This window comes from Mus musculus, chromosome 2 (genome assembly GCF_000001635.26).
Source record: "Mus musculus strain C57BL/6J chromosome 2, GRCm38.p6 C57BL/6J".
NCBI classification, from domain to species: Eukaryota; Metazoa; Chordata; class Mammalia; order Rodentia; family Muridae; genus Mus; species Mus musculus.
Window position 1 is genome coordinate 151,771,850 of NC_000068.7, and position 120,549 is coordinate 151,892,398.

The window sequence follows — 120,549 nt, forward strand, 5'->3', positions numbered from 1 at the left end:
CTTGAATGGAAAAAATTGCTCCACAGGGTCACTGTGGTCCATGAGAGAACATAAGCAGGCCAGCACACGGCCTGCCTCAGCATCCACACCCTGCCCAAGGCCATGGCTGTCTCCCCATGTGCTGTTCTTTCACACTTCCTTGGAGATTGGTGAGGAAGGTATCTGCCACAAGAGAACCTTTGGGTCCTCCAGAACCTTTGGGTCCTTTTGGGTCAGATGGTCTTCTGTCTTGGTCTGTTTTAACACAACTGAGTGGCTTCAAAATAAAGAAGTCTTTCTTACCATTCTGGAGGTGAGGAGTCTGAGATCAAGGTGCTGGCTAAAAAAAAAAAAAAAAAAAAGAAAAAGAAAAAGAAAAAGAAAAAAGAAAAGAAAAGAAAAAAAGGTCTCAAGCATGTGGCCTATGGGAACACTTCAAATATAAACCTCACATGTCAGGATGTGTCCCGGGGATGGGGTGGGCATGAGGCCAGGTTTGTGGGTAGAAGGGAGAGTGTTTATGTGCAGGCAACTCGGCGGCCTAGACTGCAGATTGTACTAGAAGTTTCCATGATGGCCCATGTCCCCACATGGTGCAAAGGGCAAGGGAGAGCTGTTGGGCCCAGTTTATAAGGACACTAATCCCCTTCCCAAGCCACCAAACATCACCCCTCGTGGGGTAGATTTCAACATGCTAATTTGCAGGGGTCACATTCAGTCTATGCCATCTGGAGTAAGTATGGGATTAGCCTTTTTGGTCTGATTGAAAGAAAAAAAATCTCCCTAGAAAGGAAAATGAAGGAACATGGTCAGGGCTCTGGGTCTGTATGGAAAAGGATAGTAGTAGTTAATGCATTAGTCATCTTTCTATCACTGTGACAAAATACGCGGGGAAACCAACTTGGAGGGGAAAGAGTTGTTTTTACCCAATATAGTTCAGACTCTAGTTCTTTGTTTCCATTATTTCTGGGCCTGTGGTGAGGCACCATGGTGGGGCACATGCGCAAGACCAAAGTTGCACTCACTCTGGCAGCCAGGAGAGCAAGAGAGGGGAGACATATGGGAAGAGGGAAGGAGCTGGGAGCACATCTACTCTTCAAGGACAGGCCTCCAGTGACCCACTTTCTCCAGCCAGAACCTTCCACCTTCTACAAATCACACTAGTTCCCCCAAATACCCTTGGTTGGTAATGAAGTCACTTTTAGCCACATGGCCTTTGGGGGACTTTTCAAATCTAAACCATAAGACTCGAAGGTGTGTTCTGGGGTTGTGCTGAAGCTGGGGACTGACCTGAGTGTGTGGTCTCAGTGAATGACTGTATGCAGGCAGTATTAGAGCCCGGTATGGGATAAGAACCACAGGTCCAAGGACGCTCACCCAGGGAAGTTCCTCTGTTTGTGGCCCCACTTCCAAATCTCTGCTCTGGGACAGTTGGCTGCAGCTCTTCAGTGGCCTTGTTGGATCCCTATCCCTTTATGCAGGAATACAGTTGGCAATGTTCTTCCAGTCTGGCCTGCACACCCGACGGGCATGGCCACCCAGCATGTAGAGCCTGCCAAACTGTTGATGTCCTTCCGTGCAGAGATGGCAGCCGGGTTCCTCTTCTCTTGAATTTGGGGAGTTAGGGGTGGCTGCCTCGGCTAGTAGAATACAGTGGAAGTGATTTTGTGAGACTGGAGGCCAGATGGTAAAAGGCCAGGCGACTTCCGCTTAGTTCTCCTGCAGAGCCCACTCCTGGGACACGAAGACTCAGAACCCAGAGCTATGCATGACAGGCTCAGGCCACATGGAAAGCCATGTGTAGGGGCTTCAGTGGACTATCCCAGCCGAGTCACAGCCTGAGTCATTCCAGCCGAGGCACCAGCTATGTGAGTGGAGAGGCCTCCAGATGGTTCGAGCACCAGCGCTTGAGTCTTCCCAGCTGAAGCCCCAGATGCCATGGAGCTGAGTCAAACCATCTCCACTCATCCTGGCCAAACTTCTGTCACAGAGAGTTTGTGGGCATAACCGAACAGTTGTTTCATGTCACTAAGTCCAGGGTGGTTTGATACGTGGAAATCTTAGCTAGAAAACAGTGCTTCTAAAAGTTCTCGTTCTGCTGGCAACATTTAAAACTGGGAGACTTCATGGACACATTTGGATTTTTGGTTTTCAGGGAGAAATCGGAAAACCTGGCCATACTGGGCCTGTATCTCTTTTCGGCAGGATTTGGTCAGTGCTACCTCCTTAAAGACGGATATGGACAAATGACCTGGTCCCCAACTAGCTGTTAAGTCACTTGCCCGGTCACCATGAGTGTGTGGCTATGTGACCATAGGCTGGAGCCGTCTAGTTTCTTCATCAGCCACTGTGTTCTCAGGACCATCTATTCTTGATGACTTTGGCATCCCTGCTTCTATAGGTGCCCCCTTGGCACTGCAGTGGGACATGAACCTATCATACAAGGCTGGGCCCACGTTTCTTTGCCTAAATAATTGTTCATGAGAAAGAAGGAGCAGGCAGGAGCTGGAGGTAGTGATAGCTGTGCCTACATCATGCTTGCCTGGCAAACAATTTCCTGGTGATCACCTTTCTAATTATCCCCCAAAGCTGAGGCTGCTCTGTGAAGTGAGCCTCAAAATAAACTGTAAAAGGAGGGGTGGGGGTGTAGCTCTCTGTGGTAAAGAAGTGCCTGACTAACATGAGCAAGGCCCTGGATTCAATCCCTGTACTGTGGAAACCTAAACAATCCCAAACAAATCTACCTGGACTCCAAGGAGAGATGAGTCAGGTACACATCCTGATAGATATAATTTTCCCTACTTGCCATACACAAAGCAATGTCTGATGAGGAGTTCTATATTTTTTTCTTTATATATATATATGTAGCAGAGACTTAATTCAACAGATGTTTCTTCAGGATTTCTATGTCCCAAGATTTTTGGCTGGGGAGGGAATAAACATATATTCACATACACGTTAGATGAAATCTCTGTCACTCTAGAGCTTGACTTGTAACTGAATGGAGGAGACAGATGAGAGGCAGACAGATGACTTGTGACGGACTGCTGTAAACAGTGGTGCTGTAAACAGTGATGAATATTCTGAAGTAAAACCAAGCAAGGAGTTTGTTTCTGAAAACCTGGTCAAAAGCCCTTGGCTGGGGAGGTCCCAGAAACAAACAGGGACTAGGGAACCTATTACTATTGTTGTACAAATGGACATGTCAAAATGCCTTCACAGATAAGTGTTGTCATCAGCCTTGGTCAGAGACATTTCTGTTTGCAGGGGACAGTCGTTAATGTAGAGTCTTAAAACTGGCCAAAAGCTGAGAATAATGACTACTCAGTGCTCAGCCCTAAGCAGACATCAACATCACTCACCAAGGCTCAGGGAACATTGCAGAAGAGAGGCCTGGGAAAGTGAGACGCTTGTGATGACGACAGAGTAAAAAGCTGTTTTCTGGACAAGACATAGCAGTAATGTACCCACCGCAGCTGCGGCCACCTGCACAAGATCCAGACCATCAGCATCCCAATGTGGAGGGGGAGGGCTCATTTACCCCCCAGTGGTGTAATCCTCTCTGTTTACAGTCTGTGGGTTGCAAGACAAAGACATGAAAATAGGAGGGATAGAGGAGTCTTTGATCAGAGGAATAGGGGCTTCAGCAGAAGTGGGAGGAGAATGTCAGCGTTAGGTAAGGGGGTGAAGATGGCCGAGATACATTGTATACATGTATGAAACTGTCTGAGGGAGAAAGAAAAAGAAAAGAAAAATCAAGGGTTAGCAAAGGTGCTGATGAGGGAGTTCCATCATTTTATAGAAGTTGATACAGGTTGGTAAGAGGAAATGCACCAACAGGGTGGTACTTACACAGACCCCTGCAGTGTAAGAGCATGAGGCTCAGAAAGCCCCAGGGACAAAGGGTTTAGCTGAGAGAAGAAGCAAAGGTACAAAGTCCCTGGAGCTGGAACAAGCCTGGCCTCTTGGAGAAACAGTGGAAGGACCCACATGGAGGGAGGGGAGAGCGGTGGTAGAGGAAGATTGAGGTTGAAATCTCAGTCCATTTTAGAAGCGTCTTCTCTGCCAGGTGGTGTCTAATTCCCCAGGGGCTTACTTAATGCAGGATGGGAGGAAGCATGTGGTCTGTGGAGTCACCCATCCTGCCTGGCCTCCTCATCTTGGGTTTCAGCCAGGATTGCTGGCCTTTGATGAGTGGTGTCGCTGGTGGGCTTTGTCAGATCAAGGTCAGCATCCGCAGCCTAAAGCATGCAAGGATGAGGGTGCTGGGCCAGAGACAACTGAGGCTGAGAGCAGAAAGGAATCTACTGCTTGCCCCGCCCCGCCCCGCCCCGCCCCGCCCCGCCCCGCCCCGCCCCGCCCCGCCCCGCCCCGCCCCGCCCCGCCCCCTCCCATGTCAGGCTGAACCAGCAGGTATCTCGCTCTAGTTCTGAAATCCTGTCTTTTGAGTTCAGAGCTCTGAACATCCCACCAGGAATGGCAGCGTCAGGGGGGCGAGCATGCTGCTAGCCTAAAACATTCCAAAATTTGAAGAATGCCTTTCATGGTTTGAATACAAATCCTATTTAGAAACAAAGGAATGCAATTTAAGAAATAAAGCCTATTAATTTTATATCTCACTACTTTGCTGAAAGTATTTATCAGCTATACAAGTTCTCTGGTGGAGTCTTTAGGGTTTTAGATATATAAAATCATATCACATGCCCAGGGATGGTGGCACACATCTTTAATCCCAGCACTTACGAGGCAGGTAGATCACTATGGGTGTGAGGCCAGACACAGTCTGCATAATGAGTTTCGGTCTAGCCAAGGCTACATAGAAAGAGGTTCACTCAAAAATAAAAACCATATCTGCAGATAAGGATACACTGACTTCTTCCTTTCCTGTCTGTATCTCTCCATCTCCTTCTTACTGCATTAGCTAAGACTCAAGTTCTGTATGGAATAGGGATGGAGAGAATGAGCATCCTTGTTCTGTTTCTGAGTTAAGAAGTGGAAATACTTTAAGTTTCTCTGTATTTAGAATAGGCTTGTAGCAAATAGTCTCTATTATGTTAAGCCATGCCTCTTCTATATCTAGTCTCTACAGGGCTTTAATCATGACAAGATGTTGGAGTTCGTCTAATGAGATGATCCTGTGTTTTCTATCCTTTAGTCTACTTATGTGTTGGATTGCGCTTACTGATTTAAAAAGCTTGTTCAAAGTGCCTGAAAATATTGATTCTCAATACTAAATCATATCTCAATAAAATGATTAGGCTTTAAGAAAAATGTAAAAATTGGACATTGGGGTAAAAAGCATTAAATACCATAAAATAGTATAAAAGGTCAGGTTATTGATGAGCATTTTGAGAGAAATATTTTATGGTGGGAGAAAATGGAGCAACAAGTTTGGGCATGATGGAGCACACCTTTAACCCCAGTACCCGAGAAGCAGAAGCAGGCAGATCTTTTGAGTCTGTGGCCAGCCTAGTCTACATAATGAATTCTAGGACAGACATACATACATAAAGAGACCCTGTCTTAAAAAAAAAAAAAAGAGAGTAACATATTTAAGATAAGATATTTCAGGAAAGAAAATGAACCCAGGAGTTTTAATTAATCAAAACCTACTTTCAGACATAAGAGAGCTGAGGAGATGGCTCTGTCCCCATAGCACAAGCATGAGGACCCAAGTTCAAATCCCCAGCACCCGTGTAATAATCAGGTGTAGTGGCATGCACCTATAATTCTAGTTCTGTGTGCATGGCATGAATCCCTGGAGCTCAATGGTCAGCCAATCTAGTCAATTGGTGAGTGATGAGTTCAGTGAGAGACCCTGTCTCAGAAGAGCAAGATGGGGAGAAAGAAGAGGCCCAACAGCAGCCTCTGGCTTCCACACGCACATGCATACATGTGAACAACATGGCTTCCTCACTTACACAGATAGACTTCGTATTTATACAAAACTAAGTATATAGAAACTGTATATGATATTAAAATAGATGAGAAGCCAGTGATACTTTCTTAAGCAATTTGCTAGAAACTGAAGTACAGACAACAGGAACCAAATGGGCAAAGGTCAATATAAAGATGGAGGAAAGGCTGGAGACTTGACCTAGCTGTTAAGAACACTGGTTGCTCTTGTAGAGGACCTGGGTTTATTTCCCATTACCCACACAGTGGCTCACAACTGTCTATAATTGTAGTCCCAGGGAAATGACGGCATCTTTTAACCTTTGCGAGCACCAGGTGTGCATATGGTACACACACATATGGGCAGGCAAAACACTCAAACACATAAAATAATAAAAAAAATTTTTAAAAAGATTGAAGGTGAGCACTAATATGCAGTTACTTGTAGAGCAAGACTGGCTGAGGGGTTGGTATAGCAACTGGAGGGAAACTCCTTAAGACTCAGGAAATAAACAACCCAGAAGTCTCAGGAAGGCTCTAAAATGAACCAAAAGCACAAGGCCCTTCCCTCCCCAAAGTTATAGAAGCAGTAAGAATAACTGAGAAAACAAAGGCCAGCTGGCTAAAAGACCCTCTGACCTCTGACTGGGTGTCTGCAAGTGGTGACCTTTAGCCTTTCCAGCTTTCATGAGCCACATCAGGTGAGCTTTCAATGATCCGACTTCCACTGAGTGGTTTCTCTGTAGATAACCTTCCACTTGTACTCTTACGAGTTAGCCCTGAAACTCACTGCTTCTCCGAGTTGGACTTTGGTGGTATTATTTCTTTGGTCTGTCATTGCTTCTTTATTTGGGGTGAATAAATATTTGTGTTCTGTTGCTCTAGGAAAAAATGCCACACAACAAGGGAAGAAAGAAATAATACAATATTGACTGGTACAATATTGACTGGGACCAGGAATGGACTTGCACATGCAAACCTGTGTGTGTGTTTAGGTGTGTGTATGTGTATATGTATAAGTATACGAGCGTGTGTGTGTGTGTGCATGCATGCACGCGTGCGTGCATGTATGGGTGTATGTAGGTATTTGTGTGGATATGGATGTATATGGGTGTGCTTGTGGGTGTATGGGTATGTGCGTATGGATGCATGTATAAATATGTGTGTGTGTGTGTGTGTGTGTGTGTGTGTGTTGCCTGGCTTTTTAACAAACATTCTAAAGATTCAAACTCAAATTCTCATGCTTTCACAAAAAGCACTCTTATCCATGGAACCATCACCGGAGCTCCTGTATAAACCTTTAGAATGATTCTTAGTGATTATGGATAAAATTGGGAATATTAGTAATATTTTGAGACTGCTGTGTACCACAAGGATAAAGCAGATGTCTAATTATGGTCTATTCTAGTTCTCTCATCTCTGTGACATCAGAATCCAGAATTGTCAGAATGTAACACACACACACACACACACACACACACACACACACACACACACACACCAGCAATAGAGATGGAAGTGTGTGTTACACATGCTAGGCAAGTGTTCTTGAGCTTGTGAGTTGTTCTATGTGTGTTCAAGAGCCCTGGCCTAGAAATAACAGCTATCCCAGGAGCAAGCAACAATGTTTCTAGGCTCCGGCTTGTTTTCTTGAAACACCTGTTCTTCAAAACAAAACAAAACAAAACAAAACAAAACAAAACAAAACAAAACCAAACCCAGACTTCTTGAAGATGTAGATTATCTTCCGTCTGAGGCAAGATGTGAAGACCAGAAAAATCTGGAATGTTCAGCCTTATCCCTTACAGAAGCTTCAATGACTGATCTGGCAAAAGAACTCTGGTGCCAATGTGAAATGGCTCCTTGTTGGCCAAAGATGAAAGAGTTTGAGTGTCAGAGTAAGAATGTGATGGACTGAAATATATAAACTATTCTTAAGCCCCTGATTCAATAATGACAAAGGCATCTACACAATGGGGTGACCTTTGGAGGATGATGGAAACAAATTAATTGTCTTGGAATCCAGTAAATAAAGAGAAAGGATCAAACAGTAACTTCATCCCTATGTGTACGAATTCTACCACTAGTGACTTTGCTCAGACTCCCATAACAAAATACCCCAGGCTGATGGCTTAAAGGACAGAAATACATTCCTTCTATCTTAAGGTCCTGGAAATACAAGAGCACGGTGTCCAGAATTCAGTGTTTGTGAAGTCTCTCACTGGCTTGAAGATGGCCACCTTTTTTCTCCATGTTCTAACTTAGCTTGTGTGGATATGGACAGAAAGTCAAATTTCCTGGAGCATCTTCACTTTATAAGGCATCCATTGCTATTGGATCAGCCAGCCCCTCTGGCCTCATTTTACCTTAATTGTTGCCTTGTTGCCCAAAACAACCATTCACAGTCTGTAGAGTTAGGACTTCAGCAGAAGGGCTGGAAAGAGGGAGCACTGTTCTGTCTGCAACAGTAGTAACAGCCTTAGAAACTTTCTCAAAGCTGCAACAAAGGTCCTGGCAAAAACAGCCTAGGGAAAGAATTCTTCATTTTAACTTGGGATTTCAGAGAGTTCAATCCACTGCCCTTGGTTCTGTTGGTCTGGGTCCATGATAAGGCGGATTCTGGAGGAGAAGGCAGTCCACCTCGTGGAAGAAAGGAGTCAGAAAGAAAGGTGGAGACAAGGAGATATTCTGCAAAGGCATGTCCCCAATAACCCACTTCCTGCATCTGAGTGCCACCTTCTCAAGTTTCCACCACCTCTCCAGATGATAATGTCACTGGGAATCAAGTGTTCTACACATGAGCCTGTGGGGACAATTAACATTCAAACCATAGCAGCAACCAAAGACAGCGAGGAAGAAAATCTCTTCACAGATTATTCTAGTAAAGAAGGGAAAAAGAAAAGACAAAACATCTTCATTTTCCAGTTTCCGATGAACTCATTCCTGTAATCATTGAGCATTAGTTCTCAAAAGAGAGACGGCCAGGCACGTGTTACACCATGAGAAAGGCCAGGCTTGTGTTAACACCATGAGAGAGGAGTGTTCATGCTGAAGACAGGGGTCAGTACTTGCCATCAAAGTGTGAGGAACCTCAGTTTAATTCTGGGTACAGCGCCTGTGCACACAATGCTGTGTAACTGCAATTCAGCACCGAGGAGGCAGAGACAGGAGCATTCTCTTCCCAGACTGACCTCAGTGCTGTGGCTACTTCTCATCCCCACACTGGAGAGACTCCCGCCGCACCCCACCCCCACCCCTGCCCGCCATGTTAAACCATTTTAGCCACCTCAGGGAAGGTGAGTTGCTGGAGGACTACAGAACTTGCCCAGCCCACAGGCTGCGAAGCTCAGTGTGGCCAGCAGAGGCCCCGGGTTTTGCAAAAGGAAGGAAAGCAACCGTGGTGAAGACAGCCTGTGTGGACACCAGACATTTAGGGAGCAGCAGCATAAGCTACGGAAAGACGAGACCCCACAAATTCAGCTGGCCCTGCCCGCTCTCTATGCATGACTGGCAGTCTCCAATTTTGAGAACCCAGAAAAAAAAGCTGCGTCGTCACATCATCTTTCTTTATTATGTTTATCTTTTGTGAGCCCTGCTCTTCTCTTGCCACACCTTCAGCAGGATTTTTTTAATTAGATATTTTCTTTATTTACATTTCAAATGTTATCCCCTTTCCTCGCTTCCTCTCCAAAAACCCTCCTATCCCATCCCCCAAACCCCTGCTCACCAACCCACCCACTCTTGCTTCCCCATCCTGGCATTCCCCTACACTGGGGCATTGAGCCGTCACAAGACCAAGGGACTCTCCTTCCATTGATGTCCAACAAGGCCATCCCCTGCTATTGTAAGACCCCCGAAGCTGGGCCTCCGCTCAGTCCGGGGATGAGCTGGCCAGCACCCCAATGTCCCGAGAGGAAACCACACCTGATGCAAACTGCAAGAGGTTTTATTATCAGCTAGCTGAGGACAAACTCTTTCCACCGTGCAGGGCAGGGGAGTTCGACCTCGAGCGGTGACAGTAGGGGGCTTTTAACAGTTAGCTGAGGAATTGGGAGGAGTTGGGAAGAGTTGGGAGGAGTTGGGAGGAGTTGGGAGGAGTTGGGAGGAGTGTTGGGAGGAGTGTTCTTCTCTGCCCGGATGTCCTTGGTAAAATTACAATTATCGCATCTCTGGCTGTAAGGCTCAGAAACAAAAAGAGTTTTTGCTGGCTATAGAGGAAAAAAGTGCTTCTTTCTGGCTGTATTTTTAGGGATCAGGAAAAACAAGCTTGGGGAACGTCCAGGGGCTTTACCTTCCAGGGAGAAACACTCTAAGTCGGGGTCTCACACTATATATGCGGCTAGAGCTGTGAGACCCCAGCTTAAAGCATTTCTCCCTGAAAGGTAGAGCCCCTAAAACATTTCCCTAAGCTTGTTTTCCCTGATCTTTAAAAATACAGCTAGAAAGAAGCTCTTTGCTCTCTATAGCCAGCAAAAAGCCTTTTTGTTTCTATACTTTACAACCAGAGATGCCTGCCTTCCTGTGCTGAGGACACGGAGATAAAAATTCAGAAGGAACTCACTCCCCACTCCTGCCTTGTAAATTTCACCAAGGACACCCAGAAGAGAAGAACTCTCCTCCCAACTCCTCCCAACTCTCTTTCCAACTCCTCCCTATTCCTCAGCTAGCTGTTAAAAGCCCCCTACTGTCACCGCTCCGGGTCAAACTCCCCTGCCCTGCGAGGTTCGAGGAGTTCGTCCTCAGCTAGCTGATAATAAAACCTCTTGCAGTTTGCATCAGGTGTGGTTTTCTCTCGGGATATTGGGGTGTTGGCCAGCTCATCCGGGGACTTGAGCGGAGGCCCAGCATCCGGGGTCTTACAGAGCCATGGGTCTCTCCATGTGTACTCTTTGGTTGGTGGTTTAGTCCCAGGAAGCTCTGGGGGTACTGGTTGGTTCATATTAGTGTTCCTCCTATGGGGCTGCAAACCCCTTTAGCTCCTTGGGTCCTTTTTATAGCTCTCCCATTGGAGACCCTGTGTTCAGTACAATGGTTGGCTGAGAGCATCCACTTCTGCATTTGTCAGGCACTGGCAGAGCCTCTCAGGAGACAGCTATATCAGGCTCCTGTCAGCAAGCACTTGTTGGCATCCACAATAGTGTTTGTGTTTGATGACTGTATGTGGGATGGATCCCCAGGTAGGGAAGTCTCTGGATGGCCTTTCCCTCAGTCTCTACTCCACAGTTGTCTCTATATCTCCTCCCATGGGTATTTTGTTCCCCCTTCTAAGAAGGACCGAAGTATCCACACTTTGGTCTTCCTTCTTCTTGAGCTTCATGTGGTCTGTGAATTGTATCTTGGGTATTCCGTGCTTCAGGGATAATACCCAGTTATCAGTGAGTGCATACCATGTGTGTTCTTTTGTGATTTGGTTACTTCACTCAGGATGATATTTTCTAGTTCCATCCATTTGCCTAGGAATTTCATGAAGTCATCATTTTTAATAGCTGCATAGTACTCCACTGGGTAATTGCACCACATTCCATTCCTCTGTTGAGGGATGTCTGGTTTTTTTTCCAGCAGGGTTTTTACTTCATTGTACCAAATGAGACATCTACACCAACTCTCTGCTCTCTGGAGACCCAAGAGGGACATTATTGTGGACGCAAGGGCCTAAGAATGGGGAGGAGTGCTGTAAAATGCTTGCCAGGAAAGCATGAGAACAGAGGTTTAATCCCCACCAGATATCTGAGCATGGTACCCATGAACTCATAGCACTGGTGGCTACCTGCACATGGTCAAGCCAGATACAATTCTTGCATAGGTGGGAGAGATGATATTCTGGCCCTGCCCCTTACTGAGGGGCTTTGGGCAGTTGATAGTCTCATTGTCTTTCATTGAGGATGTGGCGATTACTAGGATTCCTATGCTCTACTGGAGGGCCCCAAACCCATGAACATATGGACAACACTAATCAGACTTAGCAGCAGCAGCAGCAGCAGCAGCAGCAGCAGCAGCAGCACCACCACCACCACCACCACCACCACCACCACCATCATTTTAGTTTTTCTATACAGGTTTCTATGTGTAGACCTGGAACTTATTCTGTAGACCAGGATGGACTTGAACTTTGAGAACCACCTGCCTCCGCCTTCCAAGTACTGGGATTAAAGATGTGCACCACCATCACCTGGCAACAGCTTTTTTTTTTTTTTTTTTCATGAAGTTGGAAGGGGAACTGTGGAAGAGGATGTGGGAGAACTGGAGGGAAGACGTGGGTGATAAATATTAAAATATTTCATTGTATACGTGTATAATTCTCAAGAGTAAAGACAAGATTTTAAAAGAAATTGAGAATACATACCTCAACACAATGAAAGCTGTGGATAAAAACTAAAGATTTGTTATTCTTCTCCTTTCTACATTTACATCACTTATGCATTGCTATCTTTGCTGGACATTATTTATTTTTTCTTTCCTAGTTCCTTTTGTTTTATTTGTTATCCTTTGTGTTTTTGCTTCCCAGCACATATTTAGTAGTACTTTGATTTTATTTTAGTGTTTTTAACATTCTCATATTTTTGGTTTTTATTCCCTTTCTTATATTTATCTAATTTTGTTTTTGAAGTTTTTAATTACTGGGAAATCTTTGGTTTTCCCTCTTTGTCCCTGAATATCTTTCCATTATTGAGCTTTTAAGAGTAGGATGATCAATAATGAAATCCTCATAAAACAATCTGAAGAGATGCCCTGGAAATCACCAGACAGAAATGCAAGAGACAAGAAAAGGCAGAGCCACACAAGTCCTCCAAAGGAGGTTCACTCCCCAGCTGTCAGTGCTATGCTTTGAAACAGATGAAATGCCAGGCGAAGATTTCAAAATGTTTCTGGTAAAAATGATCAAAGACCATGGAAGAGGATATTAACAAATAGATAGATTCAGTCAGGGTCAATCAGTTCTATTCTAGAAAAAAAAATCTCCTTAAAGTTTAATGCAGGGAGAAAAATCAAGAGTAAACTATAAGCTAACCATTCAGAAAAATAACCAATAAAACTATGGTCATTAATAAACATCTTAAGAAATAGTTTTAGCTATAAATGACTTAAACTCACTAATAAAGAGATGCAGACTAGTTGAATGGCTTGAAAAACTAGATAAAACTCTTTGTCATCTCCAAGAAATATATAGACCGTTGGGAGACAGTCTATCAAGTAAAGAGTAACAAAAATAAGCTGATGTAGCTGTTTTGATCTCTGACAAAGTATCAAAGTAGATATAGTAATTGTGTTTTTATTGGCATTCTACTGTTGTGATAAATGTGTGACTAAAAAACAACTTGGGCTGGGGAGGGTTTGTTTGGCTTCAGGTTCCAAGTTGTAGTCTATCCCCGAGGGAAGTCCCATTAGGACTTCCGGTAACTCAGGCAGGACCTGAAGCAGAGGCCATGGTAGAATACTGATTACTAGCTTGCTCCTCCTGGTCCACTCAGGTCCAACGGAGCATTGCCCACAATGGGCTGGACCCTCCCACATTAAACATTTATCAAGTGAAAGCTTCACAGACTTGCTGACAGACTGCTCGGATAGAAGGGTTTGATGTTCCCTCTTCCCAGATGACCCTAGCTTGTGTCAAGCTGACCAAAACCAAAGCAGAACATCAAGAAACTTATGAGCACAAGTAATGAATAGATATACACCAAACCCTGTGACTCCAAATTTCTTTTTCTTTTTTTTTACAGAAAGCTGAGAGACACAAAGGGTTAAATAGTCCTCATGCCATCACTCTCATCCCTAGCTAGGTTATCTGAGCTTGAAATGCCAACAAAACCATCAGTGTTGGGTCTGGAGAGGTGGCTCAGTGCTTGAGAGCATGTACTGCTCTGGAAAAGGGCCTGGATTGGTTCCCAGCACCTGTGTCAGGTAACTCAAAGCCACCTGTAATTCAAGCTCCAGGGATGAGATGCTTCTAGCCTCTGTGACAACTGCACTCAAGTGCACATATACAGAGAATCAAAAATGAAATGAGTCGGAAAAAAGAGAGAAACTTCAGTGGTTGAACACACTGTAGAATGAATATATATATATATATATATATATATATATATATATATATACATACATACATATGTGCGTGTGTGTGTTATAAATGGCTTAAACAGACCCATATCAAGCAACAAGAGTGAGACAGTTATAAAGCCGCTCAGCACAGAGAAGTCCAGGACTAGGTGAATTTACTGATGGATTCCGTCAAACCTTTAAGAAAATGCTACCACCAATGCTCCTCAAACTGCTCAATAGAATAGAAAAGAAGGAATGTTACCAAACTCATTCTATAAAGACAGCATTACCCTGATACCAAAAAAGGATAAGGCCGCCACAATGAAAGAAAACCCTAGACTAATTTCCCTGATGAGCATAAATGTAAAATTTCTCGATAAAAGTCTTACAAACAAATGAAGAAACAAAAGCAAGAAACAAAACCACATGGATAAGATGACACACCATTACCGAGTTGGCTTTATTTTAGGAGTGTACAGTTGGTGTAACACACGAAAATCAATGAGTGTAATAGAACACATAGACTTGATAGAATCACATGGTCATCTTAAACAATGCAGAAAAGGACTTTTGAACAAATTTGACATTCCTCCATGATAAAAATCCTCCAAAAAAATGAGAAATATAGGGTGAGAAAATAAAGGCCACATATGGAAGACCTACATATGGCAGACCTATAGCCAACATTCTCCTAAATGGGGGAAAGCCAAAAGCATTTTGCTAAAATCTAAAATGAGACAGGGCTGCCCACTTTCTTTATTCTTATTCAATATTGTGTGAAAGTCTTTGCCAGACAATAAAACAAAGGAAATTAATTAAAGGGATGTGATTATGAAAGAAAGAGGTCAAATTATTCCTAACTTAACAGACCCCACAGGCTCGGCCAGAACACTCTTGACATGTTAAGCAAGCAGTGCTGGGCAAACTGTATTTCAATGTGTGAAGAACAGAAAGATCCATGTCTCTCACCCTGCACAGTTCTAAATGGATCAGAGACCTTAACGTAAGACCTGAAGCTTTGGAATAGGCAGAGGGAAACATGGGTAAAGCCCTGGAGATGCAGGCACAGGCAAAGGCTTTCTGAAAGGGTTCCAGTGGTGCGGGAAGTCACCCCAAGGATGAACACATGGGATTACACGACGTTCATAAAACACTTCTGCTTGATGTGAGAAACTATCTGCAGAGTTAGCAGTCAGGCTACAGAATGGGAGAAAATCCTTGCCAGCCATACCTCAGACAGGGGCTAAGAGAGAGAATATAGAAAGAACTGCAAAAATTAGATTAAAAAAGGGAGGGGGTAGAAATCTTCCAATCACTAGTCAGGTGAACTGGGCCAACAGTTCTCAAAAGAAAGCATACAAATAATTTCTTGGAAAATTGTTCTATATTCCTAGTCACCAGGGAAATGCAAACAAAGCACCCTAACAAGTCACCTCCAGTCAGAGTAACTGCCCCAGAGGAATGGTAGCAAATGTTTATTTGCTGTTGATGAGAGTGCAAGCATATATAATCACTGTGAATATCAGTGCAGAGGTTTCTTTAAAAATTAAAACTAGAGCTGCCATAAGGCCCATCTATATCACCCCCAGGTGTATACTTTTATCTTCCCGTGGAGATGCTCATAAACTCACGTTCGATGCTGATTACTTGAGAATAGGGCACAGAAGCAACCTGGATGCCTGTCGACTGACCAAGGGATTAAGCTATTGGAACATAAACACAGTGGAATTTTATGTAGCCTTAAAGAAAGCAAAATCACAACATTTCCAGGTAAGTGGATAAAACAGGAAATCGTTGTATTAAGGAAAATGCCCAGCTCCAAAAGATAAACACGCCGTGTCTTCTTTCTTATGAGGAACCTAGAATAAAAGTTATGTGCATGTCATGAAAGTAAAAGGGGATCATGAGAGCAGAGGAAGAGGAGGAATAGAGAGGGTGATGTAATACACAGGGTAAGAAGGCAGTAGGGTGACCAAGGGAAGGGAGGGGACTGGCTGGGGGTGGGGTGGGGGCAGGCACTGGGAAGGAGAACAGATATATGCTAACATAAACATTTTTTAAAAGTTATACATACTGACTTGTTACCGATATGTGTGATTTTCCTCCATGTTTCACTTTATAATAAAAATATTTAAAAACTTACAAATTGAGGATTTTTCTTAAATGACATACAAACAAAGATAATTGAGTGACAGCAGGTTAGGAGAATGGTTTGTAATTCTAAAACCTGACAAAAGACGAGTCATTTCAAAAGAGTCCTTTAATTGGCATTGAAGGTATATATAATCACGGGGCTGAAGAGATGGCTTGGCAGTTGAATGTCTACTGCTCTTTCAAGGACCAGAGTGGTCTCAGCAGCCACGTTGGAGAGCTCACAACCTCCTGTAATTCCAGCTCCAGAGAATCCTGCACCCTCTTCTGGCCTCTGAGGCACCTGCACTCAAGTATGTACACACACACACACACACACACACACACACACACACACACACACAATCGGCAAAGGTTAATAATTTGTGGAGAAAGAAACAAGGTAACGAATGAGAGATGCCACAGTCCATTAACACCTGAGTAAATAAGTCTCCAATGAGTCACTGCTTTCATCTATTAATCTGACAAACATTAGGAGGCTGGTAATGCTGAGTATTGCTGGAGACATGGCAACACTTCGACCCCTGCTAGAAGGAGTGCAGAGAGGAGGAGCCATAATGGAAACAGTTTGGTTTAACCCAGCCAAATGAAGGGAGCATCTGCCATGGCCCAGCAACAACAGAATTTCAAACACTTCTAACAGGTTAGAGAGGAATCTGGGAGACCCCAGGATCCTGGGCAATCGTGGGGAGTAAGGCACCATTCTTGCTGAAAGGAAGGGCATTCACAAACACTCAGGCTTCTCTCTGGAGCCCACTGCATACTCCTCACACCATCTTGGCTGAGGTTTTGGAGCCTGTATCATCGGAATGAATCATTTCCCTTTGCTGGGTGAAGCTAATCAAATGCACGTTCATGGTCATTTTCATTTGTGGTGTGGTGACTGGAAGCAGAGAGCAAGAACAAGGGGGTTTCCCAGGAAAGCCTCGAGTTCCTGGGAGCTTCTAGCTAGAGCTATTAGAGAGTCACCAATATAGACATGTTATTTAGAGTCATGAGTTAGGCCAGCTGTTCTCAACCTGTGGGGTGTGACCCCTTGAGGGGGTGTGGAACAACCCTTTCCCAGGGGCTGCCTAAGACCATTAGAAAACACAGATATGAAAAAATTATGATTCGTAACAGTAGCAAAATTACAGTTATGGAAAAGCAACAGAAATAATTGTATGGTTGTGGGTCATTCCAATGTGAAGGACTGTATTAAAGGGTTACAGTGTTAGGAAGGTTGAGAACCATTGGTCTAGAAAAGCCATTTAGCAGAAGTAGAGAGAAAGAAGGGAAAGGCTTCAAGGCTTAGCTCTGTGGCCACCAACACCTCGGGAAGGAAAAGAAGGAATTACAAAAGAATCATAAACAGTGCTCATGAGCCAGCAGGACAAGAACTGCAAAGTGACCCCGTATGTGTCAACAGAGAGGCCGCTGGTGACCATGATGAGAGTGACTTTGGTGGACCAGAGGAAGAAAAGCTGACTGGTGTTGAAGGAAAGGACATGAAGACAGAGAATTTCAAGATGGAACCTAGTGGTGTATTTACCTCCTGGGGGTGGGGGTGGGGGTGGGGGTGGGGGAATTAACCAGAGAGTGATAACGATGATGCACGGGGTTGATTGTAGGAGCAGCGAGGTTCTTGTTTAAGTGAAAGAAGGCAGGGTCCAGGGCACATGAAGAGGGAAGGGAGAGAGGGAGAGGGAGGCAAAGCAGCAATGGGAGGATGGGGGTGGGACGACTGTTATCCCACTGACTTCTGTCTGCTCAAGGTAACATTGAGAGGAAAGAGATGAGAGGTTTCAGGAAGCTACAGAAGGAGTGAGCTGGTTGCCACGTGACCTTCAGAACAAGGCAATGTCACAGGCCGCCTGGGGTTGGAAGAAAAATACACAGCATGGGAAAACATATCTGGACAGTATTATTCTTTTAAGTTTAGATATATGTTTTACTTTTAAGCAAGTAGGGCTGTCAATCTCAACACAAGTATACACTGTCAGATGGTGATAAATGCTTGGGGCTTTGGATGTGGCTCAGTCCATGGAGAGTTTGCCTACCATTCAGGTAGTTTGGGGTTTGATCTCCAGTATCACATAAACTGGGCACAGTGATGTGTGTCTATGACCCCAGCCTTCAGTGGATGGAAGGGAGAGAATGTCTATGACATTAACAGCTACACAGTGAGCCTGAGGGTGCTGTGGAGACCCTGTCTCAATAAGAACAACAACAAATGCTATGATGAGAAATAAACCAGGATGCTGGCCAGGTGGTCCATATGTAGAGAAAGTAAAGTTTGCATGGCGATTCCACTCTCCACGGAATCAGAGACCATGTAGAAGGAGCAGTGTCTGCGGTGTGCCAAGGCCCTGACACAGAAGCACAGCTATTGACTTTCAGGTGATCCTTGTAAGAGTCAGGCCCCGCTGGCTATCTGGAGCCTCAGCGGCCCATTTGGTTCTAATTTTGATGATTTGTAGCACCTGGTGCTCTGCCTCTGGAGTTGTTAATGTCCTATAAATCTGCCCCTTTAAGTGACACCGTGTGCCTAGCTTCAGCCTAGCAATAATTGCAGTTTGGCTTTTGATTAGAGGAAGCCCCCCTGTGCTGCTAGCTGTGAGCTGGCCAGAGTGACTAGACATCCTCCCGCAAAGCAAAGAGGGGTAAGCTGGGACACTGGGGTCCTGGGGAGGTCAAAGCTCTGATGTGCTGAAGATAGGGCTCCCTGGAGACTCCCTCCAGCCCTTCTTCCAGGATGATGGTAGATGTGTGGAAAGGGAGACCAGAACTTCTCACCCCCTTTATGTAGGAACTGAAGCAAGGTTTTCTTAGATGTCCTTAAGGCAAAAAAGGGATTGTCATTTGAATTTCAGGCCATTTAAATAACTCATGAAACACAGGCTGAACCCTTGCTTGAAGCCAGGAGTTGTGCAAATGCCCAGGCTAAAGAGCCAAAAAGAGCTATGACTGCTAACTCGGGGGACTTAGAGGCAGTTCCCCCTGGAGCATTACTGCCCAAATGTTCTGTCTCTAATCAGCAGTTCAGAGCACCCAGTCTGGACACTTGAAATCAACTTCTAACTTGGATCACTTCTAGGAAAGAATCAAGATCCTGTGTCAAGGATGCCTCTTCATATTGCTGGATTTTTCTCCTCCCCTTCCTCCCTCCCTCCCTCTCTCCTTCCCTCCCTCCCTCCTTTTCTTCTTTCCTTATTTCCCTTCTTCCTCCCTCCCTCCTCTCCTCCCTTATTTGGTCCTTTCCCTCCTGCACATCCTGCTTCTGGTCTTTTCCTTCTCCCTACTCCTTACTTTAGTATTTTAAGAGCATCTACCTTGTCTCGTGAAGTTTTCAGTCTAGAGAGAAAGGCAGAAGATGACAGACCCTGGAGGGAACTAAAAGGGCACAAATACACGTCATGGAGGAACAGGTGGCTCGGTGACGTGTTTGCTGGAAGTGGCAGCTTGCCAAGCAGAGCCTGGAAAACAAGAGCCAGGTGTTTGGGACAGCTGGCAAGGGAAGTGACCAGCGTTGTGTAGGGAGAGGGCAAGGCAGCAGCATATGGAGCACCTGAGCCAGGGAAAGAGGGTGCTAGAGATGGTGGAGAGGGCATCCCAGCTGTGGGTCCCACCTGGGACTTGCATCCTGGATGTGGAGAAGGTGTGTGGGACTGTATACAGGTGTACTAAGGTCTGGTTCTGACTACTGTTTGAAGGATGCCTTAGTAAGAGAGGGGAAGTCAGGGAAGGATCAGGCCACAACTCTTTGAGTGTCAGGTGGGAGCTCATAGAGTTGTGACTCGGGAGTAGCAGTGGCCACGGGAAAAACTGGAGGATACGCTGGAGGCAATATGGGCAGAATGCACCTAAGGATTATCTGGAGCACCTGAGGGGAGAATGAGCCAAGGGGAGAAGGATGCGAGGATGTAGTCCCAGAGACCAGAGGATCGAGCTGCTGTTTTCTGAGATGAGGGAGACAGGGAAGCTCTGTGTTTGGAAATAGTGAGACATGGAGCTGAGGGGTTGGCATGGTCTGTAAAGGCTCGCTGCACAAGAATGAAACCCAAGTTTAATCCCCAACACTTATGTAAAAGCCAGACAGACATCGGTGTCTGTAACCCAGGGACAGGTGGATCTGTAGAGATCATTCAGTGAGCTCTAGGTTTATTGACAGACCCTCTCTCAAAAAGTAAGGTAGAAGGGGCTAGAGAGATGGCTCAGTGGTTAAGATCATTAGCTATTTTTCTAGAGGACGGAGGTTCGATTCCCAGCATAAGCATGGCAGCTCACAACCATCCATAACTCCAGTTCCAAGGAATGCAATGCCCTCTCTGGCCTTTGTGGGCACCAGGCACACATGTGGTGTGCAGACACACATGCAAAATATCCATACACAAAATAATAATTAAAAACAATAAGCTGGGGCTGGAGAGGTGGCTCAGCAGTTAAGAGCACAGACTGCTCTTCCAGAGATCCTGAGTTCAATTCCCAGCAACCACATGGTGGCTCACAACCATCTGTAATGGGATCTGATGCCCACTTCTGGTGTGTCTGAAGGCAGCTACAGTGTACTCATATATATAAAATAACTAAATAAACCTTTTAAAAATGTTTAAAAAAATAAGGTGGGGAGCAAGGGAGGAGGATACCTGGTATTGCCTCTGGCCTCCACATATGTATCATGCACAGGCAAACATGCTTGTACACACCTGCACACACACACACACACACATCTGCACACACAACTACATATATCCATATACATACGTACATGCACCCGCACACAAATGCCCTAACACACACACACACACTCATGCATGCACACACACTCTAGCAATACTGTTTTGTACATACCCACGGGAATACAATGTATACCACACAAAGAGAAAAAAGAAAACAAAATCCAGACTTACACCCTGCATGAATTGTGATCAGTCAGGTGAAGATGCTGGGTGACTAACTGCAGCCTGAGTTGAACTCAGAGGACAACTGTGGGGAAGGGGAGTAAATAACCAGCAGTGTGTACACTGACTCCTAGCTAACTAGTTCTTGGCTGTGATAACACACTACGATCACCAAGGATGTTTTTAATCCTGGGTGCCTGGGATATAACACAGAGCACTCACAGTGGGCTCTGGATGATGGATTGTGAACCCAACATGAACCCAGGCTTTGAACCCTGCTGGAGACAGGCCAGCCGATGTCTCAGTGCTTGGCTCCCACATCTAGAGCATGACCAACACCTGGAGTTTACTAAAAATGCCACAGCACAGGTTTCGCTCCACACTGTGTGGACAAGACCCAGCCAACCTGTTTTCTCAAACTGGTATTAGCTCCCTCCTTCGTTGTATCTTTGAGGATGCATTATTAATGCTTGGAGCTGTGGCAGTCATCTTGTAACCATGAAGTGGCACACTTGCCGATAAAAGGCAAATTGATTGAGAGATGGCAGAATAGGATAGTCTGGGAAGCCCTCAGACCACAGAAAGACCTTGCCATAAGTCAGAGGTGTTGAGGTCCTTGACATGGCTGTCCTCGTGTCAATACACATCTGCTTCATCCATTCTCCCACAGTCCCTCATGAGGCTCAGTAAGCCAGGCCTCAGTTGATCAGGGCTAGACTCCAAGATCAATGCAGGTCTGCTACACACTCTTTCCACTCCTCACTCCTGGGACCTCTAGGCCTGTGTCCTTCCCAAGAGACACAAGAGGACTTGTAGGCTGCAGCTGCAGCATCTCAATGAAAACAATGGCTAAGGGATGGGTACATAGAAGTCAGGCACAGCATGTGCCACTGTTGGTAGGCACAGCAGGGTGAGGGAAGGGTCTCAGTGGCCACTGGGACCAGGATCTGCACTCTCATGACCTCTCACTTCTTTGGCTCAGGATGAATAACCTGCTTTTTCTGTGCTCTGGGGCAATGTCTTGTGGAAATGTAAAAGTCAAAAGTCCAACTTGGGGCATAACCCAAGTGAGCTGCACAGGTCTCCACCCTCAGGTGTTGTGGAGAAGTTTCGGTGTGTTCTGACTGAGGCATCCATTGCAATTCCCTGCCCTGTTCTTGACACCTGAGGTAACTCCAGTCAGAAACCATGTGGAAAGATCTGCTGCCCGTTCTGCAGCCATCACTCTCCACCCCTAACCCCAGTCCCAGAGCCTTATAGTGTCTTTGCAGATGGATGGCTGAGTTCTCCTGGATGCCTGGCTATGTCCTATTCTGAAGCCTCACTGACATCCTGGCCTTATGTCCCAGGGCCCTGCTTCTTCTGTCTATAAATTCAGCCTTGGTCATCACTCCTGAAGGTGTTGTGTAAGAACTCGATGGCTGAGGAGTGGTGAGGGTGCTTGGAATGGTGGCTGTCACATACTCACTGTTAGACATAGGTGTCCTAAGACTGGCTAGATAAGCGTGGTTGTTTCAAAGGAACTTTCAGCTTCAGCCCCAGGCCCAAATGTGCCCATCCCTGACTCCTTCCAGAGCCAATAACTTTACCTTTACCCAAAAACATGATGGGAAGGACAGAGCCATTCAGATTTTCTTTTTTTAAGGAGCTTCTTTCCTTAATACATTGGCTGGAGCCACCATGGTCCAGCGGGTCTTCATAATCCTGTGTGACACTATAAGCTGCCCATCCATCCCCTTGTTTGGTGCTGGGGTGGAACCTAGGACCTGTACTGTGAACACTGACTCACCAGCAAAGCAGACGCCACAACAGGATCCTTCTGCAACACGTTTATTGGGAGAGCATTGACTGCGGAGGCAAGAAGACCCCGAGCCCAGAACTGGTGCTGCTTATATAGGCCTAGGAGAGGCGTGTCTCACATCCGGATTGGTTATGCATTCTACCTCATTTGCATGTTCCTCATCTGATTGGTTATTCTCTCTCAGTACCTCACTGAGCCTCATTATCATACCTCATTTGCATGTCTCTCATCTGATTGGTTATTCTCTCTCAGTACCTTGCAGAGCCTCATTATCATGCCCGGGCCAGGCAGTGACTTGGTGAAAAACTTTTCTGCATATGTACACATTGGTTGTTTACCCAGACTTATGCGTGGTGGCCAGCAGTAGCCAGCGCCACCTTGTAATGGCATATGTGGCTTCCCACACTGTACCACTAAGTCATGCCTTTAGCTCCTAGAGTCCTTTTCAAAGAAGTGACTTGAAATGCTGGAGAGATGACTCAGCTGTTAAGAGCACTGGCTGTGCTTGTAGAGGACCCAGGTTTAGTTCTTAATGCCCACAGGGCAGCTTATAGCAGCTGGAACTCTGGTTCCAGAACATCAGGTGCCTTCTGATGGACACCTAGATGCAGTGGTTCATCTACAGACAAGCACAAACATCCACACATGCACACACACTCTCTTGCGCACACATACAAATAAAAATTAAAACTAACTAACTAAATTTTAAAAGCAAGTGACTGAAATAAAATAATACTCTTAGGTGAGGTGAGGCTGAAGGACCTGAAACTAGGGTTAAGAAGAGTCCGTGGACTCTGTTGGGACACACGTACTCTCTGGGGAGCTCTTACTCTCTGCTTAGGTAGGTTAGTCAAGATACTACTATGTTTTGCCTCACTCCTTCCCTGCTCCTTCTGTTCTCTCATCTTCCCAACCCCTGACCCTTCAGAAACACCTTCTACACAACCTTGTCTGCATCATGTTAGACCCACAATGCTTCTCTGCTTCCTGCAGTTGGCCACTGGTTTGTTTGTTTGTTTGTTTGTTTGTTTTCCTGAATCTTCTTCCCATAGGATCCAGATTTCTTTGAACATGAAGGTTTCCCCCCAGGCCTGTTATGTCATACCAGACTCCATTGCTGCCTGTCCTTGATAAACAGAGACAGCTTTCACAGCATCAACATAGCTAGTGTACCCTCCCTTGATCAAGAAGGCATCAACTATCTCACTGTTCCCATCTGGCATTGTGCCTGGTGGCCCCTGTCATCCTGTTAGGCTTTGCACTGTTTAACAATTGTCCCATTTGCCTGGAGTTTCCTATTCTTTGGGGGGTTAGAAGTGTTTTACTCACCCTTATAGAGGGGGTATTGAAGGGGTGCTGGGGGTGGCCCTGTGTCTCACTTCCCAAGATGGACTGTGAGATCCTTGATAGAGCACTTGCCTCAGGCCCACTGGTCCATGGTGCCTGGGAATGCTGCAGAGGTACTTATTAGTGGGGACTGGTTGGGAGACAGATGCATCATAACATGTCACGAAGAGTGACCAAGGTGATTACAAATGACCCACTGGATGCTCACCTAGAAAGAGATCAACTTGATTTGGCTTTGGAAACATTCAAAAGAGGAAGTTGCTGAGCTGCCCTGCAGAGCGGATGTAGGGCTGGACAGTAGGTGCTTCATGCAGAAGGAGCAAAGTGTGGGTGAAACCTGTCACTTATATCCTCCCTCAGATAGGACCTTCCTGGTGTTACACTGAGGAAAACTCTCTATGTTATAATGGTGTGTGGATAAAGTATTGGTGCCACTGGGTTGATTTCTAGATGGGTTCTTGACCCAACCAGGCCTACTGATGCAAATTTATTTCAGGACATGTGCTAGAACTTAAGAAAGAAATTCTAAAGTATTGCTGTTGCATCTCAAAATTTCCCTATTAGCTTAAAATAAAAGGCTTGAAAATCATGTGCCTTAAGGTTATCAAATGATATAAAAACTAACAGACATGCCAAGTATCTCACTTTTAGTTGTAGATACATCACCTATACTGAGGCTTTTAAGCTTACCTTCTCAACATGCATCAACACATTCAGTGTGATGCGGCATAAGAGCAATATTTAGTACAATGCAAGTGCTTTAACCTAAACACATTAAACCGCTTACACATATCCTACAGTAGCTAGAGATAAATCTGGGAATTGCCTAACAGTTACAGTCCACTCAACTTCACTGTATCATCATCTTAGGTGACTGCTATATTCAAAAATACTGAACCTTGGTCCTTCGAGCAACACTGGTGTTCACTTAAGAGAGTAGACATGAGTTACAAGGCTGGCTTGAAAAACTGTTAAATTTAAGTGAAGGGTTTACTTTCTAAAAAACAAACAAACAAACAAACAAAAACAAAAAACAAAACAAACAAACAAAAAAACAAGAGTCGACAATCCAAATCAATTATGTTCTCTACCCACCACTCACACGGCCATGCTAGACATCCCTTTCATTCCTACTGTAGTAGCTGTGATTCGCTGTTCCTTGACTACTTATGCAATGTTTGAATGAAAATCATTGGAGTCTTCCTGTAAAACTTGGTCATATTTACTGATGTCGCTCTTGACTCCTTAGCAACCTCCATAACCGCCAGTCAGCTGCTGGGCCGGCATAATGGGTCTCCTTTGACAAACCCATGCCTCCTGGCATCCAGCTACTGTAAGCACCGCCACTTACTCCTGCTGTAGATTTCAAGAAGTTCTACATATCTGTGCTGTGTGTTTGCTTTGCCTCTTAACATAGCTGCAACAGCATCTTCAGTTTGCAGACTCGACAGGAGCTTCATCAGTGACCCTGCCATCAGGTTTAATCTCAGGATGTACTATCACAGGGTTGAGTGGTGAAAAAAAAAATGTCCTTCTCAGAAGGTAATGTGTGCATGGCGTCCAGTGTTCTGTTCTGGAAGGTAGAGCCTCCATCCCTGCATCTGTGGTCAGGCTTTCCTGAAAAACAATCATTGATGTCTCTTTCAAATCTATCTGAATCAAATCCATAGCTATCATGGTAGCTATTATAATGTGCATAGCCTCTGTAACCTCCACCACAAACACCACACCTCATCTCTTAAAGCCAGCTTCTCTGCCCTGTCAATTCTGTTTTACACTCTGCCATCCCCAAGTCTCTCATAGGATCTGGCTGTTGTGTGGTCACGTGCTTTCGTGGTGGTAATAGCAAGTTTAAGTTCAGCTCTAGAGCTCTTAAATATTTCAATATACCAGTGCCATATTCTTTCCCTGTGTTTTTAGAGCTCTTTCAGTGAAGCAAGTATCAGGAAGGGTCCTCCTTGTAACATACGTAGGAGTCCCCTAAGCTGTACAAAAGATCACTGGCCACCTCATGACTATCTGGACCTGTATGCTTGAACACCTAATCCATTTCAATGCTGTCTGACATGAATACTTCAATGTTATTTGTGCCCCATAGCTTCTGTCTTTTTCCAAGGCTAGTTTGATTTCGTTGTCTGTTTTGCATTTAACAAAAGCCTCATCAGCCTGCTTTCTCTGGTATGGATAAAAATACCTTGAGCATCATTTTGATTTTTGCAGTCAGAAAAACAAACGAACAAACAAGCATACAACTACTCCCTTTTATCAGCTGAGCAGGGCTGGCTCCAGTCTAGGACCTTCACCACCAAACATATTTGCACATTCAAATCACACGCACAGAAAACACCTGTGCATGTTCTCCAAGAAGCTGGGTGTGTTTGGAGACATATCCCCCACATGTGGTGGGAGTGCTGGGGTTGGGCAGGATAGGAGTAGCTGTGGGCATGAATCGGGTGATGTATGGAGACATATAATGGACAAGTTATTATAGAACAATAAGACTAACCACCTCCCCTCATCTGGCTGCCAGTCAGGGGGAATCTGGAAGAGGATGATGTCATTTAGGGACGGAGGCAGAAGGAATACATAACTGGCAATCAGGGATGAAGAGAAGTTGACTTGTCTTCTATGGAAACAAATGCAATCTGTATTAAAGAGAGGTTTATTCAATTATTTTTACAGTATGGTGTTGTAAGGAGAACTTTGGTTTTTTGTTTGTTTGTTTTAAAAACATATAAATGTTATAGGGATATGTTTTGGTTCTAATCCCAGGTGTGGGGTGTGGAGCTGCTTAAGATTGTCCACAGCAGCTGACTATGGTTTGCCTAGTGTTCTAGTGTGGTCATGATTTCGCCAGCTGCAGATAGTTTTTGCAAGTGTATGACATTTGGAATGCTGGGGACTCTTGAAAGGACATATACATGCTAGAGCCCCAGAGGGGCTACGGCTACCACTGCTCTTGCCGGTTGCTGATGTTGCATTCTGTCAAGGGAAGAAATTGGGTATCCTGACTGCGAAGATCAAGCTTGCCTCAAGGGACTCGAGCCCATAATCAGCAAAAAGCAATGTAGTGATATTAATGCTCCCTTTCCTCTTGAACCTTCTTTCTCTCCTCCCTAGTATTGGTGTGTGTGTGTGTGTTGGGGTGTGTGTGTGTGTGTGTGTGTGTGTGTGTGTTGGGGTGTGTGTGTGTGTTGGTGTGTGTGTGTGTGTGTGTGTGTGTGTGTGTGTGTGTAATAGGGATAGAGAAGGGAGATAGAATAAGGGACCCATAAAATACCCAAAAGTCGAGTTGCTTGGTTTGGGAAGTCCAACAATGCTTATTTCCTCATGGAAAAGGCTGAAAGCCTGGCAGCTACTCAGTCTACAAGGCTGCAAGCTTCAGCAGTCACTGCGATCTGGTGCTAAAGGCCTGAAGGATTCTTGGAGAGTCACTGGTCTTCCGTCATGCTGAGAAGCAGACTGAGCTGGATTCAGACGCTAACAAAGGACAGCAGTGTCATGGGCAGCAGCAGTGTATATGCACTCACCAGCAGGAAACAGAAGCATGCAGGCCAAAGCAACAGCTTCTCCATGGGACCTCTTTATAGATGAGCTAGAGGTGGAAGGCTGTAGCGGAAAATGTAAAATAAAAATAAAAATAAAAATAAAAAAGCAATCCATGCTATCACCTGCACTGACTCCGGCCAGCCTTGTTCTCATCTCATGGAGACTCTCTGACCCAGAGCTCTGGAAGCTCTCCACTCAGCTCCCTAAGTTCCCATGGTGGGTCATTGCCACATCGGCCCTACACTTCCAAATTCCCATGTCTGGCTGATGTGCCCCATCATCGTACCTTTTCTCTGGAACTCAGTTGAGTCAATGAGTGAAAGAAAACACCACACAAACTTAGTTTTGAATCAAAAGGCAACACAATCGCTGGGTGCAACAACTAGCATCCGAATTGTAAACCATTCTGTTAAGTCCTCCCGTAGTGGATCCCAATCGATCCACGACCTGAACTGGGGGTCTCCGCTACCTACATTTTGGCTCCATCATCCTTTCAGTCCAAAAGCCCACTTTCCTCTCCTCTCCCGCTGTCCCTCTGTCTGACCCAAAAGTCCCACTACTCGCCCAGTGATTGGTTTCCTTGAAATCTTTAATCATTAGAAGGGTCACATAAAGTCCTGAGTACCTGCTTCACTCCTCTTCCCAGGCAGCTCCTCTTGGGAAAGCAGAATTAGCATCAAAATACAAACAGTGCTAGGGCTATCCACAACAGAGGGTGATACCCACTCAGGATAGGGTCTTCATCCTTAATTAATCATCCTAGAAAACACCCTTACAGAGTCCCCAGAGGCATGTCTCTTAGTTGATTCCAGACCTAGTCAAGCTGACAACCAAAAAGAAACATCACAGGTAGATGGAATTTGGAAGCCCCCATGAAAGCTATATGGAAGGGCTTAGCTTAGTGCCGAGGCTGGAGTTGGGAATCCTGTGATCTGAGTTGGGCCTTCCGAAAATCACACTGCTGCTGTGAACAGCTGAATCGGGGGTGGGGACAAGGCAGAGGGATTCTCCTAAAGCTGTACTGACAGAAAAATGATGCCTAAGGGCGTGCTCTGAAATGTGTCCTGATTGGGAATGGTCAGTCGGGACTCAGAGTCCCTTAACTCTCTGCAGTGTCTCCAAGTCCAAGCAATGAGTGAACTTATAATTCCACACAGCAGTGGACACTTAAATAAATGATCTAAGCAGGGCACACATCATCTCTACAGCATCCCATAGCACCCCAGGAGGCAGACACAACAATGATCTCCACAGCTGAAGTGTGACCTTCCCAACTTCCCAGCCTTAATACCCTTGGCTGAAGAACCCTCCAGGACAGGCTCCAAGAAGCCTTCCAAACTCCATTTTCCTCTGCCTTTCCTCTACCCTTGTCTGTCAGCCACATGGGCCTGTGCTGTGGTCCCTGAATGGTGTGTCCACTCCCAGTTTCTCCTGATTGAAAGCCAGGTGCTCAGAGGTGGTTAATCACATTTGCCTCTCTGCCCAGGGAGCAGGCTGACATTGAGCCCAACCCCTTTCTATTTATTTCCTGTTTTCCAGTCTAATTTTGGGCATATTTTTTCTATTTAAAGTTATTTGCTGGCACTAGAATACAGTACTCTGAGAGACAAAAATACCCAAAGTCTTGTTAATGAGGAACAGGGAGGGGACTTGGAACTTAGGGAGAAAGCATAGGAAGAAATCTCCCCACCAGAGAGGAGAGGGCTGGGGTGATGTGGACAGGGGCAGTAGGGATGCTGTAGAGTGGAGAAGATGGACTTCTCACAGGAAGCAGGAAGGTCCTGATTATCTCACCGTTTGGCCCCTCCCATTTCTCATTTGTAAAATGGGGATGGAAAGTCAGAAAGTGGACAGGGACAGGAATCAGAATGGAAGGCTACCCCAAACCAAGCTCTCAGGATGTCTACCTTCAGCAGACTACCAAGTCCCAGGCCAGAGATACAGACTTCACACACTGGCCTGGATGTGTGTAATGATTTCAAGTCCTCCAGGAGAGACAGGTGAGCAGACAGGGTTCAGATGACATCAGGATTCTGAGAACAATGAAGGGTGTTCATGTCCTCATCCTCTCGAAAAGTACCATTGGAAGCTGATGGTGTGGCTCAGTGGTAGAGCATTTACTAAGAATGCACAAGGCCCTGCCTGCTTCAACCTCCAGCACTTCAGACAAACACACAAAAATGTCACCAGCCTTCTCTATACCTGACCACTATCTTACCTTTTTTTTTTTCCTTCCCTTTGTCCTTCTTCCTCCCTTCTCATTCTCCTATTCATTATTCCTCTTGTTTTATTTGAGACCACTGTAGCCCAGGCTAGTTATGATCCCAATATATGTAGCTGAAGATGACCATGAACTCTTGCCTCCTGCCTCCATCTCTAAGGTCTCCTGGATGCTGGGATAACATGCATGTATCGTCAAAGCTTTCCAGATGGTGCGACTGGGGATCTGGCTCCTCAGTTCTAAGCACCCTCTCTGCTCATACACACCTTAACTTTCTGCAAGCAAAATATATTTTGAACCACAGTGTAGACAGGCTTGTCTCTCTCCCAGATAAGCTTTGGAAGTTCCATTCCTAGGTCAGAGCTTTGTACAGCCAGGAAATGCTGCACCACAAATTTTACCCACTATCACATTTCAATAGAAACCCATCATCCTGTGTTGAACGAGTCCTTTTCCATCTACCTCCACTGTGTTTAGGCTCTCTTTTGCCACCACTGAGTAATCTGTGAGCACCTGCCATCACTCTCCACTTTGCACTGCGTTGGGGTTGTGGTCTTAGAAGTAAACGAATTCAGTGGATGTAACTTTTGCAGGCTCATCGCTGCTTCCATCCCACAGCAGAATCCCAGAAAGTACTGTGTATTCTGTCTTAACGTGGAGAAGGCAAAGGACTTCCCAGAGTTGTCACGGTGATTGAGTGGCTCAACTGTGACCTGTGCCAAGCAGCAGCCTATTGTGCCGCTCCTAGGATGAAAGACACTCTGGAGGTTAGTGGCTGTTCCTTTGAGGGTCAGCAGCTTCCTGGAGAGTCAAATGAAGGCCCATTCACAGAAAGCCAAAGACGAGGGATCTGGGTTCAAGCCTCACTTCCCGTTCTTACAGATCGTTTAACCTCCTGTGTTAACCTCCTCAACTGTAAGATGGAAATAAACCATATCTCCCTCAAATGCCCATGCAAAGGATAACATGTTACCACTCAAGGTGCAGGGCCCCAAAATAGTACTTCAATATAACCAACGGGGCTTTGGATCAAGAGTGATGAAAATATTAGAGCTCTTTATCACTATAAACGTATTCTAAGATGATATGACTAGTTGGATCAAGCTCTATTTGGGCTAAAGTGTAGGAGATGCATTGGAAGTTTCTTTTAGAAACTGATTTACTCTGTTCTTCCTTTTAGCAGAAAGTCAGTTTGGTTCAGATGAATAAGAAACAAAGTAGCTTTCAAGATTGGTGCTCTGGGAGACAGCTCATCTCCTTCCAACTTGTGACTTTTTATTCAGGATCTGTCTTAGATGTGACTGGTGACAACCCCCCCCCCCATGCCCATTGCTTAAATAGAGGGACTGGAACACTGCAAAGCTGCAAGTCTCTGATACCCACGTTCAAGACCAAGTGAGGATGTGACATGGCCAGGACAAGCAGATGTACTCTAGGCACTAGACTCGGGATATTTGTGTTTGGCTCTGCTCCTACTCTGTCCATTCCTTGTCCTTGGGGGAGACCCCTGACCTCCTGACCCTTTCATTCCCTATCTTTAAAGCAGGTAAGGGCTGCAGGGAGGGACCTGGCTCAGTGCTCCGCACACAGCAAGGCTCACTGGGAGTCAGTTGTTTTCATTGCCACAGTGTTCTTGACTCCAGGTCACAATGCTGCTGTTGCTTTTATCGTTTCTGCCACTTCACAAATAAGAAACTGAGGCTCAAAGAGGTTAAGGGACTCACAGCTGCAGAGCTGGTGTGTGGATCCAAATTCATCTGATCTAGGATGGGTGTCCTTTCCTTTTCTGGATAGCACAGGGAAAAAAAACCTCAGAGGCCTCCCGCTCATGAGTGATAGTACTAAGATTGGATCCAAGCTTAGTAGGGTCCTTCTCTGAGCCCTGTGTCTGCTGAGACATGAGTCAGCCTTCAGCCAGGCAGGCAGGACATCCAGGGGACAAGGCTGTAGAGGCCCCACTACCAAAGGTTTTCAACAACTGGACTTCATTTGAAATAGTTACTTTGGAATGGCAGGGGGTATACAGGAGGTATGGTGTCCCCCAGGCATGTGGGAGCCGGCTGTCAGCTAATATGGAAAATGATGAAGACAGCTGAATTTTTCATGTTGTGTGTACACTAGTAATGAAGCAGGAGGAATTTGGAGGGGAGGGCTCGGGATGCTGAAAAGCATTACAGATGTTGGAATCACGAAGGAAAGCAGGCTCTGGCTCCGTTGGGGTTGGGGGAGCGTCTCCTGGCATCTACAGTAGGACCCTGGCAACTGGGAAATTTCTGTAGCCTAGAGATAAATGTGCGTCTGGCATGGTGGGCACAGAAGCAGGGGTTCTTCTCTGGACTGGTTCTGCCCTCTAAGCTGCAGCAGGATGGACACTCAGTGCGAAGTCAGCCTTGCTTCACAGGAAGAACAGTGAGAAGGACGTGGGGAAGGGGGTTGTAGTTTCTTATGTAGTGATTTTCTGATGCTGCCTAGCCATTCTAGTTGGAATATTCCTCCAAGAAAGGATGCTAAGACCCAGGCAGTCAATGAACTTAAAAAGTCTCAGGAAGTCCATGAACTCACAAGTCTCAGGAAGCTCCTGAAACTTACAAGATTCCCACAAAGCTTCCTTAAGGTTATAAAGGCAACAATAGTTGCTGGGGAGGGGAGAGTCTCTGGCCAGTGAAATGACATGATGGAGTTCCAGGAATGCAGTTGTGTGTGGGGGGGGGGGGCGGGTTTTCAGTGACAGTAGCCTGTAAGTCACCATACTTCTGTAAATTACTCCTTTATCCCCACTCTATAAGTAACCCAATATACTCACTGATCTGCTAAGCTAGGATTGAGGGGAACTAGTTGTTCAGTCCACTGTCAATGCCCTATCAGTGGAGAAGAGCTATGTTTACATCTCCCCAGAAAAAGTCACATAATAAGCAGGAATTTAGACTGGGGTGGCTGAGACACTCAGAAGATCCTGTAAAGTATGGAAGGGTTTCTGGAGCAGGTCACCATGGAGCTTGCAGGACACAGAGGCTGGGTTGGGGAAGGGGAGAAGGGAAGAAGACCTGTACTTAATGAATATTTGCTATGGATAAGGGAGGTTGACCCCATCTGTGTGTTCCTATGGGGTGACTGAATAGCCACCGAAGTGTACATTTTTTCTCGTTTTCTAGGCTCACCCATCCTCCTTGGGTTTTCATTGAGACAAAGAGCTCTGGGGCTCAGCTCCCCTCCCATTGGAATGAAGCAAGCTCTGTCTTCTGACAGTTAGGATGATCTGATCAGTCAAGAGCCCAAGTCTGGTCCAGTCAGCTAGGATTGGGGTGGGGCAAGGTCCTTGCATAAGCTTACACTGCCAGACAAGGACAGTGTGTGTGTGTGTGTGTGTGTGTGTGTGTGTGTGTGTGTGTGTGTGTGTTGGGGGGGGGGGTTGTGGTCCTTTGGGAAAAGAGGCTAGGAGCTAGAAGAACACTCTAGTAGTTTCAGCTAGTGTATACTGGCTTACACACTAGTTTACCTGATGGTTTGTGGGATATGTAGTTCCCCTTGCCCTCTGTAAGCTGCCTACTAGGTCAGCTTCCAATGCTGTTCCAGAATGCATGCCTTCTGTCTGTCTGTCTGTCTGTCTGTCTGTCTCTCGCTCTCACTCTCTTGCTCCCCACTTCAGTGCCGCATGCTCTCAGTCATGCTTCTTTTACACTTGCATCTCTCCAGCTCAGCTCCCCAGCAGACAGGGATCTTTCCAAAGTACAAATCAAATAGCATTCCTCCCTTTCTACCCTGTCTGTGTCCCCTCCCCCTCCTTTTCTCCAAAATCAATACTGTTGACTGTGGCCACTTCTGTCTCACCTTCTCTGCCTCCTATGCCGTTTTGCTTTGTTGCTGTTTGCTCTGTGTTTTGTTGACTGCTCCCATCCTCTCTGTCTCTCCACCACGCTGAGTTCAGCTGTGTCCTGACTCAGTTTGTCACGTGTCTTTCAAGCACCACGATAGAATGTAAATAACAAAAGTCCCTGACATGTTTATGGGCTCAAACAGTCATGGAGTGCATTTCTCATCGTGTAATAGATGAGCTGGGTCAGGAGTGATCCTCCTCCAGTTGATAATGCAGGGACCCAGGCTCCCCTCCGCTGTGGCTATTCCATCCCGGGGCCACATCTCTGCGTTCAGCAGTCAAGGGGGAGGCAAGAGAACATGGAGGAGGATTGTCCAGGTCTGCAAAACCCAGGTCTGCTCCCATCTAGATGGCAAGAACAGGTCATGGGTCAGACATGGATGGAGAAAGGCTATGAGCAAGTTTTAATGAAAGGGAGAGCATTTGTTGAGCAGTTAACTACCCAGACCATGATCACCTTCTCAGAGATGCCTTTTTTGGGCCATCTCTCTCTTAAAAAAAGAAAAAAAGAAAAAGAAAAAGGAGAAGGAAAAAAGAAAAAAAGTCCCTTTGTCACCATGCATCTCTTGCCATTATTTATTTTCTTCACCATCTTTCATCTATGTCTGTGTCTGTATGTAACGCTTCTGGAAAGTAAACCCTGTGAAGGTGGGGACTTTGGCCACTCTATGCCATATTCCTAGCACCCAGATCAGGATTCTGCCAGTGACAGCTGCTTGCTTAATGGGTGTTTCTTTAATTGATGTCATCCAGAAACGAGAATAGGAGAAAATAAATTCCAGTTCATCTTATAGTATGATGCTGACCCCCAACCCAGACTACAGTGGCACACAGGAGACCCAATGGATTCACGATTAGAAAATGCTTTAGAATATGAAACCCACCAGTGTAGATCCCACCCCCCCTTCCTGTAAATCTCAGAAAGATAAGAGTAATGTTTGAGTCACAAAGCCCGGGGACAGGGCTGGCTCTGTCCTGGCTTCCTTGTGGACCCCTCTTCTCTCTTCTGTCAGCCTTTGTTTCCCAGCCTGCAAGGCGAGGGTGGCTCAGAATGGGCCGGGCAACATCCACATTCCCTGAAGAGTGCCAAGGGCATGTGACTTCCCCAGAGCATGGCTGTACCTTCTTTTTCCAACTGCTGACCTTTGGAGAAAGCACCCCTCCTGATCTTCTCTCCCTCTGTGGTCTTAATAAGGCTTAATGAGGGGCCTGGCTGGGCCCAGCCCCTCAGTGGCCACCAGCTCATACTTCTACTCTAGGTCAGGGTAGGGGGAATGTGGCTAATGACAGGGTCTTGGTATGGGGTGAGCTGACAACCTCGGCTGGCCTTTCTGGGCCTCTATTAACAGACCACACAGGGGAATGTCTTCCCAGGGACCATGATTTTCAATTTTTCCACTGGAGAAGGCTGGGAAGAGGTGGCCAAGAGGCCAAAGACAATCATCTGTGTTTCTTTGAGCGCCATTTTACCCACCCTTGAGCTTACCAACAACTTGCTCTCCTGCCTTTCCTTGGCTGTTCACCTACCGACTCCCAAACCTATCTACCACCTATCCACATACCCATCCTTCCTCCTACCCACCTACCAAGTTACCATCTCCCAGCCTGTTAACTATGTAGACAAAATATGTCCAGCGAATATTCTACCTATTCATCTACCTTCCACCTATGCATCCATCCTTGCACCTACCCACCCATCTTTCCACTTCTATATGCACCTTTCCTATATGCATCCATATATGACACTGTCAACCATAAGCACAAACTAACAGCACTAAGCAACCATGGGCTAAAACTGTAAGTCAAAATAAGCATTTCTGCATTTTAAGTTGGATGTCTCTGGCATTTTGTCACAGCATTGGAAAGTTGTCTAACACAGAGTTTACTGAACTCTGAACTGAGTGGAGGCTACATGGTGCCTTGGTCTTTACAACTCAGCCGTGGAGATCAATAGTAGCACCAGCTTCCTGGAGTTGTTGAAAAGACTAAGGTTAAAGCACACAAAAGACAGATTGGCCCCTGCCATTGCACATGATGGCAAAAGTTACTTATCATGGTTTCAGAGTAGCCCTACAAAGGCCAGGGAGGACAGAGATTTTTCTCCTCCAGGCTGCTTGCTTGGAAGACCTCCACACCCACACTGGTTGCTCCCCTCATGCCCCAGCTCCTCTGTCTCCTCAGATAGCCCCAAATGTGTCTGCTCTGAGTGTGGCTTTAATTCAAGCCAATGCCACTGACTGTCAGGCTGTCAGAGAGGGTGTCAGGGAAGGCCCCTTGGCAATGCCATCCTTCTAATTACCCAGTGCCATGCCACAAGTTCAAACAGATGTGGCCTAGCAGGCAGGAAGGCAGAGCACTTGGAGAGTGAACTGTGATGCCAGGCTTGGGCTGGGTGATGCCTTTGCCTCTCTCGTATGCTGAGAGTGGCTTTGTGTTTCTGGGGCTCATGCCTCATCTGTAATGGCTAAGACAAGGGCTGCCAAGCAGATGTGCCTTCATGGGAAATTTGATGGCGCCCTGCCCTCGAATCCAGCCCCACTTCAGAGACTGGATTCTGTTTGTGGTTTCTGTGTCTGCTCGAGGACAGTATAACCCGAGGGCAGTTGCTCAGGGTGTAATACTGCTTGATTGTGGTGGCTGTGTCCTCACCCACCTGGCTTCCTTAGAATGAAGCCTATTCTGAAGGATGCTGAGCAGAGAAATGGAGACAAAGCCCACCCCAACAACACATGGGATCCTCATGGAGCCTGGTGTCCCTGAAGCTACAGCAGGAGCCTTCCCATCCAGTAAGCCCCCTGTATGAAGGCCAGTTCTCTCTGCAAGCAGAAGTCACCTGATATAAGGCTGATGAACGCTGCCCGCAGGGTATTATACTCCCCTCCTGAGGGTCTGAACCATTCCTTCCCCAAGGGTATGTGGGCTTTTGTGTAACACACTGGGGCAGCTTGGTTCCCTGGATCCTCTGCTCCAGTGGGGTCCAAACTCTTACATCAGAGCCTTTGTTCTGATGGCAACTCTAATGAAGGGCTTTCAAGCCCCCTTGCTGAAGAACCGTGCTGTCTTCTTTGTGAGAATTTAGGCAGTGTCCTCAGTGAGGCCACTCTGTTTCCAATTACCCAGGCTTTAAGCCCCAGTTCCAACCAGATGCTGCCTTGAGAGGGCGAGGGAGTGGGCAGTGGGTGGGCTGGGGAGAGCCGCCACCTGTGTCGAGGAGGATGTGGCCCTGTGCTCAGCCTGTCATAGCCAGCTCCAGTACATCCACGGGTAGGATGGGGGTGGGACTTCCCCTGACACACACTCAAGAGTTGTGGTGTGCTGGGCTTGAACACTGACACTGTGGGTGGAAATCACAGGTTCAACCAAGACAGGAGGGAAGAGACCCATCGAGGAAAGGGAAATGGGGCAGTGGTCAGGCAAGCTTGCCAATGACACAGAGTTTAAGCAAGACTCAGAGATGAAAAGGGAAAAGAAGAGTTACTGGGCAAGAGATGTGGTACCATGCATGGTACATCTTAGATTTTGAGATGTTCCAGGGAATCTCTGGGTGTTGAACCCTGTGAGGTATATATTCTTTTTCTCCTCCCCGCCCCTTCCTCCTCTCTCTCTTCCTTCCTCCTCCATCTCCATGGTTCCTGTGTGGTTAGGCCCACCCTTTCTCACCTGGACATTCTGGCCTTCCTCTGGTTTCCCTACCTACTCTCATTTGTAGAAAACCATTCATTCATTCGTTTGTTAGTTCGTTTGTTCGTTTGTTCATTCAGAAAATGCTAAGGGGTGAGAGAAATGGAGCTGGGTCCTTCCATCCTCCCCACCTAGCCCTGCCCAGAAGACCACTTTCCATTCCTAATGTGCCTTGCTCTTTCATACTGTCTTTACATCTGTGTTTCTACCGTTTAGAATCACTCCTGCTCTACCCCTTCTGGAACATTCTCATCATCTGTCATCCACTGAGGCTGAACTCAATGTCTGTGTCTTCCCAGGTGGACTTCCCCCACTTCAAGTCACTTCCCAGAGCCATATTCACAGCACCTTGTCATCTTTCTAGGTGTCTTGACTTCCTCCCTGGTCTACAGGCTACATAAGGGCAGAAGCTGTGGCTTCTGGGACTCTGGGATAAGATGGGCTAAAGGAAGGTGCTCTCAGAAGAGTCCAAAGTAGGAGCCTGAGAGCCCATGCTTAGGTTAGCACCCAGCTATAGAGTTCTTCAGCATACTCCTCAACACACTGAGCCTCAGTTTCCTCTTTGGTGAAGTGGGATGACCTCCTCTTGGGGTTGCTATTGGGATGACAAGAGGGAACCTCGATATCATATGCCGTTAGATGTCCAAGAAGTGGGCAGCCTCCACCAGGAGATGATGTGCCATAATGGGAGAGTTGGAGGGGTGCTGGGACTCTTCAGGATCCCCTCCCTGAAGCCCATACCAGCTATGGAACTATGGTTGTAGGTCTCTCCTGTCTGGGAATTGCCCTAGCATGGCTGAAGGACGCATTACCTCCCAGGGGTGGTCCATGGCTGGTGACTAGGTTACTTATAGGTCTTCTCACTCTATCACTGTTACAAAATACCCAAAGAGGAACAACTTTAAAGAAGGAATGATGTGTTCGGGGCATAGTTTTGAGGTTCCAGTCTATCATCATGTTCTGTACCAGTGGAAAAGCAGAACATCATGACAGAGAAGGCACAACAAGCACAAAACTGCTCCCCTCTGCAACCATGGAGAAATGTTAGCAGAGGCAGGGCCAGGGCCAGGGATAGACTCGACCCTCACACACATGCTGTCGAGGACTGAGCTCTTCTCCCTAGGCTGACCTCCCTAAAGTTTGGGCCTCTTCCCACTAGCACCAGATGGGAACAAACCCTCCATGCACAGCCCATGGAGGTCATGTCACATCCAAGCCAGGATGACTCTGAGGACCACCTTAGCTCCCCAGCTTGCTTGGAGCCTGCTATGATTTTTGTTGCAATGCTCCTGATCCCTCATCTTTACTCCTCACCAGAGTCATCCCAAGACACTCAGCCCAGCAAGCTACCACAAACTGATTTTTACCTCAGATTCCTATTCCTGCAGCGAGTGAAGACAGAATGGACAGAGATGCACACAGAGAAGGTGGGAGAGGAGGTGGTGTGGTAACAGAAGAGGCATGGTAGGCTGCCAGCTGGGGCCAGCACTGGCCACTGTGTTCTAGTTCCAGCCTTTCTCTGTAGCTGTCCTTGTGAACTGTCACAGTACTCTCCATTGCTGACCTTAGCACTCTCTGACCCCCTGTGGGCGTCTGTCAGTCCCTTCCCCCTTTGAGCCTTGATAGTGCCACCTACAGAAAGGAACTGAGGACTGTGAGGGTAAATCTGGCTGTGACACCTGTAACCCTGCAGGTGCCTAAGGCTAAGCTGATCCGGCTGCCTGGACAGGGTTTTCTTCGTTCTTCTCAGCGGTCATGAAAAAGTTGATCTTTTGGGTGTGGAGGGCAGAATGATGGTACTTAGTAGCTGGAGACAGGAGGGGAGGGGGCTTAGAACCTGCAGAGCAGGTTGTGAGCTTAGCCTTTAATGGCTGAGTCAGACACCTATGGAAATTAGGGGGAGGACTGAAGGCTCTCCGGGAGATGGCAACCCCACAGGAAGACCAGCAGTGTCAACTAACCTGGACACAGGCTGGTCTGAGGACCCCAGCACGTATGTAGCAGAGGCTGCCATGTTTGGCCTGAGTGTGAGAGGATTCGCCTAATCATGTAGAAAGTTGATGCACCAGGGAGGAGGGCTATCTATCAGGGGTGGGGAGGGGCTGCCCTCTCAGAGGCTAAGGGGATGGGGGTTGGGGGAAGGAACTCTTCAAGGGGGGACTTTGAAGGGGGGCAGCATTCGGGATATAAATAAATAAATAAATAAATTTAAAACCAGAAAGGTAGAGAAAGAGCCAACAAGATGGGAGAAGTTGCACGCAGAGGGATCAGCATGTGCAAGAGCCCTGAGGTGGAAAAGAGCCAGGCACTTAGAGGAAAGAGGCTACTGTGACAAGAGCATGCCAGCTGGGCAAGGGTATGGTGGACAGATCAGGCCCCACAGGGCATGGGCCATGGAGATGGTTTGGCCTTTACTTGGAGTGTGACAGAAAGCCAATGGAAAAATTTCCACTGAATAACGGGACAATGCTTTAGATGCTGGGGACAGAAGGTCTGGGTACTTGGCCCTTCCCCCAGCCCAGTCTCTAACCTGTCTACATGCCTTGTGATAACCTTGGAATCTAGGCCCTTCCACTGCCTTTGTTAACCTTAGTCATCTTGCCACTTTGATCTGGGGACCCCCTTTATTCCCTTCAGTCATGTAGGACCCCTGGGGACTTCCACGTATCTGCAGTGTAGCCTGGTCCAGGAGTATGGCAATGCTAATGACAATGAGGCATTTATTTAAGTGCATCAGAAATCTCAGCCATGAGCTGGAGAGATGGCTCAGTAATTAAAAGCATGCACTGATCCTGCAGAGAATTTCCAGCACCAATGTTAAGTAGCTTATGACTACCTGTAACCCAAACTCCAAGGGATCCAACACTTCCAACCTTCTTGGACAGTGCACACGTGTATTTGTGTTTATGTATGTGTGTGTGTGTGTGTGTGTGTGTGTGTGTGTGTGTATACATGTGTATGTGTGCATGTGCACATACACATACACAGATACACGTACATACTCATACACATTGTTATACACACAAGAGGGGTGGAGACACAGTTGAAAATAAAAATAAATCTTTAAACATCTTCAGTCATTTAGATAAATATTTCAATACTTAAAATATAATCCACATTGAAACCCAAGACAAAAGGGAAAGTGCATAATGGGGGTGGAATTAATGCAATTAACTGAAATTTGGGTATTTTTATTTGTGAGTGAATTTCTGGCATTAATATTTTTAACTCCTCTCAGTGCAATGGTGCATCACCTGCTGTGTGAAAACCCCAGGAGTGAGCAAGACAGATGATAACCGAGTATTCGTAAGAGTTAGACTTTGTGAACACTCTAGAATGGTCGAGAAAGCACAGTTCTGGACTCCTTTGAGAACCATCAGTTTGTACAGATTGGTATGTTTTCTGCATGCTTCTGCTTTCAGTTTGAGGCTAGCCCTTTATCGAGCCATCTACCATTGGCTGCTGGACTCAGGGATTAAGGAGACACACAGCAGAGATCATGCACAGGCCATGTGATGGGTGGAGATAAAGGACTGAGAATCCCACATCAGTCACCCATCTCCAGGTGGTAACTCCTGAACATATCACTCCACAATTCCAGTCCGTCATCTTCCTTGGCCTAAGGTGAGCAGAGGGGCTACTCTGAGCCCCCATGGAGTATGCACCCCACAGAGAAAATGCACATCTATGAGGAAAGGCTGCTCATACAAGGCCAGCTTTTGGGGCTAACGTCTAAAAATCTGTGGGCAGTGGCGAGGACAGGCTGCGAAGAGGGTACAGGAGGGGGAAGGAAGAGACAACAGCTGATGGAGGTGGGGACCAGTGACCATGGACATGTTCTCTGCCACTGATCACAAGCAGACCCCTGCTGACATGATCTTTCTTTGTCCACTCGAATTTCTCTCTCCGAACACTGACACTCTGTCTTTTTGGGAAACTGCCTTTCACCTCCACAGACCCCAGTTCCAACATCCACCTTGTAGAAGATTGGGCTTGGGACTGTTGCCTATGGGATGAGTCCAAGGATCTAGACATCGTGGGCTTAAAGTCCCTGGTGAGCTGGGGATGTAGCTTAGTTGGCATGATGCCTGCCTAGCAGGAGGGAGCTCTGATGGAAGTATTGCTTCTCAGATTGGCCAGTGGCCATGCCTAAGAGAGATTTATTTTCTTGATTAATGATTGATGTAGGAGGGCTCAGTCCACTGTGGGTGTCACCCTCCCTAGGCAGGTGGGTCAGAGCTATATATAAGAAGGCTAGCTGAGCCAGTAAGCAAGCCAAAAGAATAAGCCAGTAAGCAGCTATCATCCATGGGTCCTCCTTTCAGCTTCCTGCCTTGAGTTCTTGCCTTGCCTTCCCTCAATGATGGACTGTGACATGGAAGTATAAGCCAAATAAACCCTTTCTGCTTCAAGTTGCTTTCAGTCAGTGTTTTATCACAGCAACAAGAAGCAAACTGGAGCACCTAGTATTATGCATTGGCCCTGGGTTTGATCCACGACACAACCTAAAAAGTGGTATGGTATTACCCAGAAGTGGGGAGGCGGAGGCCGACGGATCAGAAGTTCAAAGTCATCACTGGACATGTAGCTAGATAGAAGCCTGCTTGGGCTACATAAGATATTGTCTCAAAGACAATGACACAAAAGTAAAAACCACTCCTTGCCCACTATGAGCCCTACCCCATTGGCTGGTGACCTTGGTAGTTGCATGTAATTCTGGTGCTTCAGTTTCCCATCCATGAGGATTCTAGTGGCTGCTAACTCACAGAGTGTCCCGGTGGGGTGGAAAATATATTAGCTGCTATTTGTATATAGTGCCTGGAGCACAGCAACCACTCAATCAATGCTTTACACCCACCTCTAGTCTAAGATAATGTTCCCACATTCTCCCTTTAAGATGGGTATTTCCAAGGCTCTAGAGTTGCAAGTTTCAAAGAATCTATCATTCAAGGATTCTGAGACATTCCAACTCTGTAAGCTTCTAGTGGAGACACCATGTTCTGAGACCCTTGATCCATAACTTTATGGATTTGCCTCATGCAAGCTGGGAGCCTTGCTGGCTAGCCCGAGCCCAGCACTCTCAGCCACCAGCCAAATAAACACAACAAAAAAATCTAGAGATGCCTTGACCTTCTGGCTAAAGGTTCACTGACCTTCGCTAACTCTTATAATCCATGAAGACAAAGGAAGGACATCCCTCTCCTAGCTCGGAACCCCTTTTACCAAGGACCTGCTGAGGTTCCCTACTTGTTTTTCAAACAAGTCCTACTTCTCAGCCTGGCTTCTGAAGCCCCGTTAGCTCTCATCCACTTTAACGCTGAGAGCTCATGAACTTGGAAGGGAAGTCAGGACGACGCCTAGGGGGCTGCTTCTAGTACTCCACACCTTTGTGCATTCTTACTCACACCCGAACTATTTTATTAACCAACCATCTGTATGTCAAGTTCCTCTCAGGGCTCTGAGGACAGGAAAGTAAATATGGAAGACCAGGTCCCTTGGGTGCTTACAAAGCTCATTTCAGGCCTCTCTCACTGCCCAGTCTTAGTCTTAGGCCTTAAGTTTAGAGCCTCCAGAACATTGGGCTCCATCTCACTTGCAGAGTGGGTCAGTAGCCCCACCTACCACACAGGGCTAGGGTGGAAAGGCAAAGACCTGGAAATGAGGAGCACCTCACACAGCCTGCAGTGCTGCGGGTGTGCAGTACACGTTGGTTCTGACAGGGAGGTAGGGGCTCATCTTTCCTACCACCAGATCGCTTTAGAACCCTCCGTGCAGAATTAAAGAGACAGGCAGGGCTGGGATCCAAGTCTGGTAGGAGGATGGATACATGTGTGCCTGCTTCCCTGGGTGAGTTGCAGGGTATGTTGAGAAGCCTCGGACAGACTGAAAAGGCTGAGGACACATGCCATCTTCTCCAGATCTGCCGCATACAACCAGACTTATTCCCTTTTCCCTTTGTGTTGGGGATTGGAGAGAGCTACTTCATGGAGGGCAGGACAAAATCAGCTCTAAGAGACAGGCTGAGACCGTTGAGCCCAGTCCAAAAGGCAGTGGGGAGTGAAGGCTAGTTCTGGGGAGGAGTCTCCAGGCAAAACTTGCCCATCGTCTCCCAGGAGCGCCTCCGTTCCTTGCATCTCACCCTAGAAGCTGTCTGGGGCTCCCGCCAGGGCCAGCCATGAGTCCCTGGCCTATTCGGGGGGTTAGATTATTTTTTCATTAAGTTTGTAATTATTGAAAAGTGCAAGTCATTTGCGACGTCCCGAGTGAAGCAGGCAGTAGAGGTTAAGGCTTTTTTCCCTGCCCGCGGCCGACTGGGCCCCCACCCTGTTCTAGGGAAAGGGGAACATTGTTGGGGAAAATAAACAAGAGGCTGAGGTCCTTCAGGGACTTTATGAGCCTGTCCCCACCCCACTCCCTAGCCTGCTTGTGCTCCTTGTTAATTAAAGGGGAGACTTAGCTTCCAGGACACTTTCTGTCCAGGCTAGGCCTGTAGGTAGACCATAGGGATATGGTGGGCAGACAGCCAGTGGCCTTGAAGAGGACTCTGTATCGTTCCCATTGCTACAATCCCCTGACCTCCCGGGAGGGAGTTATTACTGTGGACACTGAAACGGTTCCTGAAGAGAAAAAGCCACCACAGAAGGCGTCTGCAGAATATTTTCTCTGTGGGCAGTGAGACCCCATCAGTGCTGCAGCAGCACCCATCTGGGTCTGTCATGGAAAACTGTGGACACATGCAATCACCCATTTACATGTTTGTTCACATTACAGCTTTTCACTGTGTGCCGAGTACCATTCTAGGCAAGAGAGTGAGAAGACAGCTACCCGCACCCCATACGGGAGCTCATAGGATACAGGGGTTGGGTCGGCAGGTGCTCCAACTAGATGTGTCACCAGAGTGTCTGCCATTCCTTGCCAGGCTGACAGACAAGCACAGACAAGGCAGATTATAGTTGATCAGTCATAGGAGGGCAGAGGACCCTCTGAGAAAGTGGCTCTGAGCAGAGGCCTACAGAGAGAGGTGTGTGGGGGTGGCGGCAAGTATTTGGCAGTGTGACTTCCACCTTAAAAATCATAAAAGGTGCAGGCTGAGCTCCCCCCCACACCTGCTTTCCTACTTCTAAATTTCCTGGTCAGGGTCCTGTGCTGCCCCTTCCTGCTGCCTGCCCAGCCTGCAGTGGCTTATCTGTCCTTCCTTCAACACAGTACTTGTCGCTTTTTGAACCGTGCCAGAGCGCATCTGTGAAACCAGAGTGCCAAGCCCCTTAGTGGGAGACACGGACTGTCCAGTGACCATCTCAGAACCCATGTTATTGGCACACTTCTGCCCCTCAAAGCAGTGTTTTTCCATTTTAAAATTCTAATGAACTGGTGTGCTGAGGCTCTGCCCAGTACCAGGGTATTTTTCCACTTGGATCTCTGATGGAAGGGCCTGGGATAGTAGCCGACTAAAGACATTGCTGTTCTTCTTGTTAAAATAAAATAAAATAAAATAAAATAAAATAAAATAAAATAAAATAACCACTCCTGATGCACAACTTCAATCCCAGCACTCAGGAGGCAGAGTGATCTCTGTGAGTTCAAGGCCAGCCTGGTTTACACCATGAGTTCCAGGACAGTCAGGGCTACACAGTGAGACCCTGCCTCAAAATAAAAGCTAAATAAATTTAACTTCCCCCAAATAAGAATAAGCAGAAATACAAACTCAGGAGCTGAGGTGTTTGAAACCCTGAACTACATCAGATACATAAATGGCCTGGAGGAGAAGTACTTAGTAGATGCTCTGGTGCTAAGTACTTCCTTGAAAGGCTCAAGGACTGGAGGTACCAGAGGCCAGAGGAGGTGTTGGTGAGGCTGTGGTGGAGGAAGGCTGGACTTGGTAGCCGGAGATTTCCAGGCCCTTGCCCAGACCACCCAGGGCTCCACTCAGAGCCAACCAGCAAGGGAAGCTCACTGAAAAGAGGGACCAAAGAGGATCCCAAGGGAGGTACACCGGGCCCAGAGAGAGGAGGACCTCAGCCCCTTTGTCTGTCTTGTTCTAGAATATTAGGAATACCTCTGAGCTCCCTCCTCTCCTGTGTGAAGAACTCACTAAGAACCAAAGCAAGTCTCTAGCTTCCATGACCACAATCCCTCCAGACCCAACCTAAGGGAGGAAAGGTGAATTTTAGTCATGGTTGGAGCTCCACTTCCTAATGCAATGGTTGTCTAAATAACTGTGAGATAGTTTATTGCCACACTGTTAGAATACGGATAGGAAGAGAATAAAGGGGATAGGGAATCCGGAGAGAGGGGAGATGGTCTCTTCCAAAAACAGTGACTGAATTTAGCATTTCTAGGGATAGGGATTGTCTCAAACTTTAGTGACCCAAAACAGCCACCGTGAATTGGTTCATACTACAGCTTAGCTTCCGGTGGCTCTGTCTGGCCTTCCTCAAATGTGTCCTTCAAACGCCTGGTGCTCTACAGCCCACTCAGGTGATGTCAGCTGAGGCAGTAGAGATGATCTCATCACAGATCCATTATCCTCCAGGAAGCCCGCCTGGGTTCACTGCCAGCCTTGGGCTCCCCTGAGCTGAAGGAAGCAAAGACCCAAAGGTAGACGTGATTTCCCAGCTTCCGCCTGTGATGTGTTTGCTGCTATCCCGTTGGTCAGACTCTATATGACTGGGGAGAAGACTGGCTTGAGCAGAAGTCAAGAACCTCCTGATCTTTGTTTTGAGACTTTTCTAGGGCAACCTGAAATGCAGGCAACTGTGTGTGCAACACAACAGAAGACGGGGGTTTCCAGACACTCTGCCCAGAGCTCAGGGTGGAAAATAGCAACCTCATTAAACCATCGGACATGTTTGTCTGTGATGAGATCACACTGGGAGCATGTCATAGGACTGTTTTCAGGGTAAACAGAGACTACGTCAAGTGCTCAAAGAAAGCAGCTATGTTTAAATAGCCATTGTAATGGAGGGGAGAAGGGTTGAGCGTTCAAGAGGAGTCATTGCTAGGATGGAGCCAAGCAGATACTGCATGAATCAGTAACTAGACACTGACGACAAAACTAACAAAAATCAACAGCAGGAAAAATGATCTCTGTCCATCACCTGAGAAAAACAGAGAGGAAAGGGGGCTCTAACTAAGCTAAACCTTCATTCTAATTACAGGAGGAAGCCTGCATATGGCGTCTGAAATGAGGATGTCTCCAGACGTACACTGGAGGGAGGGGAGGGACAGAAGCTGCCCTACAGGACTTTATAAAGGAGAAGCATCGGGGTACCAAAGAACTTACACACTCCTACAGAGAGAGAAAGATCAGACATCAGACCCATGGAATGCCATGGAAACCCACATAGCTTCAGCACCTGCTTTTCAACAGAGGACACAGCCCCCTTAACAAATGCTGTGCAGAATTTCTCTCATGTAGAAGGATGAGACTAGATCCATATGTCTCACTCTGTTAAAAAAAAATCCATTCAAACTGTGTCAAGTGACTCAGTGCAGGTCCCAAGTCTCTGGAGTTGCTAGGAGTCTCCTTAAGAGTGTGGCTTGGGTGAAGACTTTTAGAAAAGGACCCGGGAAACAACAGCAAGCATTGATTGGGATTTTCTTGAAATTAAAAAGCTTCCATACAGCAAAGGAAACAGCACAGTGAAGCTATGCATCTATGGGGGATGGGAGGATGACATATATATGTGTGTGTGTGTGTATGTGTATTCTATAATATTACATAATATACATATATTCAGAACACATAAAGAACTAAAAAATCTAAAAGTCAGAAAACGAAATCATCAAATCCATAAATGGGGAGTTAATCAAATGGAAGGTTCTCAAAGGAAGAAATACAAATGGCCAATAGATGTAGAAGATGTCCAATATCCTTAGCCATCAGGAAGATGGGAGAAGTCCAACATCCTTAGCCATTAGGGAGATGGAAACTAAAACTACATTGAGAATCCATGTCACCTCAGTCAGGTGTCTGTCATTAAGAAAACAAATAAAAGCCAGTGGGATGTTTCTGTGGGCAAAGGCTCTTGCTCCGAGCCTGGGGATCTGAATTCAATCCCCAGAACCTGTATAATGGAGGGAGAGAACAGACTCCACTGGTTGCCCTCTGACCTCCACATGCGTGCTGTGGGATGTGCACAGACATGTACACACAATCAATGCATACACTCAACACTTACATACATACATACATACACTCATATGTACACACATATATACTGTTTATGAAAAAAGACAAATAATAACAAAATCTAGTGAGAGTGTCAGGTGGACCCCCTTATTCTTTGACGATAAGATGGTAAGCCAATATAGCCACTAATGAAAATTAATATGGTGGCTCCTCAAAACCTAAACTAAAGGCACTGCGTGACCCAGCTACACCACTCCCATGTACATATCTGAAGAAGCTCAAGTGTACTACAGAGAGGTACCCGTAGTCTGTGTTCACTGTGGCACTATTCACTACAGCCAAGTTAGGTGCCCATTGCATTTGCTTTTCTGTTTCTGTGATAAACACAGGAACCTAGAGGACTTGAGAAGAAAAGGCTATTTGGCTCACTCAGCCCAGTCACCGTCCATCACTGAGGAGAACCAAAGCAGGGACCCAAGCAGGAGCAGAGTAAGAACCAGAGAGGGAAACTGATTACTGCCTTGCTCTCCATGAGTTGCCCAGTTTGCTTTCTTATACATCCCAAGACGACCTGCCCGGGGCTATCACTATGCACAGTAAGCTGAACCCTCCCACGTCAATCATTAGTCAAGAAAATGTTCTAAACGCTTGCTCGCTCACAGGCCAATGGGGTGGAGGCAGTGCCTCAACAGCCCACTTGGTTGCAGTGACTACAAGTCCCCAAAATGCCAGAGAACCACCCGACTTCCTCATCTGTGACATGGGACAGGCATGCTGGGATCGTGAAGTCAGACTGCTCAGTCTCCGGTTTCCCTGTCAGTAAATATGTCTTTTAGTGTGCCTTTATTTATGGATTTACAAAGTAAAAACGTTTACAAGTTTTCATCATACCCAAAGTGGAAATTTTAATGAGATTAAATCAACTATGCAGATCATTTTTCTTATTTCTTTCCCTGCAAGACTCGGGGCAGCTCAGTGCAGCACTCAAGTCCCTGTTTCTTTACCTGCTTTATGAAACTAACAAACCCTTTCCTGGGAGAGCTGAGGCGAGGGGACAGGATGGCCATGCTCTGCTCACTGTAGAAAGTGCTCTGTTCCGATGACTATGCTACGGTTTGGCCATTGCTGTCACCTCCCCATCAGGTTTGAATCAGTTAGCCTGCCATGCCTCCAAGGTGAACTAAGCAATGTTTCACTAGACTCTTCTTGGCTGCAGGAAGGAGTACCTGGTGAGGAGGTTACTATTATGGCTAACTTTATATGTTGTCATAGAGAATGTAAGTACGCAGGATCACTTTGGAAAACTTGTGACTAGTAGCTAGTAAAACTAAATAGAGGGGTTGTTGAGGTGGCTATGTGGGTACAGGCACTCGCCACTTAATGATGCACAACTAATAACCTGAGGTCAATATTTGGAGCCCACACAAAGTTAGAGGAGAAAACCAACTCCACAAAGCTGCCCACTAACCTCTACACGCATGACCCATACAGAGACATGCACACCTCCCTCTGGTCATAACACACACACACAAATCACTAATAAATAAAATAAATTTAAAGTGAAAACTAAATAGAGGAGCCAGGCAGTGGTGGCACACGCCTTTAATCTTAGCACTTGGGAGGCAGAGGCAGGTGGATTTCTGAGTTCAAGGCCAGCCTGGTCTGTAGAGTGAGTTCCAGGACAGCCAGGGTTACACAGAGAAACCCTGTCTTTTGTGTCAGATATCTCATGATAACCAAGGAGGTTCAGATACTTTTTTCATGGGAAAATCTGAGTAGATGTTGTAGAATTTGATTGTAGAACCCCACTCACGGTGTGGTTTCCACAGCTCTTAAAAGCCCACTGTGGCCTTCATGAAGTACGGGGGGAATAAGATGGAAATGCTAATTACCCTGGTTTGGTTTATTCACACTGTGTATGTGAATGGAAATAGCATTCCATAGTTCATTACCAAGTACAATTGTTCTGTATTAACAGCATTGTTATGAGTTTAAGCAAGTAGAAAGGCTAATTACTCCAATCTGATCATTATACCTTGGGTGTTGTCTGATAGGTGAGCAATTAAAATGGCTGTCTGTGGTAGCATTGATGTTGTCTCTGCTTATCTGAAAGTGATCCATTTTCAGGTAGGCCAAGGTAGCTAGTATCTGCTTGGAGCAGCTTTCTCCCTGCTTGAAGTCAAGGGTAGGCCAGAACCTATCATCTGCCTAGATGGAGAGCATTCTGAAAAAGACCCAGGTAAGAGGAGAGCCTGCCTGCTTCCTCCTTCCCCAGGCTGATACCCACCCTGCTGCTGTGGCTGTAGCTCTGCTCCAACCAGCCAGTTCAAGATGTCTTAGAGCCCCCCCACGCACCAGGCTCTGTGAAAAGTGCTGAAGATTCTGGGAGGAGCAGACACAATTCCTGTCTGCAAAGACACTGGGAGCATGATGGAGCTTACTGATGGAAGAAGCCCCATTCTAGACGAAACGTGATTTGTCAGGGTATCTGGGGGAGGCCTTGAGCCCTAGGGCAGGAGGGGGCTGCAGGGAGATCAGAGAAACCATGCCAGTTGTGGACACTGTGCCCTTAGTCTTTTCACACTACTATACATGTTTATGAGAATTTTATTCTTCTCTTAGTGGGATTCCCGTTTCCATTCACGAAACTGGCCTCTACCCCATACAGAACTCCCTGGAACACACTCCTCATGCCTTCTGATGGGTGCTCACATGATAGCATGGTTATCAAGCTCATGAAGAAAGAACTGGGTCCAGAGAGAAGGTACCAGCGGCCAAGGTCCCTGGGCTACCAAGTTTCCCTAAGGTCATCTCCTTTTCTGCCTTAGGGTCCAGGATAGGATGCCCAGGGTCTCCTGAGGTTACTGGAGTGACCTGTAGCTTTGCCAGATGGCACCGACTAAGTAGTCAAGAAAACCAATCATCTTACAAAGATAAAGGGCTTGCTCTGGCCCCCAGATATGGACAGTTCCAGTCAGTGGTCAGTTAGCCCATGGCCTTGGCCTTTGTTGGAGCAGCTTATGAGTGGGCTCATGAGAAGTGACCTTTCTAAAAATTCCCAGCACCTTTCAGTTATAGCATGAGACTGTAGCCAGGTGGCTAAGGTGTTGACAAGGAATAGATAAATAATTGAAGGTATTTCCTTGAAAGTCACTAACTAATTACAAAGGGGAAAGAAGCAATGTGTCAGAGAAGAAAGTGAACACTGTTCAGCCAAGTCTTCAAAGATATCTCAAGGAGGTACAATGGGACCTCACAGCTCCTAGTGTGACCGGGCCTCCTCTCTAAGCTACTCCAGACCCGTATGAATATCTTGAGTATAGTCTTCTTTCTCTTTGTATACATGTGTATGTAGTGCTTATACGTGTGTGTGTGTGTGTGTGTGTGTGTGTGTGTGTGTGTGTGTGTGTGCACGCACGCGCGCCATGCACACATGCAATTGTGCATGCCCATGCATGCCCAGGTGCCACAGGAAGACATCAAGTGTCCTGCTCCATCACTCTCTGATTCCTTTGAGATGCTCTCTCACTGAATCTAGAGCTAGGCTGGCAAGCTCCAACCAACCTTCCGTCTTTGCCCACTCCTCGCACTGGGTTTACAGGTTTGTGTGTAACGTACCAAGTCTTTCCTGAGGATCTCCATGCTTGTGCAGCAGGTGTTCTTGCACACTGAGCCATCTCACTAGCCCTTAAATCTAAACTTGAGGTAATATCACACAAACTCCAAATTGAGGGACACACACACACACTCGATGAACCAAAGAACAGAGTTTCCTACATTTTCCCCAGAACTGTCAGTGCCGTAAGACCACGGACTTTTCTAGATGAGAGGAGACCAAAGAAACACAGCAACTGAAAGTGATATGTGGTCCTGGATGGCACTCTGCAAAAGGAAAAGAAATCCCCCAAAGGACACGACTAGGGAAATGAACAGCACAGGGATGCGGGTACACCGGAATATGGATGCACCAGGATGCGGGTGCACGGGGATGCAGGTGCACGGGAATGCAGGTGCATGGGGATGCAAGTGCAGATGAGAACAGAGCACTGAGAATCCAGGTGTAGGGCAACCCTCTGTCCCACAGGTAGAGGATGAGGCCACTTGGACATATCTGCCTGGTAAAAGCACAACAGATGTTCCCTCTACCCCATGATCCCAGATCTCAAAAGTCAGTTCCACACACTCTCACAGCATCTATGAAAATGGTTTCTGCTTGATGAGAGGTCAAGGCAGGAAGCAACCTAACTGCCCATCAAAGGGGGACCCATTAATCCAATTGACCCAGAGGTGGAGCATCTGAGCCGTGGAATTCATGGAGCTGTGGGAAACAAAGTGTAAATCTCTAAATGTCTGGAGAGTGGTGTCTGAGATCTGTCCCCCAAGTACAGTCCAGCATACGCACTTGGTGTTGCCATCTGGTAAGGAAGAAAGTCGGAGTAGGCCACACACTCCTGCCTTCACAGGTGGCTAAGCCACTGCAGAGAGGAAAGGAGCTGATGGCAGTCACTGCTGCTGATGGCTGGTGTGTGTGTGTGTGTGTGTGTGTGTGTGTGCTTCTTACAAGTCCACTCTTGTACAAGATGTACACGCTACCTGTTTGAAGAAAAGGAAAAAGGCTGGAGAGAAGGAGATAATGGTGGATGAATGAGAGCTGCTCCTCCCCATGAAGTGAACCTTACTTTGTTGGTATCTTGTTTGTTTTTATCGGACGGGGTCTCATTCTGTAGACCACAATGGTTTGGAACCCATGCTAGACTTGAACTCCTGGTAATCCTCTTGCCTCAGGGCTAGAATTACAGGTATGCACTATAATTCTACACCTGATACTACACCTAGCTTCTTTGTTTTTGAACTTTAAAAAGTGTCCCATGATGCCTAGAGTTCTCATCTAGCCATGCTCTCCCATATCATGTCAGCCACACCTCCTAGGGGTAGCTTTCTGCAGCCTCAAGAGTCATGACTTTGGTATGTTCATCTTTGTCTTGACAGCGCATTGTGCATTTCCCATGGAACTCTAAAGCACAGGTTAAGGGTTCAGGATCTAAGGATAAACAGCCCTGAACTTAAAGCCTGTGGTCTCCAGGCAGCTCACAGCATAGGACAAACTGATGATGCCTGTAGCTGAAGCAAGTGGGGCTGGAGAGGTGGATCAGCAGGTAAAAGCCATTGCTGCCAAGCCTGAGGACTGAGTTCACTCCCCAGGATCCACATGGTTCCGGGAGAGAACTTACCCCAAGGAGTGTCCTCTGACCTCCACACATGCCAGTGGAATGGGCACTGCTCACATTAATAAATAAATTAACATAAATAAATAAATTATTTATTTATTTATTTTAATGTGAATCAAGAAAACTTGTTCCCTATACCAGGACAGACCCTAGAAGCTATTGTTAGCATGAAATACGAGCTAATAAGCCACAGACCAAAGAACCCTCATGAAACAGCACCCACTCTGGGGCTCAGGAAAGAGCAGCCTTAGACCTGAGCAGCAACACCTCAGGAAGACCAAGAGTTGTGACCCCACCCAGTGTCACACAGAGCCGGTATTGGCCAATTTTATAGAATAAATTATAATTATCCATACGTGAAATACAAGTGATAAATTCCATTTGAATATTTTTAAATACACAGAAATATATTGCTGTATAAAATTATTAACACAAAGTTGCCCACACCTTTGTAGAAGCCATAGCAAAATGGGGTGCAAAAGAAGGAAGATACACACTGATCGCTGCTCTGCCTGCACGTCAAGTTTAAAGACTGGGGAAATTAGTCTAAGATGCCGGTGAGCATAAGAGGGTAGAGATGACCACCCCCCAGAGCAGTAATTCTCAACTTTCCCAAATGCCGGACCCCTTTAATGCAGTTCCTCATGATGTGGTGGACCCCCCCATCATAATTTTGTCTCCATAACTGTAATTTTACCATTATTATGAATTATAAGGTAATAGCTGATCTGTATGATATATGATATGGAATGCCCATGAAAAGGTCATTTAACTCCCAAAAGGGTTACAACTAAGTGCTCTGTATGGAATGTTGACAGTCCGGAAGGCTTTTCAATTTGCTCGCTCATCTGTGCTTATTTTAAACACATAGTCATAAATCAAATTTGTGTATGTTTGTGTGTATTCGTGTGTGAGTGTGTGTGAGTGTGTGTGAGTGTGTGTGTGTATTTGTGTGTGTGTGTGAGTGTGTGTGTGTGAGTGTGTGTGAGTGTGTGTGTGAGTATGTGTGTGAGTGTGTGTGAGTGTGTGTGTGTGTGTATTCGTGTGTGCGTGTGTATACCAGAGGTTGACCTTGGGTGTCTTTCTCTCCTGCTTCAGCGGTTTCATTCAAATGAGGCATAAATAGGCACCAGCAGCCACCTCCTGACAGTTTGAAGAGGGAGACTTTCCTCAACGGCCCCACATGGGAAGCCCCCTCCCCTGGTAGTCAAGAGAAATGGGAATCAGGGCAGGGCTCCTTAGAAACAAGAAAGGGGCCAAGGTGATAAGCAAACATGCTGAGTGACAGGTTTGTTGTCCCAGGAAGCAGAGGACTCTCAGGAGGACTGGGAAGCTGTGCTTGTCCCAGATGCAGCTCAGCATGGTGGCTTTGACCCTCCTGTCATAGAAATGCCCATCTTCCCCTGCTCACCGCTCAGTGGTTCAGGTGCTCTGCTTTTTCTAACTCTTTCCCAGCCCTCACCTCACCAGATGCTAGCTAGCATTTCTCCCTTGGGGTCCTTCCTCTGAGACCCCAACCCAGGATGCCCCACTCTTTTGGACTCCCCCACTTCATCCAAAGATGCTTTACTGAAGTGCTTGGCTCTACTGGGAGAGTCAGGACCCTGCAAGGGCAGACAGCACATTGAGTTAGACCTGAATGGGCACTGCTGGCAAGGCTGGGACCTTCTGAGAGACGAGCACTCATGGCAGAGAAAGTGGAAACACTCCTGCTCACTCCCAAAGAGACCAGTTGAGGGGGAAAGGTACTATTAATTAAACACCTGCTGCGGAGGCCAGCTTGACCCTAGCTGTCTTCCTCACTCGCTCTCTATATTAGTTTTTGAGGCAGGATCTCTCACAGCAGCTAGAGCTTACAGATTTGGCTGGCCTGGCTGGTCAGCATGCTCTAGGAATCTTGCCTTTCCTAAATTAGGTTTGCAGATGTGTGCTGCAGACCTGGCTTTTGATGTGGGTGCTAGGAAACCAAACTCGGGTCCTCAAGTTTACACAGTAAGTACTGTTCTAACTGAGACATCTTCCCAGCCCCAGTGGTAGACTTTATATCCTTGATCCATTAGCACTTCCCTGGATTTTACCAAGTAAATTCTAACTTACAGACAAGAAAATGGTTCAGAGAGGGCAAGCAGCTCACCCAGGACCACACAGCCAGCAACTCAAACAGCCGGGATTTGAATTGTCCGACTGTCTTGTGATCTTTCTACCCATTTCTTAATAAACACCCTCATCATTAAGTGCTGACTCACACTGCAGCAATGGCTCCTAATTAAGTTTGGAAATCGGAAAAGCATTTGGGCAGTGCTCGGAGGAGGCCGGCGTGGCAGAATTACTTCCATACCAAGCTTTCTTCCCCAGCCAGGGAGCGGCTGGGTTTCTCTTTTTTTGCATTCCTTGCTGTTCCCAATGAGCAGATGACCAGCTTCCGCCTTCCCTTCCTCCCCAGACTGCCTCAGAGCCTCTGTACAATGGGGGCAGAGAAACCACTAGAACTGTCAACTGAGAACTCCATCAGTTAAATCAATCCCTGCTTCCCCAAACCATGACTAGTGGGGGCAGTTACTCACCCATAGTGGACACACGGAAGCCTTAGGCTCCAGGCTCCAAACACAGTGACAACTCCAAGAAAAGTGCTTAGTTTTTCAGTCAAGGGTCGGAGAACACATCTGTTCCCAAGCTTCAGGTTAAACCATCAAGCAGAAGTAACCATAGCTGGTTTCCCTCTCCTTCCAAGAAGAGCTGGTCTGAAGGAAGTCAGTTGAGAAACCCGGCTTTATATTCTCTAACTGTGGTCTGGAGGCCACAGCTGCTGATCAGCCATGGGGTGGTGGCTGGGATGGATGCTTGGCACCACCTCCCAAGCAATCTGTGAAGGAATCACAGATTCCCGGGGCCTCTCCTCCATGGTTTGCCAGCTCATAGGCACTCTGGCAAATAAGGAAAGACCAGATAGAGGGGACTGTGTTAGCTTTCCATCACTGTAACAATACACCTAGGGTAATCAACTTAGAGAGAAAGAAGGTTGGCTGTGCTTCTGGCTTTTCTGTTTCTACTCCATTACTGGCTGGCCCACTTCCTTTGGGCCTGCAGAAGGGCACACAATGGTAATAGCCAGGAGCACAAGGCACAGAAAACTGCTCATCTGGTCTTGAGAAAAGGAAGAGACTGGAGTCTCACAACCCAAGAAAACAACTCCAAAGACCTAAGGGCCTGCCATGAAGGTCCTCTCGTCTGCCAATAGTGCCACTTCTATGACCTGGCTTTTCAAACAAGGGCATTTGAGGCATATTCAATATCTAAACTTGAGCAAGTATGTAAGCACAGGTGAGTTTGGCAGGGCCTCCACAACCTCCCTGCAGCTCAGCTTAGTCTTCCATAAATGGAGCTGATGGAGAAGGGGTGGCAAAGCCAGAGGCTGTGATCCTCCCATGTGGTAAGACAGCTCTTGCAGAGGCTGATACACAGACTTCTACCTTTGAGGCCTCCATCCCAGGTGTCACTGAAGAAGGAGATCTGGGAAGCAGCCATGTCAGGATGGCTATGGCCCTTTTTCTGGCAGATGAGAACTCATTCCAGCACTGTGAAGACCCTGTGGGCCCTGTGGACTGAACCCAGTGCTTATCAGCTCTTACCCCCCCCCCTCCATCTCTTATCCCTTTTTTTCACACTGTTTTGTCCATATCAGTCTCTCTAGCTCACTTCCACCTCGGGGTCTTTGCACAGCCATTCCCTCTGCCTTTCTCCCAAGTTATCATGGGACTCCCTCCCTCCCTCCTTAGACATTTGCTCAAAAGACACCTTCAGAAAGGGCTCCCTAAGTCACCAACCTGTCTCAATTACTCCTGACTCCACTCTCCAGATTCATTTCTCTTTGCTGTAGTCTTAAACCTTCAGCACAGTGTGTAGCCATTTGACAGTTGTCTGTCGCCTACAACCAGAGTGTGTGCCCTGTGGGACAGCGCTTTGTCTCTCTAAAGTCAGACCTGAGTACCTACAATAGCAACTGGTGGACTTTCAGCCTTGAGCAGTTGTTTAATAGTCAGGAAGGTGGGTGATCCCAAATCAGATGAGTGTCTGTAGACAGGGGGGGGATAGTGCACGTTTCAAGAACCCCTTCCCTGAGGAGACATAAAAATGCTCAGCACCTCCTATAAGGTCCCAATGACGAATCAAAATATGATTCCTCCAGAGTTTGTATTGGAGAGCTGATAAGTTTATTGGGCTTACAGAACATGGATAAGGGATTAGCTACTGGAGCAAGGGTGACCCCAAAACAGCTCAACTGGAAAGTCTTCAACCTACATAAATAATAGCTTCCAACAGGCACACAGACAACGCTCCCTTTAATGAACTTTCCTCAGCCCCTATATACTCTAGAACCTCCCACAAGGTCATGTGAAAGTAGGGCAGAATGGCATATAAATGACTAGCAGGAGTGGCTAGACTCTCTGGTGATGGTCCCCACCCAGTCTCTCCTTCTCTGTGGGCACATCAATAGTCAACAAACCCAATCCTGATGGTCCCTTGAGTCAGGCACTGCTGATCACATGAAGATGGTGGCTGTTTTGCTTGGAGGAACAGGCTCTATAATAATGTCCACAGACCAGCTGGTGAGTGATTGCGGTTGGGTGTGGGTGATCAGGGCTAAGGGTAGTCGATCACAGGTAGGGGACAAATGATTGAGCAGAAGGGAAAGCACTGGGTTTGAAGTCCCATGGTCCCCTGGCTTTTGTTCCAGTCTTCCCACTCATGACCTTGGCTGAGCTGCTCCTCTTCTCTGACTCACTCTCAGCACATCTGCTTAACACACAACAAATTCCACCTCACAGGGTTTCTCAGGCACACAAGAGATAGCATGGGTCTTTTTTTTTTTTTTTTGCTTGCTTATTTGTTGTTCCCTGGGTCATTAGAAGAGCTTTCCTCATGCTGGTTCCAGAATTCTGTCATTCTTACCATCTTTGTTCCCATTAGAGCAGGTATTGGGATCTAATAACTTGTTTGGAACAACTGTAACATCAAGAAGTCAATGATGCGATGTTCTTGAGCCTCCTCCAGATTTCTTGAGATGAGGAAGCTGAGGCCAAAGGAGAGGCTGCAACCCAGCTGTCGACAAGTCAGCAGCTTGAGTAGTATCTCAAAGTGGTGGCCTCTGTGGACACTGGGGACCAATAGAGTCTATCACTATTGTTGATGCTACCGGGATGGCAGCAGTGTGCCTTTCCCAGGAAGTGTACTTAAAATCCTTCCAGTGGCTGCTCAGTCCTCCAGAGTCAGGTTTTATATTTCCATCAATCTCAGAAGGGCAAAGGAAAGCCAGAGAATATGGGGCATGCAACCAAGGAACATCACAAAAAGCATACATCAGACTCTTCCTACAAAGGGAACCAGATGGCTGGAGAGAGACTGAGGTAGAGGGACTGGAAGAGTCTGGAGAGATTACATGGTTGGAGGGAAGGAGGTTGGTAGTCCTATGATTCATATAACAATGGTCTGTGGAAAAATGGAAGCCACAGGAGGAGCAGATGAGTAGAGAAAGGGACAACTTTCCAGCCAGAGGAGGACCCCGATGAGCCCAGTCCTGCAAAACAGAGCAGAGAGCAGGGCTTCAGGAATAGGGGGACCTGAGGTGTTGTTCTAACTCTGTTCCTGATATAGATAAGTGGCTTTTTCTGCTGAAAAAAAAAAGCACAAGTAATAATGTATGTGTCGCTTAAGGATGTTGTAACAAGTAAACTGCCCCTATTTGAAGTGCTTAGCATGCATGCCTATCCTGGAACATCAGATGCTATGCAAATGAGCACAGGAAGAGGCCTGTGTAGAGAGCCACCCGAGGTCCACCACACAATGTTCTCAGTTCTCAAGGCCATGCCCAGAAGGAGTGCTAACCTAGCCAACTACTAGAGGAAACGGTAAGGAAAACCCAATGTTATTTGTGCCACAATCCAGGCGCAGGCTCAGGCCCTAGGGACACTTCGTGGATGAACGTAGTCTGGAGAATTTTCTGGAGATGTACTTGACCTAAGTCTGGAAGAATAGGTGCAACTCAGACAAGCAATAATGAAAAGAAAGTTTTCTTTAGGCCAGAGACAACAACATGGACCAAACACAGAGGGTAGACCCAGTACAGGGTCTTTGGGTACATGGCAAGAAGCTTGGACATCATCCTGGTGACCAAGGCTTCTCAGGCTGACTTAAAGCAACCTCGTGGATGGGTGTTAGGGATACAGGCTGTGGCTTTTATAACATTCCATGGCTCAGAGATGACAAACGGACACAAAGAGCTCTTCCAACACAGAATCAAGCAAATTTGAAGTGGGTGACAGAGCCCAGCCCCAAAGGGTGCAACAAAGGACATACTCCTGAGGAAGTTTAGCCCAGGCAGGGGACTGGGGTTACCATCCATCCGCCACCCCGTACCTCACTAGCTGAGGGCTTCTTGTACTCTAATTCCTCAGTCTAAAGCTAAAGCCCGGGAAGCTTTCAGAAGAGTCCTGGGGGTTTAAGGGAGGCTTCTTAGACATGGGAAGGGAAGTATCAAGGAGATCAAGATGTGACAGTTACAGTGTGTAACATGGGAGACAGACTAGAGCCAGGGGCATGGGAGAAGGCAAAAGCCCTGGTCCACATTCCTAGTGAACAAATAAGTAGACAGGATGCTCTGAGAATCAGAGCCAGGGGGAAACCAAGTCCCATTTCAGACATCCTGGACCAAGACATCCTAGGACCTCTGGAGCTGTCCAGCTAAGTGCATGAACTGTAGAGACACGTCTGCAGAGGTGTCACTGAATTCTCAACTATAGGTGGACCAGTACTCAGAAAGTATTATTCAATGAATGGATGGATGGATGGATGGATGGATGGATGGATGGATGGATGGATGGATGGGTGGATGGATGAATGAATGAATGAAATACTATAAGCCCTGGCCAACTCACTCCAGGCACTACATCTACAGGCTTCTCCTGGTACCTCCCTTAGATGCCCGTGACCCTCCTACAGCCCTTGATTCCAAAACTCAAGTGACTTTACAAAAATCCCTTCTTTTCTTGTCTACCTATCCACCAGCCAAGAAGTTCCTGGACACCATCCTTGACCTCAGCCAGTCTCTGCGACAGTGAGTGCTGGGTAGTGAGCGAATGAGCTCATCAACCAACTGCTCACACCAGTGAACGTGGGACACGAGACCTTGGACCCAATGTCCATGCTACAACTCACAAGACCTACCTGTTTTGTGATTGCAGCCTGAACATTGCATGTACACATGAAGTAGCTTGTTTACTCTTAACAAGCTAACCCATTGTATACCTGCTGTGATCATTAACCTTGACTGTCAACTTGCTGGACTTAGGATCATCATGGGAACAACCCTTGGGCATATCTGTGAAAGAATTTCTAGGTGAATTGGGGGTGGGAGAGCCTACCCTAAACATGAATGGCATCATTCCGTGGGTTGGGTTCTTCACTGAATAAAAAGAATAGAAAACAAACTGAATACCATGGTTCACTGTCCTAACTGCCAATGACATGTGACCAGCTGCCTCAAGCTCCCTGGCTTCTCTATCGAGGACTGTACCTTCAAACTGTGAGTTGCTTTTGCCAGGCATTATTGACAACAACAGGAAAAACAGCCAACACACCTGTCACTTGTATTAGCAAATTCAATCTTCACAACCCAATTTCCACCTCCATTTTTAAAGATGAGGAAACTGAAGTTCTAAGTGGCTCTGCAGTTTGCCTAAAGTCACATAAGTGAAGGGCCCAGCCCCTGGCTTGACTCTGACTTTTGTGGCTCATCAAAGTGTCCTGCCACTTCACTGACAGTGGTCATAAATAGCGACAAAGGAAGAAGTTGTTCTTTCTTGCATCTGCTCAGCATCTCACAACCACCTTGTCGTCCTTGGGCAGGTAGGTATCGGTGACTCTGGATTGCCAGACACACAGTAGCTCATGGGCTTGCTCTCAGCAGCTCCTTCTAGAGTCAGGACACAGGTTTTTCTCCTCATCTCCATGGGCTCAGCTCTTTAACCCCAACTTCTTCCATCCTCACTCTTCAGTACAAAGACTGGCAGCCACACGCAGGCTCCACATTCCTGTCCCCCACCCACCACAGACCTACTGTCCCCTCCCGATGGAAAACTTCTCAATCCTTCTCTTCTCTCTTCAGTCAATTACCAAGGGATCAACTTGACTGTGAACATATTTTGGAAATATTTTCACTGTTGTTTTTCCATTTCGCCCTTTGTTTGAAAGAATGTCACAACTTCTAACAGCAGAGAAAAGAAAAACGCTACCCCAGGCTGACCAAGGCTGGACACAAAACCAGAAATGACTTATTTAATAATCAAAACTGAAAACCACCCAGACAATAGCTCGCGTCATCACGCTGGCATCAGAAGACTTGGATCTTTGGAGCTCTTCTCCTTGGGGTACGCTGGGAAGTGCAAGCCCAAGAGGTGAAAATTCATGTGATGGCTGCTGCGACTTTCCCTGACACTTGGACCTTTTCCAAGGCATGCTCATTCTTCTGGTTCACTGTTTCCTGGACAGATGAGCTAATCCTGGGGGAAGATGGGTGGCAGGAGAGATGGACATCTAAGTCAGCTCCCAGTGTGGTTAGACAGTGGTCAGAGCTAGCACTCAGCATGGAGCCACAATCCTGAATCAACCTAGGGTCAATATTAGATTCAATCTGTCTCAAGGATTAGGCATCAGTGTACCATAAATATTAAAGCCCAATCTGGGATTGGAGTCAAGGGTTGGAAAAAAAATAACAATATTCAAGGTTCTGGGTTCTACCTAAGATTAGGATTTTTACCATGGCTTCAGCCTATAATTAATAATGTGTCCAGAACTCTTCCTTAGAGCATGTTAACTGAACCAGTGTGATGGCTAATTTTGCTTGTCAGCTTGACATACCTGGAAAGACAGACCCTCAGTTGGGGAATTGCTTCCATGAAATTGTGTATGTGGGCATGTCTGTGTTTCTCCTTCTTGACTGCTAATTGATGTAAGAGGACCCAGCTCACCATGGTCTGGTGATACCATCCCTGGCCAGGCAGCTTGGGCTGTATAAGAAACACAGTTGAAGGTGAACACAGAGCAAAACCAGGAATCACTGTTCCTTCTTGGTGTCTGCTGGAAGCTCCTGCCTTGAGTTCCTGCCTTGGCTTCCCTAAATGATTGGTTATAATCTGTGAGTTTAAATAAACCATTTCCTCTGCCAAGTTGCTTTGGACATAATGTTTATCACAGCAACAGAAAGCAAACTGGAACATTCTCTCTAGGATCGGGTTCAAGCTTCAGTTTGTGGGAAGGATCAGGATCCATCCTGGGTCCCCAACAAAAATGGAGCCTGAGTCTTGCCCTTCTGAGACCATGAGCCACTGTGCCTGCCAGATGCTAGTTTATTGTAACCCTGAAGAAGAGTTGGCATGTTGGTTTACCTAGTTCCCTGAAGCTTCTGCCTATGAAACTAACAACAGCTAAAGCTCTACAGCATGGCCTTGTGCTGCCCTCTATGAACTTCATGTGTATTTAGCCAATGTGATTTTCTCCTTCCATCTTTTGGAGGATTCATGGAGCTCTAAGTCAGGCCATCAGGCTCCAACAGCAAAGGCTTTGCCTGCTGAACCATTTATCTACCCACTATTGCAGTCTTATTGGCCAATTCTATCCCTGTTTTCTGTGGAGAAACTGAGGCAGAGATCAATTAAGTCACTTGTTTGAAGTCACACTTCAATTGGGGACTCTCTGCTTCAGTCAGGGAGCATGGCTTCCGAGTCTATGCTGATTGTGGGAACTGAGAAAGGAGGTGGGAAGGGTGTCTAGGAGATTCTTCATAAAATAGAGGGTAGACATATGTCAGCAGGAGCCGTAGAGGTGACCATGGCTCCCAGCAGTCTGTCTCTGTCCAAGAGGCCATGCCTCAGCAGACTCCACAACCCCATAGGACACTAAAAGTTAAGTGAGTCTGGGGTGGCACTGAGGCATCTCATCAAACTTGTTTGTTTATGGAAAGAAATTTCAAGTAAGATGCTCAAAACCTGTATTTTGTGGGTAATTTTTCAATTTATTTCACACTGGTATTAAAATAACAACAAGCAAATTCTTGGTGGGTGGAGGCTGGGCTTCCTTAGGGGTTAACAAAGGAGGGGCAGGGTGGCTTGAAGCCACCATAAGGAAGGCCTGGGCTGTTTCTCCCCTCCTGAAAAGCTAGGCACACAGGGAATGAAGATGGAGGTTGAGGGTGTTGGTTGAATAGGGACTGACATGAAGTCCTGAGGAGGAGGTGGGAGGTTCAATGTCTCTGTTTACAGATTTTTCAACAGGTACAGACAGCACCATATGCAATGAGGTCCTTCCCTGGATGGGGAGTTATTCCCAGCTCACCTGCACTACCTATCACTTATCCTGAGAACTACTCTCATTATGCCTTGGTCTAGATCTAGAATTGTCTCAGAAGATCCTGACTTCAAGAGTTGGGGTCAAGTTCATGGGAAACCAATCCCCTAAAACATGGTGCAGGATAGGTGCAGGATAGGAAGTGGACCTGAAACAGAAAGGAAGTTGGCCTTGGAAGGTCAACTGCTCAGTCAGGACCACTGCAGCCTAGCTTGCAAGTTTTGGTTCCTACTGGCTTTGGGGAAGGGGGAGACAGTGCCTGCGCAATGCCTTGGGCCACCCTGTCCCTTGGGGGAAGGATCTGGGGTTTGTCCATCATTGCTCATTTCTGCTCTATTACTGGGTCTATTAGCAAGTTGTTTTTTCCAATTATTATTTTTCCAGCTTTGTAATTTCCATTTGGTTCCTTTTTTTTTTTGACATGGTTTTCTATGGTTTTATTTGTTTCAAGAGAATTTGTAATTTCCTACAAGAACATTGTTATGATGGCTGCTTGAAAATCCTCGTCAGACGATTTCAACATCTTAATTATCCTGATAGTAGCATCAGTTGAGTGTACTTTCTCGTTAAAATTGTGGTTATTCTGATTCTCGTTATGACAAATAATTCTCTATTATATCCTAGATATTTGGGCTTTCATGTCAGGAAGCTTCAAGTCTTATTACATCTTTTCTTTTTATGTATTCATGAATTTGTTTGTTTGCTCCTGTGTGCTGGGGATCAAAACCCAGGATGTTAGGACACACTGAGTAAGTGCTCCATTACCAAGTCACAACTTCAGCCTTTATACCTATTGACTTAACAGTCGTCACTGCTGTGGTGGAGCACAGGGTTCCTGTCCACCTTCAAGTACTGAGGTATGATAACAGAGGAAAGCCAGAGTGGTTGTGCACACCTTTAATCCCAGCAATTGGGGAACAGAGGCAGGTGACTCTCTGTGAGTTCAAAGGCAGCCTGGTCTACATAGTGAGTTCCAGGATACATGGGGCTACATGGGAGACTCAGTTTTTAATAACTTAATTAATTAATCAATAAATCAATTAAATCACAGTGACAGGGTAGTCACCAGAGCCGATGCAATTTCATTCTGTCTGCTTTGCTCTCCTGGGGTTTCCAAGGCTGTGTTAAGCAATGAATCAGATCAAGAGAGAACACAAAGGAAAGCCACAGGCACTAGCCTTCATAAAGAAACTCAGCAATTCTGAAAACCATTCAGAAAAAGAGCTAAGAAAACCATGCTCGAGTAGGGCTTGTGCCACTATAGACGGTAATGTATGATATTCATAATATGATTTGTATTAAAGACAAACAAACAAACTTGAATGATTCTACCAGTGTACATAAAAAATAACAAATTAAAAGCCCATTCATAATTTTAACAACCAGAAAACAGCAACCAGAAGAATTTCCACAACTTGATGAAAAACATCCACAAAAGCCTGACTGGTAATATCATACTCACTGGTGAGGACTGGGTGCTTTCCCACTCAGACTGGGAACAAGACAGGGATGTCTGTTCTCATATGTCCTCTTCAGCATAGTGCTGGACGTTCTTACCAGTTCACTAAGGCAGAAACAAAGAAATAGAAAGCACTGAGTTCAGAAAGAAAGGGAAATGCTCCCTATTTAGAGGCAATACAACTGTCTGTGAATATATATACAGAATACTTACCTAAGTGTGTATATGTTAACTCTGTGAGTATATGCACATTCACTAAGCTGATAAGCACGTTTAACAAGTGACAAGATATAAGATAAATACACACAATTTTCTATATTTCTATACTTAGTAATGAAGATGGAGACAGTAAAATAAAAATCCAACAGGCAGGGCTGGAAAGATGGCTCAGCAGTTAAGAGCACCAACTGCTCTTCCAGAGGTCCCCAGTTCAATTCCCAGCAACCATATGGTGGCTCATGACCATCTGTAATGGGATCTGATGCCCTCTTCTGGTGTCTCTGAAAAGAATGAAGATGTATTTGCATACACAAAATAAATAGCTAAATCTTTTTTAAAAAAAAAAATCCAACAGCATTTAAATTTGTCAGTAGAAAAAAAGCCATGAAATAGATTTGAACCTGACCAAACATGGATGTGAACACTATGCTAAAATAATGGAACTCTGACTTAAGAAACCAAAGGATGGACCAGGAATGATGGCACAAGCTTTCAATCCCAGAACTCAGGAAGCAGAGGTAAATAGATCTCTGTGAGTTCAAGGCCAGCCTGGTCTACAAAGTGAGTCCAGAAGCCATGAGTCTGTTACACAAAGAAACCTTATCTCGAAAAACAAAACAAAGCAAAAAAAAAAAAAAAAAAAAGAAAAGAAAAGAAAAAGAAAAGAAAAGAGAAAGAAACCAAAGGATGCAATGTAGACAGAGACACATGTGATGTCTGTGGATGAGACAACTCAGTAGACTGAAGATATTTCTTCCAAATTATTAGGCAAAAGTAATATGATTCGCAGTAAGACTTTCTCTGGATACAAGTAAACTCATTCCAAGAGTTTGTTTCCATGCAATACAGGAAGACAAAAGAAATAGAATAGCTAAAAATAATTCTGAAAAAGAATGAAGTAAGAGAAGTGGACCTAACTAAATTCAAGACTTGTATATATAGCCACAGTTACCAAGACAATGTAGTAGTAGTAGCAGCAGTAGTACTGGTGTGTCTATGCTTTGCCTGTAGAGGCCAGGAGTGAATAGTTTGGGCCTTTTGTTTCTTTCGACCTTAAACCTCAAGCCTACTGATTGGGACAGATCCCCAGGGAACTGCCTGACTCCGCCTCTCCAGTAGTTACAGGTGGGCTGAGTTCAGCTTTCTGTGTGGATGCTAAGGGTCTCAACTCAGGTCCACATGCTCACATGGCAAACACTAACTAATTTAGCCCCTCCCAAGCCCCAACAATGCAGTATTGATGGGCAAAAAGATATCCTGTCTGCAGAATAGAAAATCCCAAAATAGACCCATATAAATGTCCAATTTGTTTCTGATAAAAGACTTAAAGCAGTTCAATGGAGGCAGAATGCTAAATAATAATTACCATATGGGAGCAGCTGGATATTCCCAAACAAAAGATTAACCTTGACCTAAACCCCACACTTTTCACAGAAATGATTCAAAATGAATCATGAACTTAAACATAGACATATTGTTTTCGTTTTTATTTTTGTTTTTCCAGTCAGAGTTTCTTTGTGTAGGCTTGGCTCTTTACCTGGTGCTAGCTCTGTAGATCAGGCTGGCCTGAAGTCAGAAAGATTCTCCTGCCTCGGCCTACTGCATGCTGGGATTAAAGGCACACACCACCACCAGGTATCATATTATTTTGAGGAAATCATAGGAGAAAGCCCTTGATACTTGGCCTCAGAATGTTCTTAGATTTGTGCGTTAAAATATGATAGCTAATCTTGACACACCTAGGAAGAGAAAAATTCAATGAAGGAATTGCCTCCATGAGACTGGCCTGCTGACACATCTGTGGGACATTTTCCTTATCTTTGATTGATGTAAGAGGGTCTAACCTGCTATGAGCAATACCATTCCTACATTGTATATTTAAAAAAGCTATAACTGCAAGAAGTTGTTCCTCCATGATTTTTCTTCAAGCTCCTGCTTTGAGCTCTTGCCCTGACTCCCCTCAGCGATGGACTGTAATCTATAAGCTGAAGTAAATAAACCCTTTCCTCCCCAGGTTGCTTTTGAAAGGTCATGGGCTTTGTCACAGCAACGGGAAAGCAAACTAGAACACAAAGCAGAATTTATGGTGGCGTGGAGGGTGGTGGTTAAAAGTTGATAGAGTAGGACCCATTGAAGTTAAAAAACCTTTGCTCTGTGGGAGGGTCTGGTAAGGAAATGAAAAGACAAATCACAGAGCAGGAGAAAACATTTGAAAATCACAATATCCAATGCAGCATTTTTTAAAAATCTGGTACACTTAAAAAAAAAAAAAGACTGTGGCTTTATTCTAAATAAGCAAGTTTTGAAAAAAATGACACAAATGTTTCCAACAGAGTGAACGGCTAGATGGCTACACCCAGTGTCCATCACCGTGGAAGACCACTCAGCAGTAAAGAGCAGCTGATTGGAGTGCATGAGCAAAAATGGGGTGACTCTCCAGGAAATTATGCTGAGTGCGGAAAGCATCTCTAAAACTGTACACACTTCACAATCCCATTACATAATATTTGTGTAACAGCATAATTGAAGAGATGGGGAACAGATGGGTGGTCGCTAGGGAGTAGTGCTGAGGAGGGAGAGGAAGGGCAGAGCCTTCAGGATACCATGTGGGAGTCCTGTGGTGGGGGGCTCTGTTAAGAATCTTGATTGTGGTGGTGTGGAAACCAAGCTCCGTGCAGTGAGATAACACAGCGTTCTGGAAACAATCGTCACTGGCAAACCTGGGCTGGTGGCCATCGGAGCTCTGGAGAGCCTGGACTTGGCCTGATGGAAAGCCCAGGTGTTCTGGCTGCAGATGTCCTCCCACTCTTCCTGTTCCTACTGTGTGGACTCCAGATACTGGACTAGACTACATTTCCCAGCCACCCCTGCACAGAAGCAGAGTTCCGGTCAACAGAACATAAATGCATAGTTCTGCTCTCTCCATAACCCCTTTCCCGTCTCAGGAAACCTGAAACCATGTAGTATGGTCCCCGCTTTCCCATGATGCGTATCCCTAAAATGCCTGTTGCACATCTGAAACACACTATACCACACCTGTATATCCTGGATTTTCTATACAACCAGCATAAGATAAAGTTACATGTTTAGGATAGGCACAGTACAAAATTAATAATACCAGATAATAAAAAGACAAAAATGTAAAAAGAAAATAATAAAAGTCACACGAATGTAATATGCCCCATCTCAAAAATCCTATATGGCATTTACCTTTGTACTTAAAAGGAAGCACTTCCTGGCTTCTCTCTGGCATATGTGACTCACTAGTGTCATTACTTGGGACCATTAATAAATGACATAAGGCTGACAGGAACACAAGCACTGCCGAGTCACCTGAACAGTAACCAGGAAGATGGTGCACACCGAATGGATATACTAGAACATGGTATTATTCAAATATACTAGAACGTGGTATTATTCAAATCCAGGACCAGATTAAGCTGGAGATGTGCATTACTTAAAACAGGCTACAATTTAAAACTCATAAATATTTCTATAATTTTCCATTTCATATTTGCAGGCTTTATCAACTGACATAACCTGAAACTAGGGAAAAGAAAACCATGCTTGAAAAGGGACTACTGTGTGGAAGAGGGGGGGAAGCCTGAGCCTATGGGACCATGTGTTGTAAGTCACTATTCTTACGGTGACCAGCATCCCCTATTATCCTTGAGCCCACAGTTCCTAGACAGATCATTAGCATCCCCAGTGTCAATGTCTTCCCTGGGTAGCTGTGCTGAGGCAATGGGTCCAAACGGCAGGTGAAGTATCCAGACAACCCCGAGAGAAACAGCAGCCCCTCTGGGCATCTAAGGGAGGGAAAAGATCCTGAGTTTGGGATCTTAAATCCTCAAAATCAGATTCTGCAGGGTCCAGAAAGTCCATTGGGCTCATAAGATTAGGAAATTCTTGAGGTTTTACTTTTCTACAGCTGTGATCAAACACCATGGCGGAGACAACTTACAGAGGGAAGGGTTTTTTGGTCTGAGGGTTCCAGAATTTAGGGTCCGTAACAGTGGGAACAAGATGGAAGAAATGGTGGCCGGAGCTGAAAGCTGAGCACTGAGGGCTCACACCACAAGGGGAAAACTGAGGCAGAGTGTGAGCAAGAGCAAGAGTTGGGAATGGTGCACTGCTTTTAAAGCCCAAGGCCCGCCCCCACAACAATGCCCGCCCCCAGTGACGTAACCCTCAACAAGGCCACACCTCCTAAATCTACTCAAGCAGCACCACCAGCTGGGGACCAAGTACTGAAACATCCAAGCCCATGGAGGCCACCACAGGTCCCACAATAAATCTGGGGATTAGTGAATGCTTGACCATTCGCTCATTCATCTCACTCATTCATACATTTACTCATTTCAAAAATATCGAGTGATCATTTTACACGCTGGGCACATGAAGAATACACAGATGGTTGCTACCCCCATATAACTCACAAGCAAGCAAGCTGTAGCCAAAACCAAGCCAGTGGTGGATGGCTGCTCTGTAAAGAGAAGAGGAGAGTGAGGTGGCAAGCAGAATGAGTGTCCAGTACTTCTGCAGTGACGGGAGAAGGTCTGGGGGGGGGGGAGGCCATGCTGTAGCCAAGTTCTAGGGGGACAAATGGAAGAATTTTCTAGACAGAGTCATAGCAAAAGCCATGTAAAGGACCTGTACCCGAAGAATGGGAACCAAGGGGGGGGGGCATGGATAACTAGGGCAAAGGGAGAAACAGAAATATCTATGTTTACCAATGTGTTAAGAGGAAATATGGATACCCAGAAGAGGTATGGACTGAGAAAAAGAGAGAAAACCCTGGAAGAGGGTCAGATTATGACTGGGTTCTGAAAGAGTCAGTGGAGGAATGGAATTAGGCCACCAATCCATGGAGAGGCCAAGACAAAAGATGCTCAGGATGTAAGAGGGAGCTAGAAGTGGTATTACAGACCTGTTCAGTAGCACCTGGGAGATGGAGGGAAGACGATCAGGAGTTCAAGGTCATCCTTATCTACATAATGAGTTCCTGGGATACACAAGAACAGTGTCTCACAAAACCAAACACAAACAAACAAACAACAAAGAAACACCACATATAAGAGGCTTGAAAAGCTTGCAAACTACTGTGAGAAGGTGGAGACTTGGGCTGAAAGGGAGAAGACAGACAGCAAGGACATCGGAACCTGGCTGGTCAGAGGTAGGTGTGTGCTGGTGGGCTGGTGGTGTAGGAATAAGTGGGCAGGACCGCAGCTTCAGGACCTCTCTCTATCTACAAGTCACACTTGTAGCAAACAGGAAGCGAGACGGTCCTTTGGGTCTCCAAGGCTCTCTTCCACCCTTCGGTGATGAGACTGTGTGCTGAGCTGAGACGCGTCTGAAAGGCTATAGAGCTGCTGTGCAGTTTTGGGCAAACTACTTGGTCTCTCTGCGAATCCCTTCCCCCTTCGAATGAACAATTAGTCAAAAGAGAAAGTTCGTTATTCTAAAGCTTTTATGCATGTATTTAGCAGAAAGTCAAGTTCGTGGCTCTCAAACATTCTCTGTGGCAGCTTCACTGCGAATGGGCTTGGTTCACAGGGTAACAGGAGGCAGGAGAATATTGTTTTATTGGAAGAGCAATTTGGCACTGAAAAGGTTAAAAAACAACCCAATCCTGGAGATAAGGCTGGAAGAAATATACCCTGGGTCCTAGGTCCTTTGGTAAGCAAAGTATGCGGTGTTGGACACTGGGTCAAAGAGTAGGGTCTCCCCAAGGCTGCAGCAGGAAAGGCTCAGAGGCTACAACCAGAAAGTGTTTGGGATAACTAGAAAGAAAAAGCAACAGAGTGGAGCAGCAGCCTGCTCACACTCCCCCCTCCCCCACTCCGCCTACCCTCGTCCCCCAACCCCAGAGGAGATATGGAAAGGGCAAGACACCACAGAACCCAAGCTAGCCAGGTCGGAACAGTGAGCCAGAGAGGCCCATGCGCTTGGCAAGAGTCCTGTGTTGGAGGTGAGGCAGTCAGGGAATAAACAGAAAAACAAGCCAGGACGGTCCTGGGGACAGGAGGAAGAGGAAGACCAGAGTGGCAGAGGGAGGGTCTGTCCGGGTGAGTGTGCAGTGCGGCGTGTGCGCTTGTGTACCTAGAGCCGGCCTGTGCACGTGCGAGGGGCGTGGGGCTGCGCCCGCAAGGGCCCCCCGAGGGTTAAGCGCCGCCCAGCCGCCGACTCCTCCCCGCCCCGGCCGCGCGGCCGCGCTGACGCCCTCACTCGACCCACCGCGCCCTGGGCGCACCGGCGGGTCCCTGGTGGCCGTAGCGACCAGCGACCCGCGGATGCTCAACGCGCGCCACAGGCTGTCCCCCGCACAGAGGCTGCCGGGCCGTCGGGGAGCCAGGAGCACCAGGCTGCCCAGATGCGGGCTCCACTCTGCCTGCTGCTGCTCCTCGCCCACGCAGTGGACATGCTCGCCCTGTACCGAAGGAAGAAGCAAGGTACAGATGTGGCCGGGCTGGTGGTGGGGTAGGCACTACAAGACAGACTCGTGGTAGCCCAGCGGATATGGGTATTTGTCTGGTGCCTGATGCCTGGACTGTTGACTCAGGGTCGGAACGGGGAGTTGTCGACAACCTGGACCTAGGAAGCACTACTGGGAGGGAACTAGAGGTCGGGCTCACTGGCCCCAGCCTCCCAGCAGTGTCCCAAGGGTAACTCCACAGACACCAAAAACCCAAGGAACCACCCTTGGAAACAATGAACTAGAAGACAGGGCTAGTGACTTAGAAGCCAGCCCAGGCATCCACGCTGGGCCAGGATGAAGATCAGTGACTCCAGGGCTCATGTGGGGTTCGGGGGTTCTATCACTGCTCCTGACCCCTGCTGTCACAACCCCCACACTCCCAGAATTAATCTGGGTAAGCCTCTCTAGTGGTATCAGCATGACTGAGACCTGTGTTCAAGTTGAAGTCTTCTGGGGATGACCTGGAAGAAGTTTGTCCTCTCTCAGAATCTTAGGATATTTTTCCTTGGGACCTCCTGGAGCCACTAAGGAAACTTGAACCTGAGACTCTAATCGCGCCTGGGCCCTGTGAACATTGGGGTCTGTGCCACAGTTCCTCAGTGCCACAGTCAGATGTATTTTGGAGGTGAGGTGAGACTGCCCTTGCAGAGCTGGAGTTGACAGAACCTGAGCTGGTGTTGGGAGGGCAAGAGGACCAGCAAGCCCTGTGTCTGAACAGGGAAGGCCCCAGGACTCTGGATGCCTGTCTGTGCATCAACTACCAAAGGCTGGCTGCCATGCCAAGAGTGAGACACACACTGTTTCCTAGGTCCCCTATGATGCCCTAATGACAGTGGCTATCTCACTCTATAGAGCAGGAACCAGACATTCATGCAGGTTGCTTTGTTGAGCAGTCCAACGGGCAGGTGGGAGCTCTGATTTGCTCTCTGACTGAGAGCCTGAGTCTGGGAATACTGAATGGTAGGGTGTGTGAGAGTGGCCTTACCCATAGGGACTTCTAGTCCATCTGCGTGGAAAGCCTTTCGCAGATGTTGCAGCTCCTATAAGGAAGCAGGGAACACAGGGGCAGTGGGGAAGTAGGTATGGGGTGGAATATCAGGCCGTGGCCTAGGGAAACTGTTAAGGGAGTTGGACAAAGAGCAGAGAGGATAGAGGTGTAGGTGGACCTCGGGTAGGCTGCAGGGACTTGGGGGTCCTGAAGGTGAAAGCTTGTGAATGGCCTTCACCCCGCTGTCCAGAGCCCAGGTACTGGAGCCAGCCTAGCTGGATCTGTGGCCCTCCTTGAAGGTTTTATCTGAGTGACCTCAGGGAAGACCCTCAGACTTCAGTTTTACCTGTATGAGATCCTTTCCATTAGTCCTCCAGATACTCCACTCTGAAAGGATGTTTTCAATCTTTTCACCAACTTGTCTTTAAGATGGAAGCAATAAACTTCAGTCTCCCACTCATCAGGGGAACCATAGCTAAGATGTAGAGCATTAGCTGCCTATGCGGGTGCTCCGTGAGGCCTGATACTATTAATCATCCCAGTTTCTTGGTTGTTATGTCGTTCACTACTTAGAAAAGGCCAGTGAGTGCAAAGAGAGGTGCTTACATTTTAGAGAGGAAACATGTTCAGAGAGGGCAGTTGTCTAAGGCTGCACAGCAGACAAGCAATACAGCGGACTCAGATCCATGTGATAAATATTGTGAGACCCTATGAGCTGAGTTAGGCTTCCTTTCTTGGAACCTCAGTTTACCTACCTGGAGGGGAGCAGAGTTAGATTTCTAAGATGCTTCTCACTAATGAAGGGAGAGGACAAGGGGGAGGGGACATGAAAACCATTTGTCCTTCCCCTTAGCCCAGCTCGCCAGCACCTCCTAAGGAATGTGGGAGCAGAGCGTTGCTCCTTGCATTGGTCCAGTTAGATGGAGAGGCTGCTTTTGAGCCTCGGGTATGCACGCCTGCCCAGCGTCTTCAGCGAGGTTGTGACTGTTCATGTGATACAAAGGAGACGGCCTTGGACTTCAGTCCCTCTCCTTAACCATTCATGACGTGTGACCTTGGACAAAAGGGTTTCTCCTCTGCTTCTGCCCACAGCCTCAGTTTCCCCATTGGCTCTGATGTGGAGGCTACACCTTCCTAGAGCCTGTCCTGCAAGGCAGTCAGAGCTCTCATGGGCAAGTGGTTTCAGGCAGGGTTAGGCTTAGCTGAGTTCTTGGCTTATCAAGGGCCAAGGAAGAAGCAGTGAGGAGAGGCTGGCCTTTCTCAAACCCAGACATACACATGAGTACTATGTGTCAGACATGAACTGGAAAGCTGTGCATGTGGTCCCCAGGGTCTTCTGATCTGACTTTGGCTAGATCTTGTATACCAGCAGGGCCTTATTCGCTGGCTCATTTGCTTGCCTGCTCGCTCACTGGCTTACTCGTTCGTTCATCTATTTATGTAGTGTCACAGGGCAACCTCCTTTCCTGCCACGTTGTGTGGAAGCCTGAGGGATGCTAAGCTGAGACATCCAAGCCAGCAAGGAGGCTCACCTTTCCCTGCCTTCCTGAGCTTCCTCCTCCACACCCTGCCCTCGACCTTAGCCTTTGGCCCAATTTCCCGCCTGCCCCAGACATGCCTGGTCTGCGCTGCCTCCCTTGGGGTCTGCTTCTCGTGGACCTGGTCTCCTCTGGCTCCAGCGTCATCGCTGGTTTCTGATGAAACCTAATTTTTCTGTTTCTACAAAATAGAATGAAAGGGAAGGGCTTGAAAGGGGTTCTTGGACCTCAAGGGTCTCTTACAAAACACTTTGATGAATTAAGTATAAATGAATGAGAACCAGATGGGGACATGACTCTTGAAATGAGCTGGTGGACCTGGCAGTGGGGCAGTGGAGCAAAATGAGGGGACTCTAAGCTGTGTCTCCAGTTCACAGATCTGGAGCTTCCTGAAGGCGAGGCTGAGGTCCCCTTCCCTGGGCATGAGACCTTGGCCAGGACACACGAGTTCCCTGATATGTGATTCCCTCGTCTGTGAAGTGGGAAACCACAGAACCTGGTTCCTTGGGCAGCAGGAGAAGTGTACCACCGGCTCAATAGAGGATACCTCCTGAACATTGGTTTCCTTAAGAACTTTTGCTTGTTCCCCTGAGCCCATTTGATTGCCATGAAATGACAGGGGGTGCCATCCACTCCAGGCGCCTGTCAGGTGAGCGCAAGGAATACCCTATGCAAAGTGTGAATGGCAGCTCTGACCTTGCATGCAGATCCAAAGGAGAGGCCTGCACTTGGACAGACGAGGGATTCGAACAGGCTATCTGCGCCTCCTGTCTGCAGGTTGGAACACTGGCTGGGTGCAGAGCAAAGGTGTGTCCCCCCTACCTCCTGAGAGCTGGTATGCAGATGGAGCCAGGCTCAGCTGGACATTGGGGTGGCTCTAAAGGGGAAGCCAGTTCCCTTGAGGCAGAGCAGGGTGGTCCCTTAATAGGTGCTGAGAAATGGTTGGCGGAGTCCTGCCCTGAGTCCTGGGTCTCTTGGTAAAACAGCAGCCGGTTGAATCTAGAAAGCAGAAGCCAGCACAGAAGACAGACAGGCAGCTGATTCTCAGCTCTGCACCTGGCCTGTCCCTTCTCAGCTACTGTAAAACCAGCCTGGGTACAAAGAGAGGTGTCTTCCACTTACCCTGCCATAGCACTGGGAAGCCATCTAATCACTCTTCCCAATCCCAGGGATGCAGAGACCACACAGAGAGGGTTGGCCATATACCAGAGCACTGCAGAGGGGATGGACATCTGCTGCTGTGCCTTGTGGAATTCCCATTTCTCAGGCAAGGAAGTTGAGGGCCAGTGACCTGTGGAGAACTCCCAGAACCTGAGTTGGGGCACAGATACATAGCTTTGGAGTCTCCCTGGCCTGTGCCTACAGCTAGCAAGGGACTCTGTTGGGACTGACTGTCATGTCCAGGCGGAGCCTCTTTAGGTCATTAAGCAGGACATTAGTGTGGCAAGAGAAAGGGGAGCCCAGCTACTCCCAGCTACATGACAGGGAGAAGATGGAAATTGCACTGTGGACAGAGCCAGTGTTGGTCATGGAAGGGTTTTGGATACCACATTTGCTGAGTTCTCCTGGCCAGGCTCTGATGGGTCCCGAGGACTGAATGTCACTGATGTCACAATACCCAGCATGTCCCTGAAGTCCATCGGGGAGAATTCCACAACAGGACACAGTGCTCTTCAGCCTAGCCTTTGATAGGCAGGCTGAATGTTATTCCAATCTCAGCTGAGGACTCCGTGGAAAGAACATTGCTGAGCTGGGGTGTCACATATAAGGGGTTTGCTGTTCCCTATGAGGGAATTCATCCTGAGATCTGAAGCTCTTGGCAGTCAGCAGTCAACTTAGGAAGTCACAGTCAGAGTTTTTAATGAAATGACGTGGAACAGAACAGGATGGAAGAAAGAAGAGTGGAGTTTCGAGTGTTTCTGTAAAGACCCAGAGTAAATACTCTAGTTTTGTGGACCACACGGGGTCATGCCAGAGGCCGTGGCATACCATGCCCTGCAGAAAATAACAGAGTGCTTTTTAAGTATTAGAAGTATACTACTGCTTGCCTGTGTGTAGGGCTGTATGCACAGGTATGTGAGCATGCATGCAAGTAATGGCACATGCGTGTGAGTATATGTGGTGTGTGTGCTTCTGAGTTTGGGTGTGTGTACAGTGTATGTGCTAACAAAATATATTTCGTGTGTGTGTGTGTGTATGTGTGTGTGTGTGTGTATGGAATACATGCCTGTGTGGTCTGCCTAGGCTTTCCATGGGTTCTAGAGATCTGACCCCAGGTCACTAGGCGTGCACACCAACTGCTTCATTTGTCTTACTCGCCTCTGTGCATGTGTTCTTCCTGTTATTGGAACATGGATGCCATTCTCCCAGCTATGCCTGTCTGAAACACTCAGTGAGCTGGCCTAATACAGGACAGATGTCTGATACAGGACCTTATGAAGGTAGCAGGTCTCTATTTTTCCCAAGAGGAGATAAAGGCCCAGTGGGCCACATGTTGCTATCCAGGAGCTGGTCAGTAAGCCCATGAAGTCTGAGTTACAGCTCCACTCCCTTCAGGACACACACACACACACACACACACACACACACACACACACACACACAGAGCTCCTGAGAGCTTCTAGTCTCCCTGAGCCTGGTGCTGTACCCTTCCCAGCATATTTGGATGGTAGCCCCTGGAAGGCTGGAGTCATCTGTCTGGGCCTTGGGGGTCTTTCTGCATTAGATATCCCAGTGTCTGTTGACAGACACCATCATGTTCTCTTCACACTGGCCTTCAGCCCAGCCCTGTCTGGTGGATACGGTTCCTCCTTCCCACTGTACAAAGGAAGAAAACTGATTCAGAGGGGATTGAGTCACATAGCAAATGTGTGTGTGTGTGCGTGAGACCTGCATCTTTCTCCTTCCAAACCTCACAGGAGCAGACCCTGCTTACTGTGGAGTGCCAAGCGCTGTCATTAACCAGCCTCTTGCACAGAACTTTACAGTTGGCAGAGCAGTCCATGCTTGCTTTCTCTCTGGAGATCCTGAGTGTGATTGTAGAATTTTGGAGGAACCTGAGATCAACACCTGTGAATTTGGAGGTGGCAGCAGGGAAAGTCCAGCTTCAGGTCGTCAGCTATCGGTGGCCATGGAGATGCAGGAGGACAAGTGGCCAAGCACATCATAGACAACCTGCTCCAGAGCCTGGAGAGTCTAAGATGGCTCCTTAGAGCCTCTGTTGCCACTGTGTACCTGAGGGCTGCTGGCCTGCTTTGCCCTTCCCCAGCAGCATCCGTGTCAGAAGGAATCGGGAGACCATATGGAGGGAGACCTCCATAGATGGAGGGAGGCAGCCAATAACCAGGGTCAGATGCCTTCACAGGGTTCTCCAGTGGCCTGGAGATGTGCAGCTACCACGCAGGGGCTGGGGACTTGGTTAGGGTCTGTGTTAAAGCTGACAGAATTCCAGCAGTAGTCATTCATCCAGAGCCATGCCTGTGGAAGCTGTTGAGATGTGAAGCGGTCTGGTGTGGTAAGTCCTAGAACATGCACCTTGCCCAGCTCTCTCCGCACAATCTGCTCATTGCCAAATCACGTGTCCCTTGGTCTCCTTGGGGGACTGCCTGATTTTTTTTTTTTTTACCTACAGGAATGGCCATTTCTAATCCTTCCACCAAAGATCCTCTCCACTGCCTTCTGCCTCTGCAAATGAGCTAAGAGTATTTCTTCCTCTAGGCCTGTACAAGGACTCAGCAAGGCTGGGAGGAGGTTCACTGACCCACGTTGAGAGGATCAGACAGCTGCTGAGGGACCTTGACACCAGGGTGCTCACAGGATTAATAAGCCCGTGAATTGGGCATCATTATAGAGATAAGAAAATATGTGGCCCAGAGAGGTTAAGTAACTTATCCAAGGCCACACAGCTAAGGTTCAGCTCCTTTGTGGCCCTGGCACCTAAGCTCTGACCACTGAGCACAGCAGCCTCACAACCACCACTCATGGAGATTGAGTTACCCATGTCCCACAAAGCAGCAAACAGAATTAGAGCAGAAGCACTAATTGCAGCTTAGGCAGTTGCCATTTTTGTAGGTTGAAAACATCCAAATATCAGCACTTCCATGTTCCAAAACAATAGCTTAACAAAGTAAGGTTTGCCAAACCAGGACTTAAATCCAGATGATTGATTGCTGAGCTCAGGTCCAGTGCCAGCCTGCCAGTCCTCTCCTGGCCTGTCCACAATATGGCTTACGTGATGACTTGGTCCTGCAGACCCCTTTGCTTGAGAAGCAGGGGCCAGGCATCAGGTAGCCAAGGCCCCACACAGATGGGGAGAGATGGGATATCCCCAGGCAATCTCTGAGGGTCTGAGTTGCATGCCCTGCCTCAGATCCCTTAGTGCATGTCTGGCCTCTGCTGGGGAGACCTGCTCCCTTAGGTGCTGCTGCCCAGGGTGGACCACCTCCATGCCCTTTATTGATTCCTTCTATGGCCCAGACTTCACTCCATGACTCATGGGAAGGCTTTGATGCCTGTTTCAAAAGGGGCTGTACCCTGGCGATGCAAAAGGGAGCCAAGCTAAGTCTGGGACCCCAGATGACATTGGGGAATCACCCCTGTCTCCTGAGCCTCCACATTCCCTAGAGCTGATGGCAGGAACAGAGAGACACGTTGGAAAGGGTTCTGGCATTGATGAGTGGTGCAGCTGTCTAATGAGTTCAGGCGAGCTCTAGGGCCAATGGCAAGGGGGACATGGGCGCTGCTACTCTTGATGCCTTGCCCAGGTCATGGCTCCTTCTGTGCCTCTGTGGGCTGATTCACAAAGCAGTCTTGAAATGAGGATAGCACACTAGCACAGACAGGTGTTCAACAGAATGGCCAGTGTCAGACCCAGGCAAGGACCTGTGACTAGGGCTGAGACAGGCCCGGGCTCACACCCCAGCTCTGCTGCAGCCATGCTTGGGTGCAGATACTTCGCTCCTGAATGTCCCTGCTGTCTGTCAGGATAACAGGGCCAATGATAGAACATGAATGTGTCCTGAGTGTCACTGCCTGTGGCCCATCTAGAAGACACAAAGAACTCAGCTAGTGTTGATGACAGCAATGTACCCAGGAGGCTGGTTTCTCTAGTGTGTGGAATGCTTAAAACTGGGTAACTTTGAGGAACCCAAGTTCTGAAGATAAGATTGTGGCCTCATAAGCCGCCCTGAGCATTGCACACCGTGTAGTGATCTGGAGGATGATAGTGACTTTAGTGATATACACTAGGTGCAGGGCTCATCCCAGACCTACAAGATGTGAACTGCATACCTCATTTGCGCAGATGAGAGGGCCTCAGAATGGTAATGGGCTGGTCAAAGCATCTACATCAAACAGCCAGGTGGGATGCAGATCGGAGTAGAAACTCCAGCCTCTCCCTGCCCATTTCTGTCTGGTTGTCCCCTAAAAGCTGAGAACTGCTACTAAAAGCACCCCTGACTGGGAGGAATGAGAGTGGCTGGGGCATGGTGGTTTCGAGACAGATGGCCATGAGTGTCTTAGTTAGGGTTCCTATTGCTGTGATGAAACACCATGACCAAAGAGCATATAATTCTATATCAGTCCATTATTGAAGGAAGCAGGGAAGGAACCCAACAGGGCAGGAACCTAAAGGCAGGAGCTGATACAGAAGCCGTGGAGGGGTGCTGCTTACTGGCTTGCTCTTCGTGGCTTGCTCAGCCTGCTTCCTTATAGAACCCCCGACCACCGGCCCAGGGATGGCACCACCCACAATGGGCTGCCCCATTAATCACCAATTAAGAAAATGCCCTGCAGGCTTGCCCTACAGCCTCTAATGGGGGCATTTTCTCAATTGAGGCTCCTTCCTCTCAGGTGCCTTTAAGCTTGTGTCAAGTTAACATAAAACTAGCTAGCACAATGAATTTCTATGACAAAGTCCCTTTGAAGCTGAGGACAAGAGATAAAGGACCTGACATCTGCTGGGCCTGGCACTGTGGGCAGAGCGATTTACTCTTTAATTGTTCTGACACACAGACAAACTTGATGGTCCCTCTTTGCTGAGTCTGCTATTCCTCCCAGCTACATGGACGACTGCCATGTCTCTGCCAGGACTCTCAGCCTCCCTCCTCCAACCTCCTCCCTCCCCACACTGCCTCTCCTGTCCCTTCTCCTCAATGCCTGGGGATGGGGATGGGTGTGTGCTTGGGATAGCACACTGGTTTGAGCATGCCTGTTCAGTGACTTCCCAGCTCAGGAATGATCAATTAAAAGGATCCTGGCTTATAACCTTGAGGTCATATTCAAGGCCACATACAGTGTAACTTTTTGTAACTAGTTCTGTTGTGTTGTCTAAGGAATATCACAAAGTCCCTGCCTGTTTTGTCAATAGGTATTTTTTTTCCTGATGTTTTAAATGCAAAACCTAGACAAGTCAATTACACTAAGCCCACTCCAATGGTCTGGGCCTCTGACCTCTGACCTCTGACCTCTGACTTCAACATCCATTCCTCCTCACCTGATCACTGCTCCCAGATCCCTCCAGCCTGAGGACCTTTGTGCTTTCTGGTCCCTCTCCCAAGAATGTCTGTTCCACAGACGCTATAGAATCCCACTTCCTTCAGGATGTAAAACTTCACTGTGGATTGGCTATCTTGCTCACTAAGGTCTGACTCCCTGTGCCTTGAACAGTATTTGACACAAAACAATCATTCTGTGATATTCCATCACCTTGAGACCCCAAATCTTCAGGTGCTAAGCCTCTTGTATAACACAGCATATAGACATCTATGGTGGTTTAAATAAGAATAGCCCTCATAGGTTCATATATTTGGATGCTTGATCCCTAGTTGGTGGAACTGTTTGGAAAGGATTAGGAGGTGTGGCCTAGTTGGAGGAATTGTGTCATGGAGGCAGGCTTGGAGGTTTCTGAAAGCCCACGCCATTTCCACACCAAGCCCACACCAGTTCTCTGCCTCATGCTTATGAATCAAGATGTTAGGTAGGTTCTCAGCTACTGCTCCTGTGCCAAGCCTTCCTGCCAGCTGCCATGCTCCCTGCCATGATGGTCATGGTCTCAACACTCTCCAACCATGGGCCACACATTAGATGCTTTGTTTTTTTTAAGTCGCTTTGGTCACTGTGTTTTGTCACAGCAATTAAAAAGTAACTAAGACACTATATAAGCTTGAGGTCACAGACAAGACCACAGACAGGGTAACTGTTTGTAAATAATTCCATTGTATTGTTTGTGGGCTAACAAGAAAAAGTCCCAGTGTGTTCTGTGCATGGGTGTTTTTTTTCTTAGTATTTTTAATGCAGAACCTGGACAAGTCAAGTGCAGTAGGTCCCCTGCCTGTTCTGCATGTCCACACTAAGGTCAGGCTGAAGTGGCAAAGCCCCATCTTTGTCAGCTCCAACAGGCTGTGGCGATGGGTGTGGTAGAGCTGGCCTCTGAGTCAGGGGGTGTGCCTGTGTCCAGATGGAGAGGAAACGGTAGCTGGAGCGATGAAGAGCCAGAAGCATGAATTCAGATCCAAGGACCTCAACCCTGGACTCCCAGGACTCGCTGTGTGCCTCTGAGAACCTTTCTGTCTTTCACTGAGGTCCCTTTCCTGAAGGGGCACGCTCAGTAAAATGCTGTTTTCTGCCATGCTCCTTGCACAGAGTGGTAGGCGTCGCTGGTCATTTTCAGTTTGCCTATACAATAGGTCATAGTAATATTTTGTATGTTTTGATTTTTTTTTACGTGCATGTGCATGGGTCTGTGGAAGCCCCTAGTGGGGTACAGAGCAGCAATAGTGGAGAAGCCCACGGTAGGGGAAGCTGATCACAGGAGAAGCTGAAGAGAAAGATGGAGAGGCCAAAGATAAGCCCCAGTAACCTGAGGACCTTGCACTAGACCCTGCCCCCAAATGGCTCCCCGACCTCTCATTAGAGAACAGAGTCTTTCACACACACAAACCTCCATATTCTGCTTCCCATGCTCACCCACCTTGTTCTCTGAGCCTGGGCTCCTCACGGACCTGGAACTCACCAAGCAGGAGAGTGAACCCCAGGAATCTTCTTGTCTGTGCCTCTGAAGCACTTGGAATAAAAGCTCATGTCTTCATATGTGACCATTGAAAACAGATTCTGGGGATCTGATGCAGGCTCTGATGTCTGTGAGGTAGGTGCTTCGCCAGCGGAGCCATCTTCCCAGCCTCTGTCCTGGCTCTAATGTTCATGAAAATTGTCAGGGATAAAGAGCCACTTTACCATGTAGGAACTGACCTGTTTGTCGTTTTTCTTTGAGTTGCTCGGAATCTCTTTGCTTCCCGTTGGGTTGTATTTTCCTATTTATAAAAGCTGTTTGTAGCCAGATGGTGGTGGCGCACGCCTTTAAGTCCAACACTTGGGAGGCAGAGGCAGGCGGATCTCTGAGTTCAAGGGCAGCCTGGTCTTCAGAGCAAGTTCCATGACAGTCAGGGCTATGCAGAGTAACCCTGTCTTTGAAAAACTAATTTTTAAAGTTGCTTGCATATTACAGGTGGTTATCTGTGGCCTGCTCTGAAGCTGGCTTCATGACTAGGCTGAACATGCAATATGAGATTTACACCTCTTTTTCTCTCTAATTCAATTTAACTCTAAAACCCAGTCTTAGGTAACTAAGCAGTTCTCAAAACGTTCTGGTAAGTTTAAGGTTAACAAAAACAAACAAAACAAACCAAAACCCAGACCAATGCTGAGATTTTAAAACATGGGTCTGATCCAGATTTCTGTCCTGTGCAGGAGGCCAGATGCCAACCTCCAGGACTCCTCCCCACATGCCTGTGCCCCTTGTCACAGGCAGGGGACAGAGCTGTGTCAGGCTTTGCCATTCCACCTGGGTTTTCCAGTAACCTGAGAAAATCAACTTACAACTGAAAAGTTTTGTTTAGGTCACAGTTCCGTAGGTTCCAGTCCCCTCTGGGCAGCTCCGTTACTCTAGGCTCCTAGTGGGATATGTGACAGGTATGGTGGAAAGGTAGAGAAATTGTTCCCCTCACAAGAGAGAAGCTGAAGAGAAAGATGAAGAGGCCAAGCATGTGCCTCAATATCCTAGGTCTTGCTTCCAAAAGGCTCCCCCACATCTCATTAGGGGACCAGGCCTTTCACATACAGGTCTTTGGAGATGATGTCCCGACTGTGTTATTGCCTGTGTGTTGTGAGCAGAAATAGTGGGGACCAAATTAGCTACAGCTATCACCTCAAAATTCCCAGGGCTTGAAAACTCAGGGCCTGTCCCAGTGAGTGGAGAGGAAGAACTGTGTCAGGGGCACCTGTGCTGCGTGGATGGCAGGCGTCCCACTGTGCGACCCCAAGCCTCGAACCCTCCAAGGTAAATGTGCAGCTTAAATCAGTCAGTCACCTTCACTGGCATCCCTATGCTGGTATGATAAATTAGCCAAATGATGACAACATGACTGTTCCACCTGCCCCATCCCCTTCATCCCTCCCTAGTTTGCTCATCCTCAATGGATCAAGTTAGACAACAAATGTGAGCATAGTTGGGGTGTGATGTTCCAGACTCCCCATCCTTCAGGCCACTCCAAACCAGAAGTCCACCTGCATGTGGGAGCAGGGGCCATGCCTGCTGTCTAGTCAGCAGTGGGCCATCCTTCAGTGCTTGGTGAACAGTTCCCAGGCTAGAGAGGCACAAGGGAAGGGATGAAAAGTGCCAAGGAGTGCTGGTCCCCTCCCAGAAAGCCCAGGAGGGGGTGGGCCCCAATTCTAGACTAAGGGGAGAGCACGGGAAGTTCGTCTTTACTTTTTAGAGGAAGGTTATTCAGAGGAGCACCTGCAGAGCATGCGCACGCAGCAGGCACAGTGCGGGCAGGGTGGCAGTGGTGAGGGCCACTGGTAAACAACATGGAGTCTGGCAGAAGCTTACATTTCTAGTCTAGTGCTATTTCATGCAACTTTCTCAAAAGCCTGTACAGATGAAAATCTGTTTTGTCTCTATTTAAAATAAATCCAGTATAAACGAGGGAGGGCCTTGTTTCTTGTTTTCACACACACACACACACACACACACACACACACACACACCCAGATTCCTATAGCGTAGAAAGAGGCTGACATGAAGTAGGTATTCAAGAAATACTGGATGGACAAATGGGTGGATGCATGCATGCATGAGTGGATGGTTAGAAGGGTGGGTAGATGTGTGGATGGATGAGCGGATGGGTAAGTGGAAGGACAGTACGATGAATTGACAGGTGGATGGATGGATGGATGGATGGATGGATGGATGGATGGATGGATGGATGAACCTTAGAAGCATAGTTTAACCATCAGGCATGGAAAGAAGTCACATCAGGGTTTGGTCTAATTCTAGGATTTAAGAGAAGAGGGGAGCCCATAGGGAGAGGTCAGATAAAAATCAGATTCTAAATATGCTCCCTGGAGTGGGTGTAGTGGAGCCTAACGTGAGTCTCAGCTCTGCCATCCTTTGCAGTCTCCTCAGTCCTTATGGACAGGGTCCACCCTTGGATCAGCCTGGGCCTGACCACGACTCCCTCCCTGCCACTCCCTGCCACTCACCGGCAGTGGGGCCAGGTCCCCTCAGCACTGGAAACAGATGCTCCAAAGCTGTCTTCTACTTCATAAGGGGCGGGTGTCCAGGTGGAAGCTATGAGGAGGTCTGCATTCTCCGCACTTAAAATACTTGTGAGCTCCAGTTTCTAAGGCTGCCTGGCTCTACACTCCCTCAGAGTCTGTGTAGCCCCAGGTAACTTACTCTCCACTGCGCCTTAGCCTCCTTGTCTGGGAGTTAATAAAACCCACGCCGAGGGTTATAAGTTCACGGCTCCCATTGCCAGCCACCTGCCAGATGTTCTGAGCGTACCGCATAGGCCATCACACTGGACCTTACATCTGGGGACAGTGATCCCTCTTTTACAGGAAGGGAAACCGAGGCTTAGGGAGACTCATCTGGGTTAAAACTCAGCCATCTGTCTCTGCATTCTAGACTCCTGGCTACCCCTAAGCACGGCCCTCCTCCGCTCCTGCCATCAGCTCGGCTGGATTTCAGCCTAACCTCTGGGCTGCTCTAGAGATAGACAAAGGGCTTGGCATGACCTTCCCTCTGCATTTCACAGCTGTGAAAGGCCAATGGAGTCAATCCCCCAGAGTGGGCAGCTGGTAACTTACTCTCCACTGAGCTGAGCTCCATACACAAGTTGCTGCAGTCTGAGGTGAACTAGGGCTCCTGAGTGGGTGTGCAGGTGCACACGTGGGCCTGTGTATGTGGAGGGCATAGGTCAACCTCATATCATTCCTCAAGAGTCATCGTCTTGGTTCTTTGGAGACAGGGTCTCTCATGGAACCTGAATTTCTCCAGTTAGACTAGGCTGGTTGACCAGCACGCTCCAGGGATCCCCCTGCCTCCACCTGTCAACACTTGACAACATTACAAGCTTGCACCATGTTCCACTTTTTATGTGGGTTCCAGGATTGGCCTGCGTCTCCATCCTTGTGCCACAGGCACTTTACTGGCCAAGCTGTCTCCATGGCCCTTTTTTTTTTTCAGTTTCTTCTTACACAATTTTATACATTTGACACATAGGGCAGGCTGGTTGATTCTCTGATAGTTTCCCCTCAGGCAGCTCGGTGATGATTCTGCACCAGCAGCTATCAGAAGACTGAGCTGTGGGGAGACAATCTGGGAGAAGCCAGCTGGTGGCTCCTGTATTATCCTGCTTCCTGTCTCTACCTCGCTGGTTCTGAAGATGACTGGGCTATACTGTGGGCTTCCCACCCTTCCCTCCAGAGACACCAATGTAATGTCTTCTATTGAGTAGCTAACAGGGCAGAATGCACCTGGTGGTCCAGGGTGGGGTCTGCAGAGATGGGAGGAGAAATTGGATTTGCTGTTGGTGTGGGGTACAAGCAGCCTGTTCTAGACTATATCCTGCACTGCACCAGCAGGCCAGGCAGGAGCACCATTGAGCAAAGGCCAAAGGCTTCCCCATGCTACATCCAGGGTCTGTAAAAGGTGGTCACAGATATCGATATACACCAACTAGGGGCATGCAGGGACCCAGCCAACCCTTATCTTTCCTGTCACATGAGGCATGGGAGGGACTGTCCACAACTGAAGTCCCTCCTGTAGATAAAGTGATCCCAGGCCACTGTCCCCTCATTTCAGAAGCCCCTACTGACATATTCCATGGCTCCTGGGAGAGACAGAGAGTAGAAAGGCAGAGGCTAGATCAGGCCCGAGGTAGCCAGCACTGTCCCTGCCCTCATTTGGCAGGTTTTCTACCTTCGTTAAGGTCAGCACTGTCCCTGCCCTCATTTGGCAGGTTTTCTACCTTCGTTAAGGTCGGGTGAACTGGAGAAGACAGTAGCCTTATCATGCCACTAGGAAGGCTCCTCAAGACCTTGGTGAGGGGTCTGTTGCTCTCATGAAGGGTTGGCTTGAAGGGGCAGGTTATAGCGTGACACCAAGGTTAAGCCCTTGGATTCTGTTGGGTGCGTAACCTCTAGATGTCCCATCCTGGTGCTGAGAAGGGACTGGTGGTCTAGATCCTCTAAGCCTGCACTCTTTGGGAGCCTCCAAGCCGGGAGCTATCTCCAGAGTCTGGATGGTGCAATCTGCCCCCCAGGCAGGAATGTGCTGGCCCTCGGAGCCAGCCTCCAGCGGTGGCAACTGCCTCCCATATGTGGCAGTCAGAGCGGGCAGGCGGGAGCCCAGATGTTGTTCATTTCCCTTGGTCATCAGTGACATGCATCCCTCATTGCCAGAAGGATATCTGAGATGTGTTGACTAGCCCTCTCTTTTCAGCTCCTCTTTTGGGGTTCTGGATTCTTCCCAAGGGCAGATCAGGGACCAGGTCCTGCCCTGGTCCTCCTTAGACTTAGCTTGGAGCAGGGACCATGATCTTTCTCTGCCTGCCCTCCTCCCCCACCTTCTCACCCTGGGAGTCCGGAGGACGGCTGTATTAAATCTTTAGTCCACCATGACAAACCATGTTCTCATGCAAGGCATACTTCCCTGGGCACACCCCAATTATGAAGAAACTCTGCCCCCAAAAATGTTGGCATTGAAATAAACAGCTCTACGCTGATTGTCAGAAATACAGCCACGGATTGGCAGAGAGGCAGGGCAGGTGGTTAAGGTCACAGGTAAACAGCGATGTCACTGAGACCCTCTTATGTCAGTCCTGACCAGCAACTGCATGCATATCTGTGAGCTGAACTCACAGGATTCCTGCTTTACAAATGGGAAGCCGGTGCACAGGGAGGTTAGGATGCTAGCTCATAGTAACACAGATAAGAGGGAAGGGTCAGAGCCGGGATTTGAACCTACAATGTCCAGTCCAGTCTTGGGCTGTCCACCTGCTCTCCACTGGTAGATTTAAAAGTGTAGCTTCAAGACTACAAGGAAGGATCCATAAGCTATGTGTGTTTCAGGTACTGACAGCCCTGCCCCCCCTACAAGTATAAAGTCAACGGCCATCCACCAACCTTCAGGAGACTCTGATTGCCCAAAGGGAGTGGCTCCTACTTGACCCAGTGTGGTGGCCCACACATGTTGCTCCACATACTTGGAAGACTGAAGGAGGGTTCCCAAGAATTCAAGGTCAGCCTGAGCAGCACAGCAAAAACTCTACTTCTTAAAACTAAGGGAAGACCCTCTGCTTCCCACTGCCACTGAGGGGGTAGTGGGTGTGACTGACCCCCAGTCAGGGGAGACCCAGAGCTTCCCTTTTGCTTGGCATCAGGATAGGCATAGGAATTGGAGGGTCTGCAAATGGCACGTGAGAGCATCACTGTGGGCAGCCTCAGTCACGGCCACCCTGAGTACGCGACGTGAACTGTGGCACATGCCCTGGAGTTTTCCAGAAGTCCAGATTCCAGATTTGTATGTGAAATTTCTTGATTTTATAAATCTGACCCATCTGTTCCGGTTACTCTTTAAAAAGTGTAAGGCTGTAGGCTTGGCTTGGGTACCAAGGGCATTTAATGTCAGACACACTGTGGGCTGCCGAGTTGAACCTGTCTGGGCCAGCCTGTCATTGTCGGAGTCCCAGGTGTCCGTGTCCACGTGAGCCCTGGGGAAAGGATGAGTGTAGTGTGTGTTGATATGGAGGTGACCTTAAATCTACTCAGTTTCCAAATGGCCAAATCTACCCGGGGCATTGGTTCCTGTTAGATGAGGTGTTAGGGCCCAATCTCAGGACATAGATGACTCTGATCCTGGGATCTTTGTCATTCCTTGTCCCCAGAGAAAAGGACAAACCTGCCCTCCATCCAAGACCAAAGTCACCCGATAAGACTAGTGGTGACAGAAAGCCATGTCCCCAGTCCTTGATCTCCACCTTCTAGTCTTTCTCATATGTCTGTCCTACATGAGACAAGGGGCTACACGGTAGTTCACAGTTCCACTGTGGGTTGTGACACCGTGGAGACAGGATAGGCACTTCCGTGTGTGAATGAGCTATGTGTGGAGCGGTCTGCTGGTTTGCTGATATGCGCCTTTAAGGTTTGGATGCTGGGAGTTGCTGCTTCAAATCTTCAAGTAGGGAAAGCAAGCCGTCAGTGAGAAGGGACTTGTCTAAGGTCATTCACAGAGCAGAGGAACCAGGATGTCCACCTGGTTACCTGCACACATCTGTAAATAGTTTCGATTTTTATTTTGTGGACAGAAATGACGCCATCCTCTTCAACCTGATAACCATGGCTGCAGTTTCTCAGAGGCTGGCTGTGTGCTGGGCTCTGAGCTCACAGCACACATTGTCTCCCTCCATCTTGGCAGCCCTGCAAGATAGGTGCCATCAGGCCATTTTTCGACCTAGAAAAGGTGGGGCTCAGGGTGGTAACAGATGTTGCCCAGGTGCACACTGTGCCACCCCCAACGCATGTACCCATTAACTCCTTAGCAGTCCCCTACCAAAAAAAAAAGTGTCTCAAAGGGTTAGCAACTGTTCATTGAGTGAGTGTCTGGATGGCTCTGCACTGGGATTCTTAGTGCATTCGGAGTTATAAGCCAGAGTCACCTTGGAAACTGTCAAGCCTAAAGTGGATATTATGCTTTGTTTCCCAAGTACTAGGAGAAAATCAGGTGACTCGGGTGTCATTCAGCCCTCTTCAGCTGCTGGCATGAGGCGGAGCCATACCTGTGGGGTCAACTGGCATTTCCACTGGGAAAGCCCAGTCTCGATTGTGAGAGACGGTTGTTCAGGGGGATCACATGGGGTTGACTCTGATGCTCCAAAAAAGCCCATGAGGTTGCAATTAGAGCCCAAATGTGCGTATTTATAAGCTTGTGTCTGATCCAGGGTAGGGTAGGGTTTCAGGCCAAGATTCACCTGACATGAAGAAGGACCCAGGGTTTTCCCAGAGTGCCATGGAGGGCAGTGGAGCAGGTGGTACTGCAGGCCCCTCTGTCTTGCAGAAGCCTAGTTACCCACCAGGGTCTTTTTGCTGTCTATCGAGCTAGGTCTTTTCTGATTACAGGCTGACAGAGAAGCATTAGCGAGAGTGGAAAAGTGCTTTTCTTCAGAGCCATAAGGAAGCCAAGCCCCGGGAGGGCCTGGACGGCCCTTAGAAGTCTTGCTGCCTTTTGGAGCTTGTGAGATTCCTGGCTAATGCTCCTCTCTCTCTCTCTCTCTCTCTCTGCGTCTCATTTGTTTATTTCTCTTTCTCTCTCTGCTTCTGTATTAGTCAGAAGTCATTTGGTTGTAAGTGACAGAAAAGCTAACTCAAAATGCCTTGAGAAATGAGGAGAGTGCACAGGGCCTCTGTGGTGGGGCAGGCCAGGTGATGGAGGCTCCCTTTCCAACTCAGATGTAGCTCCTGGCTCTGCCACTGTGTGCTCTTCACTCTCAGAAGGTTCTTGGTTTGTGCAGCACTCGCCAGCCTCCATCATCCACAGCTGCATAGGTCCAAAGAGCAGAAAAGAAAACATGCATGAAATATCACATACACTACACCACACACACACATACCACATACCATATACCACACCACACAAACAAGACATACACTCACATACAATATACAAAATACAACACACATACACACAAAAACAACACACACCCCTAGTGAGTTAAGGAAAAGGAAAACTCCGAGATGGTTTCTGTTGGGGCACAGGCCTCGATCTGGACCAGTGGTCGCTAAGATCAGGGGCATATGGTGGATCTATCTGCTCAAGCCAGAGTGTAGATGGCTCCACGTGTGCCCCAAAAGTCAGGTGTTTTGAGGGCTAGCATTTGCTAGAAAAGTTGCCAGGGCCCACCAGTGGCCACTTTTCCTTGGGGAAGACCCTTGCACCACCCGACCTGCCACTGTCCTTAGCTACCGAGCACAGTCCCAAACACCAGCACTCATCCAAGGTCGCTTTCCAAAGGTTTGTCTTAACTGGCCCGGCTGAACCAGGACCAAGCCAGGACCAGACAGCATGTGCCTGGTGGGCAGCTCCTTTGCTCAGGGAAAGGAAACTGTAGCAAGGAAGACACTGTGAAATGGGAAATGCCCAGTGTGCTCACTTCAGACTTGGACCCAAACCAACCACTTAACTTTGATACAGTCAAGTTCAAGAACCATTGTGCTTGGATCTTTCTGGAGCAGCACTGTCCAAACTCCAGGAGTCTTGGCTTTTCGTTCATAAGGTGAGCACTGGTGTTTCTATGCCTATGACCTTGAGGGGACACCATTGTTCTGTCTAATGATAAAGATGCGATTAAAGTCTAATTATGAAAATTCAAAAGATGCCATAACAGTATAGAGACACTAGAGGGCACTCTAGCAGATTGCTGGGTCTTTTGCCTTCAGCATGTTCTCTCAGTGTCTTCCAAGGGGTGCTTCGGCTCTAGTAGGGGTTTCCTTAGGTTTAGAACTTTGTTTTGCCCTTGAAGAAGTCCCTGCCCCTTGTAGTCTCAGGGTCTCCAGGGAAACTGCAGGTGTCAGGCTGAGAGATCTGTAAGCTCTTCTGGCATTGGGAACAATTTTGCTTCGCACAGGCCTCCTGGTACTTTTGTCTTCTCAGACTTTATTTTTGTGGTGCCTGCCACTCCTGCTATGTTGAATCCGATGGAAGCCAGGCCATGGCTTCATCTCCTGCTGCTGGTCACAGACAAGCCCTGCACTGGCACTCTGGGTTGGGGTGAGGAGGGGACAATAGTGGGAGGTCTCTGCCTCCTGACTCTGTATTATCCTGAGCAATTCCTGGGTTTCCTCAGCTAGAAAATGGCAAAACCCCCATTGCAAGGTATCTCAGCCCACAAATTCTGTTTGCAAGGAAAACCAGCTTTGCACTCCGGTGACAGGATGTAATTGCAGTTTGTCTAAGTTTCCATGGCAACACTTTTGTGTCAGTTGAGGGCCCCTTGCCCTTTATCACTGGGGTCTCAGCTCAGTTCCACAGGCTTCCGTGGTGCCTAGCACAGAGCGAGCACCCTCATTGCCAATAACACCGCGTTGCTGACCTGCCCAACATCATAAGTCTTGCTGTTTGGCAAGGCCAATGACCTTGGTAAGGTGTGTGAGATTTTCTCCTCCTCTGGTTAAAGCCCTGGGTTCATGTGATGAGTGTACTTGTGTCTTTCTCAAGATCCCTCTGCCACAGGGATCTGCCAAGGCTCCTGCCATTGAAACTGCAACTCTAACAGAGGAAGACAGAGGAGAGAAGAGTCATGTGGGCCCTTCTTGGCCCATGACATACATGCCCATCTCACTGACCAGGGTTAGACATGTGACCACTTAACAGTGCAAGGGGACCTGGCGAATGACATTTCCTAGACAAATCTGTTATAACTCAGCAGTCCCTTCCTGAGAACAAGGGAGCAAATGAGGGAAGTGACTGGCCCGGGGCCTGAGGCTGGGTCTCCACTGCTCCCAAACCCCCTTCTCCTGAATATGTTTCCTTCCCTACCTACTGCCTAAAGTTGAGGGGCTGGAGAGGGGATCTGGAGGAAATGGGGAAAAGTGACTATATCCCCATGAAACTAGAGAGATGGCTCCGTGGTGAAGATCATTGGCCACTGCTTTAGGGGACTCTGGTTCAATACCCAGCACCCACGTGGCAGGTTCACAAATATCTGTTGACTGTAGTCCCAGGGAACTCAATGCTCTCTCCTGACCTCAGTGAACACTAGACGTGGTGCATCAACGTACCTACAGGCAAAACAGTCATACACACAAAACAATGATCTTTTTAAAACTGTAGTACTCCCTACTCCGGTGCACCAGAGAAGTTAAATTCTTTTTTCTTTAAGTGCATTTTGTCCCAAACTGTTTCAAGTCTATAATAAAAATTAAAAAGGAATATAATAAACATTCAGGTGTATATATGTATTCTTGTGTTTCTGTGCACCTGTGCGTATGAGCATGTGGGAGCCAGAGGTCAACACTGAGTGTCTTCCTCAGTCACTCTCTGCTTTGTTTGTTTTCAGAGTCTCTTGGAGATTCCAGAGCTCTCTAACTTGGCTAAACTGCCTGGCTGGCAAGTCCATGTCTCTGCTTCCCTGGCATCGGGATGACAACCACACCGTACACTGCTGGCTTTTTGTATGGCTGCTGAAAATCAGAACTTCCTCCTGCCTTCGTGGCAGGCTCTTCACTGACCGAGGCATCTTCCCACCCACCACCCTCATCAGCTACTTTGACCCCATCTCTCCATGTCCACGATTGCTTCAAATCAAATATGATAAATATGAGTGACGTCTCACTTCTTTCCCAGCTCCTCACCACCTCTGCCCCAGAGGTGCCCCCATCCCAAATTAGGCGTGCATGCACCCCTTATATGTCTCATTCCTCGAATGCCTCTTGTATAGCCAGTGCTACAAATCATGGTTCTGCTGTTGAACTTGATACAGATGGTGTCTTCTATATGACTCACCACACAGCTTGCTCTTTTTCCTCCGTGCTGGCTTTGAGCTGCGTCCACAATGATAACTAACTCTGCCTCAGCCATTTATCACGGGCCGTGCTATGTGTGTGGTGTACGGCTGTGGGATATGACTACCTCCCCGCGTGTTTATCAGTTCTTCCCACAGCGGGTTCTCTTTTGTGACTATGTGCTATTAAGCCACCCTGCAGTAAACATCTCTGTCAGGGTCTTGGCATGGATATGCAAGAGTTTCTTGGCCTTGTGGCTTCCCAAGTGAGGTCTGCTGACAAGTGGTGGCAGATCACCTGGCAGAAAAGCAGATGCTCAGCTTTATCCTGGCCCTCCTGTGACAACTGGAATCTGAAGTGCCTCTCACAGCTTGGTGTTTTGAAAGCTATCCCATAGCTAGAGAACTATAGAGGCTGTCGGACTGTTAGGACATGGGGGGCCAGCCTGGTAGAAGTCTGTCACTAAAAGTAGCCTTTGAAGATTTTCCTTAGTCCAACTTGCTGTCCCCCTCTGTGCTTCCTGGCCCACTGTGATGCTGTCACAGACATGGATGCTCTGCTCCATCGTAGATTCTCCGCCATCATGGATGGAACTGCTTTGAAACTTTGGGTTGCGGTAAACCTCGCCTCCTTTAGAGTTGTCAGCTATTGTGGAACAGAGGAACAACCCCCCCACAATCACCGTTGGCATCTAGGAAGTCCCCTTAATCTCAATTTAGATAAAACCAGACCCTTGGCTTCAACACAGAAAAGCATTTCAGGACAATGTAGTATGAAATGGAGCTGCAGTTTATTTAAAAAAAAAAATAGAAAGGCACTCAGGGAAAGACTATGACTCCCAAGAGCATTGGGGGAGGGAAACTTCTCAAAGAAGAGTCACACTGAAGTGTCATACTGCTGATGATATACAGGACTTTGGGAGCGTCTGTGTGTGTGTGTGTGTCTGTGTGTGTCTGTCTGATGCACATCCATTCAGAGGGCAGAAGAGGAGATCGACTATCTTCTCCTATTACCTTCCATTTTGTCCTTTCAAGACAGGGTCTCTCATGGAACCTGGAGCTCACCATTGGCTCGTCCAGCCGGCCATCAAGGGCCTGGGATGTGCCTGTCTCTGCCCCTCAGTGCTGAAGTTACACGGCCAGTCATAGCTTTTCTGTGGGTGCCGCAGATGTGAATCAGGTTCTCGTGCTTTCACGGCAGGTCCTCTTGTCCATTAAACCATCTCCCTCGTCTCTGCTGAATGGGCTAAGATGGTACCCAACTCTCCCATATGTCTAGTCCTTTTTTTATTATTGAGATTCTGGGTGTCTCCCCGGGTGGAGTTATAATCTGATAAAATAAAACCACAAGCCACTGGGGCTGCACATGGAGGTTCTAGAAAATGCCAGGGAGGAGGGAAGGCCGACACTATTGATTTCCCTGTGATTAATGCCTCTCAGCCGGTGAGTCTTCAGCTAGACCCCAGAGAGAGGGGTGTCTTCCCCTTCTCGTGTTCCCATATTTTATTCTATCCTGCTTCAAATCAACATGGAACTGACCAACCACACAGCCGTTCTGTAGTGAGGCTCAGATGCTGAACTACTGGGCGTGAGAAGGCATGCCTTCCAATTGGCTGGATGCTGTGAGGTTTTTTTCTCCAGGGCTTACACACCTAGCAGAAGGAAGGCTTTTCTCTCATTCCTGTCTGTCCTTGGTGTTATCTGAACTGAGCAGGTTTTGCTGGGTGAGTGGGAGAGGGGGCTCTGTCTGGCTGTGGTAATGTGGCTCGCTCTCTCTAGTCGGGGGGCCGCTCTCATGGCTTCACACTTTCGAAGGCACCAAGTCTTTTCTCTTCTGTCCCACTGCATATCGTTTTCCTGGAAGAAGAGCATCGAAGGTGCTGGCATCCTTGCCTGGTACCCAGGGTGTGTCACAGGGTGTGTGTGTGCTACAGTGTGACCCTGTGAGGACCACCCACATCAGTCGGCTTCCTTGGGTGTAAGCAAAAGAAACAGGCGACCAGACCAGGTGGAAGGCTCTCGGGTTTCTAAGTTGGGAGATAGGAGAGAGGGAGTGAAACCAACCAAGTCTAAGTAGAGACCACAGACAGTAGTCCCATGTGTCCCTCACTGTGTAGTGGTTGTCTTATATCATCCTCATCCTTGGGAGGACTGCCCTCTGCTGGCAGGAGGAAGGGTGGCCCCTGGTTTCTACTCTAAGGAAGTCCTTGTACCTAACTTACCAGAGGCACCTCAGTGGGGAAAATACACATAGGAAAGCTGAGGAGCTGGAGATCCAAGAATGTCCTCCTGTGGGGAGCCATGGGCTCAGGTGGGCCAGGGTGGGCAACCAGCTCGTTCAGTATCCCAGCTTGATGAGATGTAAACATAGAACAATTCTGAGCAACCTCCGTTGTCTTATCTTAGCGGCTCCTGCAAGAGTGAATCCTGCTTAGTGATTCCAACCCCTCCCGCATCCTGACCCCTGTGGTCTCCAGTGTTGCCTGTCTTCTGAGCACATGCCTCCCACAGACATACCGTTTCCCTGTGACCTGGATGGGTTCCCTGGCTGTACGCTCCTCATGCTTGCCATGGAATCTGGTGGGCCCCTGCTGCCGCTCTCAGGCCCCACTCTTCAGGGCCCTTTTCTGCTCAGAGAGGCACAAGAAGAGGCTGGCAGCAGAGCTGGGGCATGAAGAGTAGTGCCCTACTCTTCATGATTTGGCAAAGATCTCAGTGAGAGCCTTGGCATGGAGCATCTAGCCTCACGACTGAGCATGGCTTGCCTTCTCCCCAGCTTTGCAGCCTCCTGCCTCCCCTTGACTTCCTGAGGCTGATGGTAACAGTGGGGACTGGAGTATTGTTCAGAAACTGAGAAAGAAGGTGGTGGTCCTACCCATCCCTATGCACAACACACACACACACACACACACACACACACCATTCTATGGCTTTAGTGAAAAGGAAATGTGCTTATAACAGAAAAGTCCAGGTAATGGTGGATGAGCAAAGAACACATTGGTTTCTCTCATATCAGTGGTCTATACGTGCCTACTTTTAGGTCCTGCTGGCCAGATTTTGATCAAGTGATATCTAGTAGTCAGGGATGCTTGGAAATGTAGTCTTCTGTTGTATCCAGCTAATAGCCCAATGAGGAGTCCATCTAAGTAGCTCACATGTGTGATTTGACTCTCTCTCTCCCCCTCCCTCTCCCTCTCCTGGTCTGGCTGCAGCAGGCACTGGTCTGGGGGGCAACTGCACGGGCTGTGTCATATGCTCGGAGGAGAATGGCTGTTCCACCTGCCAGCAGAGGCTCTTCCTCTTCATCCGCCGTGAAGGCATCCGTCAGTACGGCAAGTGTGTGCACGACTGTCCCCTTGGCTTCTTTGGGATCCGTGGCCAGGAGGCCAACAGGTGCAAGAGTACGTATCTCCTCCAGTGTCGTAGCCAGGCTTGGATAGAGCGGTCCCGTATCCCACCCTCTCCCCGAGCATACCCTGGAGGAAGCAGCACCATGCCCAACCCCAAGCTTGCTCGTTCTAGATGTCCCTGCAGCCCTTGGCCAGGTAGGCTCCTCTCTGATTCCATCAGCTCTAAGAGGATAGATACCACCAGGTCTCAGCACAAACGGAGCAGGGAACCTTTACTTCAACCTGGGTTCTGGTATGGCCTCTAGCAGGTTCCTCGCCTCCTCTGGGTCTAGCTCAAGTAGGGAAAAGCAGCCCTGACCTTTCCTCCATTTTCACTGTGACCTAGGGCAGATTGGTCTGAGTCTTGTGGGTGAAGGGTGAGGGAGCCCCACTCCCAGCCCAGATTTGCTATGTGATGCTTAGTGTATCACATCCCATGCTCAACCTCAGCCGAGACGAGAAAGGAAAGCGTCTTCCTATGTGGCCCAGCTCAAGAACGGCCAAGTCTGGGCTGCTGGCAAGTATCCTGACCCCAGTGTCCCAGGGCTTGGGGCTGCACAGAGACCGTCCCACCTCAGGCAGAGCTATGGGGCCCCATCCCAGGCAGCTCACTTATGCTGTCCCTGGCTCTGTTGCAGAATGTGGGGCCACGTGCGAGAGCTGTTTCAGCCAGGACTTCTGTATCCGCTGCAAAAGGCGGTTTCACCTATACAAAGGGAAGTGCCTGCCCTCCTGTCCACCGGGCACCTTGACCCACCAGAGTACCCGGGAGTGCCAGGGTGAGTGAGGCCCTGGCCACCTGTCCTAGCGTTGGGGGAAGGGCGGGAGACCTGAAAACAAGCAGTGGAATGTTATGGGGGGGGGGGCAGCCCAGCAATACGTTGGAACTCAGAGAATCTTCAGAGAATCTGGTGCCATTATAACCATCAGGAATCGCGGATATCGTGCCGCCAACTCTGACAGTGCTTTTGTCACCAAGGGTGTCCTCACCAACAAGGCACCAAGGAACAGAGTTACCCATAGACACCTCAAGAAAGTCACTTCATCTGAAGTTGTTTTAAAGTAACTGCATGGGGCCAGCAAAGTGGTTCTGGGAAGAAAGGGCTTGCAGTGCAGGGTCAGATTGCCAGCGCCCATGTAAAAGCCAGGCACAGTGGGCACCCTGTGTGACTCCCACAGTGTGAGAGACAGGTGGATCCCTGGAGGTGGCTGAAACTCTGTCCACTGGTCAGGTGAAACCATTGGGTGCTGACAGCAGAGCTACCTGTGGTCTGGAGACCTGTTCCCAGCCCTGTTCCTGCTCCAGGTCTCGGCACTTAGGACTGTGAGATGGGACGTTACTATCCCCTGAGCTGGGTGTTACCTGCCACTCAGCAATCAGTGGAATGTATCTGTAGTTCCTTCTGAGAACTTTCTGTCCGTGAGCGCATTTTCCCCCTCACGGTGCCACTCAGGCGGCTCTGACCTTCTGCAGTCGATCAAAGACATGTGGTCAAGTTCAAAGCTAGAACCCTACTTGTGGGGACCTTTTAGCGGCCAGCTACTGGTCTGTCCCCAATTCCTGCACCTTTCTTCTCAAATCCTGCTGGCCAGGGAAGTTGAACTCGACTCTTATCTCCTCCATGAAGCCTTCTGCTTCACTGTCAGGGGCCAGCTCTGGTTTTAACACAGCCTTCATTGAGTTCTCCACAGGCTCCTGCAAAAGCAGTTGCCTGCTCCCAGCAACAGACTAAGTTCCTTGCATGTAGAGATGGTATCCTCAGACCCCTGGTCACTGAATCCAAGAGGGACACACTGCCGACTGACTCACCTGTCTGTCTCTCCCTTCACCCACAGAAGAGTGTGAGCCGAGCCCTTGGGGCAGCTGGAGTCCCTGCATACACAATGGGAAGACCTGTGGCTCAGGCTGGGGCCTAGAAACCCGGGTCCGGGAGGCTGGCCCGGCCAAGCAGGAAGAGACGGCGAGTTGCCGAGTGTTATCTGAGTCCAGGAAGTGTCCTATAAAGAGACTCTGCCCAGGAGGTGAGCACCAGGCCTGCAGAGGTCCACAGGGAAAGACCCAGAGGTAACTGGGTCCAGGAAGAGAGACCCCCACCACACAACCACACACACACACACACACACACACACACACACACACACACACACACACACACACATAGATGATATCTGCAAGACCATTTGAAAGGCCAGAGAAGCGTCCCAGACATGGTAGGAAGACTGGTGTGCATTGCCCAGACCTCTGTACTGTAAGGATGGTCTACTGTTTCTAGTTGAGTCCCCAGGAAAGCCTGGGGATGGGGCTGTGACTGCAGTACAGTGCAGCATCTACTGGAATGCAAAAGGGAAGAGATGTCAAGAAAGGCATCCTTGGCCCAACATACAGCAGTCGGTTAAGACAGACCCCAGGATGCAGAACGCCAAGGTTGCCATAGAGATCTGAGCAAAACACTCTAAAACCGTAGGCACGCATGTGCAAAGAGATCTCAGCTGAGGAGTCGATGCTGTCAACCCTGCAACAGGAGAACAGGGGGGCCTATGGCTATACCACCCACTAAATGCCGCAAGGACCTCTTCACTGGGGAGGACCACAGATTTGCAATGGAGACATCTAAAAACCACAAAAGAGATGCCAACTGTGTGGGCCATGAAGTGTGCAAGAGTTGGCGTCAGCACAGAAAAGCAGTGTTAGCCACGTGAGCATGGTGTGTTAAGTTTTCTACAGTCACGGGTTCCTTTGACCTGCCCAGTGACTGTGATGTAGGTGTGGTTATTATCCCGTTTCAGGAGATGGAAGCCCAAAGAGCTTGAGGTCCATGCCCCAGGGTCACACAGCCAAGACTAGGTGAACCTAGAAGCTGAATGTTAGTCAGAAGGCAAAGAAGAATCTAAGTTGTGGTCAATAGAGAAAGACCCAGAACCAGGGCATGTGGGACACACAACTGTGACATAGTGGAGGCAGAATTTGAACCCGGGGACTCTCCCACCATCGACACTATCCACACATACACAATGAGCAGTTGGGAGAGAGAGTAGGGCCTAGATGAGACTAGACATCCAGAACTCAAGGAAAGCGCGTTCTCAAATGATAATACCAGGAGCCGTGGCTGCAGACTCTGAGGTGACTGCTGGGGGTGCCATGTGCTTATTTAGTATGAGTTCCCACAAGCCTGCGAAACCTCCTCGTGTGTATGCCTCAGCCCGGGCACCCTGTCCACCTGGAGCTTTCCTGAGCTCCCCCTCTCAGAGCCAGCTCCTGTCACATCATGTCATAACATCGACACCTCTAGGAAAAAGCCCTGCTCCTTCTGCAGTTGTGTGTGGTGAGTCTGTGGTTTCCGAGGAGAGCAAGGCTGTCTCTGGTGCTGGATCGGGACCCAGATGTTAACTCTGGGGGATGGGTAGATGCCTGGGTAGAGAGAAGATAGGTGGATGGGGGGGGGGGGAGGTGCGAGTGGCCAGGTAGGTATTTGTATGAGTGGGTGGGCATGTGGGTGGGAGGTGAGAGGCTGAGTGGGTGAGTACGTTGAGAATTAGGTGAGTGGGTGGATGCATGGTTGAAGGGTGCAGGGGTGAGTGGGTAGGTTGATGGAAAGGTGGTTGGTTTGGGAGTCCATGGCTAGATGAGTGGGAGGATATATATATAGGTGGGTGGGAGATTGCCTGGGTAGGTGGGAGTGTGGTGGTGTGAACATAGGTGTGCACAGGCAGCTAGCAAACTGCTTAAAGACACAAACCCTCATCTCTCTCAATTCCAGCCCTCACAGCTGACAAGGACCCCTCAGGATCCCTCAGGCATTGCTCTCAGATGTCCCCAGATCCAGGCCTCACCTGTAGCTGCACGATGCCTCCAAAGATTTCGATTTGGTGGGGAGCCCCAAAAGTGTGCAGCCTAGTCTATGGGGTACCACTGAGTCTGCCCAGCAAAGGGAGATGCTTAGACCTTGGCTCCTTGCAAAAGCAGTTACCCCTAGAGAGATAGTGTGCCCTGTGTGAGGATGTCCTTGGAAGGCAGCGCCCTAAGTGGTGTTATCCGTTCCAAGGACACACAGCTCCCCGGGAGACTTCCTCGAGACAAAGAGCGTGTGAAAATGGCTTGGGTGAGGAGACACCTTATAAACTAGAAGTTTAGGGTTGTGGTGGCTCCAAGACACACCTGTCTTTCCTCCTGTCAGTCAGTAACAGCAGCTAGCAGCTGGGAAGAAGAGTGTTGCAGGGAACAGGTAGATCCTGGCAGAGGCTGGCAAGCAGTGTGGATCACTGTAGGGAAGCACAGCTGGGCTAGTGACCATGAGCAAAGGAGAGCTGCCGAGGGAGGCCAGCAGAGGACCCTGCCAGGGGACATTCAGCTCTCCTAAGGACAGCATGCTGGGATTCTGTCTACACACTCTGCCATCCGACCACTGGTCACCCAGCCAGGAGCTCCAGGCTCCTGAGCAAGCTAATCATCTGGCCAGCCTTCTCTGAGAAAAGAGACTAATCAGGTGTTTCCATGGGACTCCTCCAGGGCCTGTGGGACACACTGGGGTCTAGATGAGACCAGGGTCTGGGGCTTGCAGCCAGACCCTTTGCACTATGTCCCGACTCCAGCTGTGACTAGCCTCTTTCCTCGCCTATCAGATGGGATACAAATTGTAGCTTTTGTGCCCACCGCATGGATTTACTCTCTGGGACATCATGCGTACACCAACCAGCAGCTAAACCTCAGGGTCTCTGCCTACGGGGCTGGGGACTGGGACAGGGAGTTGAACAGAGGAAAATCTCTAGCAGGAAGCCTTATTAACAGTGAGGTAGCACATCGGTGAGGGGACGGGCATACAGACCCCCATAAGGCCATCCTAAGTCCCCATGGGTGCTTACCCAAGTGGTCCCTCAGTCCTTGCAGGCAGTTTCCCAACTCCATTCAATCTCAGCTACTCCCTCAGGCCAGCGTCCTCCCACCTCCCTGGGAATCACCAAGGAGGAGTCTTCTGGAACAATGTCACCTACAGGCTCAAATTTAAAACGGTGTCTCTGAGCCCAGCACTGCAGCTCTGGGGCCTGCTGGGACTACTTGGGGTTTCCTCATCTCTCAGGACCTCCCTGAACTGGACCTGTGTTCTTGCAGAAAGAAATCCCAGGCAGAAGAACAGGAAGGATCGGCGCCAGCGTAAGGACAGGAAGTTGGAGCGCAGGCCACACCAGCGTGGCTCACAGTGACCATCTCCAGCTCTGGCCTCTGCCTTCCGCTCGCCGCACTTCCACAGTGGGCTCCTCGCTTCTCCCCTGTCCAGCTCTTTCTCCACATTCTTCACTCTTTCTACCTTTCCCGTCTGTCTGCTCTTTCCTTTAGATTTTATCCGTCTCCCTTTTCCTCTTGCCCTCACCTTCTTCTTCCTGTCCTTCTTTGAAACTTTCCTTCTCCCCGTGTACCCTTCTCTTCATTCCCTTCTGTTTTCCTTTCTGATCTTCACCGTCCACCCCGCACACGGAGACAGACATAAGAGAGAGATTAAGCTTGTATCCTCCATGTGGCTCTCTGCACCCCAAAGCAAACTTTTTTTTCTAGATCTTTCTGTGACTCTGTCCTGACTCCATCTTTGCAAAGTTACAATTTTATAGGAATAGGTTTGGGTGCAACTTGACAAGTCCTGAGAGCTCTGCTTCTAGCTAGAGAGACCCTGCAGCCGGAGTTATATGAACCATTCACCTGGCCAGTCCCTCAAGGCCGATTCTACAGCACTCAGCCATTGCCTCTGCGATGAGGCCACCAGGGACAAACTCTGGGACCTCCGAAGGCCCAGCCTGAACCTCTTATCCAGGATGGTGGTATAGGAGCCCTTTAGCTAGGGGCCCTTTAGCTAGACAGTGGTCCAGGCCCATGAGCACATCCCCTTGGAAGTGCCTGTAACACACCCTCTGGTCATCCTCCCACCTCTCCACCCTCACCTCCTACCCCACCCCTATCCCCATCCCACTCTGGTCTCCCTTTCATAGTGCCCATGACCCTTCTCCAGCTGACCACCCTCCCAAGGCCTTTGGAGACCCATGCACAGGATCAGGTGGGGCTGTGATCTCTTATGAAATAATCCCAAAGGCTACTGAAGCTAAATGGAGCTTAGACATGGTCCCACCCGCTCCATTCACCGCTCTGCTACCCGAGGCCCATCGTACCCATAGAGACTGATGTCTAAGGAAGTGATGGGCACTCTACTCTGTCTTTGGACCGCACATCACATCTATGAAGAAGCTCCAGTGTGTTTAGAGAAGTATAGAAAATTGCCAGGTTAGCAGTTGGGGTGGCCTCTCACATGGATAACCTGAGTGTTTTCTTTCACTGTGATACCCTCAACTGCAGGTGGGAGGGATATTGGGAGGAGCCTTCAGGTAAAACAAACCAAATGGCAAGTCTGTCTTAACCTCTGCCATTTGGCCTAGGAGCTGCCATTGTTTCTGGGAGCTCCGAGTCAGGGCATTAGGGCCCAAAGATAGCTGGGGAAGGATGTGGTATAGGCAGGAGAGAAACGCCATGAGAAGTAATGTCACTCAGACAGGGACCTTCACAGTCACACTACGCTTGACAGATGGGGGTCCCCAGCACCACTCCTGACCCTGTAGCTGTGTTCCTCCATGATGCCCCACTGAGAACAGCTGGGACCCCTGCTTGCCAGGCCAGGGGCCCAGCTTCTCTGCAGAAGTTCACACCTCTGAAATGCTTTCTTATTTCAAGACTCCCAGCTACTTTTCAAAGAAAGATAAAAAGAAACTTTGAGGACTTCTTGGTCATCAGATAGTGTTAGAGACCACCATGTCCAGAGGGTGGCAGTAGTGGGCTCTAAATTTCCTGGGGCAGCTTCCACCAGAGTGTTCTGGCTCAGAGGGAGCCAAGGTTCTTGGGGACTGACTGGGGACAGACAGGGTTCCTGCTGGAATGCTGGCCAGTTCCTCCTAAGAAGGAGGCTTTCAGGGACTCCATCATTAAAGTGCTTGCTTTGCAAGCATAGGACCTGAGTTTGACCCTCAGCACCCACATGGAAAAGCCAGACAGAGGCACGACCTTGTGTCACAGCACTGGGGAGGCAGAAACACACAGATGCCGGGGCCTTGTTGGCCAGTCAGCCTGTCCCAAGAGGCAGGAGCCAGGCCAGTAAAGAGCCTTGTTTCAAAAAAGCTTGGCCAGCGCTGGGCAACACTGAGGTTATCCTCTGGCCTCTTCACACTTGTACGCAACAGGCACATACACATGCATGTGTGTACACACACATATACAGAGGAAGGAGAGAGAGGGAGAGAGAGAGAGAGAGAGAGAGAGAGAGAGAGAGAGAGTAGTTGCTTGAGCTTCAGCCAGATGCAAAAACCAGAAACCCTCAGACTCCTGAACTAGATACAGCCCAAGCCCCAACTTGTGATCTACATGGCTTTTTGGAAGCCAGGAGCCTCCAGAAGCACAATCTCACTGACTCATGGGAATGACCTGGGCTGCTGGTGACCTGGTATAAGCCCAGCCTGCGAGCAGTTAGCTGGGAGTCTGGGCCAAGCCCTATATCAGTTCGGGACTTCCGTTACTCCTTGTGATGAATGAAGAAGAGACAAGGCTGGTCTGGCTCTGTTGCCTGCATCTGGAAGGTTCTGCCCCGTGCTGTGCTCTAAGGGAGTTTTCACAGCTTCAGATTCCAGGGTTCCACCCAGACCTGTACATTATGAACAAGCTGAGAGCTGAATAAGATAGAAGAACTTATTCTAGGATAAGTTGGGGGAAGGGCTCCTGGGGTTCCAGGATCAGGATTGAGAGCCACAGCCCCAGGTCTGACCACACAGCTCAAAGATCTGAGTCTGGATAGATAGGGGAAATACAGATATGTCCTGCCTGGAGTTTCCTGCTAAGATTTGAACTCTAGGACACTGGAGGCTCTAAATTCCAGGACAAGAGTGGAAGGTCTTGGGCCTGCAATTATCTAGCCATGCCCTTATGAGGTGGGGGACCTGATACCTGACACTGTGTTCCTAACTGAGAGCTCTGGATAGTTTTACAATAATTTTTGAATGTTTTAAAGTTTAAAAAAATTCTCCCAGAGCCCCCACCGTAACCTAGGGCTTCAAGGTATGACTTCATGTACATCTCTCCCGCCTTCCTGGTAAGAGATGCACCATGCTCCCAGGTGCTTCACCAGGCAATGCTAGGATCACTCTGAAATGTTCTACAGCTGGTTGGACTAGTGGAGAAGGCCAGGGAGGTTGGCCCCTCGGTAATGTTCTAGTGACAGACAGTGATGCTTTGCCCCTCCCATTCCATTCCTGCCCAGTTGTACCAGGTCTTCTGATTCAGCCCTCCCATCTCTACCCGATCCTTCACCGTGTGCAGCCTGATGTTCCCATATACAGCCACTAGAGGGAGTCACTCAATCACGAACTGCCAGCCTGGTCGTTGCCCTCTCTCTTGAACTTGGGGGCATATTGCGGTCCTGGGAGGTAGTGAGAGGCTGCCTCCCACTCAACTGAACAGTGACGTCAGTGGAATGGCCTTCACTGCAGCACACAATGTCTAGACTCCAGACCCAGGTCCCAAGCCAATCCAAGCCCAGAACAGAAACCTGATTCAGAAGACCAGTCCAACATTCCAGGAGAGCCATGAGTAACCTGCAGCCACCTGCCCCAGGTGACAGTGAACACCCCAGCTAGTTGTAAGACAATTTCATTCATCCTATGGGTCCCTTCTGACTTGGAAATGTACATTCTAACAATAAAAATGATAGTGATGGTGAGATGGTGAAACATACTAGCTTAGCACCCAGTGTATGGTAGAGGTGTTAAGAGCCTTACAGCTGTGTTTCAGTTTCTAATCCATCCATTCAGTAGAGACTGTAATATGTCACATTTCCCTGACCTCCTGTTACATACCTAAGTTTATTCACATATTTTGCATATTCACACACCCTGTCAGCCACCTTATAGAAGAAACAAACTCATCTAGATCCATCAGCCTCATCCACTCAGAAAAAAAAATGCATACGATGCCTACTATGTTCCTCATACTGCAGAATACTGGTTATAAGGACCCAGACCCTTTCCTCCTGTGTGTTCAGTCAATACCAATGGTAGAAGCCACTGTTTATACAAAGAGCCCAGGGATCAGTTCCCAGCCCAACTTGCAGTCTCGGAAACTGCCAGATCTTGTACCACAGGCTCAATGCTGAGGCTGCTGCTCCTGTCCTGGGTCTCCATCACTCAGCCCACCCCAACACCCAGCATTTCCACCTGTCTTCCTCATTGATGTGGAACACACATACCCTGACCTGCAGTGGGAAAATCCAGTTGGGCAGGGGTTTCTCCAGCCCCCGCCTTGGGATCTTCCAGTGAAGGCTGCCCTCCTGCCCTGCCCGGGCTCCTGACCCTCAGAACCCATGAGCATTGTAATTCAACATGAATAAAATGAGCATGACAAATAGGAAATCCAGGGCTCAAAAAGTGGTAGAGTTGGAATGTTAGAACAACAACGACAAACCACCCAACTCTACTATGGAGGGTTTGCATTACTATCACCACCAAGACCTTTAAATGCACAGATAAAAAAAACCATGTATTTAGTTTTATTGCTTTAAAACTTGTTGGCTAACACAATTGCTGAACACAAAACCTCCTGCCCTAAATTTATTAGCTAGTCTCCACTGACCTCCTTGACTATCCGCTGTTGGCAGAGGCCGCTGGTTCCAGCTTCCCTGAGATCTTACATAGTTGTTTTGTGTTTCTCCTCCCAAAAGCTAGCCAAAAAGCCCCTTCTCTTTTCCTGAGTCTCCTTTTCCTCCTGGGACCCGGAAGTGCCACCTGTCCCTTCTGTCCAACAGTTGACTCTTGGCCTCCTTTATTGACCAAATCAAGAACAAACTAGGGAAACAGACATTACTATCAGCACCTCCCCCTACATACCACAGCCACATCATACAGTGGCCAGGACCATCTCAAGCCCAGGACCTCATCGGGCATCTCTGGACTGACATCTATGGCCCTTCCTGACACTTGTTTCATTCCTAAAGGACGAGCCTTGGTTTACAGCATAGGAGAGTAGAACAAGTCCTCTCAAAATCCAGATCATGACACATCATGCAGATGCCATGTTTCCTGCTCCTGTGGTGGAGGAAGAGTTGTTTCACAGGACTACACAGCTGCAGTGGCTTGATCTTGACATCTGTTTCCTAGGGCAGAACATGTAAGAATGGGACAAGGCCACAGCTGCCATCTCTACCCTGCCCAGCTATGGGCCACAGACAAGAGCCTGCACTCCCGGCCCTCAGTCTCCTCATCTTTAAAAGGGAGTAAGAGTAGTTTCCATGCTGTCAATGTGAGGTTTCAACAAGGTAATGTGTGAGAGGGTTTGGATACACACTTGCCAATGCGACTCTGCTCAGAACTACATTGATTCAACAAACATTTACTATGTTGGAGCCAGAAGCTAGGGCAGCCATTTAATGTGGAACTCAAAATTTATCCTGAACTCTCTGTAGTGAGCTCTTTTAATATTTTTTCATAAACAGGGTATCCAAGACTTAAAAAAATAAGTAGTAGAGTTGGAATATTAAAAAATAAAACCCTCTACCACAGCCACATCATTCACCGACCAGGACCAGCCCAGGACCTCATGGGATACCCCATGGCTCTCCCTGCTGCTTGTAGGGTTCCTAAAGGCTGAGCCCTGCTTTGTGTAGCATGGGAGAGCAGGACAGCTCCTGGAAATCAAGTCATGATGACACATCACGCAGATACCATTTTCACAGAGTCAGAGTGGTGACCAGGCAGGTCTCCATTCTTTCTGCAGAGGAATGAGACTCCACCCTGCTGGTGCAGAAGGCATCTGACAGTGTCCATCAAAATGGTCATGTGCATGCCCTCTGGCCCCTGGCATTCCTCAGCTCCCCTTTCATTTAGACTTCCCCACAAGTGAAACTTCAAAGGTTCCTGGGTCCACAGCTGCTCCCTCTAACCCCATATGTTTGCGCACACAAGAAAACCAGAAATATCCAGAACTGAAGGAGGGCTGTGTAAGATGCACTCTCAGTGGACACCACATGGCATGATGGTGCTGTGACGGACCTTGTGATGGATAACACAGCTAAGTGATGTTCTGCTGAGAGGAAAAAGCAGGGAGAGACACCTGTGGAGAGGAGAGGAAAGCACCTAGTGTGCAGAGTGACTGCGCACCAAACCTGTGTGAAAGAAGACGTCAGAACCAGTGCCCTGATGGCTCTAGGGAGCTGGGCAAAGGATGGAGCTGGAAGGAGGCCAAAAGGGGCCCTGCCTTTTCACATTTGTGCCTTTTGAATTTAAGCCATTGACCAACATCGGGTCAAGAAAATATTGTAAAAACTGGTCTTAAGATGCCCTTAAAAGGACTCCAAAGGCTCTGGCACAAATTCCAAAAGGACACATCTTTCAGATGATATCTAGAACTTAAGAAGGGACACCCCTCACCCCAGGGTGCAGCTCCAGCTGCCTATCAAAGACTCAGGGTCCAGCCTTGAAGGCTGCACCATCCACGACTTCCCAGCAAGCCTGCTCTTGTCCACACAGGCCGTGTCCACCTCCTCCAGCTCTGAGCAGGATCTGGGTGCAGTGCTGCTAAGACAGGGTCCAGATGCCCAGATTGCAGGACTGTGCCTCCACATCCTGGATTCCTCTATCCTCTCTGAAGTGGAGTCACAGAGTATGCCAGCAAGTCACAGGGCATGTCTCCAGCACTGTCCCTGGCTGGCTGCTGGACCCTGAGCAAGCATGTTATCCTAGTAGCCTTCTCAGGATGGTGGTAGAGGCAACTTAACTTAGTGAGTTGTGAACCCCAGGTATAGTGGTGTTCCTCAAGGTGGGTAGCTTTGTCTGTCATCACTCCATCCATCGTTTCATTCCCTCACCAACCCCTGAGTGAAATCCTGTGTCTTCAGCATAGACACTCCTCCTTCAAAGAGCCTTACCTGCTCCACCCTTCTGTCCTCCAATGACTCCCCCAGCTCCTCCTTCTACTCTTGCCCTGTTCTATACCTGTCTAGGTCACCAGGGGGAAGCAGTGTCTGGGAAGCTGGGAAAGGAACCAGTCATCCTGTGATCCACCAGCATCCCACGTCACAGGCCACTGTTTAGGGAAATCAGGAGCCCATGCTGGAAGCAGGAACTGAAACAGAGACCACAAGGAAAGCTGCTTCCTGGCTTCCTTTCTCTAGTTTGCTCAGATACCTTTTTTTAATACACCCCAGGGATGGCACCTCCCATAGTGGGCTGGGCCCTCCCACATCAATCATGAGTAGAGATCAAGCCCACACAGACTTGCCCTCAGGCTAACCTGATGGTGGCAATTCCTCAACTGAGGTTCCTCTTCCCAGGTGATTCTAGTTTAAGATAAGTTCATAAAGCTGAACAGCGCAGACAGATACCTTTTTCTCTCATATGAGGAACTGGTTAAATACAGGCTCACATGCACACACACACACACATACTCACACGCACATGAATGTAGAACATGAAAATGGAAATAGAGCGGAGTCGCCCGACACCCGCAAGGGCCCACACAGGATTCCCCACGGGATCCTAAGACCTCTGGTGAGTGGAACACAGTGCCAGCCCCAATCCAATCGCGCGGAACCTGAGACTGCGGTACATAGGGAAGCAGACTACCCGGGCCTGACCTGGGGCACAAGCCACTTCCGCTCCACTCGAGCCCCGGGGTTCCTTGCCAGCAGAGTCGCCTGACACCCGCAAGGGCCCACACAGGATTCCCCACGGGATCCTAAGACCTCTGGTGAGTGGAACACAACTTCTGCCAGGAGTCCGGTTCGAACACCAGATATCTGGGTACCTTCCCTGCAAGAAGAGAGCTTTCCTGCAGAGAATACTCTGCCCACTGAAACTAAGGAGAGTGCTACCATCCCAGGTCTGCTTATAGAGGCTAACAGAGTCACCTGAAGAACAAGCTCTTAACAGAGACAACTATAACAGCTAGCTTCAGAGATTACCAGATGGCGAAAGGCAAACGTAAGAATCCTACTAACAGAAATCAAGACCACTCACCATCATCAGAACGCAGCACTCCCACCCCACCTAGTCCTGGGCACCCCAACACAACCGAAAATCTAGACCCAGATTTAAAAACATTTCTCATGATGATGATAGAGGACATCAAGAAGGACTTTCATAAGTCACTTAAAGAATTACAGGAGAGCACTGCTAAAGAGTTACAGGCCCTTAAAGAAAAGCAGGAAAACACAGCCAAACAGGTAGAAGTCCTTAAAGAAAAACAGGAAAACACATCCAAACAGGTAATGGAAATGAACAAAACCATACTAGAACTAAAAAGGGAAGTAGACACAGTAAAGAAAACCCAAAAGCGAGGCAACGCTGGAGATAGAAACCCTAGGAAAGAGATCTGGAACCATAGATGTGAGCATCAGCAACAGAATACAAGAAATGGAAGAGAGAATCTCAGGTGCAGAAGATTCCATAGAGAACATCGACACAACAGTCAAAGAAAATACAAAATGCAAAAGGATCCTAACTCAAAACATCCAGGAAATCCAGGACACAATGAGAAGACCAAACCTACGGATAATAGGAATTGATGAGAATGAAGATTTTCAACTTAAAGGGCCAGCTAATATCTTCAACAAAATAATAGAAGAAAACTTCCCAAACATAAAGAGATGCCCATGATCATACAAGAAGCCTACAGAACTCCAAATAGACTGGACCAGAAAAGAAATTCCTCCCGACACATAATAATCAGAACAACAAATGCACTAAATAAAGATAGAATATTAAAAGCAGTAAGGGAAAAAGGTCAAGTAACATATAAAGGAAGGCCTATCAGAATTACACCAGACTTTTCACCAGAGACTATGAAAGACAGAAGAGCCTGAACACATGTTATACAGACACTAAGAGAACACAAATGCCAGTCCAGGCCAAACTCTCAATTACCATAGATGGAGAAACCAAAGTATTCCACGACAAATCCAAATTCACACAATATCTTTCCACGAATCCAGCCCTTCAAAGGATAATAACAGAAAAGAAGCAATACAAGGACGGAAATCACGCCCTAGAACAAGCAAGAAAGTAATCCCTCAAAAAACCAAAAAGAAGACAGCCACAAGAACAGAATGCCAACTCTAACAACAAAAATAAAAGGAAGCAACAATTACTTTTCCTTAATATCTCTTAATATCAATGGACTCAATTCCCCAATAAAAAGACATAGACTAACAGACTGGCTACACAAACAGGACCCAACATTCTGCTACTTACAGGAAACCCATCTCAGGGAAAAAGACAGACACTACCTCAGAGTGAAAGGCTGGAAAACAATTTTCCAAGCAAATGGTCTGAAGAAACAAGCTGGAGTAGCCATTCTAATATCGGATAAAATCGACTTCAAACCCAAAGTTATCAAAAAAGACAAGGAGGGACACTTCATACTCATCAAAGGTAAAATCCTCCAAGAGGAACTCTCAATTCTGAATATCTACGCTCCAAATGCAAGGGCAGCCACATTCATTAAAGACACTTTAGTAAAGCTCAAAGCACACATTGCAAGAAAGTAATCCCTCAACAAATCAAAAAGAAGACAGCCACAAGAACAGAATGCCAACTCTCACATCACACCACTTTCATCAATGGACAGATCGTGGAAACAGAAACTAAACAGGGACACAGTGAAACTAACAGAAGTTATGAAACAAATGGACCTGACAGATATCTACAGAACATTTTATCCTAAAACAAAAGGATATACCTTCTTCTCAGCACCTCACGGGACCTTCTCCAAAATTGACCATATAATTGGTCACAAAACAGGCCTCAACAGATACAAAAATATTGAAATTGTCCCATGTATCCTATCAGACCACCATGGCCTAAGACAGATCTTCAATAACAACATAAATAATGGAAAGCCAGCATTCACGTGGAAACTGAACAACACTCTTCTCAATGATACCTTGGTCAAGGAAGGAATAAAGAAAGAAATTAAAGACTTTTTAGAGTTTAATGAAAATGAAGCCACAACGTACCCAAACCTTTGGGACACAATGAAAGCATTTCTAAGAGGGAAACTCATAGCTCTGAGTGCCTCCAAGAAGAAACGGGAGAGAGCACATACTAGCAGCTTGACAATACATCTAAAAGCTCTAGAAAAAAAGGAAGCAAATTCACCCAAGAGGAGTAGACGGCAGGAAATAATCAAACTCAGGGGTGAAATCAACCAAGTGGAAACAAGAAGAACTATTCAAAGAATTAACCAAACGAGGAGTTGGTTCTTTGAGAAAATCAACAAGATAGATAAACCCTTAGCTAGACTCACTAAAGGGCACAGGGACAAAATCCTAATTAACAAAATCAGAAATGAAAAGGGAGACATAACAACAGATCCTGAAGAAATCCAAAACATCATCAGATCCTTCTACAAAAGGTTATACTCAACAAAACTGGAAAACCTGGACGAAATGGACAAATTTCTGGACAGATACCAGGTACCAAAGTTGAATCAGGATCAAGTTGACCATCTAAACAGTCCCATATCACCTAAAGAAATAGAAGCAGTTATTAATAGTCTCCCAGCCAAAAAAAGCCCAGGACCAGACGGGTTTAGTGCAGAGTTCTATCAGACCTTCAAAGAAGATCTAATTCCAGTTCTGCACAAACTATTTCACAAAATAGAAGTAGAAGGTACTCTACCCAACTCATTTTATGAAGCCACTATTACTCTGATACCTAAACCACAGAAAGATCCAACAAAGATAGAGAACTTCAGACCAATTTCTCTTATGAATATCGATGCAAAAATCCTCAATAAAATTCTCGCTAACCGAATCCAAGAACACATTAAAGCAATCATCCATCCTGACCAAGTAGGTTTTATTCCAGGGATGCAGGGATGGTTTAATATACGAAAATCCATCAATGTAATCCATTATATAAACAAACTCAAAGACAAAAACCACATGATCATCTCGTTAGATGCAGAAAAAGCATTTGACAAGATCCAACACCCATTCATGATAAAAGTTCTGGAAAGATCAGGAATTCAAGGCCCATACCTAAACATGATAAAAGCAATCTACAGCAAACCAGTAGCCAACATCAAAGTAAATGGAGAGAAGCTGGAAGCAATCCCACTAAAATCAGGGACTAGACAAGGCTGCCCACTTTCTCCCTACCTTTTCAACATAGTACTTGAAGTATTAGCCAGAGCAATTCGACAACAAATGGAGATCAAGGGGATACAAATTGGAAAAGAGGAAGTCAAAATATCACTTTTTGCAGATGATATGATAGTATATATAAGTGACCCTAAAAATTCTACCAGAGAACTCCTAAACCTGATAAACAGCTTCGGTGAAGTAGCTGGATATAAAATAAACTCAAACAAGTCAATGGCCTTTCTCTATACAAAGAATAAACAGGCTGAGAAAGAAATTAGGGAAACAACACCCTTCTCAATAGTCACAAATAATATAAAATATCTTGGCGTGACTCTAACTAAGGAGGTAAAAGATCTGTATGATAAAAACTTCAAATCTCTGAAGAAAGAAATTAAAGAAGATCTCAGAAGATGGAAAGATCTCCCATGCTCATGGATTGGCAGGATCAACATTGTAAAAATGGCTATCTTGCCAAAAGCAATCTACAGATTCAATGCAATCCCCATCAAAATTCCAACTCAATTCTTCAATGAATTAGAAGGAGCAATTTGCAAATTCATCTGGAATAACAAAAAACCTAGGATAGCAAAAAGTCTTCTCAAGGATAAAAGAACCTCTGGTGGAATCACCATGCCTGACCTAAAGCTTTACTACAGAGAAATTGTGATAAAAACTGCATGGTACTGGTATAGAGACAGACAAGTAGACCAATGGAATAGAATTGAAGACCCAGAAATGAACCCACACACCTATGGTCACTTGATCTTCGACAAGGGAGCTAAAACCATCCAGTGGAAGAAAGACAGCATTTTCAACAATTGGTGCTGGCACAACTGGTTGTTATCATGTAGAAGAATGCGAATCGATCCATACTTATCTCCTTGTACTAAAGTCAAATCTAAGTGGATCAAGGAACTTTACATAAAACCAGAGACACTGAAACTTATAGAGGAGAAAGTGGGGAAAAGCCTTGAAGATATGGGCACAGGGGAAAAATTCCTGAACAGAACAGCAATGGCTTGTGCTGTAAGATCGAGAATTGACAAATGGGACCTAATGAAACTCCAAAGTTTCTGCAAGGCAAAAGACACCGTCAATAAGACAAAAAGACCACCAACAGATTGGGAAAGGATCTTTACCTATCCTAAATCAGATAGGGGACTAATATCCAACATATATAAAGAACTCAAGAAGGCGGACTTCAGAAAATCGAATAACCCCATTAAAAAATGGGGCTCAGAACTGAACAAAGAATTCTCACCTGAGGAATACCGAATGGCAGAGAAGCACCTGAAAAAATGTTCAACATCCTTAATCATCAGGGAAATGCAAATCAAAACAACCCTGAGATTCCACCTCACACCAGTCAGAATGGCTAAGATCAAAAATTCAGGTGACAGCAGATGCTGGCGTGGATGTGGAGAAAGAGGAACACTACTCCATTGTTAGTGGGATTGCAGGCTTGTACAACCACTCTGGAAATCAGTCTGGCGGTTCCTCAGAAAATTGGACATAGTACTACCGGAGGATCCAGCAATACCTCTCCTGGGCATATATCCAGAAGATGCCCCAACTGGTAAGAAGGACACATGCTCCACTATGTTCATAGCAGCCTTATTTATAATAGCCAGAAGCTGGAAAGAACCCAGATGCCCCTCAACAGAGGAATGGATGCAGAAAATGTGGTACATCTACACAATACTCAGCTATTAAAAAGAATGAATTTATGAAATTCCTAGCCAAATGGATGGACCTGGAGGGCATCATCCTGAGTGAGGTAACACATTCACAAAGGAACTCACACAATATGTACTCACTGATAAGTGGATATTAGCCCCAATCCTAGGATACCCAAGATATAAGATACAATTTGCTAAACACATGAAACTCAAGAAGAATGAAGACTGAAGTGTGGACACTATGCCCCTTCTTAGAATTGGGAACAAAACACCCATGGAAGGAGTTACAGAGACAAAGTTTGGAGCTGAGATGAAAGGATGGACCATGTAGAGACTGCCATATCCAGGGATCCACCCCATAATTAGCATCCAAATGCTGACACCATTGCATATACTAGCAAGATTTTATCGAAAGGACCCAGATGTAGCTGTCTCTTGTGAGACTATGCCGGGGCCTAGCAAACACAGAAGTGGATGCCCACAGTCAGCTAATGGATGGATCACAGGGCTCCCAATGGAGGAGCTAGAGAAAGAACCCAAGGAGCTAAAGGGATCTGCAACCCTATAGGTGGAACAACATTATGAACTAACCAGTACCCCAGAGCTCTTGACTCTAGCTGCATACGTATCAAAAGATGGCCTAGTCGGCCATCACTGGAAAAAGAGGCCCATTGGACACGCAAACTTTATATGCCCCAGTACAGGGGAACGCCAGGGCCAAAAAGGGGGAGTGGGTGGGTAGGGGAGTGGGGGGGTGGGTATGGGGGACTTTTGGTATAGCATTGGAAATGTAAATGAGCTAAATACCTAATAAAAATGGAAAAAATAAATAAATAAATGGAAATAGAGCTATGAGAGGAAGAAGTCTAAAGAGAGGAGAAGTAAATGAGGGCAATGGGATATATGTGACACAGAATGAGAGGAGACCAGCATGGTGGGGCAATGGGGTACAAAGTGTAATGGTGAGTGCATTTGAGAATGTTGAAGCAGAATCCCTTCTTTTTGTTGTTATGGTTTTTGTTTTGCTCAGAGTCATTCTATGTAGCCCCAGCTGCCTGGAACTCTCAGAGATCACCTGCCTCTGCCTCCTCAGTGCTGGGATTGAAGATGTGTGCCACCACACCTGACTTAAACCTCTTCCTTTGTGTGCTAGCTTTAAATTATTATTAATACTAATAGTAATAATAATAATAAATCACAGTGAACATGAAGAAAAAGGAAACTGGGAGGGAGGGAGGAGGGGCAGAGGGAGGGAGACTGTGGAGCCTCACTGGTTCTCTGAGCACCACCTCTATGCTTTGCAGTCTCCTTCTCAGACAGTCCAACACAGGAAGAGCCATTTTTACAGAAGAGTAAAATGAGACGCTGCCGGGCCACACATCTCTTTGAAATCACAGTTGTAACCATTCCTCATGAGTTCTCCCTCTCACCTCTTTCTCTGTCTCTCCCTCCTTCCCCTCCCCCTCCCCTTCCTCTCCTTCCCTCCCCCCCCCCACTCCCTCCTGCTCTTCTCTGCTCCTTCCATCCTGGTTACAATGATGTGAATTTCTCTGCTTCCTCATTGCTATGCATCAAAACCTCCAAAGCCATGAGCAAAGTGGGCTTCCTCCCTTCAGTTGTTTCTGTCGTGGGCGTCAGAGAGGACTGCTTGGACTTGGGTGTGAGCCAAAAGAAAGTCAGGAAGTACACCAATGCATTAGGATTCCAATGTAGCACTGAGCCTTTCTCAGGTGAGCTTTTAGGCTCAAAAAACAAATCCTGGGTTGATGCACTTCAGTTAACAAGAACAGTCAGGCAGACTCAGAACTACAGAAGCTGAAAAGCAAGATTAGTTCATTTAGAGACTTTCCCAGAACTATGGACTTGGGTGCATTAGGTCTTTGTTTCCAGTTTTGCAAGTGGTGCTGTCTGTGTGCTGAGCTTATGGCCCGCACGGTCCTCCTGTCATGGTGTCACCTGTGGGAAGGTCTGGGCCTGTTACAACCTGTCACAATTCTGTCAGGCGTTTTGTCACAGATGCAGGAAAAGTAACCAGCACAAACGTTGCTATCAGGGTCATTGACGTGACTAAGTCTGACCATGTGGTTTCTAAATCTTTGGACTTGGTTTGTAAGGGAATTAGAAAATCTTCAGGTAAGCAGGCTAGAGAAAGTCTAGAACACTCTTTGTAGAACTCACCGACTGACTCCCTGGGTCCTCTGAAGGTCAGAATGCCCATAGGAATGGAAGCAGGGGCTCAACTGGTAATTGAATTACAACCCATTGATGCTACAATCTGGCAAGGAACTTGCCAGCATTTCCCTGCTTCCCCCTGCCCATCCTGAGACTGTAGGAAGCTGTGCTTAAATGTGATATCTGGCAGAGGATTGTCAAGGTAGCCCAGTGTCAGAGTCCCTACTGGTGGTCCCTGAGGGGCTGACTTATAAACCCAGGAGGCTGAAGCCTAAGTTGTCACGGAGACCACAGGATGTTGAAAATGCCAAGACTGTGAGAAGTGTGCAGAGCAAATGGTGGGCGTTGTGTACCAGCCGGGATAGAAGCTGTGTAGGCTGCGATGGGCAAGGCCACAGGGCAGGTGTGCCGAAGCCCTTTGGAACTCACGTCCCACCCGTGTGCATGCATCCCGGATGTGGAACATGATGCTATAGGATTTCATGTTTTCCCTGTGGGCTGCCCATCTTGCTTAGATCCACTCCTTTCTTATTTTCTCCCAATGCCTCCCGTTTGGTATGGGGGTGCTTATCCCATGCTTTTGTGACTTGTTTTTGACACTTGTTTTTTATTTTACAGGCATTTGCCTTTAGTCTCAGGGGAGACTCTGGACTTACACTTTTGAACAGTGTGACAGCTGCCCATAGCAGCTGGGAAGACTTCCCGGGTGGACCAAATGCATTTCACATTGTGAGATGGAGAGGAGACTCTGAGGGCTTGGAGCATGATGTGATGGTTTAAATAAGAGGTGATAGAGGGGTGGTCCCCAGCTCATGACACTATTTGGGGAAGATCTGCAAATGTTAGGATGTGAGGTCCGTCTGGAAGAGTTAAGGTCCCTGGGGCACGTTCTTGAGACCTCCCTTTTCTCCTCCTTCTTCTCCCTCCCCCTCTGAAGTGAGGATGCCACACACATACTCCTGCTGCCACCATGTTCTGCCCAGACACACGATGCTGAGCAACCGTGGATGGACTGAAACCTCCGGAGTCATGCGCCAAATAAAAAGAAGCCTTGCTTAAGTCCTGTTCTCAGGGGCTTCCTCACAGTGATAGAAATGCCTGTGAATACAGTATCTCGGGGCTGGAGAGATGCTCAGTGGTTAAGAGCACTTACTGCTCTTGCAGAGAATGAGGTTCAGTTCCCAGCACCCACATGGTGGTACTCTAGTTCCAGGGGATTCTCACACCCTTTGCTGGCCTCCACAGGCACTAGCCAGGCTCATGGCTCACCAACATAAAGGAAATGTGAGTGAGTGAGTGTGTGTGTAAGTATGCATGTATGTATGTATAACTAAAAATAAATAAAGATAATAAATATAGTATCTTTTAAAATATTTTGTCTGTTTTTATTGGATCATTTTCTTCTTACTGAGTTGTGAAAGCTTTCTCTCCTTTCTTTTTCTTCATAGACAGAGATCAAGTATAGAAATAGAGACAAATAAATGAACAGGTAGATAAACGGTATCTTCTAAGTGCAGTCCTTTTACCGATGCTGGTTTCGCCTACATATTCTAATCTCTGGTTTATCTTCTTATGTTTTCAACAGTCAATGCCATTAGAACAGGACTTTTATATTTTATTGTTGCTGGGGATTTTGTTGTTGTCTTGGCTTGGGGGTGGTTTATTTGTTTGCTTGACACAGGGTCTTGTTTCCCAGGCTGGCCTTGAAGTTGCTGTATAGCCAAGGATGACCTTGAACTCCTAATCCTCCTGCCTCCACCTCCTGAATGTTAAACCACCAGGAAAGGTTCCAAATCTTTATATTTTAAGTCAACAGTTTCAAATTTTTAATCTCATAGTTTTTGCGTCTTGTCTAAAACTTCTTGGCTTGACCAAAAGTCACGGCAGATTTTCTCTTGTTTTAGGTCTAGAAATTGTCTGGCTTTAGGTTTTCTTCTTAGATCTTGGCTCTCTTCTTCAAGGTCTTCCTGTGTGTGAGGTGAGGTGGTGGTGAGCCGGTCTTCCTTTCTTAATTTTCTTTTTCTTACTTTCTTATTTCTTTTTTTAAAAAAGTCTTTTTTTTCTTAATTTGTGTGTGTGCAAGAGTGTATGCAGCCATCAGTGTGTTTGTGAGTGAGTGTGTGTGTGCATGAATGTGTGTGCATAAGTTTGTGCGTGCGTGTATATACTCATGAGCGTGTTTGTGCATGAGTGAGTGTGTGTGCTTAAGTGTCTCTATGTGTGTGCATGAGTGTGTATGTATGTATGCATGAGTGTGTATGTATGTGTGTATGAGTGTGTATGTGTGTGTGTGTTGCTACTACATGAATGTGTGGAGGTCATCGAACAACTCCTCCTTCTGTGTCAGTTCCAGGGATTGAACTCAGGTGCTCAGCCTTGGTAGCCAGTGCCTTTGCTTGCTGGGCCATCGCTCAGATTCTTTTCTGTTTTAATATGAGTATAAAAATGCAGTTTTACTCCTGGAAAAATTATCCTCCATGAGTGCTGGGGGGTTGCTCAGCTGGTAGAAAGAAGATAAAGTTTAGATACCCAGAACCCATGTAGACACAGTAGCATGACTGTAATCCTAGAACTCTTATGCCAAGATGGGAGGCAGAGGTGGGAATGCCAGAAAGCTCCCAGGCTGGGCTACACAGTAGCAACAGGAGACCCTTTTTTAAAAAAGAGATGGAAGATGAGGAACAAAACCAAGGCTGGCCTCTGGCCTCCACACACATACTGCAGTGTATGCATAAAAGAAAAAGGGAAGGAAAGAAGGAAGGAAAGAGAGAGAGAGAGAGAGAAAGAGAGAGAGAGAGAGAGAGAGAGAGAGAGAGAGAGAGAGAGAGAGAGAGAGAGAGAGAACTCTACCCTGCGCCATGTTTAGTGGCACATGCCTGTGATCCTAACACTCTGGAGGCTGAGGCAGGATGATTAGGAGTTCAAGGGTATTTTGGACTAAGTATCCAAGAGAGAGAAGGAGAGGGTGTCAGGGAGAGAGGGAGGGAGGGAGGGAGGGAGGGAGGGAGGGAGGGAGGGAGGGAGGGAGGGAGGGAGGGAGGGAGGGAAAGGATTGTCTACCCTGCACAAATGTACAAGATGATATTTATTGCAACTTTGACTCAAAGAGAAAACACCAGAAGCCACCTGTGCCCCTAGCCTGCAGACTGCCCCCCGGGGGGGGGGGCGCATGCTGGCCTGCCAGCGCTGTGGAAAACTACAGCAACAGCACTGGTATTGGCTGTCAGCCACGTGCATCTGCAGGGGCTGGATGGAATCCACTCTGGTTGATCAGTGCCCACGCTGAACTCCATGTGTTTTGAAAGCATCTTCATTGAGCATCAGAAAGAATGCAGTTGTCCCAGTGGGATATAGGGACATCCCTGGAGAATTCTGTCAGGACAGCAAAAGCCAGCACAGGCCTGTGTGTTGAACCAAAGCTCACCATCTGTGCATTTCCTTAACTGTGAATAAGACATACCTAGGACGTTTTACAGGGAACTGGCCACAATGTGACCTCTGGGAGCAGAGCTGGCATCTTCGGGGACTGGAGTCAGGGACAAGTGTCCCTTGGTAACACTGAGATTTCAGGCTGTGCTTGGGGACTGCATCCTCAGAAAACTAATAGAAAATAGAAGCTGTTTCCCCAGAGGTTGCTGAGGGGAGGCCATTCCCTCCTGCTTCCTAAGATCCATCCACGGGGCAGATCAGCTCAATGGAGTGACCACTGGGGCTGAACCAAGGTGCTGTGTCAGGTAGCCTCTGGGATCAAGAGCCACTGAGGAGCCTTCAGTTCATCCTGCCCCTAAGGAGACCCTGACAAAGTTGCTCTGTGGCCAGCTCAGAGGCCAGTCCATCTGGAAGCTATCTGTGCCCTGGGCAGAGAGGAGGACAGTAGAAGAGGGTGGTGGATGGGGGGGGGGGGAGGGAGGAAGGAGGGGGGGGAGAGCAAATGGTCCTGGGTACATACTCATCTGCTTCTCATGAAGGCTGAACTGTGGACTGGGCCCCAGCCATGGAAACCTTGTATGCCAGCCAGATCCAGCCACCCTCCCCACGGGGACAGAGCGGTCCCACATAAGACCCATGAGGAGAGGGTGGAGGTAAGGGTTGAGAGGCAGACAGCCTGGCTGCAGCCCCATACCTCACAGATCCCCTGGTTCCCTTTCTGGTAGGGATTCCATAAGCAGGCAACCTTCCCTCACACACACACACACACACACACACACACACACACACACACACACACACACACCTCCTCGTCTCCGTCACAGGGCAGGTGACTACACCAGAAGCTGAAGCATCCAGTGACGATCCAACCAATCTCTGTCCACTCATTTACATTCCACAGCAGCTCTCTGAACCAGGCACCCCGACTAGCTAGGCACTTCTCATGACCCCACCAAGGTTCAGAGACATTGAGTAACTTGCCCAGAGTCACACAGCCTGCAGATGGCAGAAACTGGGTGTGAACCTGGG

General features: G+C 47.6%; 1 protein-coding gene and 1 pseudogene across 2 annotated transcripts; one reads left to right on the top strand and one right to left on the bottom strand.

Annotated features, from left to right (window-relative positions):
- Gm14153 (predicted gene 14153) lies at nt 25,261-26,399 on the bottom strand (annotated as a pseudogene).
- On the top strand, nt 70,798-102,819 carry Rspo4 (R-spondin 4). 2 transcript variants are annotated; one of them, XM_006499308.4, is made up of 5 exons: nt 70,798-71,303; nt 95,910-96,095; nt 96,722-96,862; nt 97,920-98,105; nt 101,191-101,632. In XM_006499308.4, exons 1-5 carry the CDS (start codon nt 71,225-71,227, stop codon nt 101,280-101,282), a joined length of 684 nt encoding a protein of 227 aa, XP_006499371.1. In that variant the 5' UTR covers nt 70,798-71,224; the 3' UTR covers nt 101,283-101,632. The 2 variants fall into 2 exon arrangements, with proteins under 2 accessions (XP_006499371.1, NP_001035779.1); NM_001040689.1 differs by having other exon boundaries at nt 71,078-71,303; nt 95,907-96,095; nt 101,191-102,819.
- The last annotated feature ends 17,730 nt before the right edge of the window (nt 102,820-120,549 follow it).

Excerpts from the sequence above, each read along its gene's own strand:
- Rspo4 (NM_001040689.1), top strand. The coding sequence starts at position 71,225 with ATGCGGGCTCCACTCTGCCTGCTGCTGCTCCTCGCCCACGCAGTGGAC. Across the intron at positions 71,304-95,906 it reads GTACCGAAGGAAGAAGCAAG|CAGGCACTGGTCTGGGGGGC; the intron begins GTACAGATGTGG and ends GTCTGGCTGCAG. Across the intron at positions 96,863-97,919 it reads GAGTACCCGGGAGTGCCAGG|AAGAGTGTGAGCCGAGCCCT; the intron begins GTGAGTGAGGCC and ends CTTCACCCACAG.